The sequence below is a fragment of the Ammospiza caudacuta genome, chromosome 13 (assembly GCF_027887145.1).
Source record: "Ammospiza caudacuta isolate bAmmCau1 chromosome 13, bAmmCau1.pri, whole genome shotgun sequence".
In the NCBI taxonomy this organism is placed as follows: Eukaryota; Metazoa; Chordata; class Aves; order Passeriformes; family Passerellidae; genus Ammospiza; species Ammospiza caudacuta.
The window spans coordinates 3,076,516-3,219,850 of NC_080605.1; the positions used below are offsets into that span (position 1 = coordinate 3,076,516).

Consider the following 143,335-nt stretch of genomic DNA (forward strand, 5'->3'; position numbering starts at 1 on the left):
AGCCGCCCCTTCCCCACACGGGACGAGGCCGCGGCTCCTGCCGGGAACTTCCAGCGAGGGGCGCGGGCGGCGGAGCCCCCCCCGTGCCGGGATCCCGAGCGCTCCGAGCCCCGGCGGGGACCCCCGGCTCGGTGACAGCCCCGCCGCCCCGCGGCACCGCCCGCCGCCAGCCCCGGGCCGGGCGCGGCCGGCCCAGCCGAGGAGGGAGCTGCCGACCCCGCCGCCGAGCAGCGCCGCGGCCGCCCTCTCCCTGACTGACTCGGGGAAAATCATTGTTTGGCTCCGGCATTAGCTACATTCCAGCGGGACGCAGCGCCCAGTCTCCTTCCTCGCATTCCTGCCCCACACAAAGGAGTCCCTGCCTCGCCGCGCCCCGCGCCGCGCTCGCCGCTCCGCAGAGCCCCTCCGGCCCGGCCGCCGCCTTCGCCCCCGCCCGGGGGTGCGGGCGGGCCGCGACCCCAACGCGGGGCGGCCGCCGGGGGCGGCGGGGGCAGGGACCCGCCGAGCGCAAATTCCTCCGCGCAGCGCGCCATTGACTGGACCGAGCAACTTATTTAAGGCTGGAAAGTGACACAGGGGCGCCTCGTCTGCGCCGGCCGCGCTCCGCCGGGCAGCCCGGCCGCACCGAGCCCAGCGCCGCGGCGGGGATGCCGCCCGGGTGACCGCCCCGAGCCCGAGCCCGGCCGCCGCCTCGCCGCTCTCCGGACGAGGAGCCGCGTCCGCCGCTACCCCGCCAGGACCGCGGGAAGGGGCTTTCTTTTGGGGTGCTTTTTGTGTTGCTGGATTTGGGAATTTTCTTCTTTTTGGTTTTTGGCTTTTTTTTTTTTTTTTTTTTAACTCTTCTTTCCCCGCTCCGGGCTGCGCTTTCGCGGAGAGTTCACCGCCCTTCCCCGCCCCGCGTCGCCGGGCTCCGGCAGAGCATGGAGAAGTACGAGGAGGACATGGCACTGAAGGCCACCAAGTTCATGGAGGACCTGTCCCTGTACGATCCCTGCCCGGAGGGTCCGTACGGCCGGGGCGGCCGCCGGGACCTGGTGCTGCACCCCGACCTGGAGGAGACCAAGCGGGTCATCGCCGCCCACATGACGGCGGAGCAGCGGGGCCGGAAGATGAACGGCACCGCCGCGCCGCCGCCGCCCGCCGAAGGCTTCCCCGCCGCCGCCCCCTGCGGCAAAGCCGCCCCGCTCCGCGCCAACGGCCGCGCCGCCGCCGAGCCGCCGCCGGGAGCGGGCCCGCCGTGCTGCGAGGAGGGGCTGTGCACCCGCTCCGAGGTGGCGCTGCCCTGCTACAGCGGCTTCGCCGACAAGGGCAAGCGCTACTCGGCCGAGGGCTACCGCTACGCCGCGGGCAGCGCCTACGAGGGCGGCTACGTGGCCAAGGGCGGCGGGCGGGCGCCCGGCGGCCCGGACGGCAAGTTCGGCGCCGCCAGTCCCCGGGCCAGCCTGGCCGCCGCCTCGCCGGGCCCCGCGGCCGAGCACGGCAAGTTCTCCAGCCCGCGCTCCAGCCTGGGCGGCGCGGTCGCGCTGCCCTACGAGAAGTTCTCCAGCCCCCGCTCCAGCCTGGTGGTGCCCGGGCAGGACAAGTACGGCAGCCCCCGCGCCAGCCTGGTGCAGTACGACGGAGCCGCCCTCAGCCCCCGCTCCAGCTACGCCAGCACGGCCAGCGACACCAGCAAACACTCCAGCCCCCGCGCCAGCCTCACCGGCTACGACGGAGGCGGCAGCAAGCCCAGCAGCAACCGCACCAGCGGCATCAGCATGGGCTACGACCAGCGCCACGCCAGCCCCCGCTCCAGCACCGCCAGCCAGTACTCCTGCACCGCCAGCCCCCGCTCCAGCTACTCGGACTCCAGGTACGGCCCGCCGGGCAGCGCCGAGCCCGAGGGGGCGGGCGGCACCGGGCTCGCCCTGGCCAGCCCCCGCTCCAGCCTGTGCGGCCCCGAGGGCCGCGGCTCGGCCGGCCCCGCCGTGGTCAGCCCCCGCTCCAGCATCTCCAGCCAGAGCTCGCGGAGCTCCCGCGGCTCCATGAGCGCCTACCCCGAGCTGCAGCTGCCGTCGCCCCGCTCGTCCCTGCTGGGGCCCGGCCTGCCCGAGGACGGCGCCGTGCCCGAGCTGGGGGACGTGTACCACCGCATCCATGCCCAGTCCCCGCCGCGGCACGACCCGCAGCACCCGGGCGGCGCCCCCGAGCCGCCGCCCCCCTACGCCTACAGCCCCACCAAAGGCTCCGCTTCGGCTCCCAAATTCAAGCTCCCCTACCAGGTGACGCCGTGCCGGGAGAGCGGCCCCAGCCAGGCGGAGAGGCGGCTGGAGGCGCTGACGCTGGAGCTGGAGAAGGAGCTGGAGATGCACATGAAGAAGGAGTACTTCGGTGAGTGGGGCGGGGGGAGCGGGCGGCTGGAGGGCGGCGGTGCGCGGGGCCTGCCGAGCCGGGAGAAGGCGGGAGTGCCGTGCCCGGGGCTGCTCTGGACCAGGTGCCTGCTGGAGTCTCACATGGCCACAGACACTGTCTGCTGTCCGAAGCGCTTGCACCGTAGTTCACTCCCGGTATGTGAACTCTATCCCGTCTGTTCCTAACGCGCTGTGCCGGGATGTGTGCTGCTTCCCTTTCCACGTGCGGCTGGGAGATGAGTGCCTGAAGTGTGGGAGAGCTGCTTGTGCACCGGGGCTTGCAGTGACTCTCGTTTGTCTCCCTTCCTCACGGGCTGCTGAAGCTTCTCTGCTAGCCTCCAGCATCCCAGAGGATGTGGTGTTTGCGATCCTCAGTCTGTGGTAACTTTTGTAAATTATGAGTATGGCTGGAGGAGCAGTTCTTAGTGCCTGGTTCAATGAAATCTTTGTGTGAATTTAGAGTACCTGTGGGAGCCCAGCATTGTTCCTGCCCCGTGAGGCCTCGCAGGGTCTGCTCAGCACACAGGGGCATCCCTGGGACCGCAGGGAAGTTTGGAGCAGAGGAGCCCTCGGCCCTTGCTGAGGTTAAGTCGGCCTGTGGGTCACCTGAATTTTTGTTGCCTTTTTTTATGAAAGAAAAGTAACTTGAAATGTGCATGTTCTTAAAATGTGGATGAGTGCACTTGTTTTATAGCCAGAGTAGTTAGGATTAGGCTCCTCTGCCTTTACTTTGTACTGGATGGCAAAGGCTAAAAACCCCTGTGAGATGCTGATCTCAGGGTGTGCAGATGCTGCCCTGGCTCTCCTGCACAGGTCGGGCAGCCTCTGGAGCAGCTCGATCGTTCCCTGCCGGAGCGTGGGGATGTCGGAGCTCCTGCAGGGCAGGGAGGGAGAGGCCTGGGAAGGTGGGGATGAGCCAGCCCCATCCGAGGCCTTTGAGGGAATGGTGATATCCGTGCTTTGTGTGCGTTCCCGATGAGGACGGAGCCGTGTGTCACCGGTCCCTGGCTCGGTCGGTGCTTGTGGCGCAGCACCGGGTGCTCTGCAGGGAGGGAAGGAGCTCCAGGGCTGCCTTCATCGTCTGGGAGAGACACCTGGGCCGGCTGGTGCAGGTAGCTAAGTGAGCAGCAGCCTCTCTAGCAGGAAAACCTCTCTGCAAACTGCAGCGCCAGAGTTTCTCCAGGCTTTTGTGCCCAGACAAAGGAGGCTGAATGCAGCGCTTACTGCCTTCCCTCATCCGTCCTGGGCTGATAAGGAAGCTGATGGATCACCGAGGGATGTTTGCAGTGCTGGCACCTGGCTCGGTGCTGGGGGCAGCTGTGGCTCCCTTCGGAGGGTGCAGGAGGTGTGTGGGGCTTGTAACACACGAACTGCGGCAGGAAATGTTACCCTCAACATTCCCAGGGTCAGGAACAAAATGTAAGAGTAAGAACAAGTTACCTGTGCTGAGCCTCTGGGAGGGGTTTCCAGTGGCCTGGGAAAGCTGAGGGTGCCATCAGGGGCTCCAGGAGCAGACTGGGGATAGATTTTTGTGTTTCTCAGAGTTTGGCTGTTGGAGATGCTCTCAGCCTCGGGGGGATGCTCCCAGTGCAGGATGAGCAGTGCCTGGGCCTGGGCAGCCTCTGTGCTGCTCTGGAGGCTCCTGCTGTGGCAGCACCGAGGAGCACTGCTGTGACTTCCACCCTGGAAGCAGATGAAACCCAGAAAACTGGGCTGCTTTGGAAGAGAAAGTTGATTTCTGTGAGCTGTTGAGGTTTTGATAAATCCTGGTGGATTTGAGACCATCTTTTTGGTTCGGATGATCCATGTGGGTGAATGCTGGGTTTTGACTGAGCCAGTGCATGAGAGGCTGACAGGGCTGACCATAGCCCTGGGTGAGAGTGAGAACAGAACAGGGAGAAGTCTGGTTTTAGTTTGACTTTGAGGGTGCCATAATAAAAGGAAGCAAGGAAAATGCCTTGATTTCACTGCAGTTTGTACATGCTGCAGCTGTGAAGTGTCTGCATGGCACTGGTGAGTGGCACTCCTGAGGCAGTGGTGGGTGTTCTTTGGTGCCTGTGGAGAGCAGAAGTGTTGAGCCAATGGTCCAGCAAGGTAGAGGGGACAGAGATGTTTTACTGCTTCTTAATTAGATTAACTCAATTGTCTTATGAGTAAATGCTGATATGAGGACATCAGGTATTTGCTGTGCTCTGTGTCCTGTCATCATGTTGTTGTTGTTGTCTGCCCCCACACCCCCAGTAAAATTACAAATGGAGCCGTGTGCTATTTTGGAACTGAGGTGAAGGGACCGGCCAGCTCTGCTTGGAGCAGGAACAGCCCTACCCTACCCTGCCTCCATGCTGGCTGTGGGTCACTTTGTGTGAGTGTGGTGCTGGCAGGCCCTGGCTGCTTTCCCACCCCTCCATCTCTGCTTTGGGAGGGAGCCATAGTTTGGGACAGATAAACATGAGATGGGGAGAAATGCAGGGTCTGATCTGCAGAGAGGCTCTGGGGGAGCCAAGCCAAGCAGGGTGCAGCCCTCAGGTGTGGTGCACTCCCAGCTGTCTGCCTGTGCTGCTCTGCAGGCTGGCAGTGCTGTGCCGGGAGCTTTGTTTTACTGCTCCAGCTTCTCCACCCTCCCCTTCCCTCTGCCAGGCTGCAGTGCATCTGGAGAGAGAAGGAAGACGCCCCCTCCTACCCTTGGTTTAATCTGAGTAGAGATGCCAGTGCTGCCAAAAGCAGGGCTCTGCATCTGCCTAGTTGCACAGGTGAGCACAGCGCCATTCCAGCTCCCCGGGCTCCCACCAACACCTTGCAGCCACCTGCACTCACTGATCTGACAGAAACCAAGCCTGCAGAGGAGGAGGGAGAAGAGGGAAGGTTGTTTGGGGCTGGATTGGCAAGTTGCTGCAGCTCATCCTTGTCAAAGAGATGGCTGGGGCTGACCCAATGGTGCAGACAGACCCTTCCTTTGGCAGCAGCTGAATTGGGTGAAGCTGTGAGACTTTGTTCCCTTGTAGCTGCTTCCTGTGCATTCCCTGTCCAAACCTCTTCCTCCTCAACCCTCTGAGACCCCCTGTATGGCAGTTTGGGAAATGTGCTTGGTTTAGTGGCAGATGCTGGGAAGTAAGGTAATAAAAAAATACTTTCATTTTCATAACTCTTTTGAGCTGAACATTGGTATGAGGTGAGGTAAAAGTTGTTTCAGGCATGTTTTTAAAATGGAATGTTCATCCTGAGGTGTCAGCAGGACATTCATGGGTGTTGGAAAGTCATAAGCTCAAGCACTGCCTTAAAATCTGGTTTCTTTGCAGAATACTTGTCTGATGTCTAGGTGTTGGAAAAAAGTGTGAAGTTAAAGTTTTATTTTGGCACACCCATCCAAGTCATGCATCCTTGTGGGACTGTATGACAATATGACTGTAAACCTGTGGCTTGTCACCTGCCAGGCAGGGAAAGGTCCATGTTGAGCACTTGGGCTGTTTGGCGGCTATTTCTGCAGCAGATCTCTGTGCTGGAGTGGTGTCAGCAGTGCAGGGGGGCTGCAGGGGTGCAGTCAGACTCTGCTGCAGGGGTGCAGTCACTGCTGGCAGCCCCTGCTGTGCTGCAGCCATCCCCAAGCAGGGCTCTGCTCACCTTGGCCATGGGGATGGAATCCAGCCCCAGAAGCAGGGATGTCTCAGGGGGGACACAAAGCCTGGATTAATTCTGTTAATAATGCACTCCTCAGCTTGGCACAGCCCTGGTGAGTGGCCTTGACTTTTGGGAGCTCTCTCTTCCCAGAAAGCCATCCAGCAGGAGCAGCACATGTTTGCTGGAGCAGCACCAAGAAGCAGTGCTGATAACATGGTGCTGAAAAGCCTCTGGCTTGGCTGGGGAGGGAAGGGAAGACTGGGTGAAGGGAGGAAATAAATCTCTAGGCCCATCCAGGCCCTCTGTGCCCTTTTTGTGCATAGTCATCCATGTAAATCTGGATTTGAGCCCTGCAATATGCTCATGAATTCAGAGTTGTATGTTTGTGCTTGTTCTGTGTGTGTGCAGGTTGATGTGATGGAAGGCTGTTTATGCAAGTGAGATCAAAATTAAGACAGGTAACAGTGGTAAGTCTCTAAAAGCTGTATTGCACAGAGATTAAATTTGAAAATTTGAATGAAATTTAGATGAGCTTGCAGTTGGTGAGCAGAACACTTGAGAGATTTGCTATGGAGTTGTTTCCAGTCTTAGGAATTCCTGAAGGTTTCTCTATGAAATATCTGTTCTTTCCATCCCGTTTCCATCAAGTAAAGGTGTAATGATTGATACATCATATCATTTGGGGGGATAAGCAGTTTACTGTCTGGGAATTACTTTCTATTTCTCTTTTGCTGGGCTTAGAAATTCACCCAGTGTTGGCAAGCAGTTGATGCCCTTCAGCATTTGCAGTTGGGGCTGCCCAGACAAAAAATAACCTTTGATAGGCAAACACTTAAACAGAAATGAACTCCCACGGTGGGGTCCCCACAGTGCTCAAACAGGCTGTGTACCTCAGAGTTCTGCTTTTTTATAATCTCCCCACTACAGCTGGAAAATGCATTGCTGAAGCTGATTTGAGGGTGGTCAGGCTTTTCTGGCCAAAGGGCAGGAAAGGCTCCAAGGAGGTTTGTGCTCAGGGGGAAGGGGCAGAGGAGCTGCCCTGGAGCTGCTGGGGTCCCTGTGGGGTGGCAGCATCCTCGTAAGCCTGTCCCTGAATGGGGCAAGGAAATCATGGTCAGAGTGATAAAATGTGTAGCTGGAACATCATCCAAAGGGAGGAAGGAGTTGGAAGGTGGGGGGACAGAAAGTAGAAGGAATTACATGGAAAATGCATGGGGTAACACAAGTGTACAGAGCTGGGAATAGGAAATTTTGTCTGTGGCATTGAATGTGCTATGAAGAGAGTCCTTGTGACTCTCCTTGAAGTTGGGAATTGATATAATAACAGCAGGGGAGAGTTGTGGAGTGTATGTGTGGTTTTGTTTTATTAGGTATACTAGATAATGTAACATGTACAATTAATGTGAAATGGGAATTTGGATGGCTGTAACTTGGATGGAAGCCTGTGTTATGAATGGGGACAAACATTTTCTTGTCTTCAGTTGCAGGACACTTGGCTGTGGATGGGATATTGTTTCATAGCAAATGGTCTTTCTGTTTCTTTTTGTTTCTCATGCTTTTACTCTGATAAAAGTTGCGTTAAAGTAGTGTTAAAAGCTCTGTGTGTAAGAGGGCAAGGAGAAAACCCTTCTTCCAAAGAACTGGCACGTGTTTGATTGAGGTGAGGTTCCAGAACAGAGGTTTGTGCCTGCAGGACAAGGCTGGTGCAGGTGTGAGCATTGCTGTGCTGTGCTGGTTTGTCCCTGAAGTTGTCTAGTTTTTACATCTAAAATGTGTGAATGGTACAAGTTTGCGTGCTGCCACTGATGGCTTCATGGCAGCAGGTCTAGGCTGAAATCCTTAATATCCACAGTTAATGAATTAGGATGTAAATGGCTCTTGGCTGTGTGGATATTGGGTGCTAGAAAACACTCTCAAAGGAAGAGACTTTGCCTAATCCTAAAGTGATTGTTTTTTAAAAATGCTAAAATTCTTATTAAAAAAATGTCCCGAACTTGGCAAAGTAGGTTTCAGGTGTGTGATAGGATTGTTCAGCAATGGAAAGAAAATAAACTGGCAGTGATAAGCCAGGTAGTTTTACTAGGATCAGAACATTTATGCAGGTATTTAATAAGCTCTACACTTGGCCTTCTACCTATTTCATGTGCCCCAAATATCCCAGGACAGCTTCACAGCATTTTGGCAGAGTCTGGTTGATTGTTGGTGTAATTTTTAAATAGTTACTATGATTGTTAAATAATTTCCTGTTCTGTGGCTGGAGAAACTGAGTGTGTTAGTGTGATGTGGTGGTTGATTTTTGTGCCCATCTTGGACAAAGTGCCTCCTCTGGGACGGGGATGGGGATGTGTGAAACAGAGCAAAGCAGGAGCAGCCAGAGGAAGGGATGCAGGAATGAGCATGGTGTCTGTAAGCTTTGTTAGGAGTTTGGGAGGGCTCCCTTTGGAGGTCTCTGTTCAGGTCCTGGCAGGACCATCCTACCTGGGGCTGTGCTGTGGCATTGCCTGGAGCTGCTCCAGGGCTGTGACAGCTCCTGGGGCTCCAGCAGGATTCCTGCTGGCTTGTTAACTTCAGCTCTGAACAAAATCAGCAAATGTGCCAGTGATCAACCAATAAATGTGCTGTTTGGCTGGACTTCTCTGTGACTTTTCAATGTGCCTGTGTGGGTGCTTTCTCTGGAAGTGAGTTTTCTGCTTTTTTTTTTTTTTTTTTCCACTGGAGCAGATAGCTCCATTCTGTGGTATGTGTTATCTCTCCTTGTTAACCTCACTGGGTTGTTCTGGCTGCCTGTCAGCATAGCCCTGCTTGTTACTGTGCTGAGACTGAGCGCACAAAGCAGCCAAGCCAGTCATGTATCTCTTCCAGCTGGAGTATTTCACATTGTCTGAAACTTCATTCCTTGTTTCTTGGAGCAGTTTTTACTAAATCTCTAAAGTCACATTTATGGTTTCAGCAAACTTTTAAGTAAAGGCCTGTGACTGATGAAGGGACAAACACTCAGTGATGCTCAGCTGAGATGTCCTGTGCACACAACATGGAGGGGCTTGCACAGGGACTCAGCTGGGGATGAGGGTTTATTATATATAGGATGATATATGTGTTATTTATTATATATATATATATATAGGGTTATATGTGTTATTTATTATATATAGGGTTATATATGTTATTATATATACAGGGTGATATGTGTGTTATTATATATATGTGTTATTTATTATATATATATAGGGTTATATGTGTTATTTATTATATATAGGGTTATATATGTTATTATATATACAGGGTGATATGTGTGTTATTATATATATGTGTTATTTATTATATAATATATAAGGTTATATATAAGGTTATAAGTTATAAGGTTATTTTTGTTTTATAGATAGGGATATATATATATATATATATATATATAAATATATATAGAGAGGGTGACACTTATTTCCAAATCTGCAGTGAAGTACATTTGGTGCCCTGTGAAGGGTGGTGTGTGTTTGGGAGTGAAGGGAAGGCAGGGTGCAGTGGTAGAGAGTGTCAATATCAGATGTTGTCATGAAGTAGGGAATGCATCAAATGGACAACCAGGAGGCATTTAATAGGTTACAAAAGGTCATGTCTCATGTGTAATATTGCTCTTTTAAGAATTTGGCTGAACAAAGCTTGTTTCAGTCCAGAATGTATTTATAGTTTTTTGGAAAAGTAGATGGCTGTTGTGGAAGAACTGCTAGGGGACTTTCATTGTTTCCCAGCCATCCAAACATTTATTTAATTGGTGAGCTGTTTCACTGCTGACACCTCAGAACTCCTGGAAAGAGAAAACAAGATGCTTTCTTCCTTTAATTGAAAAAATGAGAAAATTTCAAAGTTAAAATAAAGAGAAGCAAAAAGCCATTCCTAAATGCAGTTTGACAGTTGTGCATGTTTAGATGCTCCAGCTGGCTTGGATCATATTTCCTGTGGTTTGAGGAGAGCCCGTGGCCTCTCCCAGGCATGGGAAATACCCTCTTGTTCTGGTGGTCACAGCACAAACCTCTCCCTGTGCTGCAGCTCATCCCCAGGGTGCGGGGCTGGGCTGGGCTGGGGGTCCTGCTGCATTTCTGAGCCTCCCTCTGTGTTGGCCCTGCCCCAAGGGACACCAGGCAGGGCCACTCCTGGGTCAGGTGCTGCTGAGGGACACTCAGGGATGTCCCAAATCTCAGTGCGCTGATCTGAAGCTCCTTTTGTGTGGGTTGGGAACCTTCGGAATGCAGGGGTTTCTGACCAGGTGGGAGAGGTATGATAGTGACTGTGATAAATCAAACCTGGGCTTGGCTGAACTGAGCCAGCCCAGGGCTCTGCTGCTGTGGCTGCTCTGCTCTCTTGCCCTTGTGGACGTGATATTGCCTTCAGTAGTGTTAGAGCAGGATCTGGGTTTTCTGCGTCTTGCTGGTGTGAAATTGCCGCTAAATCCATTTGTTTGGGTCAAATGTTGAATGACTGGACAATAATCACTGACGGAGTGGTTCTGAGCAAGGGGATAGTGACTATACTTTGTCACTTACCCCTGGTTTCCCTTGCTCACAGAAGTGTGTTGACCTGGCTCGTGCTGTCCTGCTGCCCTGCCTGTTCCTGCCACCACCCTGAAATGCAGCAGGGTCAGGCCCTGTCTGTGCATGCTCTCACCTGTCCCTTGCCTTCTCTCCATTCCAAAGGGAATGTTGATTTTGGGCTTTGCTTCAAGAAAAAGAGAAGAAGCAAAAGATGCTGGAGTGCAATCTCACTAAGGCAAGACAACTGCATAGCAGGCAGTGGAGAGAGCTGTAATTGGTAAAATCTTGGGCTCTCTGTGTTCCTCTGTGTTTGGCAGTGCTGTTAGCCTTGAGCATCCTCAGGTGCAGGTGGGGCAAACTGGCAATTCCTCAGGGAGCAAGGCAGAGGTTTTGATCAATGGCAATAACTGTTGCAGCTCTGTTTTTTTTTTTGTTTTGTTTTTGCCAGGCAGTTATGTGAAAATTTTCTGCAGTTGGTGGGCTGCCCATTTTTAATCAAAGCCATGTTTCCCAAATCTAAACACTCAATAGGAAACAGACCTGCACACCAATCAAGTGTGTTGGAGCCCATATTTGGAGCTGGTTTCAGAAATAAGCATGTGATTTTTTTGAAGTGTATGTCAGTAGCTGGTTGTCTTGCAAAGTCTCTTGGCCTGCTGTACCTGTTCCTGGCTGGAGCAGGGCTGGGCCTTGGCAGTGCAGCCCTGCAAAGGTGCAGTGGTGCAGAGCCAGTGATGCTGGAAACCCCCATGACCTGGGTGCAGACCTGGGGGGCTCAGCTCAGGGTGGGGAAAACCCTCAAGACATCTCAAAATAAAATTCATGCAAGGTATTTGGATTTCCTGCAGTTTTATTTAGAGGATGGAGAACATCTGATAAACCCAGTGCTGCCTCATGAGTGACAGTCCTGTTGAAGTCATGGGTGGCATGATGGACTTGTTTCTGACAGCTGGGACTCATCTGGAGCTGCTTTCATTACACACAGAGATCAGGCAACAAGGAAATTCACACCAGTGCTTCTCCCTGGCCGTGTTTGCCTGCCTGGCCCCTGCACCTCCCAGCCATGGAGGGTCCCAGGTGTCCCTGCTTTGTGCTCTGTAGAAGCTCTGTGCTGTTTGCCTGGGAACCTGGTGCTGCAGCAGGTGAATGCTTGTGCCGCAGTTTGCAGGAGATTGGTGACTGTGAGCAGGGGGAGCCTGTGGTATGGGACAGGGCAGAGATGCTCTGTGTCCTGTGACCTCTGCAGCTTGTACCAAGTCACTCCTGGGCACAGAGCTCCCAGATTGCTCTGCTGTCAGGGTGGGGTGGAGGACGAGTGGATGGGATGGAGGCTGTGTCCAGATGTGCATTGTGCATCCTCTGCTTTTCCTTTGTCATCTGCCCAGAGCAGGGGTCCTTAAAGGAACCCAGAGCTGGGGAGGATGTACAGCACAGCTCCAGGCACAGACAGGGCTGATGCACATGAACCACAGTTGTTCCTGTTCTAGGGATCCCCCTGGTGCTGCCTGTGCTCAGTGAGTTCCTGGGGCTCTGAGAGCTCTTGCCGTTTTGTTCCTTTGATTGCCTTTTTCTTTTTTTTTGCAGCAAAATAATAGGTCCAGCCTATTCTTATTTAATGTCTTTATTAACGAAATGTTGGCAGTCACCAGGTGCTAGACTCAGATGCAGTTTCACAAACAATTAGAAAAAAGCTTGTTTTGCTTTGTTGGAAAGAGAATCTCCCAGTCTTTCCATGTGTTGGTTTTGAGGCAGACCCTCCTGTGTGAGGGTGGTGGCAGTGACAGTGCTGGGGGGGTTGGCTGTTCATGGAGAGTGGGGCAGCAGCACCTGCAGCTGGTCCCTGCCAGTTCAGAGAGAGGGAAGGACTCAAATCCACAGCATTTTGTTTTGTATATGTTAGTATATTCTAAAACCTTAAACTCTTGAGTTTTCTACCATGTGATGTTACACACTTCTATTTAAACTACACACCCATAATCTTAGTTCTGTTATTCCGGTTATTTTCCTGTTATTTCTGTTGTTATTATTATTTTGGAAGCCTTCTCCTTGGCCTCAGGTCAATGCAGTGTTCTCCTGGGGGTCAGTGCCTGGCAGCACAGAAAGTCTGACATTCTCAGTAGCCAGGGTTCCAGCAGCTCTGGGCTGGGGCTTTGAGCCCAGAACAGATGAGGTTTGCCCCTTGCAGGAGTTTCTGGCAGAGTGCAGATGTGGCAATTCCCTCACCAAATCCCACATTTCCTGAGAGCAGTGGGGCTATTCCACGTGGGGTGGAATGACTGGAGTGCCAGACCACACCTTTTTCAAAAAGCAAACCCAAGAAACCTCCCTGACCTATTGAGAACATGTATAAAGAGAAGGGATGGCTTGGGTTAGGCTGGAACAGCCTTGCCTGCTGTGTAAGAGCACAGTGATGGTGGCTCCTTTGGGAAAAGGCTTTCCCAGCCCCTCTTTCCCACCTGGGAGGAATCCAGGCTGATGAGGAACCAGCCCAGAGAGAGGAGATGCACAGAGCCCGCCCCAGAGAAAACACTCTGAAGTTGTGCCAAGTGCAGACTTGCAAATCAGCTTCCTGGTGTGCCAAGTGTGTGAAGCTCTGCCTTTCCCTGCTTCCCACCCTGCTCCCACCTCCGGGGGTTTGTCTGCCTTCCCCATGGGGGTGGCAGGAGGGATGGAGCAGGGAGCAGCTCAAACCCATGTGCTGGCCTGGCCTGGCTGGACACCACATCTCACTCTGTCTCCTTGACTTCTGCAACTCACCAGAGGGAAATAAATGAACCCACAAAACAAAACCCCTGAGCTGAAGGACAAATCCTGGACTCCTTTGTGGCAAATCACTGGGTGTTTTGCTTGGTTGGACTGGCAGAATTGGGAAACTTGGGGTTAGATTATTGTAAGGTCAGAGAAAAAGTGCATTTCAAGTCTGGGGGGAAGGGCTTTGTTTAATTTTTCTGAGAAAGTGCCCCTTGAATAGTGAGCATTGATTTAGTGCTCTGTTCCCAGCTGGGTCAGTGCCTGCCTGGGCAGTTCCCAGCTCTGCCCCAGGTGTCACTTTGTCACTTGGTCCAGGGTGATGTGCACTGGCTGATTCCAATGGTCAGAGTTCCTCTCCTGGTCTTTGGGGTGGGATTGTCCTGCTTTGGCTCCTATTCCCTCTCAACATCCAAGTGCAAGGTCTGTGTGGGCTTCTTTAAGGACTTGGTTGCTCTGGTCCTCAAGGTTGCTGTGAACTTGGCTGTGATATTTGAAAGGAGAGAGGAAGAGATATGTGCAGTGTGTGTGGGAACATCTCTTCAGAGGGTCAGTCCCTCTGGGAGTGCCCACTGGATGCTCACCAGTGTGCATTGGGGAGATTCTAACTTAATGTTCCCATACAACATAGAAAGGCAAGAGAGAAGTTTGATTAAAAAAACCCCAAAAACCAGGGAGGCTGCTGGGAGTTCTGGCAGATGCATGGTAATATTTGCTTAAGTTTCTGAGAAATGCATTATTTCACTTTTATTATGAAGCTTATGTCTGTATATTTGCATTCCCCTAAGTGTTTTCTGGGGTTTTGCCATTTCAAGGCAATGTCTGTTGGTCCAGAACTGCCAGCACCAGGGCTGAGCTGAAAGTGCTATAAACTCACTTTGTTTTTAATTTGGGCCATTTTCATTTTGATCAGGGAACCAAATGATGGGGCACTGTGAGGGAATGTTAGGTCATGACTTCAGTTTAGCTTGTACATGTTGTAAATTAGATTGGGAGTGCAGCCACAATGCAGTAAGATGAATGAGAGTGTGCCCTTCTAAAGAGACAAGAACTGCACACCCAGGTGACAACCATGTGTAAAACATCTCCCTAAAGAGTAGAGTTAATTCCTGTTTTTAAGGAAGATCTGGGAGCTGGATGTGCTGCTGGTGCAGGCTCAGTTCTTCAGGCACACTACTGTTCCCCCCAAAAATGCCAGAAAAATTGCCCAAAAGTGTCCAATTAGTCTGCAAATCAATTGCTGTTTGAATTTTTTGTACCATGCAGCTTGCAGTCTCTCACCAAGCAGTTGACTGAAGTCAACAAAGTAGGTGTTATCTCGGGGTCTGAATTAAGTCAGACTGACTCCAGGCCCAGTGTGACCACTGGGGAGCAAACAGTGGCATGTTTGTGCCCATGCTGCAGCCCAGGGCAGGGCACAAGCTTGGAAGCACCAAAAGGGGGGGAAGAAGGAGATAAGGATGTTCTGTGCAGGCTGGAAAACAGAGATCAGAACAGGTGGCAATCCACAAAAGGAGTAAAATAGTTCAAATGTTCTCTCAGAGAGCTCCAGGATCAGGTCATGAAGAAGTGGTGGCGAGTGTCGTGCAGGGGACAGAGTTTGGGGCCTGGGGACAGCCAGGGTTTCAGGGCTGAGCTGGAGGTGCTCCTGCTGCCAGCTCTGGAGGGCTGGGTGCTGGCTGGGAGCTCAGCCTGGCTGCAGAGGACAGGGAGCAGCAGCTCCTTGGCCACTCTGTGGCTGCCGGGCCAGGGAAGGACAGGAAAGGGATGAGTGTTCCTCCCTGCACAGCCATTCCTGCCAGCCTGAGTCACAGCTCCACTGCAGGATGAAAGCTGTGGCTCCACCAGCTGAAAACCAATGGGGAACAACCATTTTGAGTGATCTCTGCAGGGCTGGTTTGTTTTTTTTTTCTTTGCTTGAAGAAATGTCTCTCTTGCAGTGGTGGGAGACAAGCAGAGAAGATGCTGAAGATGTTTTGTGACTGGTACCAGAGTGAGGCACAACAATGAGGATCAACAATGATTCCTTATCTAAGAGGGACAATTGGCTCCTCTGGAGGAATTATAAAATCCTTCATCTCTCAAAGGCACCAGTGGGAGAAGCAGGGGATGTGCAGGCACCAGCTCTGTACCAGCTCTGTACTTCACTCTTAACCTTACAGAGAAAGCACAGTGGAGAGTTTCATCATTGATTTGGTAAAAGCTGCCCTTATTTTCATGGATATAATTACAGAAGAGGTTATATTCATCTGCAAACAAAGGCTCTAGTTTGCTTTTTTTAAAGCAGAAATAAATTTTAAACCCCCCAACAACTAAACTAATTCTTTTAGCTAGTTTTCAAAAGATAAGTTTTGTGGGTTGTGTTAGTTGCTTTGTTGGTTTTTTTGCAAGGAAGCATTGAGGAACCCATTTGGTGAATACAGTGAAAGGAGAGATTCCAAAAGGGCTTTTGTGCAATTAAGGGAATGTTTGCATTAGGTTGTGCTGCAGTGATTTAACACATGAGAAGGAAAAATCCCAGCTGAGTGATTTACACATGGATCTCGAATGTTTTGATCAAAGGTCAGAGTCAGAAATGCATTTATGCTTATTTTTAAGTCCAAAGAGAATCCAGTGGAGAGTTAAATCTCTAAGTAGGCATTTAATGTGTAAATATTCACAGGTAGCTCTTTACTTAGCCATGTCATTTTGCTGTGAGTTTAGACAGAGCCAGATTTACTTGGAAGCTGAAGTCTCCAGTACCTACAACAGGGGAGAGCATTTCTGTGGACTGAACTGAATTTGAATATTTCATATATAAATTCTGCTTTTTACTGGCCTACAGGAGTTCTCAAGTAGGTTGGGAGAAGTGAAAAGGGGTCAGGAAAACTGGCTGATTTTTCAAGGCCTGCAGTGTCCAGGTTCAGGAATGGTCCATCCTGACATGGAGGAAGTGGCAAGAGGCCTGCATGGGTGAGCAAGGGGCTCTGAAAGGGAAAGGATTTGTGTGATATGTGAGGGATGGAGGCAGGGACAGCTGACCTGGGGAATATCCAGAGATACAACATCTGCAGCTGGCCCTGGTGAAAGACAGGGAAGTCAGGAAGTGCTTCTGCAGGTATGTGAGAGAAAGGAAGACCAGGAAAAACATGGCCAGGGGTGCTGGGCTGGCCTTCTGGGATGAAAATCTTGGGAAATCAGTGATGCTTGATCTCAGCTTTAATAAAGCTTTTGATGCTGTCACCCACAGCATCCCTCTGCACAAACTGGTGAGGTACAGGCTGTGAGAGGGACTGAAAAGTGGCTGAGCTCAGGTGGGACCAGCAGGATGAGGCTGAGCTGGAGCCAGTCACTGGTGGTGTATTGCGGTGTTCACAGGGGACCCAGGATGAGGGAAGAGACAAGAATCTTGACTCCATGTTTCAGAAGGCTGATTTATTATTTTATTATATATATTATAGTAAAAGAAAATGATACATTAAACTTACTAAAAGAATAGAAGAAAGGATTTCATCAGAAGGCTTGAAAGGAGAGATAATAAAATCTTGTGACTGACCAGAGTGTGAGACAGCTGGACAGTGATTGCCATTCATTAAAAAGAACCACATGGACCAATCACAGATGCACCTGTTGCATTCTACAGCAGCAGATAATCATTGTTTACATTTCCTTTCTGAGGCCTCTCAGCTTCACAGGAGAAAAGATCTTAACAAAAGGATTTTTCATAAAATTTGTCCATGACAGTGGTGTCCCTCAGCAGTCTATGTTCTGGAGTCAGCAGTGTTTGACATCTTCATTAATGATGGCACAGAGTGTCCCTCTAGCCAGGCTGTGGATTGTACCCCCATGGAGGGTACACATGGACTGATGGATGTGGTGGTGCTCAGCAGGACCCTGACAGGCTGCAGACATGTGGGAATGGGAACCTCAGGAAATTCAGCCCAGGGAAAAGCCAAGTCCTGCACGTGGGGAGCCACAGCCTCACCCAGTGCTGGGAGCAGCTCTGCAGAGAGGCCCTCTGGGGTCCAGGCTGGGTGTTTGGCAAAGGAAACCTCAGCAACTGGAGCTGGGGTTCAGGCTGAACACCCTGGATCATGGGTCATGGATTGGAACCATCATCTGTAGCCATGATATTTTCTGAAAAATCCTTTCCTTAGGATTTTTCCTCCTGAGAAGCTGGGAGGCCTCAGGAACAAAATGCAAACAATGGTTATCTGCTGCTGTGGAATGCAACAGGTGCATCTGGGATTGGTCTCATGTGGTTGTTTCTAATTAATGGCCAATCACAGTCAGCTGGCTCAGACTCTCTGTCCGAGCGACAAGCTTTTGTTATCATTCCATTCTTTTTCTATTCTTAGCCAGCCTTCTGATGAAATCCTTTCTTCTATTCTTTTAGTATAGTTTTAATATAATGTATATCATAATAAATCAAACCTTCTGAAACATGGAGTCAGATCCTGGTCTCTTCCCTCTTCCTCGGACCACTGTGAACACTGTCATGATCATGGATCAGAACCACCCTGAGTCGTGGATCCTGGGCACCCTGGAGCTGCCTGCATGTCCTGGGTGCCCTGGGCTTGGTGCAGCCTGGGTGTCTGGGCACTTTGCCCTCAGCAGCTGTGTCTGAAGCAGGGGCTGGCAGTGGGGTGTGCCAGCTTTGGCTGTGGGTGTCCTGGGTGGGGGGACACTCCAGCTCCCAGCCAGTGCCTGTGGAAGGTCCCTCTGCGCACTGGGAACCTGTGGGAGCTCAGCTCTCCTCCAGGCTTCCCAAAGGCCTCCAGTGCCCACCTCTCAGGTGGATGCTCTGAAACCTAAAAGGGCACCAAACAACTACCACATACTTCATATTCAGATGTGAATGATCCTTTATTGCTCTTGGCATGATCCTAGTGGGAACCCCTGCTTTAGCCCTGCCTTTGCAGTGGGCTCTCCAAGCGTGGGTCACAAAAAGCAGCTGAGGTGCAAAGGGCTGCCTCTCTCCATTGCTTCTCTGTTTTGCTGAGTGTTTTAATTAAAACCAGATAGAGGAAAATTTCTCACAGTGTTTCCAATTTTTAGTGGTTTCACCTGCTGTTGAAAATTGCACCAAGACAGAATGGTAAAGGGATGATGCAAAGAGGAATGAATGCTCCTTTTAGTGGCTATGAATAGAGCTTCTCATATCAGTTAAGTGTTGACTTATAATTATGAAAAGATTATAGATTTCTGTTATTTTTTAGCCAGTCCTTTAACACATAAATTAACTAATATTTCATCACTTCATGTGACCTTTTAAAGTGAAAGAGGGAGGTTTGGCTGATGAAATTCATAAGATCACATTTATTTGGAGGTGTTTACTGTAACTAACAAAGTGAAAAATTACCCTTTTCTATATGCTCACTCTTTCCCTGGTTATGCAGCTCTTGAGGAGGTGATTTTTGCTGTTTTTCTAGAAAGACTTTTAAAGAATAATTATACCAGGGAAGTTTGCTCTTCAACTGTGCTTTAGTTGTATTTTTGTAGGAGTTGCTAGAAATTGAGCCACAACTCCTTTGCTGTCTCATGACTGTGGGTGGTGGAGCTGATGAGTTTCTAAATAAGAGATGTTTGGGTGTTGGGGTGCCAGGAGTGGGAGGGAAGAGCATCTTGTGTCTTGTTCCTGCCTTGGACTGGAGTCTGGCATTGAGCTTCCAGGAAACAGAGTCCATCTTCCAAAACCCCTCCTGAAGAGAGGATGTCTGTCTGTCTGTCTGTCCTCCATGGGGATGGTGGGTAGGGTGAGCCTGCAGGAGGCACCAGGGAAATTCTGGGGGCTCCTGTGATGTGTGGCTGGGTCCTGCAGTGTTGGGTCCAGCTGCTTTGTGAGGACAAGGCTCATGAGCAAAGAGAAATCCTTTCCCCCTCAAGCAAATTGCTCTTTGGCAGGAGCCACTGAGGCCAGGGGGGTTCCCTGTTTGCATCTCAGTGCCAAGGGCTCTTGCAGGAGTGTTCTCTACCAGCAGCAGCTTAGCACTCCAGCTGGGGGGCTGCAGGTTTCTCTGCAGGCTTTGGGTGCAGTGGGCAGGCTGTGAAAAGAGCAGGTGATGCCAAAACCCTGGGACAGGTGGGGGCTGCCAGGAGCTCTCCAGTGTCTTGGATGTTTGTCCCTCGGTGCCCAGGTTTGCAGGGCAGCCAGGCACTTGTGTCACTGGTCTGTCTGTGAGAACAGAAAAGGTGGGTGGCAAAAGCAAGTGTGCTTTTAGACAGTCTGCCAGCTCTGCTTTTGTCACTGGCTGGGAGAGAGCTCATAACTGAGGGCATAAGCAGGTTCAACATGTGCTTCCTAGCTGGGTGTTGTGACCATACCCATTTCACACCTTTTTCATCAGAGAAAAATAGCACTGTGGGTTTCTTTTTTTTTTTTTTTTTTTTTTTTTTTCCCAAATTTCTGCCCTTTTATACCCACTTTGCTCCTGTTTCATATCAAGATAACAGTCTAGGTCAAAGTAGGGGAGAGGGATGGTCCTGGGTGTAATATCTGTGCATTTCTGAATCATTCTTTGATACTGTTTGGATGTGGATCAAGTGTGTGTTCACATTTGTGTTGAATTAGCCAGACAGACACACACCCTGGACTGTTACCTGATCCAGGACTGACAATACTTGATGCAGCAAAAAGTCAAAGCAGGCCAGACAGAAGATACCTGACCTAGCAGAGATCCCACTAAGGTGAAGTTAACTATCAGTACTTTACACTGTGTGGCATCTTTGTCTATGGCATCAAGGGTTGTAAAGCTGGATTTATTTGGGTGCTGGATTTATTCAGATGCTGGATTTACTGAGGTGCTGGAATGTGGCCTCCTGTGCTGCTGCCTGTGTCAGTGGAAGGTTCAGTGTCAGTCAGAGGGAGAGCTGTCCACTCCTGCAGCTCTGGGTGGTGCTGGCTCCAGTCCCTGAAGGTGAGAATGGAGCTCAGGCCCTCCCATGGTTATGGGAAGCTCAGAGTTGCCCCTTTGCAGGAATCACTGCAGACAGGAGTCTGACAAAAGCCTGGACAGCCCCTTGCCCACTTTGGGTCAGCCTTGGAGAGCAGCTGAGCACATGGGCAGTGTGTTGATTTTCTAACTTCTACTTTTCCCCCCCCAGCTGAATTCACAGGCAGGAAATGAGCCCACATCTACAGCATTTAGTGCTGCTGTTTCCCAAAGGTAGAGGAGGCAAAATTAGAATATCCTGTTTACATGTCGTTCAAGCTGTGTTTGAGTAGCTGTCCCAAGGGTTTTCAGCTTGCTGGATCAGGACAGGCTTCTCTTACAGTCTGAGCATCTTCCTGTGTGAGTGGAGAGTGTGGCTGTCTGCACTGAGCACCTCCCTGGCCAGCCCACAGCTCAGAGGGGACAGCTCCTCACTGTCACCAGGCTGGGGAAGCTGAGGCTCACCAGGTCTTTCAGGACTGAAGATGGGAGAAACCTGTGAAAAATTACTTTCTGAAATGGTTGTTCCTGTACCTTACAGGAAGGTACATTCCTCCTCCTGATGTTCTCAAAGCATCCTTGAGTCACTGGACTTGAAATGTCTGAGAAAAAAAATGGTTCAGAGGGCTGAGGTGGCAGATTCTTAAGTCACTTCCAGCTTTTCTTAAGTGAATAGTTCAGTCTTTCTCACTATTACCTTGGTATAATACCTACCTATAGCATGTTTGTGTTTGAGCAAACCTATTTATGCTTCTGGGAATGCTGAAGGGCCTCCCTGGGGCAGGGGTGACCTGTGAGAGGTGTCAGCACCTGTGTGGGATGGGTGCTGGCCCTGGGGGCTGGGAGCTGCTGGGTTTGTAGCGTGGTGGTGACGTAATTCCTGCCTTTTCCAGGCTGTCATGCTCCTGCTGGAAACAGACAGTTATCTAAGAAAATAGCAGAGTGCACCTGGAAACTTTTAGACCAGACTCCTTGTTTAATCATGAGCCCATTTGGGATAGGAAGGCAGCTGTAATAAATGACCTTTTTCTGCCATGTATTCCAGTGGTGACTCATCTGCAGTGTCAGGGAATGCAAAGAGCAGCCTCCAGGCTGCTCTGGGAGCTGAGCTCTGCAGCTCTGACACCTCTGCAGTTCAGGGTGTTTGGGCTGCATCCTCCCTGCTTGCAGTATCACTGTTTTTACCTGCTTGCACAGGTTTCTGTAAGCTGAAGTATTTGAATTGATTCTGTCTTTTCCATGTCATCTCAGAAGGTTTTTTGTCAGAAGACCACAGAGGTGTCAGTGACACATTTAATATAGAAAAGAGCCAAGACAGAAACTAAAGGTGACTTAGAACATCAAAACTGGAAAAGGGGGCTGGTGCAGTTGGTTTTGTGACTAGTTCTGTACTGTGAACGCTGTCACACAGAAAAAATCTGCAATATGTAGATAAATGTACTATTACAGGAAGGAAAGACAATGGCCATATGAGCTCTAAATATTTAGTTTATTGTTTATTTGCTGTAATAAAACTGTCTCAACATCTGTAAACCTGTCACTGGAAAATAAAACTTAATAAAAGCTTAAATAAAACATAAAAGGTCTACAGTCTGACCTTGCGTTGTGCCAAAGTCTGAGGTAATGGCATGGGCAAGCATCTCAATCACCCCAGAGCTCAGGTGATCCCAGCTAGTTTAACCAGCAACTGGTATAAATTGCAGTATCCATGATAATTAAAAACCAAGTACAAATTTTTTGGAAAATCTCTTCCATCCCCCTCTGTGAAGTGCCACTTCTTCTGTTGCCCGTAGTATTGGGATGTGCAGGGTGAAGGTCTGCCCCTTCCTTGTCAGTGTGAGTGTAGAGCTGGGCTGGATGCCCCTGGTGCTTCTCACCAGCTCCCTAACAGGGATTTGCCCAGGAGCACTGTGGAACTTTGGCTGGTGGTATTTGATGAGTCTGGAATGCTGCAGGAGCCTGGCTCAGTTCTGCTGGCTCTGGGTGGCTGTGCTGGGCTCACTGAGGCTGTGCTGCTTGTCCTCCTCTGCCAGCAGCTGGACCAGCTCCAATTTTTGGCCGTAGCCTCTCCTCCTCTACTTGTACTACACTGCTAGAAATTCAACACTCCTCAGCTGGCTGTGTTATAAATGTGATTACACTCACTGTGCTCTAGGCAGAGTAAGTGTGGTTGGAGCTGGAGGGCCTTGCTGGCTGTAGGAGGGCTCATGTCCACAGCAGGACACTCAGGTGCTCAGCACTGGAGGGGCAGTAGGACAGGACAGTCTGATTTACAGGCTTTCCCTCCAAGTTATTAATTTCCAGTGGTGCCCTCCCCAGCTGTATGTCTCCTTGCTTTGACTATCCCAGTCATCACAAGGTACTTTTAGAAGCAGGATTTTTTTTTTTCTGTCTTTATTTTTGCTTTGGTGCTGAAGTTATTTGCAGGTCCCCTTGTGCTGTGATTATTAGTGTGAGCCTTGAGCACTCAGCTGAGCTCTGAATCCCTGACAAAGCCACCCAAAGTTGCACAGCCCATGGAGCAGCCAGGGCAACTCCTCTGTCTTCTGCTTCAGTGCCTCAGTGGCAAAAGTTTTTTCTATAAATGCCAGATAAGGAGTGTGAATTACCCTGGAACTGCCATGCACTGAATGCAGCCAGAGCAAGGAATGAGTATTTTAAAGCAAGCAGAGTGTAACTGTGAGGGGTGGGTATGGATGGGCCTGCTCGGCCTTGTGCCCAGGGCTGGGCCTGCAGACACTGGCAGTCATTTCATGCCTCAGAGCAGTAATTTCACATTCTCTATGAAGCAGTTTCACATTCTGTATGAAGCACTAAGCATTTGCTGTGCTGGCTTTGGCCTTTCCCTGTGTGATGGGTGACTGGACTTCAGCAGCAAATCCCCTCTGGTTTGCAGCAGTTGCTCCTCAGGGCTGAGAGCGGCTGCCATGGCCTCTCTCCCTGCACTGCCAGCCTGGAGCTGCCTTCACCCACCAGCACAGACATGCCCTGGCCTCAGAGCTGCTGAAACAGGGAGGGTGGCATTTGTGAATTGTTTCTGTGGCCCTCTGTGCTCCCAAACACTTGCCCATCACCTCACCCTGCGTGTGAAACTCTAGCAGGGTTAAGGACAGAGCAGGACAGGCAGCACCCATGGCTGCTGTCAGGGTGAGCTGAGTCCTGCTGGCTGTGCTCATCCCTCACTCATCCCTCAGGCAGGTAGGGCTTGGCTCCTGTGCTCTGAGCAGCACTGTCACTCCTGGAACTGCTCCCAGTGCTTCCTTTGTGGCCATGACCTCTCCCAGCAGCTTTGTCCCACACAAGCCTTGTTAAGCAACAGGCAGAGTGGAGGTGATGAAAGGTTTTCCAGAACTCAGAAATTTGCTTCTGCAAAACTTCCAGTGAATGAGAACTTTGCTGCACTTGTAACCAAACATAAATTATTTCAAATTTTGATTTTTCTGAGTGAAGTTCTACACGTGCATCCCTCCTGTGTATTGATTGAGTAAAGCCTCCTGTAGCAGGCAGGCACTGAAGTGATGGAGATCTTTTTAAGTCAGCAGATGCATATCTCAAGGGCCTAAACAGTTTGTTTATTATTCCTTGAGGACGAAAGTAAGGTTGGTGGCAATCTCAACAAGGTTTAACAGTGAAAACCAGAAGTTTCGCAGTCCACAGGCTGCTTCTTGCCTTGCTTTGCTTAAGCTGTGATTTGTGTTAGGTTGTTCCTCCAGTGTGGTGCCCTCCAGCACAGTCACTGCAGGGAGCACAGGGGGACTCCAGCCTGGAGCTGGAGTCCCAACACAGTGGGGCTGTGTTGCTGGATGGGGTCAGCTCCTCATGGCTCTTGGCGGTGTGCATGGGCTGGGGCTTGGCAGGAGAGCCTAGAACATTTACTTGAGCATTTCTCACTTTTCTTAGCCTGTCATTTTCAACCTTAATTCAAGCTGTGGTGTGCCCTGCTCTTCCTGGGGCAGAGGCAGTGCTGGTAGCTCAGCCAGGCAGGCCCTCCATCACTCCTAGCACAGGGTGTTGCTGCTGAGCGTGTCCAGGTATTTATCTATAACTTGTGTGTACCAGATTTCACGTTAGATACTGAATCCTTGTAAGGACTGTAATCCATCTGTAGCTTTCTGGCAGGCAGCAGATGAAAGCCCTGCAGTGAGAGCTGCCCACGTTTGGAGGCTGGGCTGGTTCCCTGGCTCTTCCCTGGCTCTGCCCCTGGAGGTGCCTCGTGTCTTCTCCCTGTGCCTGCCTGGGGGTGACGTGTGTGTTGGAAGATCCCTCCTCCCGTGGTTCCTGGAAGGAAAGGAGCATTTTTCTCCCCTGAAGTCACCTCTTGGATCCAAGCTGCCCCGGAGCTCAGCAGGTGCTGCAGCAGCAGGGGCAGAACTGCCTGGGCTGGGGCAGCTCTGGGGCTGCCCTGCTCACCTGGCTCATCAGCAGGGCACATCTCACAGGAGAGCAGCACCTGTGTGGGATCACAGGCTGGGAGCATCTCCCCTGGCACCTGCAGGTGTCTGACACAGCCCCTCACAGCCCTCTGCTCTTGCAGCTCTTGCTGCAGTTTGGCTTCTGGTTTGCAGCTGAGGCTTCCCTCCTTGTTTGTTCTCCCTGCTCCATGGCAGTGGGTGTCCATCTCCCTGCCCCTGTGCCATGGATGGGCTGCAGGTGTGCAGAATCTTGTGTGGGGCTTGTGTAGAGATGGTTTTCCTGTCTGAGAGAAGAAAAGGGGATTTTGCAGTGGCCCAGCATGATGCTCATCCATCCTTTTCCCAGAACTGCAGAGGCAGGGAAGGAGTCATCTGTGCCATGTGTTAGTTGTTAATTTTAGCTTTACCATAACTCTTGATGACAGGGCTTGGTTGTTTCCTGCTGTAGGCAGCATGTAGCAGTTATCCTGAGATATGGTGGGGCTGCAGAGCAGTGAGGCTGCAGCTCATCCCTGGGCTCTGGGGCTCAGGCTGTGCATGCTCCCAGCTCCCACAGCTGCTGCCTGCTGCAGCTCAGGGGCCATGTGGTGCCACTTCTCTTGCATTTGTGCTAAACCTTTCAGGTTATAAAAGGATGGCTTCAGGCACATGCTGAATTCCACCTGTGTCTGAGATCAAAGGTGGTTAATGGCATTTATCAGGTTTTTTCCCTAATTCTGTCTGCCTGGTGAAGTCTGTAAAAAGTAGCAGCATGTGCTGGCATGGCCAAAAGAGCATTAGCAGATCTGATGTACAGGTCCCAAACTGAAGTTCTTGGAATTCACAGGCTGCTGCACGGAACTCTTACAAGTACCAGCAGGCTGAAAAATAGGTTGTTGCTGATACCTTTGTAATTATAAAGCATTGCATTTGGTCTCAGGTCCCTGAGCACACCAGAAGGTGCCAGTGTGATCTGTTGTGCTGGGTGAGCTCCCAGGAGCTGTGCCTGTGCTGCCATGCAGGGCTGCAGGCTTGCCTGCCCCGTGTCCAGAGGTTATGTTCTCTCTGATGTGCTCCACCTCAGCCAAGTGCATGGTTGAAGATGTGGGGAGCCCTGGCCGTGTGCTGGAGTGCAGCAGGGAGGCTCTGAGAGCTCCTTCTCTTCCCAGTACCATTTTGTTGGTGGTCCTTTGCTATGCCCCACAGAGTGTTTGTTCAGTCTCTGTTCTCTGGTTCAGTGCTCTGTGAGGGTGTGAACCTCTCTCCACCCCAGCCAGGCTGCTGTGACTCTGCTCCTGCCTCAGCAACCTTCATGGCAACTTTGAGTAAATGCAACACCTTGCAATGCATTTTTCTGGGTAGAGACACCAGACCTGTAGGAGAGCTGATGACCTGGGCAGAAACAAAGCAGCCGCTGTGTTGAAGATCTGGGTACAGCTGACTGCTCAGAATTGAGCTGTCAGGAGGGGCAAGGAATTGTATAAGGGCAGAAGTTGCTCTGAAGTCATGTCAAGGGAAGTGTCAGAAACCAGACATGGTTGCTCTGCAACAGAACATTCTTCATAGGTGGTTTAACAAGCCTTGGAATTGAATCTGGGGAGGGGGAAGAGTGATGTAGCTGTTATGTCAGGGCTTCACAAGCCCACAGTGTGCAGTCTGGGCTGGGACTGGTGGAAAAGCAGAACTGAGCAGCCATGTAATCAGGGCTTCTCCTTGGCAGCCATGAGCTCACACTAAACTCACACTGCAGCTGCATATATATTTTCCAAAATACCCTTTTGGAATTTTACATACACTTTTTTAGTATGCTAATCATCTCTGTGGTCATTCCTTCCTGGAGTTAATGACTGCTCTCTTGGAGAAAACAAGTTAACAAACTGACAGCTGCTCCTAACTAATCACTTGCTTGGGGAGGCCAGTGTGAGTTTAGCATCCACAATAAATCCTTCTTTTGCTTCTGATGGCTCAGTGCAGCAGTGTCAGAGAAATGAGGTAATAACTGCATTTATCAAAGCAGTTTGGACTGTAGTAGATTTGTGCACAAGGGCCCAGAGACAGAATTGCCAGAGTTACAGACTGTGGGTTCCTGCTCTGCTTTGAAAAGCTTTAAGCTTAGATGGGAAAACGTTGTTGAGTTGGTATAACCTGCCAGGCAGCCACATCATCAACAGCTGCCAGGGCTGGCCCCAAAAGATAGGCAAGGAGTGCCCAGGGAGCTGGGGGGCTCTGAAGGGGCTTCCCCTGTCCCCACAGCCAAGAGTGAACCGAGACTTGGAGCAGGGCATGGTGCTGAGGTGGCACCAGCTTGGCCCAGGTGTGACCCTGGGGCTGTGCAGCCCCTCCTGGGCCAGTCCCTGCACAGCCTGGGATGTGCTGGAGCAGAGAGCAGGGCCTGGGCTGGGATGTGCTGGGATAGAGAGCCCATTCCTCACTTCTGGGCTCTCTGCTGCTGCCCAGAGTGAGGAATTCCTGCAGCTGCTGGCTCACAGGACACCTCTGCCAGGCACAGTGTCCACAGTACCCATCTCTGATCAGTTAACCTTTAACTCATGGCAAATAGAGGATGTTATCCATAACATTTGGTTACAAATAAATGAATAGACTTGGCAGCTGTGGGTAAGGCAACAAATGTTCTGAAATTTCCATTTCTTGTGTCAGGGCTGAGCTTACCCAAGGACTGGCATTTTCTTAAGAAGTTTGCAATAAACTGATGGATCTGGATGGCAGCTAGTTTGTCTCACTAGGTTTAGCTTGGGTAGCTGTTAATCTTAAAGTTATAGCTTTTGTTTCTCTAAATTCTGAGATAATTTTTACGGTTTAAGAAAATATTAATGGATTTATTGAATTTTGAAATTCATAATTTCATTTGACAAATAGTCTAAAATGGCAACATTGTGCCAGAATGTTGAGCTAGATAAATGAAAAACTAATCTCCCTTCAAGGCATGAAATGAGGGAGTTAAAGGTATAAACACCAATAAACCCGGTGATTTAATTAATGGTCTTTCCATTTCAGTATTGGAATTTGTAGTACAGGAAAACTGCTTTTTTTAAACTTGCCAGTATCCCAATTAATCTGATCCCACTCCACAGCTCACACTGATGGCTGTGTTGATGCTGCTGAACTGTTGAAGCAGTTCAGTTTTGGAAAGGGTGTCTTGCACTGGGCTGGCACGGCCAGGTTCAGGTGCTGGGGGGGCTCTGTGAGAAGCTGCCAGAAGCTTCCCCTGTGTCCAGCAGAGCCAATTCCAGAGGCTCCAGGACAGACCCGGCCCTGGCCCAGGCTGGGCCCCTCAGGGACAGCAGCAGCACCTCTGGGGACACTTGGGAAGGGGGAGGAAATGCCCTGGAGCTGCAGCTGGTGAGAGCAGGGAGGGTGTGTGAGAGGAGCAGCTCTGCAGAGCCCAGGGCAGGGCAGGAGGGGCAGGAGCTGCTCCAGGGCTGGAGCTGAGACCCCCGAGCCCTGGGCTCAGCAGGGACCTGAGATCATCCCCTGGAGCCCTGGGGAACAGCATGGAGCAGAGATCATCCCCTGCAGAGCAGCATGGAGCAGAGATCATCCCCTGCAGCTCTGGGCACCCCATGGATCACAGATCTCCCTGCAGGCCCCATGCAGGAGCAGGGGGTGCCTGCAGGAGGCTCTGACCCCGGGAACCCCACACTGGAGCAGCTCCTGGCAGCACCTGTGGGGAGAGGAGCCCAAGCTGGAACAGCTCTGCTGGCAGGAGCTGTGAGCCCACAGGAGAGCTGGGCTGGAGCAGCTCCTGAAGGACCAGGCTGGAGCAGCTCCTGCAGGACTGACTGCACCCATGGGAAGGGACCAGGCTCCTGAGGGACTGCAGCCTGTGGAAGCTCTCAGCCTGCAGAAGTTCATGGAAGGATGTCTCCCAGGAGAAGAGAGGGATGCCTGTTCATGATATGCTGATCATCCCTCACAGAACTTGCATTTTTATTTTCATGTACTTACACAGCATGTGCACAGCAGGGGCAAATTCTGGAAGATAAAAGCCTCGTTTTGTAGTTCTGCGGTTCCTAGGTTCTTAGGTGTATTTGCAGTTTTGTGGGTGCCAATAATTAATGCCAAGCTTGTCCGGCACTTGTAGAAATAGAACAACACAGCAGTTTCTTTAGAGTTGTTTGAAGCAAAAAACTCTTTGTTCTTATTTTCTACTGCAGTATTTAAAAAAATATCACCAGCCTTGTCTTGAGGGACTATCCTGCTAGGATTGAATAGAGACCTGTGGACATCTCTGTAGTCTCAGTTGTGTGACAGGAGGACATGGATTCGCCAGAGTTTAAGTTCTTCTTCAAATGGATACAAAACCAAAGTGATCCTTGAATAATTCCCTTCCTTGGTTTGAATTTAGAGGGGTTATGCATAGGTAGGAATAAATGCACAGGCAAAAGACTCTCAAAAACAAAAACCCGAAACCATTGAGGAAATAGCTTTAAATATTCCCCAATCCCCTCCTTTGCAACGCTGACTGAAATCATGACCTTCCCTGTGAGTTGGCCATGTGTAGAGCTGACCTCTGGCTCCTGGTGGTTTGGCCTCCTGTTGACTCCATGGAAGCATCCCTGGCATCCCCCAGGAGCAGGAGCGGGCACTAAAGGTGAATTTCTGAGCCCACTGCAGCACAGCCTGGATTTCTGCCCTGGGACCAGAAGGAAGGCAGAGGCTTTGCTACTGGGGTGTAAGGTGCCAGGGTGTGCTGATGAGGTTACATCCTCTGCTCACAGGGAATGAAACAATTCCTAGATGTGACTGACAGGTCCATTCTCCCAGTGGCTTTCACTGCTGTGCTTGGTGTTGTGTTTGTGGAGAGGGCCAAGGAGAAATCCTCTGGGCTTGGACGGAATTGTTGTTTTATCAGTGGTTGTTGAATGTCGTGTGGAGGAGCACTTTGTTGTGAAGGTCTCACTGAATTATTTCTTGGGCTGGCAGAGTTGTTTGCAGAGAGTGTGTGGATTTCTCTGTCCTTTCTGGCTGCACCTGCCCCCTCTGGGTTTCTGTCTGCAGCCAGCCTCAGTCTCCCTGCATTGAAACACCAGCAGAGGCTTGGCCCCCCCTTAATTTTGGGTTGATTTCCATGCATTTGTTTCCCTGCAGCCGCCTGCTGCTCTCTTGGGTACTTGAATCTATTCAGGGTGAGGAGCTCATTGATTCAGGGTATCAATGGTGGGGGTCTCCTGAGTGTTGTGAATCAACAGCCTGGAACTGTTCTTAGGAGCTGTGGAGGATTTTAACTCTGATTCTCTTTCTGCTTTGTAGGTATTTGTATAAAATGTGGAAAAGGTGTGTATGGAGCGAGCCAGGCTTGCCAAGCAATGGGCAACCTCTATCATACCAACTGCTTCACCTGCTGCTCCTGTGGTAAGTGACATCTGCTGTGCCCTTCTTCTGTGCCTTCCTGTAGAGCCAAAAGTGAGACCTCATCCTGCCTGCTTCCCCAGGCACAATTCCCACACCAGGCTCCAGCTTCTAAAGTTGGTTTTTATTTGCCATCTGTAAGTGCTCAGTGGTGTTTTTCTAAGCAGCAGCCCAGAAAAGTAGTGTTTGGTTGTTTGAAGGGCTGCATTTACAAAATGGCTTCAACCTGGCTGTTAGAAGCACTATGTGCTTTAAATCACTTGTGTTTATGGAACTGTAATGTGCATGTATCATTTTTATAGAAAAAAAAAGGTAATTTTGTTTGGCCAAAACCATATTTTTGTCACTTTCTATTTGCAAATGCAAGTCTAGTCAGGCATGTGTATTTGTCATTTTCTGTGTAGGCACTGTGTTAAAAAATTGTTCACTTGTGCTTGAATGTGACATGAACAAATAGAATCTGTGTGTTGAAATGTCTTATGCTATTACAAGATTTTATTTTTGTGGGGGAAAACTAGATGATAGATCACTGTTTCCTCCTTGCTGTTCTCAGGACCTTTTTAGGTTTCCCTTTTAATCTGAAAGAGATGTTTCTGTGTGTGATTTGGGGAAATCCTGGCTTTGCCAGGGGAAATGGAAAATTCAGGGCAGCATTTTCGGAAGTGTGCCTTAAATCAGGCATTGTGAACTTAAGTTGGAGACTTCCTCAGTGTCTTGTCTGCAACTGCTGAGAGCTCACAAATTCCCACCAAGCTCAAGGGAAGTGTGAGAGCTCAATTTTCAGGAATCAGGTGATTTTTCTTGTTTTATGCACTCATCTAGTGAGGTTCTTTATATATGAAAATATTTGCCTGGATATTGACGATCTTGTTATGATACAGATACACAGCAAAAGATTTATTCTGAGCAGAATGTGCTGAACACAGATTGTTTCTAAAAAGGATTAATTAAGGATTAGAAAAAGGGTAAAATATTATTGGCATAGAACCAAATCAGTTGATAATCAGAAGAACATTTTAAAGTTCACTTCTGACAGGAGCAGTGTTTTCTTTTCTCCTGAGATTTGTACTGATAAATATTGGTTTAAAGCAACCTTCAACCTGAATGTAGATTTTAGTGACCTTTCTAAATGACTCTGGACCATTACCAGCTGCAGAGCTGAAAGCCCCTCAGGGATTGCTGATGACTTTGCTCAGGTCTGACAGTGAGTTAGCTGTTTTCCTGGCTCCCAAAATGAGCAGCATCCTGCTTAGCAGAGGATTACAAAATAGGATATCAGATAATGTCTGTCCACAGCATTAACCTAACCTAATTGCATGGGTGAATTCCAGCTTCCTCTCTGGGGCAGAAATGTTGGTTTTAAGTACTCAGACTGCATGTTTGCTACCATGGGGTTCTGTGTGCAGGTCACTGTTCCTGACAAAAATGTGTAAGGGACAAGAAGTGTATGTTAACAGCAAAATACAAACACAACTCAATTATTTAAGCACATAACAAGCTGTTCTGACTGTTGTGGCCAGTGCTTACCTACCAGGGGGCAGCTTGAGACATGTCCACCTGAGGCATTGCCTGCCCCACCCCTGGCTCCCTGGAATTTGGTGATTCAGGCGCTTCCCGTGAGTCACCCCAGCACAGGAGATGCTCCAGGTTGTCTTTGAGCCTCTCACTGTGCTGCTCTGGGCTGGAGGCCCCACCAGGACAGTTCACCAGTGGAAGGGCTTGGATGGAATGATTGCAGCCTCTGGTACAGCCCCTTTGGCAGGGAGAGTTTGGGCACTGGAGAGGGGCTCAGGCAGCTGAAACACCTGAGCAGAGCTCAGCTCAAGGGGGAGTCCAGAGCAGAGCTTTTCCTCTCAGCTCTGAGCTGGGATCACCATGAGCCAGCTGGGAGCAGGGTGCTGCATTAACTCTTTCATTTCTCACTGTGTTTTGGGCTGTGCAACCCATGGAAAGCCCAGAGTGGTTCTGTACAGTGCCTGTAGAGCCAGACCTGGGAGCAGGGTGTGCAGGTCCTGTCTGTGAGACCTGCACCCTGAGAATGGGGCTGAAAGGGCTTTGCAGGGGCTCAGGGGCAAAACCAAATGGAGACTTGTCACAGGACTGCACTTCATGACCAGGGAGTTCATTTTGTGACATTGCTGGGACCTGTGTCAGAATCCTGAGCTGTAGGTTTGGTGCCCACCTTTGGATGGGTGAGAGTAACCAGAGAGGGCCCAGAAGAACTGAAATAGATGATCAAAGACTGGAGGAAAGCTAATCATGAGAGCTCAGTGTATTTTGGGTATCTGAAATTGTGGGAGGGTCATGTGGCTGGAGCTTGTAAGGGCATGAACCATAAAACAGCATTAGAAAGTTGTCTCATATGTACAAGACAAACACAAGAAAAATCTTTCCTGGAGGCTGAAATTACACAATTCAAATAGGAAATCAAAGACAGTTTTTCTGCAATGAGGATGATTAACTGCTGGAACAAAACAGCAAGAGAAGTGGCAGATTCTCTATTCTTTTTTGTTTTCAAATTAAGACCAAATGTCCCTTTGGAGAATGTTTTAAGTTGAGCCAAGCTTTAGGTAATTGGGTGGTCATTAATGATCTTTTTTAGGTGAGGGGTCACAGCACCCACTGCTGCTCCTTCTGAGCCTTTGACAGCAGAGTAGAGAAGCCCATGGGTTCTCTCTGCCTGAACCTGTGTCCATGCTGTAGTTCTGTGTGTGTTTATGTGGTGGTTGGCCCTGGCTGGACTCCAGGTGCCCACCAAAGCCACCCTGTCCCTGCCCTCCTCAGCTGGATGGGGAGAGGAGAGATAAGGAAAGGCAGTAAGTCAGGATAAGGGCAGGGAGAGCTCCAAAAAATCTATTAACAACCAAATCAAAGTAGGATAATGGCAAATAAAAACTAAATCTTAAACCAGCTTCTCCTCATCCCTCCTTTCTCCCTGGGTTTAACTTTACTCCCAGCTTTCTCCACTCTGCCCTGAGTGGTGCAGGGGGATGGGGAATGGGGGCTGTGCTCAGCTCATCCCAGGCTGTCTCTGCTGCTCCTCCCTCCTCGGGGAAGGGCTCCTCACATCTTCCTGTGCTGCAGTGTGGGGTCCCTCCCACAGGGGACAGTGAGCTCCTTGAGCTTCTGCAGCCTGAGAGCTTCCATGGGCTGCATCCTTCAGGAGCTGCTCCAGCCCAGCTCTCCTGTGGGCTCACAGCTCCTGCCAGCAGAGCTGTTCCAGCTTGGGCTCCTCTCCCCACAGGTGCTGCCAGGAGCTGCTCCAGTGTGGGGTTCCCGGGGTCAGAGCCTCCTGCAGGCACCCCCTGCTACTGCATGGGGCCTGCAGGGAGATCTGTGATCCATGGGGTGCCCAGAGCTGCAGGGGATGATCTCTGCTCCATGCTGCTCTGCAGGGGATGATCTCTGCTCCATGCTGTTCCCCAGGGCTGCAGGGGATGATCTCTGCTCCATGCTGCTCTGCAGGGGATGATCTCTGCTCCATGGTGTTCTGCAGGGGATGATCTCTGCTCCATGCTGTTCCCCAGGGCTCCAGGGGATGATCTCTGCTCCATGCTGTTCCCCAGGGCTCCAGGGGATGATCTCTGCTCCATGCTGTTCCCCAGGGCTCCAGGGGATGATCTCAGGTCCCTGCTGAGCCCAGGGCTGGGGGTCTCAGCTGCCTCTCCCTGGCTGCCCCCGGGTTCGGGGTTCTCAGCTCCAGCCCTGGAGCAGCTCCTGCCCCTCCTGCCCTGCCCTGGGCTCTGCAGAGCTGCTCCTCTCACACACCCTCCCTGCTCTCACCAGCTGCAGCTCCAGGGCATTTCCTCCCCCTTCCCAAGTGTCCCCAGAGGTGCTGCTGCTGTCCCTGAGGGGCCCAGCCTGGGCCAGGGCCGGGTCTGTCCTGGAGCCTCTGGAATTGGCTCTGCTGGACACAGGGGAAGCTTCTGGCAGCTTCTCACAGAGCCCCCCCCAGCACCTCAACCTGGCTGTGCCATCGCAACACAAATTAGAAATGTGAGAATACAAGCACAAGATTGCCTGTCTGTCCTTTATTTTAGTCTTTTTTTCCCTCAAGTAACAAGAATGATCTGAGGTCATCTCCAGCAGTTTTTTGTTTTACTTTCAACTGAATGTTTGTAGAAAATAAAAAGCAATAACCAATGACAAATAATTCTGCACCTGAAGATATCTGATTTAGATAAGGGCTCAATACTTAACCAGCTCCAATTAAAAAATAAATAAAATAATATTTCAAACCCTTGGGAAAAGTTGTGGTTTGGAGACCACTCAGGCTGAAATGTGATAATGAATGATGGAGCCTCCAAGGCCCCATTTCATCATTTGGCAGGGAATGTTTTCAACTCAGCAAAGACAAGTGCAGTTGTGCAGAGAAGTGGAAATTTTGCCTGAGTCAGAGCCTTTTCTTAGGCACTTCTTTGGGTTTATCTTCAGTTCCAGTGCCAGGTGCCATCTGTTGGGGTGTCCTGGTTGAAGAGAGCAGCGTGTGCCGGGCCAGGCCCTCCTGAGCCTTCCCAGGAGCTCCCAGAGCACTTTCCCACTCAAACTGATGCCCTGAGAGGCTGCCCTGGAACAGAGGCTGGACAGAGCTAAAGAATAAAGCAGGGATTTATTAAAGGCCTCAATGGATGCACCTTGGGCAGCACAAGAGCCCAGCCAGGGCTGCATCCGAGATGAACCAAAATGGCCCCAAAATGCACGGCCAGGCACGGGGTCCCTCGCTGTGATCAGTTCTGGTCCATTTGCATCTTGCAGTTCACTGTCCAATTCCAGTCCCACCCTGCTTGTTTTTCTCTCTCCAGCCCATGGTGTTTGTGCTCTTGGGCTGAGATTTGGATCATTTGTCCTTGGTGCCCAGCTGGAGCAGGAATTGTTTTGTCTTTGCTCTGTGCAGAGAGCTCACCATCCCCTCATATGAAGCTCAGACCCTCACACTAAAGCAGCACAGAATGTGAAAAATATAAAAGCTAAAATCTAAGGCATGGCCTCCATTGTTTATCACATCATTGCTGGGGGTCTGTGTTGCTTGTAATTAAGAGGAAACCCAAAACCAGCCTCTCAGCCATGGGCACATCAGTGGGGGCTCCAGCCTCACCAGTGTAGAGGTGTAAGGATGGACTGGGGTTTTTGGGTCTCCTGCAGCGAGGGTGGTTCCCTCTTTGAGAACATGGATGTGGAAAGATGAGAAAGTATTTCAGGTACGCAGTAAATAAACGGGAGACTTCTGTCCTCTCTAGACCTTTTGGTAAAATGTCTCAGATGGTAAATCTCTTAATTGTCTTCTGAGATTCTGGCAATGTTGGAAACAACCCTCAGTAATTTATTGATTCAGACTTGTACAGACTTCCTCACAAAAGGAGATTTCCCCAGTAAGCTGAGATTAGAATTAAAATGGAAAGGAGGAGTAGATGACTTATTGGACATGTTTCATGTGTTGCTTTTCTGCCTCTCATTGTGTTCAATGGGTGCTGGATGCCTGAGCCTTGCTCCTGTAACTGAGCAAGTTCAGCATCTCAGATCCTTGCTCTGTCAGGAGATTTTTGCCAAATCTCTGTGAACTCCTACAGCATTCTGCCTAAAGCCATCCTCCTCAGACAGTTTTTATTCAGAGGTCAAAGAATTCTCTTCAGGTAAGGTAGAAGCCAAAGTGATCTGATTTCCTGAGATCAATTGTTTCAATGTAGATCTTTATTCACAATCTTGGAAGAAAAAACTGAAGCTTGTTAGGATGGTTTTTAAATGCAGATTCTGTCTCAGCCCTGACACCAACAGAATCTCTTCTAGGCCTTGATTCAGCAAAGCACTTAGATGTGTTTAAATATGTTATATTAGTCATATGTAAAATTGCTTTGCTGAATTTTAAATAACAGATATTAATTCAGGCAACAACATCATCTGTCCCTTCTGTTAAGTATGAAATCTTGGCTTTGGCAGGAGTTCAGTTGCAAATTTTGCTTATGGAAGACAAGAGCTGAAAAATATCTGCCTGAACAGCTCATCATCTAATTCCTCTTGATAGTATTTCAGAGCATGACAGGATTTCTTGAAGGATAATTGCTGTAATGCCAGACTGCTTGTGTGATCCAAGTGCAGGTGAACAGTTGCAGGAATTAATGCACTCTGGTTGATACTCATTAAAAAAGAGAATTTCCCAGGCTCCTTCAGTGTGCAGATCATAAAGTCATCCACAGTGTCTTCAGGCTGAAAATTTTAATCCAGAGGCAATGATGGCAGAAACTACAGTAAGAGGAATCTTTACAGTGAGGAGTATCAGTTTGCTGTTTGTAACTCAGAGGGTGTGAGGGAATGAGCTTTGGTCAGGGAATGAGCTTTGCAGAGGTAAGGGTTGGAAGGCTCTACTTTCAAAGCTGAGATGTATTTCACCATAAAACCAGGAACATGTTCTGGTCTCCTGTGGAAGCAAATCCTTGAGCATGCCATTCATCTTTATGAACTTTTGCTGCGGGTTTTGAGGCACAGAAAATCATGGCAAGATCAACCAGAAGCTTAAAGCAAACTGCAGCACCTGAGGGGATGCAGCTCTCACCTGGTGGCTGCTGGCCAGCCCAGAGCACTCACAGGGGTCAGGCAGCACTCCAGCTCTGAGGGACACCTGGTGAAGGTGTCACAGTGCAGGTGATGATGGGCAGTGCTGCTGCCTTGCTCAGCCTTCACAAGCTCATCCAGGTCTCTGGGAGGGGATCCAGAGCTGCTGGTTCCAAAGGCCCAGTGGGACAACCACAGTGGCAGTGTTGTTATTATTGTTATTATTACCCTGAGGTATTGGGAGCACTGCTGAACCAGCCCATGCCCCCAGCTAATGGGAAAGGGGAGTCAGTTCATGGCCACAGTCACAACCTGCCTGTTCACTTCTGTCTGAGGCCACTCAGTGCTCCTGGGTGCAGATGTCTATTAATAGGAGTTTGCTCATGTCCCAGAGAAGTTCCTTGTGACACTGGAATTGGTCTTTTGCGTATTTGCTGCCCCAAGTTGAACCTTTGTTTGCTCTTGGTGGCAGTAAGGCACAGAACATCTTAAGGAAGCTGTGTCCCTTTGGTGGATATTTACAGCAGTTGGTGAGTTTTTAAAATACCCAAATTCCCAGTGGAAGGTTCATTTTCAATCCCTATTTGTTCCGTCCCACAGTGTATTTATAAGTTTGGCATGAGTCGCTGTATCCAAATTGCACACTGCCAGTGCTTGCTTTGGAGCTGCAAATTAAACTGTCTGTAAATGTGACTTTCCCATAAAATAAAACAAAATTCTGTGTCGAATCAGTGAGCTCTACCGTGTGTGTCCGCCAGTGTTAGAGCTGATAACCACAGTGGTACAAATGTGTGTGCTTGTGTCAGTGGCTCACCCTTGGTGCCTCATGGCTGACTTTTCACTGACTTAGTGCAGGTTCAGAATCTGTTCATCTTTCTGCAGCCACTTTGTGCAACTCTGCTGGGCATCAGGGAAAACAGGAGCCCTGGAGGGAGAGGGGCTCGTGGGCTGTGCAGTGCCAGGCTGTGCAGTGCCAGGCTGCTGGGTAGCTCCTGTCCTTGTGTGCTTTTCCTGCCATTTTCAACCACATGTTGTTGGACTGGAGCAGGCTGAGACATTGGGGTGTTTGGTCTGTGATCCTGCCAGAGGCACTGGGTAATCAATATCTGGTGCTCAGGGGCCAGGCTGAGGAGTGGATGTGTGGATGAACATCCAGTGCTGTGTGGATGAACATCCCTCCTGACTCTCTGCTCACACCCTGCTCATCCAGCTCCAGCCCACTGTTGGAGAATGGAACCTGGGGCCACTTGGGCGTTTGGTGGTTTCCAGGCTGTGACTGGAGCTGGCAACAGGGCTGTTGTGTGTGGGGCAGGATTTGGAGATGGGATTCCCAGGAAGAGCTGAGTGCTGTGCAGAGGTGGGAGGTTGGGTTTGGTGTCTGTGCCCTGGTGCAGACGCTGGTGTCACTGAGACAGCTCTGCCTGAGTCACTCTGCATCTCTGGGGTGAGTTCCAGCCTGTGCTCAGCCCCACACTCCCCATCTAACCCCCATCAGGAGAGATGGGCAAAGCCATTCCCAGTGTGTCTGCAGCCCACCCCAGGGCAGAGCTCAGCACAGGGAGGTGCTCACTGAGGGGCAGTGGATGGCAGAGATGGCAGCTGGCTTCACATGCTTTGGGCTCCCCTGTGCAAGACTCTGAGTCTCAGCAAAGGAATATAATCTTAATTTGAATTAAAAGTCAAACTTGTTTACCAGCCCACGTAAGAGCCCAAGTACCTTTGGGTACTGATTGCTAGATAAACATTTTATCTTGTTCTGTGGTTAGGCTGATAATATCCCAGGCTTCAGAACAAAAACAATGGGATGGAAAAGGGTCATCAAAAATGTTTGAGATGGGATAGACACAAGAAACGCTATTTAAAATTTATGTAGTTGAGTTTTACATTTTAGGAGGCATTTTGTATTTCTCTGCATTGCTGTCTGAGCTACCTGGGACCATCTCTGGCCCAGCAGGGCACTGATCTGTGTGCTGGGCTGAAAATAAAGCACTCCATTGCTGGGTCCCTTCTGCAGACCATGATGGAAATATTATGCCATGATATGTTCTTGATTCTGTGACTAATTTAAATTTAGTTCAGCTCTGGGAGAGAACCTGGTTTTTTAGGGGTGGCTCATCTGATTGCTCCATTTCCATGGGGACATCCCAGATATTGAAGATGCATGTGCTTAAAGCTGTTTTTGGTTGGGGGAGTGTGTGTCTTGGTACAGGGTCACTCTTCCCTTCAGCAGCAGTGGGAGAGCTGGAGGCTCAGCCCCAGGGAAGGGTGCTGGGATCAGTGCCTGGCTGACAGGGAACTGGGAAATGCTGCTCTATTTCTGATGATCAGAGGGCATGTGATCAATAACTGGCTGGTGGTTTGTCTCTGTCTCCTTGTTTCCTTGAGGGGCTGTAATTGCATTCTGCTATTGATGATTCCAGCCTGAAATACATGGCTTTTAATGGGTGGGGGTTGCCTGGCAACTCATGATGGAAACTTTCTTTCTGTGTTCATTGACTGACCATAGATGTATTCCTTCCACAACATTTTGTACTCATGATGTGGAACCATTCACTGATGGCACCTGTGATCCTTTCAAGGGTGGAAAACACATAAAGTACAAAAAATATGCTCTATTTTACAAGGTTTCACTCTCTGTTTTTGGTTCTGTAAAAACTCCAGAGAACCTAATCACTTCTTTGCATAGTTTTGTAGGTCTGAAATGTAACCTGTTTTCTAGAGTAACAAGATGTGGTCAAATTTCCCCATTTCCTTATTGACATCTTTTATCCAGGTCTCAGTGGTGTTCTCTGGTGTTCTCACCCACATCTTTGGGGTGTTTAGTCTTCCCTTCTACTCTTTTTTTCCCTTTCTTACTTTCCCCTTGCTTATTTAAAATGTTTTTAACACACTTCAGTTTCTACAAAGGAAGAGATTCCCTTGGGCTGCTGTTGTGTTTGTCTCTCAAAAAGGAAGAAATCCAAATAATCCAGAACAGGCACAGGCAAGTCACTGACTCTGTCAACAGATGTTTCTGTTTCCCATTTCTGTTATCTCTAATTGTTACAAAAAACAGGTGGAAGGAAAAAGTGGAGAAAGGAATGAATTAAAGGAGAAACACAGGATTGGTTTCCTGTAGTTCTGTTGAGCTATTTCTTCTCTATGTTGTCCCTCTATATTTTGCCAAGTGCAAAAAATGCTTTAGTGGTGTCCTTCTTCTTTACTCATTTGAAAATTAAACCTTTAAATTAAACTCTGAAATAATTTCTTATGTAATATAGATCATCATCAGTTATTCAACAAAAAGTTCCATGTCCACACATGCAGTTAAATCAGTTTTGTCCTTCAGCACTTGGGGAATCCATTCTCCTGCCCCCAACCAGCTGATGGATTCTTTCCTGGTGTCTCAGTGCATTTTATCCTCATACAAAACCTGTCCATGTGTATAAACAGCTTCAGGCTCCTGTGTGTTTAGCCCATCCTAAAGCCATGCATCACCTGCATCTCCTCCTGCACCTTTCCTTGGCCCAGAGCTGATCTCACCATTGCTGCTCCTGACTGACCCAAGTGTGGTCTGTGGGACACCATTGCCTGATTGTGCTCCTGCTGTGTTGGGAGGATTGAAGTTCAGATTTTGTCTCTGAGGCACCTTGTGGGAAGTTTTCCATTCCCCATGTGTTGTGTTTTTCTTCTTTGTGCCTGCATTTGCTCTGCTGTGTCTGCTCTGCTACTGAAGAATTCAAACTTTTTTACTATTTTACATCTTTTGTTTTCCATCTCAAACAGGCACAATGCATGACTTTAGTCAAGATCTTAACTGCATGTCAGTATCTTTTTCTCCAGAAAATAGTGAGCTCCTCTGGCACCATTTGAAATCTTACTGTACCCTGGTAATTTCCCATTTGTTATGCATATCTTTGGTTTTTCCTGGAATTCCCAGTGTCTGAGGACTGCTGGGAGCTCATCATCCCCATGTCAAGGAGTCAGGATTATACCACTCTGCAGCCATGGAAACTTCAGTCTGTCCTTCCTCATCAGCAAACCTGCTTTTCCAAACTTCAGAATAGTTTTCTGTTCTTATTCCTGTTACCTGATTTCTTGCAGTTTCTAGCCTTGGCTTTGCTGCTGTCATTCCCTGGTGGCAGTGCCAGGACAGGACCTCTCCCCTCGTGCCAGGCCAGCTCTCAGTCCAGCTCTGCCCAGCCTAAGGAGGGCTGGAGCTCCTGGCAGAGGACACAGCATGATAGCAAATCTGGTATTTGCTGCTTCTGCCTTCACTTCCCGTGCTCTCTGACAGGGGGGCTCTGGCTCTGCTCCTCAGCCATGCCCCTGGCCAGGCTGGGCTCCAATCTCATCCTTAATTCTTGTTAACTGCTCATTTCCAGGGACAGTTGTCTGTATGGCCTGGAAATACATTAAAGTTCTCACCAGAAATCAGCCTGGGTTTTACCTTGCAAATTCATTTTACAGATCAAAGGTTTCCACTGCCACTCTTCACCTTAAGGATGCTTGGACTTCTTGTGGGTCTAGAAAAGCTCTTTCCCATAAGAATCTTGCCATGTACAAAACAAAACAAAGATTTCTTTTTGGTTTTGTTTTGTTAAAATTTGTCTTCACACTTACAAAATATGCAGTTGCAGCAGACTTCAGCACTCTGTGTTTGAGGCTTTCTTCTGGCAGAGGATATTGGCAAACAGCAGAGGAAAAAATCTTAGCTGAGAGGATTGGTAGGCTGGTGGTCACCAAGGGGTGGCTCAGCCCAGAGAGGCAGAGGACAGGGTTTAGCTCCACTTGCTGAGGGTTCCTTATCCCCTTGGACAGATCACATAATCCTGCTCACCTCCCTCCCCTGGGTGATGCTCTGCTGCTTTCAATGTGTTGAGATTCTATGGAGATCCTGAGACCAATGCACTGGAGAAGGGAGAAGCTTTGTAAATGTTTCAGTAATTATTGTTATATCACAAATAGATGCATTTGCTGGAGGAAACACTTGCAGTGTCTGGCAGCCAAACCATACAGCTGCTACTGCATGCTACTGAAACTAATTACTTGCTCAAATAATGCATATTTACAGTTTATGGGGGACCAGTTTGAGCATTATATATCATTAAATAAATGGACTAATGCAAGATTTTAAAAAGCCTGCTTTCCCAGCACTGCTCCCAAGAGCCCTGAGTGCCTGGGCCACGTCAAAAGCGTTCCCATTCCTCTGTCCAAGCCCAATGTTGTGTTTTTAATTTATTTTCAGTATCCAAGGAATGCTGTCTCCAGTATTCAGAGGACTCTAAATCGGATGTGAGACACAAATGCACCAGAGAAACTTATCAGAGAAACAGGCTTGGCATGAAGCCTACATAAACAACCATAAATTCTTCTCATTTAAATGAGAGGACTCGGGAGGATTGGCCCATTATAGCAGCAGTGGGCTGGCCTTGGGCACCAAGGAAAGTGCTTTGCTAACCCCTGGCATTTGACATGACCTGAATGCTTTGCCTGCCTAGAAACTTACTGTTACACACTGACCAGCTTGGTTCCAGTAAATTCACTTCTACAGGTCAAAGTTATTTACCAGCAGGGGATGTTTTCTCCTCTCCTTGGACTTCTCAGAAAATTTTAGTTCATTTTAACCCAGGTAATGAAGAGCTCTTGTTTCCAACCACCCCGTGCTGCCTCGCTCCCTTGAAACACAGAACAGGAAGAAACTCAGTAAATTCAATCTTGGCCAGAAAGCTGTTTTTCTCCCTTGCTTCCAATAAATATCTCATTTCCTGAAAATCCTGTCTTTGACCAAAACTTCTGGGACTTTCTAGATTTATCATCACTCATGGCCAAATCCAGTTTCAGTCAGTGTAGGGTAGTCGGAGTTCATGGAGGGCAGTGGGAGCTCTGAGCTGGGCAGCAGGAGCTTGCTCCCATCACACTCACAGTAACCCTGGGGTTTGCTCCAGGTGAGTCTCTTCCCTGTAGCTGTATAAAAACCATGTAATTTTGCATTGTGATTGTGAACACCATGCCAGAAACAGTAAGGAATTATTTTACTTTTTTTTTTTTTAATTCCTGTTATTTTACCAGTGTGAGCCCTCCACGTGGATGCCCTGCACTGAGCTGACACAAGCAAAAATGGACAACTGCCACACTTGCAAACTTGATCCCCCAGTGCTGAGTTAGGTACAGGAAATGCTTTGTGAAAGGGAACCTGAGGCAGACCCTGCTGTGCCTCACCAGTGGTCAGTGTCCAGTCCATCCAGGGCTTCTCCCTTTACAGGGATCAGGGCTCCCTGTGGCAGCTCCCAGGACTGGTGTCTGATGGAGCAGAGATCATGGGCTGTGCTCGTGGTGCTGGGCTGGGATCAGTGCTGGGCTGTCCCCTGAACAGCCCTTACCCTCTTGTGAGGGCTCTCCTGGCTTCAAATTAATGAGTATTTTATTCTTCAAGCATGGAGAGAACAGGAATGCAGTAACTTCAGGTGTGGTTCTGTGTTCCTTGCCTGTCCCAAATACCCCTGCAGGCTCAGGGCAGGCAAGGAGTGAGGAGGGAATGGTGTTGAGGTTCCTCTGGAAATGGTGTTGAGTGTTTGCTGGACACTTGAGCCTCTCAGTCCCTTTCTCATGAACATTGGGAACTTAAGAACAGGTTGTGTCCTGTGGTCATGGGCCAGAGTAACCTCCTACCATTGATTTGGGGTGCTGGGTGCTCAGGCCTTCAGCATTTCACCCACACAATGGCTATTCCAGGGCAGTGAGTAACCCACCCTTTACACTAAAGTGGCAAAGAGCATTTCAGTCCCTGTCCTGTGTCCTGCAAAGCCGAGTGACAGGTGAAGATGTGGCTTCAGTGTGGTTTTGTGTTTGTGTGACATGGCTGGAGAGGCCTGTGGGGCAGGAGAGGCCTGTGGGGCTCATCCTCTCAAAGCATCTTCTGCCCAGTGGTTTCTCAAGTGCTCTGGTCCCCTCGTGCTGTTTGGCAGAGACATTTGGGCCAGGAGGGTGTCTGGGAGGCTTTTGGCCATCATGGCCTCTGCAAGGGGAATAAAAACCCCAAGATAAACTCCATTGCTTTTGAAGCAACTGGGGCCCTGCAAAGCCATTCCCAAAATCCTCCATGAGTGCTTTCTGCCTTGTGGTGTTGGGGACAGGCCTGCAGGACCAGGTTTCAAATCTGACACAGACCCTGCCTCTCCTCTGCCCTTTCATGCCATGGGGTGCTGGTGGCACAGCAGTGCTGGGTGCTTGGTGACAGGGTCCCTCACTGCTTTGGGCACTGTCCTGCTCTTACTGTGTCCACAGGCTCCTTTGGTGGGTGCACAAACCCTGTGTTCCTTCCCCTTCCTGTTCAGGGCCCCCTGCACTTCCTGACGTGCTGTTACTGCTTCTGCCTGTGGCTCAGCCCCAGCCCTGGCCCTGCCATCCTTGCTGCCCCCTCAGCCCTGCCCCTGCCATCCCTGCTGCTCCCTGTGCCCTTCCCTGCCCTGCCATCCACCCCTGGTGCTCCCTGTGCCCTTCTCTGCCCTGCCATTCATCCCTGCTGCTCCCTGTGCTCCTGACCTGGCCCTGCCATCCCTGTTGCTCCCTGTGCCCATCCCTGGCCCTGTCATCCATCCCTGCTGCTCCCTGTGCTCCTGACATGGCCCTGCCATCCATCTCTGTGCCCTTCCCTGTCCTGCCATCCACCCCTGGTGCTCCCTGTGCCCATCCCTGGCCCTGCCATCCCTGAGGCTCCTGGGCCAGGCTGGGGAAGGGCTTCCAGCAGTTCTCCCTGCTCGGGATGCCCCCATGGGATTGGTGCTTTCTCCTCCTCTCACCAGTCCTAAAGCTGATTTTTTTCTTACCTAAACCCTTCCAGCATTAACTCTTTGTTTACCAGACGCCTGTGAATTCACACTGTGTTTGGAGTAGGAGTAGTAAAAGTGAATGATGAGCCAGGCAAGGAACAGACAGGGATTGGAGGAGAGGCACTTTGAAAGTGTCTGCTGTAAGAAGAAGTAGCCTGAGCAGTGGCTCTGAGTGCAGCCAGCAGGGCTGGCTCTGCTGGTGTGGTGACTGTGCCAGCACACAGCACCAACACCTTCCAGCTCTTCTGGCTGTGCCTGAGCAGAGTGCAAGGTGTCCAATTTAGTGCATATTTAAAAACAATTGTTTAGCAGTCATTTTTGATTATGCACTGTTACATCTCAGCAGTTGTCTGTCAGTGTGCTCTAAAACACAAGTGTGCCATGTCCTGACATTAAATGAGATATAATCACAGGGCCTCAGTCACACAGCTCCCCTGGCTGCCTGAGTACTCTGCACTGCTGCTCTTCCAACTGCACTGCCTGCAAAATTTTTCCTGGAAGTAATGCAAATAATTTATTGAGTGAGTCAGTGGATTACTGACCTTAGGAACCACAGCAGTGTAAATTCAGACCCATGGAAACAATTTGCTGAATCAGTATTAACAGTGCAGTGGTCTCTAGAGCAGCAGTCTCCAAAGTGGGGTGCAGGCTCCCCAGAGAAGTGTTCAAGATCATCCTTTAGGATTCAGGAAGAAAATATTCACATGTGGATGTAAATAATTTATAAATATATAAATGTACATGTATTGGAATGCATGTGCAAACAACTTTTACTGGCAGAGGAGCACTAGGGGAAGTCCCTTGGACTAGGGGAAGAAAGCCTAAAGAACACAACAGCCACCAGAACTTGTTCTGCTGATTCCATGAGTTATTTAACAAAGCACAATCTATGCACTTGGGAAAATAAGGCTGGAAATCATCTACTTAATCTCTTAAGAAAATATGTAGGTGAGAGCCAGAGATCATGTTTTCTAAGCCTTGTTTTTGAAGGGATGTTGTTTTTTATTACCCTGTTTGGATTCAAGTAGCAAATCATGCCTGTTGGTCCAGTGTGCTGTTCAGGCCCTGCTGTGTGGGGCTGGTTCATGGACAGGGGCCCCTGGCTGCTCTCTCTGGAGTCCTGTGGGCTTTGGGTGATGCTGGTGAAGATAATTTGGTTCACATACAGAGATGGCAGCACAGAAGCTGGCAGATTGCACATTGAAACCTCGAGAGGTTTCAAAATTTGCACAAAGGGTAAAGTCCTTTATCAGTGCAGTTCTGCAGCTGATCCTGTGCAGTTGTGAGTGATGAACTTTGGGGCCACAGGAGCATTTGATGTTTGTGGTTTTCTGTATAGCTGCTTCTTCATATTTGCTTCTAGAGCCTTTTCCCCCTAGCCCAAATATTGGGCAAGTGAACAGGATATGCAAAACCCCAAAACCAGGGGAAACTAGGAGTAACCAGCTTTGCTAGGAGCATGGCTGAAGGCAGGGGTTTGCAGTGTCTTAGTCACCAGTGGCTGTAGTGGAGAGCTGATGTCTCATGCTGGGTAGAGAAGAGAGGAAGGAAGTGGATTTAGCAGAAAATTGATTGCATCTACTTGGGCTCGTTCCAGCTGAATCCTGAGTTAAGTACATTCATCCTGAACTAATCGTTGTGGAGAATTGGCTGAAATCTCACATACTTCTTAAAAGGAAAGCTAAGCATTAAAGGAACAATATCCTCATTGTACCTGAGTGCCAAAAGAAGTGAGTGTACTGTCAGGAGCTGTACCTATTCAGCCTTGGGAGCTGCTTGTGGTTTAGTACTAATGTGACCTGTGCAGGAAGCTGTGGTCAGTCCAGCACAAAATATCAAGGGCAACCCAAGGAGGGCTGATCTTTGATTAGATTTCAAATTGGCTGGGCAAACCCCAGTCCATTTCAGTGATTGAGTACAACTGTGATTTTCAGCTTTGTTTTGCTTATGGCAAAGAATACTGGAATATTGTCTAGAACACATACCTAAGGCCCTAGTGAGGTTCTGTTCCAAGTTTCCCAGGATAAATCTGAAGTAACATTATTAACATCAGTGTAATTGTTCACCAGCGTGGGCAACAGGAGAGTTGTTCTCTGTGCAGGTATTTCAAATTTACAGCTAAATAATCAAAACCCAAAGAATGTCCTTCAAAACTAGCAGATGCTTTAACACTTTGTCATTCTGAACTTTTTTTCCCACTGTGTACTATCCTCTCCAAGTTTTCTTTGTGCTTCTGGACCCAAGAACCACTCCCTGGCACATTCTTCCATTGTCCCATGAAGAAAAGGGTAAAGCTTTGCTCGAGATGTCATTTCTAGGCACTGTGGCTCTTAATAATCTCACTTTCTTGCAAAGATTTCTCTCAGGGGAAGGGGAACTGAGCCCAGTGAGCTGGTGTCAGCAGCATGGGGTGCAGCTCTCTGGCCACGGCTCAGCCCAGCCCTGCTGGCTCTGGAGCAGCCTCTGATGCTGCTGGGCTGGGGCTGACTCACACGGTGCTGCCTCTGCAAATCCATTCTTGTTGTGAGACAGCACAGGAGAGACTTTAGGGAAATTGCTCATCTCCCTTGAGGCTCTCCTGCATGTTGCCACAGGACTGGGCTGTGTCCACTCCTTTTGTTGAACATACTTTGTTGTGTGCTGGGAGAGGCGATGCTGCAGCTCACTGCATGTGAAGATGGCATTCAGCAGCCTGCCTGCTCTTCCAGCTCTTGTTCAGATTTCTCTTCATCTGCTCCAGAGCCTGGCTAAGCTGGGACTTTAGTTGAGGCTGAACTTGAATGGAGAATTATGACTTGCAGGGAAGAACCTGGTAGCAATGGTGAGGGGTACTTGTTCTGCTGATTCCATGAGTTATTTAACAAAGCAGAATGTATGCACTTGGGAAAATAAGGCTGGAAATCATCTACTTAATCTCTTAAGAAAATATGTAGGTGAGAGCCAGACTGAGTACCCACAGTCCAGCAACCTCACCCAGCCTTTCCTGGCTGTCAGGTGGAGCCTCCAGTGGGTTCTTGCCCTGCTCTCAATGTCCACATGACACTTAGGACCAAACATCCTTTTTTTCTTCTTCCTTCTCTTCTTCCTTTAGTCCTATTGGAATAGAGTAGCATCTTCTTTTGGATGTATTTCCATAGGAATTGCCTCCTGTTGTGTTTCTCAGCAGCTCACCCCTCACAAAGGCTGCTCAGGACCTTGGGGCAATGCAGAGCTCAGGAGGTTCCTGTTCCCCTCAGGGACATCCCACAGTGTGAACTCTGATTCAGGGACTCTGTTCCATTTGTGTGTCTCCACGCCTGTGCTGTACAAGGAGGACCTGAGCAGAGTCTCAGGATGCTGCTAGGTAAAAACACCACTTGTGCTGAGATGTGCATCCCATTCATACTGAGGTGCAGCTGAAGTTTCGGATTTTGACTTACAGAGCTCTTTAGTCTGGTGGTGATGACTGCAGAGGCAGCTATGTTCTCTAGGATGCAACAGAAGCTTGAGATCAGCAGAGGTTCAAAACAAAAAAAGGGAACAGTTCCTACAATGCGCAGTGAAATTGTGGGGCTCTGCCACAGGGACTGCTTAGGGGCCAGAAACATAAATGATCTCATAGAGAAATTAGACAAATTTGAGAAGAATTGGCCCAGTGAGGCTATTAAACATAATAGTTATGATGCAACCTGTGGTGCAGGAAGGCCTGAAGTGCTGCTGCTGGAGGCTCAGAGGTGATTCCTGGGAACACTGGAGCTGTGTGAGCCCTGTCTGCTCCTTCCCAGGGAACTCCACTCCTGGCCAGAGCTGGAGCCAGGATGACGCCAGGACAGAGGGATCCTTGTGGCTGACATGTGGTGGTTCCTGCTGGAGGCTGATGGCTCTGTCCTGCCTGGAGGGCTCAGGATGGAGTGGGCTGCACCTTGGGGAGGGATTCACTGTGCCCTGGAGTGGGCTGGCTCTTGGACCCTGGGACAGTGTGATAACACAAGTGCTCCTTTAAGTCCTGGCTTACAGGCAGCAGCTGGAAATGTGGAATTCTTTGCTGATAAGGAGCAAGAGGCTGTGATGGAATGGTGAAAGCTTCCCACAGTGGAAACTACCTTGGGGTAAGAGCTACACCCCCTGCCCTCACAACTTGTTGAGTGCTGGGGAGGCCTCTCATGGTTTGGTGGGGTTTTTTTTGTGTTTGTAAACCCAGCCCTGGGAGGAAAAACATAAAATCGAAGTACACTTGGAGCTTTATTTTACATTTTCTTGTGTTGCCCCTTGCTGGCTTGTTAAGTAATATATTTTAAGACATATGTTAATATACAGATGCAAAGTAGCTGTTAGATCAATGCAGGCAGTTGTATTTCTGATTTTAAATATATACTTGGCTTATGTTTTTGCAAACCCTTTTTCAGCATAAGTTCTTCTGTTAGAGCTCTGTGGAAATAATTTATGTGTTAACCCTGAAATTGATGGGTGGTATGGGATAAAATAAATATGTAAGTGGGAGAGAAAGGAAACATCTGCCAATTTAAACTTTAGCAAATTATATGGAAGCTTGAAAGTATCTGCTAAGTTTATAACACAGTCTGCACAGGAACGCTTTGCCAGAGTGCCAGAGGTCAGAGAGCTTCTTGTCCCTGCAGCTTTAAGCAACCTTTCAGTTAAATAACCTGACCCAGGAGTAGGAGGAGACAGAAAGGAAGAGAGAATTCCACACTAGAGTAAACATGGCACGGAGATTGTGGATAGCCTGCCAAGAAAGGTGGGGTTTTCCTGCAAGGTAACAAAAGATATTGGCTATCTATGCACATAATCCTGCTGGAGGCTGACAGCTGCAGGCATGCAGCGAGGCTGGGGCAGAAATGTGCCCTCCATAGCTCAGAGTGTGCCCTGCACAGCTCAGAGTGTGCCCTGCACATCTCAGTGTGCCCTGCACAGCTCAGAGTGTGCCCTGCACATCTCAGTGTGCCCTGCACATCTCAGTGTGTGCCCTGCACATCTCAGTGTGCCCTGCACAGCTCAGAGTGTGCCCTGCACAGCCCAGAGTGTGCCCTCCATAACTCAGTGTGTGCCCTCTGTGTCCAGCAGCCACTGGGGGCTGTGCTGGGCCCATCCCAGCAGATGTGCAGTGCAGGGATGCAGGGTTGGATGCAGGTTGGATGCAGGGAGGGATGCAGGGCTGGATGCAGGGCTGGATGCAGGGAGGGATGCAGGGCTGGATGCTGGGTTGGATGCTGGGATGCAGAGTTGGTTGCAGGGCTGGATGCAGGGATGCAGGGCTGGATGCAGGGAGGGATGCAGGGCTGGATGCAGGGCTGGATGCTGGGATGCAGGACTGGATGCAGGGCTGGATGCTGGGATGCAGGGTTGTTTGCAGGACTGGATGCAGGGTTGGATGCAGGGAGGGATGCAGGGTTGGATGCTGGGATGCAGAGTTGGTTGCAGGGCTGGATGCTGGGATGCAGAGTTGGTTGCAGGGCTGGATGCTGGGATGCAGAGTTGGTTGCAGGGCTGGATGCTGGGATGCAGGGCTGGATGCAGGGCTGGATGCTGGGATGCAGGGCTGGATGCAGGGCTGGATGCTGGGATGCAGGGCTGGATGCTGGGATGCAGGGCTGGGTGCTGGGATGCAGGGTTGTTTGCAGGGCTGGATGCAGCAGAGGAGCCCCTACCTGGCACAGAGCTTTCCCTTCCAGGCTTCCACGGGCCAAAATCCCAGGGAAGAGAATGATGTTTTTAACTTGGGCATCGTGGCAGGCTGAGGTAAGCTGCAGAGCAGGGTGTGGAGTTTGCCTCGGGCTGCAGCCAGGTCAGTGATGGGTGCTGGGTTTTATGGGTGGGCACAGCCGTGAGCCCAGCAGGCACAGCCAGAGGGGCAGGGGCACAGCACAGCCTGGAGAACAGCCCAGAGGGAGATGGATGATCATTGTGTGGCACCAGAGTGTGCTTTTGTGAGAGCCCCAGTAAGGGCTGGGCACCGGTAACTGGGAGGAGAAACAGTGAACTGCCATCTGCCTCCCAGGGCAGGGCCACGAGAGGGACAGGGAGAATGAATGCTGACTGTGTAGCCACGGGTAATTCACGCTGAAAAGCTCAGTTTTGGTGTACAAATATGAATTAGTGTAGAGGCTTAAACTAGATAATGGTTTCCAATTATTAATTTGAAAATAATTTATTTTAAATTAAAATTTTAAAGTTTTAAACAATTTTTATGCTTTTTCTGCATCAATATTTCTTGAAATTGAATCTCCTAATCTCTTTAAAGTGTTCATATCTTGCCATGTCTGCCTACCTGATGATAATATTTTATTAAAATTTGTTCACAGTCTCTGAATACTCTTTCCTGAAAGAACCTATGTAAAGGGAGAAAACAATACACATCCTGTACTCCACCTTCATAGGCCTCCAACATACGATGCCACCTTTTGTTTGCAAGAGTTTAAATTTCAAATAAAATCCCAGCATTCTTTTGAAAAAAAGGAAAGGGCCTCTCCCCTGCTTAGATTGTCAAATCCCAGACTAGCCTGGAATTGAATAGGCCAAGTCAGTGACCTCAGGCAGAAAGAATGTTGGTTATTTACGTAGGGCTTCTGCTATTTTAGCAGCAAACCTTTTCTTCTGAAAGGACAATGTATACTGTTTTGTGTTTATGGCCGAGTAAAAAGCTTGTACATTTGAGATTTGCATGGTAATAGCCTTGTAACTCAATATACAGCATCCTCAAAAATAGCAGTGCAAGGCTCTGTTTTGTCTTAGCCAGTGCAGGTCTTTAGAGGCTTTTACAAAAGTTCTCTGAAAAACCGACCTTAAAATTCAGCTGCTTACATGTTTGCTTTGGTGGCGCTTTTTTTTTTTTTTTTTCTTTCCCTGGAGTTTTGCTTTTTTAAAAAAAAAAAACTAAAATTACACGTGGTTTCTTTAGGAGCTATCAGGTCAGTGCTCAAAATATTTTGATGCATCTCAAGCTAAGCTGTGCCTGCAGCTTGAAACCAGGAAAACGTGTGAGAGTGTGTGTGTGTGCAGTCCAGACACTGAGCATTTTTCCTGAAATAATGGGAGATCTTTACAGGCATTCTGGCCTGGTGGATGAGCCTGCAATTCCAAATGGTTTTTAAAGTGTGCCTTTCTCAATAGATCGTAACCATGAGGAGCTATTGTGTGAGTAAAGCACACATTTAGGATCCAATCCTGCATTCCTTAAAGTCAATGGGAGTCTGAGCGTGAAAGGAATGCAGGATTGGGTCCTGGAACAGGGGAGCAAAACTGTGTGCCAGATTGCTTTGAAAAGAAGAATACAGCACATCCACAGTAGCCACTTTTAGTGTTTCAGATTTCAAACGGCTGGAGTCTGTGAAAAGTGGCTTCTGCCAACATGCAGTATCTTCTATTCAAAGGAATTTGGCATCGATTTTTTTTTTTTCTTCCCCTATCTTAAACCCCCTGAAAACCCTAGAAATTCACCCCTTCTTTCACAAAGCCTGAGCATTATGAGGAGGGGAGGGGGCCGTGGGGGATGGAAATTTCTCCAAGGCCAGGGGCTGGGCTGGGGCTCAGTCCCCTCTGGCACCCTGGCTGGGGCTGGGGTGGCAGCTCCATCACGGGACCCGGCACCAGAGCTTGTGCTTGAGGCTTTGTGTGAGCCCACTGTAGGAGCCCGAGGAGAAAAATTTAATTAACAGTAATTGAGGGGCTACAGCAGCCTCGGTTTGCCCTGCTCACAGTGGGTGGAGTGGCAGAAGCCCTGTGGAAGGAAAGCTCTGTGCAAGCCACAGGGAGGGATGGGAACTGCAGGCCCAAACTCACATGTGAGTAAAGGAGGAATGGCAACAAATAAAGAAAAAGTATTAGAAGCTCTTGTTTTCTTATGGCACATCTTCAATTCCTAGGCAGGCAGACCTCCTCTACTGCTGAAAAGGAAACAGCTCTCCTGGGGGAAATTCTGCCCCTGTTTTAGCCAGAGGTGCCTGGGCAGAGGAGGTAGCAGGGGTGGCTTGTTATTACTTAATGTTTTCAATTATTTATTGTTTTTGTAAAACTTGGTATTTCTCTTGAAGTTTCAGCTCCTGGACTCATCTGCTGACTTAAAATTTAGCTTCCACTATTCAGAAATAGTATCTGTCCAGCCTAGAGGTTTGTGGAGAATTGGTTTGGGTTCTGGAGGTTCCACTTGCCCTCCAGCTCTTGAGTTCTGTGTATCCCAGTTCCTCATCATCAGGGGTGTCACAAGGTGAGAGGGACAGGCACTGCTGCAGGTGTGCCAGGGGTGCCCAGGTGTGCCAGGGGTGCCCAGGTGGGCAGGGGTTCCCATGGGGATGCTGCTGTGGGCAGGACCTTGGGGGGACCCTGGCCTGGGAAAGTGCCTTTGGTGCACCACAGAGCAGCTCAGAATCCAAGAGCCCCAGACCAAGAGCCAGGGTGTTTTGCAAACCAATAGCCAGGTTTGGCCTGGTAAGAGTTCACATTTCACTGAGCAGGGATGGAAAGCCTGGCAAGGGGGGCAGGGGACAGGCAGAAACATTTGCTCAGCTCAGCTCGAGCCACCTTGGGTCTCATCCCACTTGCTCAGGCTTTGGGCAGTAGAATTTTCCTTCACTATTCAGGTAGCTGGGAAATATTTGAGCAAATGTTGTGCATTAATCCCCTTTGTGTGTGTATTTACATGTCACTGTGGTCTGAAGCTTTGGGAGACTGTCACTTGAGGTGCTGGGATGAGACAAGTCCTGGTGCTGGTGTCACATCAGTCACTGCAGAGATGGCATCTGAAGCAGTTAACGAGCAATTAGGTCCATGTTTGATATTGCTAACTAAAACAGGCACAGTTCTTTGGTCAGCCAGGCATGAAGAGCTCGGGCTGCCACGCTCAGGAAGCTGAGCAAGTCATGGGCCAGAGCTCCCAGAGCACAGAGATCTCACTGCATGTCCCCATCAGCCTTAGCACTGACAGCTCATCAAGCAGGAAGGAGGAACAATCTCAAAGAGAGAATCATTGTGAGATGAATTGGGTTTTTTTTTCCTCCAGAAGGAGCTGTTAAAGAGGGATGCTGTGAATCTGTCTGGCTGTTGTGAGACAGGTCAGGAGTTCCTGGGTGTCCTTTGGCCAGCAGGATCAGGGCATGGCTGTGCTGGGGCCTCTGGCAGGGCCCTGGAGCTGTGCAGGGCAGGGACAGCCACGCTGCCTGCTCCTGCAGCTCCCTGCACAGCCATGGCCACAGCCAACAGGAGTGGCAGCCTCTGAAGTGATACTCCACTGTGTTAACTTGGGCTGTTCAGCCTGTTAATTAGCTCTGCTCTAACGAATTTCCTATCTTTAGCACTGATACCTACCACTGAACTCTTGGATTGCACTCCATATGGGAAGGTTTAATTACATTTTGTGGCTAAAACAGTGTCCTTGTTCCACACAGCTGGGACATTAGAACTAACAGGACTCTATTAGTCACTCCATTCTTTGTCCCCTCTCACACTGAGCCTTTCCCACATGAGGTTAAAGAGGCCCATGGCTGCTGGGGGTGCTGGTGGTCAGGGGTGCTGTGCTGTGGGTTTTCCAGCACGCTGTAATCTCTGGGATGCAGCAGGCATTATCTGGGAGGCAGGGCTGGGGCTGCAGCGTTCCCATGATGTCAGAGGGGAGCTGTTTGTGTTTGAGCAGCATCAGGCACGGAGACAATGCAGCTTCTCACATGAACTTGCTTACTCTACAGTGCTACTAAATCATGGTTACCAAAGGCTTGTGTGTTTTCAATCATCAAAGTGCTTAAAATATTATAATAATGCTTGGCACTTTTCAACTTCAAAGCTTGCTGCAAACAGTAATTAGGTCTAATAACCCTGCTGTGACAGTGAGACATTCCTATCTCCTGTCTTACAGGGCCGGGGGGGGTCAGCCCCTGATCCGGTTGCATCCATCCTGTGTGAGACAGGAGATCTCCCAGTGCAGGCTGTGATTGATAAACTGACCTCCCCACAGGCACATGCTCAGGGCCAGCAGCTCAGGGAGGGCTCAGAGAGGGCTCAGAGCTTTCCAGACTAGAGGGGAGGGGGCAGGACACTTCCAGTGTCCCCAGGACTGTAAAACCTGGGCTCGTTCACATTTTGTTCCATAGAGTCCTGGGGCAGCATTTGAAACAGCATTGGAGAAAAGTTTTTGCTCTGTCTTGGCTTCCTGGCTGGTGTGCTTTCACCACCCAGCAAAGCGTGGTGGAGACTGGGGACAATACTTGTGGACAGCCTGTGTCAACTGGGGGGCATTTTTCCTTTTGCAAGCTGTTTTTGAGTTGTTCCTTTGATAAAGGAGCAGCTCTCTATTCCTTTTTTTTTTAGTTTATGACATATAGGAGATAAAAATTGTGCAGGAAGTAATTGATACATTTAAATAACAGAGACTTATAAACTGGTTAAATGTCCAAACCACTGTTAAACACTTAGAGAGAGTTCTGCTTTAATTTTTATTTAAGAGTTCCACAAACCTGCATTCTTTTGGCTGTTTGTCATGTTGGTTGCAATCACCAGTTGTGATCAGTCCTCGGGATAGAGTAATTTCTAGCTTTCATTTAATTATCTGCTAGATTATCTGTGAATGTTTACTGGAGTGTCTGTGAGGTCTCTGCCTCCCACCCGAGGTGTGGAATCCCTTAGCCTGGTGCAAGGTGGGGCTGCCAGGAAATGGAATTGCTGCTGCTTTGTCACTGGCAGTGCAAAACCTTTGTGTTCTCTGGGAAAACAAGGCTGAGAGCACTCAGGGGAGAAGGGGCTTCCCCCCAGGAGCTGCTGCTGTGTCAGGAGCCTGCCCACAGCCCCTGTGCATTCCCTGCTCGGCTGCTGCTGCAAACTGGTCTGACAGGGCAGCCAGGGTGGGAATGCAGCAGGAGGAGCCAAGGGCAGGGTTTGTGAAACCCCACCCCGTGAACTCTGCCTGGGCTGCTCATTGTCATCCTAATGAGCCAGCAGCAAGTTGCATCAAGTTCTGTCAGAAGCTCTTGACATTCTTTGTTTCAATATTATGAAAGCAAATAGTAACAGGCTTGGCTAGACACAGGCATTCAAAGGGAAGCCAAGCAGCATGGCCTGTGTGCCAGTGGTAGGGTGATGTCACCTGCCCTGGCTGGCCAGGTGCTTGGCTCAGCTGGCCCAAGGAACATCAGGGGGGTTTAACTCAGAATTCCTGCCTCATTGACAGGAACAGATTACACAGAGCAGGCTGGTGCTGTGCCCTAAGTTCTCCGGGACCTTGAGAGGTGAAGCCCCCTTGTCCAGCACCTGGAGCTCAGGGCGGGCATCCCAACATCCCAATGTCCCAACATTCCAACATCCCGATGTTCCAATGTCCCAGCATCCCAACCTCTCAACATCCCAGCATCCCAACGTCTCAACATCCCAACATCCCAACATTCCAACATCCCAACATTCCAACATCCCAACATCCCAGCATCCCAACCTCCCAACATTCCAACATCCCAACATCCCAATGTCTCAACATGCCAACATCCCGACATGCCAACATCTCAACATCCCACCATTCCAACATCCCACCATTCCAACCTCCCAACATCCTAACATCCCAACATCCTAATGTCTCAACCTCCCAACATCCCAACATGCCAACATCCCACCATCCCAATGTCTCAACCTCCCAACATTCCAACATCCCAATATCCTGACATGCCAACATTCCAATATCCCAACCTCCCAACATCCCAACGTCCCACCAGTCCAACCTCCCGACATCCCAACATCGAGGTGTGGCACCCACCCTGCTGCCTGGGGCTGGGGGCACTATCCCTGCCTCTCCTGGGGATTCCTGTCCCCCTGACTGCAGTTACCAGCACTTCCCCCCGGCTGCAATTTGCTCATGATGCCCAGGCACTCTGAGGGTGGTGTCTGAGCATGTTCAGTGCTGTCATTCAGTCAACCCTTCTGGAGGACAGGGGAATTTACACTTCTGCCTTTATTTCTGAAGTGCAGAATGTAGGAGCCAATATAGGCATCCATGGTTGTTTGAGTGATAACTTGCTGTTTCTTGTTTATGAGATAATTATTGTACAGTCCTTGCATTAAATTCTTGTAAGGTAAAAGGCCTGTCAATCTTATTAATCATTGCTGGTAATAGTCATTATCATGTGAGCAAGCTGCTTGCTTGCTTTATGAGTTTAGGCAAGTCAGTTCCCTAATAGGTGTCTTGTTGTTTTTCAGCTGAAAAATGGGGGAAATGGTATTTTCCCTCAGCTTTGAAAGGTGTTGTGCTGGGAGTGCAGTGTGTGCAGTGGTGGCAGGGGTAGGGCAGGGATCCCAGCAGTGCAGGGCTGATGGGGACACTCACAGTGGGGCCAGGAGCAGCAGGTGACACCTGATGTGTCTGAGACCCTCCAGAGCACTGGCTTTGCCTTCTTGGTTTGGATCAGAGCCTTCCCACTCCATCCCAGTCCAGGAAAGTGCTGACCCCACTGGCCCCATGCTGTGCCAAGGAAAGGACAGGAGCAGAATTTGTGCCATTCCTACCAGCTTCAGCAGTGGCAGGCTGGGCTAGAGTGGGATGTTGGGGTCCTCCTGCCCTTTCTGCAGTGCTCAGGAGATGCTGGTGCCCCCCTGCACTGGCACCTTGCTCTCCTGCAGAGATCCTCCAGCAGCCAGTGCTGGGATTTGTCCCAGATCAGCCCTGCAGCTTTCTCAGCACGATGGGTGTGTGTGCTGGGGTGAGGGCAGTGCTCCGTCCCCTGCAGCAAACACCCAGCTCCAGGTGAGCATGGGGGAAAAGCTGCACCACCATTTCCAAGGCATCCTCTTCTGGGTGGACTCTTCATCTCCACCAGCTAAAGACAAGTCGTGTGCCAAGCCTGGATCTGACAGACACAACAAGTCCATTACAAAGCCATTCTGGCCTCTTTCCCTTTTCCCTTTCATTCCATGTACTTTACCTTTCCCTAGAGAGGTTTAAAACAGCTTTGACAAGCAGGAGGGAAGATCTAGATGTGGTTGCTCCTGCATCAGTTGAGAGAGGTCCCAAGGTCCCCTGATTGCTGTCCCAGCCCTGTGCCTTGCTCAGGCATGGCCCAGTTTTACCTCAGGCTCTCAGAGGGGATGAGCACATTGCCCAGGTCACCGGGGCCCTGGTCCCCACCAGAGCCACCAGGCAGCTGGAAAGACAAACAAGAGCAGACTCCACCTAGCAGCAGTATGGAGACAGCAGCCCATGAGATCCAGAGCCCAAGAATGTGCACACAAAAGAAGCATTTCCCTCAGCCACGACAGTGAAACCACCAGACAGCCGCATGCAGCATGTGATTTCCCAAAAGCACCAGCCCAGATCCCAGCTCCTTTGTGCCACACGCTGTTTCCCAGGATCACATCACAGTGGCAACGCGTAAAAGCCTCTTCCAAACACTGAAAATTCATCATATTTTCCTCAAAGTTGTTTATGGAAACCGTGGGGAGAACTCCTGCCCCTGTGAGCTGGCTCAGCGTGCTGGCCCTGGGAGTCAGACCCTCCAGGAGATGGGTGCTGTTCAAACCCTCCAGGAGATGGAGATGGTGATGTTCAAACCCTCCAGGACATGGGTGCTGTTCAAACCCTCCATGGAGATGGGTGGTGTTCAAACCTTCCATGGAGATGGGTGGTGTTCAAACCCTCCATGGAGATGGTGGTGCTCAAACCCTTCAGGAGATGGGTACTGTTCAAACCCTCCAGGAGATGGAAATGGGTGGTGTTCCTGGGGAGCTGCAGGAGCAGGACACATCCAGGCTCATTCCATGGAGAGAAGCCCTGGTAGTGACCTGGATCAAGAATTCCTCTCGCTCTCTGCCCTGCCCAGTGTGACTGCTGGCACAGCTGCTGTCCCTGGGGCTGCCAGGGTTCTCAGAGCTCCCACAGCCCAGAGCTTTGGCCACTGGGAGCCTGGAGAGCGGGAATGAGGTGAGCTGGGATGAGTGTGCCTTCCCTTCTCCCTCTCTGGCTTTACACTGGTGGAGCAGCACTGCTTTCAGCAGAGCAGCTGTGATCTGCTGAATCTACAAACTGATTGTGCTTGGTGATTCTTGAATTGAATTCTTGAATTCCTGCTTTGAATCCTTTCTGTTGGGACTCTCTGGAGTCTGCTGTGCATTTCACTGTAAAGGGAGCCACCAGTTAATGACTGTCACAGGCTTTGAGTTCCACATGGGCTAATGAAATGGCAAATGTCAAAACTTGAATACAAAAACCCCTTGTTTTCTGTGTGATTTTACTGCCCTTCCCTCCATCATGTGTGCCTTGTGCTGCTTTAGTGTTGCAGACACCTGCTGTGGCATTGATTATTGATATTTTTGAGGGTGGCAGGAACACCCATATGCAGAATCCTTTATTTAGTCCTTTGGAGATGAACACTGCTGCTGTGCGTTGCAGTGGATGTGAGCCTGCTAGGATTTTACCTGCCAAGAAAATTGTCTCAATTTGCAAAGAGACAAAAATCAAGCCTGGATTGCAAGTTTTTCAGGGATTGTTATCAGCTGGGTTCCATAACCTGCACTCCAAGGTAACATTTAGTGGGTACCTAAGGCAAGGTTTGGAGCCTGATTTGGTCAGGCCAGATAGAGCCAAGAGCCTGACCCTCAGCCCTGGCTCTGCATGGGCCCTCCAGGGAAGAGAGGGGCAGGAACAGACCCCACAGACAGGGACAGGGACAGGGGCTGTGCTTTTCACTTTGCACCCTGAACACCTGGGTTGGGGATGAAAACCAAAATTCTGATGGTCCTGTGCTTTAACAGGGAGAAGACTACGAGGAAAAGCATTCTACAATGTCAATGGCAAGGTGTACTGTGAAGAAGACTTCCTAGTAAGTAAGATTTCAGGCATTTTTTTCATTCTTTCTAAGGCAAATTGTTATTTTATGTTTGCTTTGAGAGACAGGTGATGATGTGGGGCCTCCTGGCAGTGGTGGAATGGGGAAGCATCTGCCACTGCCTCCTTGGTTTGAGGTGGTGGCTGTAAAACCAAGAACAGAACTGTCCATAAGAAAGTGTAAATTGTGAGAATAAACACTGGAGCTGCTCAGGCCTGGGACTTGCGTTGCAGCCACAGAGGCTCTCCCAGCTGGAAGTCCAACACCTGGGGAATGGCAGTGCTCAGAGCAGGGAGAGCTCTGTGCTGGGTCAGGGCTGTGCAGGCATTGCTCTGTCGGGGCACAGTTTGATCCCTGCTCTGCTCAGGGCTCTGGGGCTGCCTTGGGAGCTGCTGCCCATGGAGGGGCAGCTCAGGCTCTCTCCCTGCTCACAGAGCTTCTGTAAATGCTTTACTTTAATAGACACTCAGGCAGGAAAGGAAAGATGAAGCCTGTTGCTGAGCTGTGTTGTTCCAAAAATAAAATATTCATGCAATTAAGGGTGAGAATTGTGCAGTGCACCACAAATTATATGATAAGTGCAGACCATTTAGAATGAAGATGAAGAGGATGGCATGGCTGGGAATTGCAATTAGAGAGCAATGATATATTTTAGCTTAGAGGAAGATGAATTGGACAATCAGTATGTTGAATTTATGCCACCTTATTTATTGAAATGCCATTAATTTGGAAGCTTGGGTCTTCCAGAACAACTTTCCATTTCTAATGAATATATAATCATGCTGTTTGCAAAGGAATTATTCAAAGTGTATCCCACAATAAAATTGTTACTGGCAGTTCAAAGTGCACAAATGCATTTCTCATCAATGCAATGTATAAAAATCATGGAAATTCCTAAAATATAAATTATATTTGCTTTCATGTGTTACACCTTTACTGTGAGGTGGAGCCTGTTGGAAAAGAAATTTTTCTGTTGTGCAGAAAATAAGTATCTTGTTATAATTGAAACTTGTTCTTGTTTTGCTTGCATTCTGGAGAGGAAATTCTTTTTTCTTCCTTGCTTTTCTCAGTTCTTTCATTACTGTGTTTCTGCAGAAGCACAGGGAAGGGGAGAGGAGATGGAGTGTGACAGGGAGGGGCTCAAACCTTTGAGATTTTTCATTTGAACTGTGTTGGAATGTACTTTCCCGTGATCAAAACCTTTCATCCAGACTTAATGACATGATTGTTGTTATTAGCTTGTAATTTCAGCCTAAACACAAGAATTTGAAATCTAAAAATCTTAATCTTTTGGAGAACATTCAGTTTTCATGGGGTGGGGGGAAAACTCTTTAGTTCAGGCATGTTCTGTAGTGGGTTTCTGAAGGAAGATATTTGCAGAGATTTTCCCAGGAAAACTGAGATTAAAGACCTGATAGGAATAAAGTTTCTGCAAGTTAGGGAACTGTTGGGACACTGAAGGCACAGATTTAAAAGCCCAGGTGTGTTTTGGCAGATCCCAGTAGCAGAGGGATGGGGGAGAAGCAGATGAAGGGACACTGTGTAAGTCAGCAAAGAAACCAGACTGATGTGATCCCTGCCTGTGGTAATCCTGCTGCTGCTCAGGAAGTAGCTGCATCTTCTCTCAGCTCCCCTGAGCAAATGTCATTGCAAGAATCCCAGGAATTGTGTGGTATCACTAATGAAATCAAACAACCTTGGCTGTTTTAGAGTTCTGTGAACAGGGAAAGCACAAAGCATTCCCAAAATTGAAAGGAATCAGGCTGCAAAATTAAAGAGGAAATTATTTCAACTACTTCATCTTCCCAGGTCTTCCTCTTGAACACTGGGAAACCCAGTCCTGTCTAAGAAGAGGCATTTTCAGTCCAAAGCAGAAAATGAAATGCTTTTTCTGTATAAGTAAGAATTTCAGTCTCCACCATGACTCTGTTCTTTAGCACAGCTCCCTTTGGTGCAGCAGGATTCCCTGCTGCCCCCAGGGCAGTGGAATGTTTGAGAAGTTAGGGCAGGGGGATAAGAAAAAGATTATTTCAGTTTGGGGATGTAAACAGATCCAATCTAACTGCATTAGAATTGTATTGCTGCTAAGAAAATGCAGCCTGGCATGGTGTCCTGCCTCTTTCTTGGCTTTTGTTTGGCTGGGAATCGATCAGGAGAGTCAGAGGCTCCTGTGGGCCTGGGAGTGGGGTCACAGCTCTGTCACCTGCAGCCCCACAGCCTGGGACAGGGTATTTCAAACATGGCAAGGGTGGGAGAGCAGAGCAGCCTCAGCAGCTGTGGGCAGGAGGGGCAGGAGGGGCAGTGCTGTCCCTTGGGGCACTGTGACAGCCAGGGGAGCACAGGGGGTGCAGTGCTGTCCCTTGGGGCACTGTGACAGCCAGGGGAGCACAGGGGGTGCAGTGCTGTCCTTTAGGGCACTGTGACAGCCAGGGGAGCACAGGGGGTGCAGTGCTGTCCTTTAGGGCACTGTGACAGCCAGGGGAGCACAGGGGCTGCAGTGCTGTCCCTTGGGGCACTGTGACAGCCAGGGGAGCACAGGGGGTGCAGTGCTGTCCTTTAGGGCACTGTGACAGCCAGGGGAGCACAGGGGCTGCAGTGCTGTCCCTTGGGGCACTGTGACAGCCAGGGGAGCACAGGCTGTGTGTGCCTTGTGATCCTTCCAGGGATCCCCAGACTGAGAGCTCGATGTTCCCTTGTTCCTCACGGTGCCACCAAGGCAGCAAGGGCTGGATGAGCCCCTCTTGTGCCTCCCAGCAAGCTGTCCTGTCAGTGGGGCACAGAGCTGGTGGCACCTGGAGCCTCCCTGGTGCCTGGAGCAGAGGCTGTCCCCTTGCCAGGGCGGGCTGTCACTCCTGCACAGCTCTGTCACCACTGCTGCCTCTGCTGATCCCATTCATGGGCTGCAGCTGCTTCTTCCCTGTCACCCCTGCAGGCACCCTGGGAGTGTCCCCAGTGATTTTGGGGCTGCATGTCAGCAGCACCTGCACAGTGATGGGCAGAAAAGCTGAAATGGCTCTTGAAGGGAACAAATGCAGAAAATTTTAGTGAAGGATGGATATTATTTATGGATTTCTTCCTATTGTAGCTGCTAAAAATATTGAACATCCTATAGATGTCAGTATTTTATTTCTCCTGCAGTACCACATTGCTGTGTCAGACCAGCTCCATCTGCAGCAGTCTCCAGAGCTGCAGTCAGGGGCTCAGATGGGATACCTGGTTCTTTAACTACCTCTCACTGCTCACAAATCAGCTCTCCCACTCAATCAGAGGTGGCATGTGGAATTCACTTCAGTGTCACCTGTGGTCCCTGAATCCAAGACCTTGAAAAAACCCATTCTCTGATCCTTTCAGATGTTTGGCTCTTGGAAGAGCCCTCCTTGGCTGAAGTGTCCCCCTCGAGGTCCAGCCAGTGCTGGGTCCAGCTGCTCCAGGGGTCTTCTCTCTTCTCTCTTCTCTCTCTTCTCTCTCTTCTCTCTTCTCTCTCTTCTCTCTTCTCTCTTCTCTCTTCTCTCTTCTCTCTCTTCTCTCTTCTCTCTTCTCTCTTCTCTCTTCTCTCCCTTCTCCCTTCTCTCTTCTCTCTTCTCTCCCTTCTCCCTTCTCTCTTCCCTCTCCTCTCCTCTCCTCTCCTCTCCTCCATGGCCCTGTGCAGGTGGCATTTGAGCAGAGCACATTTGCACATTTGTCACCTTAAGCACAGTGAGCCCCTGAGAGCTTTGGCTGCCCAGTGCTTCCAAACCATCAGTGAGGAGCTGCTGGCATCAGCCTTTCCAAATGTGCCCCTCTCTTGAAAAAGGGTTTTTAGTTTGTGGGCACAGCCAGGGGTGAGCTGGTGCTGGTTTTACAGATGGGTAATGAGCTGATTGGCTCTGGCAATTAAGGGATAACTATGGTGTGAATATTAAGAGAAGTTTTAGTGATGTACAGTTATGCTATTGTAGTTTAGATGTCCTCTGCTCTCCCCATGGTTCCCTTTCCCCCTGCATTGTTGCCATCACACAGCCTGGGCTGTCCAGGACAGGTACAAAGAAGCTGCACACGTGTCCCTGGCATGGGGCAGGGGGGAATGGAAAAGCTTGGGGGTGCTCAGGGGTTGGGCATGGCAACAGCTTCCCTCCAATCCAGTTACAAGAAAGCAGTTTGCACTGATAAATGGCAAAGAGGATCTGACTGACAGACCTTGGAGGGGCCAGGGCTGGCTGATGCAGCCCCCAGGGGTATAAAAGACTGAGCATCCATCTTAAAGATGGACCTGCCACGTGGTATCCATGAGGGCAGTTCCCAGTGCTGCAGCATTTTCCTTATGTACTCCTTTGTTGTATTTTTGTCAAGGTTTAATAAACCTTTTCAAATTTTCAAAGTGAGCAGTTGTCTCACACTGGTGCTCCTGGGGAGGCTGCCCCAGCACAGCCCACATTGCCCCTGCCAGGGCCACCAGGCACATCCTCCCAGCAAAGAGTTTTCCCATGTTTGCCTTCATTGAGGGCACACTCTCCACACCAGCTGGTTTATTCTGCTCTGTCTATGCAGAGAAGAAGTGTCAGAAGTTTCTTCCCCACTTGTGCTGTTGTAGGTGGGCAGGGGATGCCACGGTGGGGCTGGGAATGGCTGGTTGAGAATGGATGGATGGGAATGGATGGATGGGAGTGGATGGATGGATGGATGGATGGATGGATGGATGGATGGATGGATGGATGGATGGATGGATGGGAGTGGATGGATGGGAATGGATGGATGGATGGATGGATGGATGGATGGATGGATGGATGGATGGGAATGGATGGATGGATGGATGGATGGATGGATGGATGGATGGATGGATGGGAGTGGATGGATGGATGGATGGATGGATGGATGGATGGATGGGAGTGGATGGATGGGAATGGATGGATGGATGGATGGATGGATGGATGGATGGATGGATGGGAATGGATGGATGGATGGATGGATGGATGGATGGATGGATGGATGGATGGATGGATGGGAATGGATGGCTGGGAATGGATGGATGGGAGTGGATGGATGGGAATGGATGGATGGATGGATGGATGGATGGATGGATGGCTGGATGGGTGGATGGATGGATGGATGGATGGATGGATGGATGGATGGATGGATGGGTGGATGGATGGATGGGAATGGATGGATGGATGGATGGATGGATGGATGGATGGATGGATGGATGGGAATGGATGGGTGGATGGATGGATGGATGGATGGATGGATGGATGGATGGATGGGTGGATGGGTGGATGGATGGATGGATGGATGGATGGATGGATGGGAATGGATGGATGGATGGATGGATGGATGGATGGATGGATGGATGGGAATGGATGGCTGGGAATGGATGGATGGGAGTGGATGGATGGGAATGGATGGATGGATGGATGGATGGCTGGATGGGTGGATGGATGGATGGATGGATGGATGGATGGATGGATGGATGGGTGGATGGATGGATGGGAATGGATGGATCGATGGATGGATGGATGGATGGATGGATGGATGGGAATGGATGGGTGGATGGATGGATGGATGGATGGATGGATGGATGGATGGATGGGTGGATGGGTGGATGGATGGATGGATGGATGGATGGATGGATGGATGGATGGGTGGATGGGTGGATGGATGGATGGATGGATGGATGGATGGATGGATGGATGGATGGGAATGGATGGATGGATGGGTGGATGGATGGGTGGATGGATAGGAATCCCCTGCACCTGGAGGATGTGGAATACCTCTGCCCCCCAGGGTCATTTTTGTCAGCCTCCTGCTGCCAGCCCTGATTAGCTGCACATTCTGTCAGTGCTTAAACCCTTATTGGCTAATTGAATTAAGTGAATTAATCAGATTTAAAAAAATAAGTACACAGATAATTCTACAGATAATTCTACTTCTGCCCAAGAGATTGGCTGATCTGTGCCATTTCCAGGAGGACACTGCATGTGTGAGGACCAAAAAGAACAAAAACAACCCCCACACTTCACATTGCTTTGCTTTAGCCCTAAGGAATGTCCAGTTACTCCTTTAAATGCCACCTTAAAGTAGCAAGTCCAGCAAGACCCAAGTGTTGCCCCAGCCCTGTTAGGAGCTGTTATTTCATGAAAGGAAATAAAACAAATGACAGTTTAATCCTTTCCTGAAAGCTCTTTGGACACAGATGGCTAACTAGCCATAACAGAGACACTGTTCCTGGTGAAGTGAACAAAAAATAAATGCCTTACTGTATAATAAATAATCCCAGTCAGATGTTCGTGTTTCATTTTGTTGATAAATTGCTGCATAATCAGGGGTGAAGGAAAAATAATTTTAATTTCTCTTTCCTTTTCTATGCTTAAATATCACGTAAAGAATTCATTATTTTTTTAAAATACTGTTTTGCTTGGCAAAAAACACTTTAAAAATGTCACCAAAGCAGCCTGAATCTTAGATCTACTATCTATCTGTTTGCTTTTTTTCCTCTTTTTGATAGGCTTTCCCTTCTCTTGAGGTAATGAACATTACTGAGTAGGGGTCCAGTAGAGGTTAAGAAATGAGAGAATTTCCCTCAAGGGAGGAGATGAGAGGGAAAATGAACCTCGTGACAGATGTTAGTTACATTGCTTAATGCACTACTGGAAGAGGCTCAGATGCTCTGGAAATAACCTATTTCAGACACCACAGGCTGCAGTGCTCTGCTCTAAGGTCATCCCAAACTTCCCCTTGTAAGATTTTCTCTTTCACTGTCTTAAAACTTTGCCAAATTTAATCATTTAGGCTGAACTTCTTCATGCTAGGTTTTTGCCTCTGGCTGCCTTTGCTGTCATTAGTTTTTGAAAGTTTCATCTAGAGCTGTTCATCCATTTCAGTGAGCAAGACTGGAGGAACTCTGCCCGTAAATCCTCACCGAGAAAGGCTCTAAAAGCTTCATTTTGCACATGGCCAGCCATAAAGAGACTCAGTGCACTCCAGACCTGCAGGAGCCTTTGGGTGTGCTCTCCCTGCCCTCCCCAGCTCCAGAGGGCTGTGGCAGGAGGAGGGCATCAGTCCAGAGCCCCAGCAGAGCCTCTTGCAGCCCTGAAGTCTCTCTCCAGCCTTTCTTCTCCTCTCCATCCACTCTGGTGGTGCTCTGGATCCCTTTCTCCCCTGCCCAGCCACTGGTACCCCAACCAGGACACTTCTCTTTGCTGGTCTCTGCAGTGCAGGAGTTGGCTACAGAGGGCACAGAGGGCCTGGTCTCACATCCACAACTGTAAATGTCACAGTGAGATCAGAAATGCAGAGGTTGTCAGGGTGTGCAGGAGCAGGAGGCAGCTGGGAAATGGAAATAAATGCTCAGCCTTTCCTGGGAAGGAACAGGATCTCACCCAGGAGAACTGGGAAATGGAAATGCTCAGCCTTTCCTGGGAAGGGACAGGATCTCACTCAGGAGCACCTGAGGTGGGAAATGGAAATGCTCAGCCTTTCCTGGGGAAGGGACAGGATCTCACTCAGGAGCATTTGGGAAATGGAAATGCTCAGCCTTTCCTGGGAAGGGACAGGATCTCACTGAGGGATGAGCAGCTCATCAGAGCAGGGTTTGCACCTTCATCTCCTGAAGCACCAAACACAGCAAGACCCTTACCCCAGCCAGGGCCCCTGGGCATGGCTGCAATGGAAATATTAATACTAATGAGGCTTTTCTTCTCAGTTTGTGCACATGCTGTTTTCCAGGGCTGGCAGTGTGGGAAATGGCCTGTCCCACTTGCTGGGGCTCTCAGAAGATAGTTTTTATTTAGTGTAATGGAAGCTGGTGTCAGCTGGAGTCAGAGGTTTGATTTTCCATCTCAGTGGCTATAAATGTTTGGAAGTCCCCCTTGGGAGGGAGCCCTGGGACTGGTGCATTAGTCAGAGCCCATTTCTGCTAAGTGGGACTCTTAGAAAAAAACAGACTCAGTTGAAAAGGTGAATGAGTGAAGCTGCAGCTTGTGTCCATTTCCTATCTGATGGGAATCACAGAGCACATGGAGCTGTAGATAACTGGGAGGATGTTGTGTGGAGAACAGAAAGACAGAGAACAGACAGATAGGGGAGTTTATTGATAAGTTTAAAGAATGATGGAATCAAAGCTTAGAAAGGGATTTGCTGCAATATTCCTGAGGTACAGAAGCGTAAGGAAGTCTTTGAGTGTCTTCAAGGTGCTGGTTGCTGTAGGTTGGGACAGAAGGTTCCAGAGTCAGTGTTGGTGTCACTGAAAACAAAGGCAGACATTTATAGCCTGTTCCTGATGGGGGCATGAGGGAGTGCAGTCCTGTTGCTGCCTGTGTGTGTCTTGCTCCAGCCCCTCCCTGCCAAAAACATTTGAATAATTTTCTTCCTTCATTTTCCCTAAGTTTGTAATATGCCAGTGGTTCTGGGTGTATTTTATAAATGAGTTTGACAGTAATGATGATTAATTGGGGTGTTCTGAATTGAAGCATTGGGTCAAACCTACAGATTTGACCCTTAAAATTCAAGTTTCATAGTGTAGGGATATCGGTCAAATATTGGTCTGCCTCTGCACTGTGGACTTGGATGTGAATCAGCATGAAGAGTGTGTAGAGCTGACAGTTTGGGTTTGCCTCTTACTGCAACACAACTCCAGAGTGCTGTATCCTGGATCAAGAAGTTTCAAGTCCATTGAAGCTGGTGGCTGAAGTCCCATTGTCTGCAGGGGACACCTGGGTTTTCTCCTGGGGATTCTCCCCAAAGTTTTAAAGCTGGGGCCCATAAACAATGAGAGAAGCTGAGGGTGCAGGCTGAGAGCACCACATGCAGGAGTCACCACAGGGCTCACTGGGATGCACTGGGAGTCCTGAGACATCTCAGGTTTATTAAAGAGCAATTCCCAGGTGGTACCCAGGCCCAGGTGATAACACAGAGAAACATAATGCAGTGAAAGTTCAGAGTGTCAGCAAGGTCTGTGCTCAGCCTTTCCTGAACTGGGCTGCAGGCTGTTGAAGGAGTTGGAGGAATCACTCTCTGGGACATGGTAAAGGAGACAAGGACAGGCAGACAGGCTTTTTTCTGAGATGTATCACTACTCACTACCTTTTGTAACTCTCCCTTTAGTGTTACATTTGCTGGTGGAATGTTGGAAGAGCCTGTTACCAACTCCAGCTGGTTTCATGCCAGATAATCACTCCACTATTTCTCCTTGAGATGGTGATCCAAATAGTCAGACTATCCATTTTTCTTAATATTCCATTGAAAAGTAAATTACAATAACTGAAGCACACTTAAAAGAACTAGAGCCCTTTCTAATGATGTCTTAACTCCTGCCAAACACTTGTAAGCAGACAGCATTAATTTTTTTCTATGGGAGGGTTAGAAAAAGACCTATGTGAGAAAGTTTCCACTTTGGTAATAAACGTTGCTATTAGCTGCTGTTATGTTCTGAATTGAAATCTCTCAACAACTGTTTTTGAATAAAATCCAGATGATTTTTGTTCCAGGAAGATAGGTTCTTGTGTAAACAGCTTTTTCAGTGTGTGCAGTAGATGTAGCAGGGACAGTAAACAACCTGCAGCAGAGTTACAGCCCTGTGCAGTGTGAAGTGCTTTACAGTGTGAATCAGGTCAGTAAATGTTGGGCTCTGTAATATGATCAGAGTTAAAGCTGTTGATTCAGCCTTTTTTCTTGATCACTATCACTGTGATGCTCCCACAGGAGTTTGTTTAAGGAAGATCTAGTTAAGAAAATCATTAGTGGCTCCTAATCAATCACACAGCAAGAAGCCTTGGTGAGTGCCCAGTCAGGGTCTCTGTAGGATGTTCATGGCTGGGCTCTTCTCAGGGGCTGTACAATGGCAGAGTTCAGGATCAGCTGAATTCTGGCACAGCTCTGTGCATGGCCAGACCTCTGCTGCCTCTGTGCAGAGCATGGAGTCCCTCCTTGCCCTGTCCTTGTCCTTCAAACACAACAAAGTGGAAAGACAGGAGCAAGAAGGCAAAGTGCTGTGTAGTGTTTCCTCACAGACTGCAAGGCAGGGTCAAGCACAGGGTATATGAGGGGGTTTCAGCAGGATGGGAGTGAAGTTCTGGACTATTTTCCTGTAGTTACCCTGTCACCTGCCATGAGGCTCCTTTATCTTTGAGCCTGAGAAGGCCCCATTTTGTCCAGTTCATTTTAATCACTGCGTTGGAATATGTGTGTAAAAACAACAACAAAACCCCATCTGCATGAAACCAAATTTGATATTTACTCCCTCTCTTAATGTGATCCCATGAATTTCTTACATTGTTGTGTCTCATGTAGTGAGGGTCCCATGCAGAGAGCAAACAATGCAGCAGTGAGAGGACAGATGCTCTGCTAATGGGAAAGCAAGGAGCAGAGAGTCTGTGAGGGATTACAGGCAGCCTGGGGTGGGAATACATTATTAGCATAGCACCCAATTCAGAAATCAGTTTTCAGAATTAAATGCCTGAAGCATTTTGGCAAAACCTCCTTATCATCCCACTCAAAAGCTCTGAAAGTGTGAAAGAGAGGGATCTCAGGCCTGGGCTGGACAGTGGGTGATGTGCAGTGCTGCAGCAGTGAATTGGAGATTTTACAGCTTCATACCATTGCCAGGGCAGCAGCTGCCACACCCACTGCAATGTAACCGCTGGCTCTGCTTGCACAAACCTTCAGCAGGTTTTGGACATCCTCATCAAAGAGGCAAAAGGGCCTGAATGAGATTCCAGGCTCTGTTTCCAGGAGGAAGGTTTTGTTTTGCTGAGTGCAGAACAGCAGGGAAGAGCAGCAGCCCCTCCCTGGGCACAGTCAGATGGAGGGAGGAGCAGTGCCATGGCTTTTCAAAGGCCTGACATTGCCTAAGGTAGAGAGTTTGGTCCTGAAGCCTTTTTCAGGAGCACTGTTTTCTGAATGTTTTTCTTTTGGAAATCACGATGGGAACATCAAACTTTAAAAGACCCTGGTAGACAACCAAGGTTTGCTGCAGGACTGAGAACGGGCAGGGGAAATTGTTTCTCATAGTACTTGGTGGGATTATCCTCCATGCATAATTGTTCACTGTAGGCTCAAAATTCATTGTTAATTTCTTTTAGATATATTGCATATTAGACAGAAGAATTATAAATCCCAAGATTATCACAGGAGGATACTAACAGGCCTAAATATTCAGGACAGAAGGGGTCTTGTTTTCCTCTTACATTGAAACAAAGATTCTTGGACAGGATCATTAGAGGTTTTTTGGAGTTGTTTCTTTTTTTGTTTGTTTTTTGGTTTTTTTTTTTTTTTGTTTTTTTTTTTTGTCTGTTTGATAATCAAAGTATATTGGACAACAAACAAAAGAAAAGTTCAGCCAGCCAAGTCTTCTACTTTATTTTTACTCTGCTATTCTAACATAATTAACATAGTTCTCAATGTTTATTTAGCTTTCCAGAGTCTTATTTTATATAAGTATCGCTGAGGAGCTAAATTACAAAGTCTTCATTTGTGCATATAAAATGAGATTTTATTATCCTGGTAGAGAAGACAAGGACAAGGTAAATAAGGAAGAAAACAGCTGAGACCAGAATTAAGAAAACAGGAGAAATAATATGCCAGCTCTTCAACTTGCACTTTGTTTCCTTTGCATCCTGGTGTACCCAGCATTGTACTGCTGAGTCACAGAAGGGACAGTAAAGGGTAACACTTCATTTTCAGCTTTGAATTTCAGAGCTGGTCATTTATTAACAACTTCTCTCAGTGTTTTTATATGTGCTCAAGGAGCATCTGTAATGAATATTAGGGAGAGCTCAAAATTACAGTTCCCATTTGTTGTGGATAGAGTGTCCATAGACCTCTGACTGCTCCCATCCAGACTGACATTGGTGTATTTACATCACTTTACTGCTCTGCCAACAAAATACCTTTTTTAAGAACCTGGCACAGAGGGAACCCATTTCTAGAGGAAGGCTAGAAGTGAGCCCCACGTGCTTAGATCCTGAATGAAACTGAGCCTGTGAATGGCACAGGAACAAGAACCACAGCTGAGATTTGGCTGCTCCATGAGGGTCTTGCTGTCACCTCACTGCTTCACCTCAGCCTGCTTTTCATGTCTCCAGATTGGATGGGGGCTGTGCTCAAAAGCTCTTTTTACTGCTCTGACTCTGTCAGTAATGAGAAAGGCTCTGAGTCTGTGTAGCAAACCCTCTCCTCTCTCAGTTCCCTACTCACAAGCTCTGGGACCAGTGCTGCTCCCTCCAGCCCTGCTGGGAGCCCACCCCAGGAGGCTCCTGGTGTGCTGAGATAATGAAGAGGCTCCTCTGCCTTGGCTGCAGTCTGGAGCAAGTCACAGCTCCTCTCCCATTGCACACACAGGACTGTGAGGGTTGGTAATAATCAAGTGCTTCAAAGACAGACGTTGACAATTTTAATTAGTAATTAAAGACTTTTAAATTCTGCTTCTAAAATTCAAAGCTTAGTACAGTAGCTTTATTTGAACACTCCAAGTTAGGATCAAAGTGCAAAGAAGCAGTTCACAGTCAGCTCCAGAAATGTTGAGAAAGTCATTTATTGCTTTTAGCAGCAGTGCCCCCAGTGTGCCATCCTGTAGAAACAGTGCTGCTGGGCTCTCAGGCTGTTACTCTTTTCCAGCCCAAATAGGTTTAAAATACAAGCAGACCTGGATCCAAACCCCTGATGTCACTGACCCAGACCTTCAGTCTGTCTGGGACTGACCCTGTGACCAGGAGAGAGGAGTGTAGTGCTAAAGGACAGCTCCCTGAGCATGGGAAATGTTTTGTCACTGCACTTGCTGCCATTTTGCAAAGTCTTCTTAATGGGCTAATCCAGTTCTGGATGTGTTTGACTAATAACAATTCTCTTGTTAAAAACAAATCATGGTTTTAATTTAATAGGGTTACTTCTATAAAGAGAGATTTTGTGTCAGCAAAGCCTTTCTTTCTGACAAACAGTATAATTTATGACAATCTAGTTAGCAATAAATGCCATTAATCTGACCACCATGCCATTCTCTTCCTGGGGAATAATGTCCCCTCTTCATCAATAGCTGGGTGAGTGCTCCTTTGCATTCCTTATCAAATGACAGCCAGATGGGACTGGTAAATTCATTCCAGCAGGATTTTAGATTAGCTGGATTTGTGCTGCTGTTAATCCTCTGCTGTCTGTGTCACTAGGAGCTGCCCACCTGTTTCAGTGAGCCTGGGCTTCCCAGCCCTAGGAGCAGTCCAGCCAGGGGGCAGCCAGGAGACATCCCAAGCACTGAGACCTTTTTCCTGCATCAGTAAGGAAAACAAAAAAGCAAATAAAAGTAGTGTCAGCTAGGACTGCCACCTCTGTATTTGTTCTTCAGCACCCTGATCTATTCCAGGGAAGTTTCAAAGTTTCTTAAGCCTGCACAAGCTGTTTTTCTTAGGGCACAGTGAGTTTTGGGTGTGACAGCTGCTGTATCGTTTACTGACTTCTGGGCCCATCGAAGTGTCTGGGAGACCTTTTCCTACAGAATCACTTTGTTGCATAGCAACAATAATTTTGTCTCCAACCTATTGATCCAACATAACATGTAATCCCCTCACTCCAATAAAAAAAGAAAACATATGGCAGCTCCAGGCAGGGAAGCACAGGCTTTTGATGTGAGGGGACAGTTAATCCCTACTAAACCAGGGGGGAATGGAGCAAGATACACTCTGCTGGGCTCAGAGGATGCATTAGGTGCCTGAGCCAATTAACCTGTGTTCTGGGAGAGGAGCCTGCTTTACATTCATCCTCCCCTTCCTCATCTTTTGTGTTGTGCAGCTGAAGCACATTTGAGGTGAGCTGTGCTAGAGGAGCATCACTGCACTGCCCCGGGTGGGTGGGCACAGGCAGGATGGTGCTCACACAGCCCTCAGCTGAGATGGGCTGCACAGGGTGAGGGTTCAGCCCCTGCAAACACCAGTTTCACAAGGCTGGAGTCCCTCAGGAAGATGTCTCTTGTTTGTAGGCTGTTGTTTGGAGGTCACTCTGATGACCTGGATGGTTTTTCTGTGCCTCTAAACAGAGGGCTAAAAGCAGACCTTGGCATCTGAAATGGGATCTGCTTTGGGGACAGGAGCACAAAGTTAAGGCTGGGACTGCTCAGGCAGGGAGCACAGAGCTTTGGTGCCAGGCAGGCACAGCCTCTCCCCACAGCCATGCCCTGGCACTGCAGTGTGGGCTGGCACCATTGTCCTGAGGTACCTCCTGCTGCCCACACTGTGCAGTGAGCCCAAACCCCAGTGGGTGCTCTGCTGGATCCTTCCCTGCCTGCAAGGCTTGGGATCCACAGGGCAGCCAAATCCTTCCTGGGCCTGGGGTCATTTTTCTAGCTTGCAAATAACACTGAGTAAAATGAGGGTCCAAGTCTGAGGTGGCTGATTTGAGCCAACTGAGCAGGGTTTGGGAGGTGAGCTCTCTGTTATTTAAAACAACCACCAGAAGAGACAATTCAAGCTAATTTCTGCACAGGAAACACAAACTTTCCATAAAGACTTTAAAAAATCAAACTTAAAATAATACTGTTACATGGGGAATCTCAGTGGAAATATTGCAGTGGATCAGAAGGCCAGACTGGTCTCTGAACATGCTGCAAGAGCTGAGTGAAGGCTTCTGAGTCACTGTCTCCCAAACCTGTGTCACACATAGCACAGCCTTCACCTAAAATGTATTTCTGTGGCTAGAGGAGTGGCTACTAATGATCCTTTCTTTTGTGTCATTTTAACAGTATTCAGGTTTTCAGCAAACAGCAGACAAGTGCTTTGTTTGTGGACACCTCATAATGGAAATGGTAAGAGACCTAAACTCCTAATGACAGGTAACTTGGGACACTGTGGGACATCTGCTTTTCCCTACCCAGGCTGGTACTGTGTCTTCACTGCTGTCAACATAGGTTTTGAAACTGAGGCAGTAAATAAAAATACTTACATGCTCCATTACTACTATTAGGGGCAGAAAGTTGGGCTTCTTTGCTACCTAAGAACATGGAAGGCTATTACTCTGCTATTACCGTGCCTGAGTGGGCGCTGGCTGGTGAGAGAGAGACGGTGAATCTTGTTTCTTGAATCAGAAGGCTGAATTTATTAATATATGATATAATACATTATAGTTATACTAAAAAGAATAAGGAGAGAGGTTTGCAGAGCAGCTAGGCTAGCTAGACATAGATAGAAAAGAATCTACAACAAAGTTGTGTTCAAGGACTCAGTTCCCTAGCTTGCACTGGTGATTGGTTCTTAATTATAAACATAGAAAATGAGCCAATCAAGGTGTTCCTGTTGCATTCCACAGCAGCTGATAGTAATTGTTTACCTTCTCTTCGGGGGCCTCTGGCCTCCCGAAGACGCAGAAATCTGAAAGAAAGGATTTCTGTGGAGAAATGTCTGCGACACTCTGCCATTTGTGAGTCAAAATAAAATAGAATTTTAATACTAAAGGGGGAAGTACAGCAGAGCTTTGTATGAGAATATGGTGAAGGAACATGGTGGGTGTGCTCTGTAAGACAGTAGATAACCAGAGCTCTGTCATGTGGGTGGAATCTGGGATAGAGCAGAGAGGGACACATTATCAATAGTGCTGAGATTTGTCACCTGTTTTGTGATTTACTTTGTTTACCCTCTGTTGCTTGCTCCACGTCATTTAAAATGCATTATTGCCACTGGGATTTTTAGGGAGCCAGTAGTCAGAGCTACTTTTGTAATAAAAATAAAATCAAAGAGCTTTGGGTTGGCCAGATCCTACTGGCATCCTTTCAGGGGCTGAAAGTAAGAAGAGTTATGTGTGCTCTTCCTAAGCAGAAATTCCCAAACCCAGTGAAGTGGTTTGCACAACAAAGAAGGGCAGATCCTGCAGTGTATCTGTTTTCCTCTTGCTTTAAAGTGTGCATGAAGCTCTGTGTGCCTAAGAGGAGTAGCTGGTGTGCTGCACACACAGAGGTTCAGTCAGAGCTGGAACAGGGACTTCACTAATGAGGATTCTGGCTCACATTCTGGCACCACTGGTTGGACAAGGATATTGTTCGTTTTAGCCAGGAGCAAATCTCTGGAGCTGTGTCATGCTGGGAGGGGGAGGGGAATCCTGACGTGCTTGCTTTGAGCTGGCCCTTAATTGCAGAATCCAGGCGAGAGTCCATAATACCTCACTGGTGGAACCCAGTAGCTGCAAGCTTGGCAGGTGCTTGTCTGCCTCTCTCCCATCAGCAAGTGTGCTCTGACAAAAGGCAACAGCTCTGGGAGCTCCAGGAATTCAGCTCTCCTGTTTGGGAATTCCAGCCTGCTCCTGCCTTGGAGCACAGCCTGGCCCTGCTGAGTGCTGGCCTGGGGCAGAGCTGGGGCAGAGCTGGGGCTCTGCAGGGCTGGTGAGGAGCTGCCCTGTGCTCAGGGCTGTGGCTGCACAGCTCTGCCAGGCTGGCACTGCACTGTGCTCCTGCAGCAGCACCAACCCAGCACAGGGACCAGCTGCCTCTGGCTCAGAGTGCCATTCTCAGTCAAACAGAGTCTGATGCCACTGAATCACAGGGCTTCATCAGAGAGGGAAATAAAGGTTAAATTAAATTGGCCCTTTTTTCTGCACTTCTTTCCTCTTGGTTTGAGCTTTATTCATAGAATCACCTATAGGGCCATGGGAGTTTGGTCTGTGTAGATTTTTCACCTCAAACTTCCCAGCAGCTCCAAGCTGAGCACTGTGCTAGCAGCTGAAATTTTGAAATTACCTTCCAAAGATACTTCTTACACCCAAAATGGTGTGGAATTGGTCTTATAATCTGTTGAGAGCTGCCTGAAAGTGATAGCTGTGTCTCACTCTTCCCAGGGGCTCGTTCATGGGCTTGCAGTGTCCTCCTCAATGTCCCAGTGCCACAGTGAGTGTCACTGGGGTTGTCTGTAGTAGTTCAGCCAAGGTTGAATCAAACCTTTCCCTGAAACCTTTAAAATGCAGTAGGGAAGGTCAGCATGGGGAAAGCCTGGGCAGTGCATGGATCAGTATCCAAACACATGGATAGTGGTGGAATTTTATCAGAAACTGATGGGCCCCTATGACTGAGTGATAAACAGTCAGTAACTCTGGGAGATTAAGATCCTTAGTTAATAAAGAGGCACCTCTTTGTTTGCTTGTTTTGCTATTTAACTTTTTGAGTAATGACCAGTTTGGATTCTGTCAGTCACAGCCTGTCAAGTTTTGTAAGGTAACTCTGTATCCCAGTACCTTGTAGTTGGGATTTCCCCAGAGAAGGTCTGTGAAGCCATTTTTAATTTCCATTGGCAGTACTGGCCCTGCAGAGCTAAAGCTGATGGGCTTAGCCTGATTTGCAGCCCTTGCACTTCCTTGGGAGCATATTGAAACCCACTAAAATAAGCAAGCTGATTGTTTTAAGAGGCCCCTTGCTGACAGATCTGCAGAGTGGTAATTTCATCCTGAAATGCTTTTCTCACTGTCGTTATTAAAAATGAGAGAGACACAGCAGTTTATGGGGAGACAATATCTCATGTAATCATGCATCCACTTATTTTGTTGTTTGCCTCACAAGATCTTACAGGCCCTTGGCAAGTCCTACCATCCTGGCTGCTTCCGCTGTGTGGTGTGTAATGAGTGCTTGGATGGAGTCCCCTTCACTGTAGACGTGGAAAACAATATTTACTGTGTCAAAGACTACCACACGTGAGTACACAGATCCACTGCATGCTCAGCAAACCTACAGTAGTTAAATCACTGGTGTAGTTATAAGCCTTGTGATAAATAAAAAGGTCACTCCTGTTTGCTCAGATGTCCCTCACTGCTTCTTTCATGTGTTGCAATTGTAAAGTATTGTGAGGTTTGTTAAGCAGTGCCTTATGGCACACAGTGGCCAAGTGAGGCTGAAAATCAAATTGTGTCAGAGGATGGGCTTCTTGGGGCTGCTCCTCTGCTTCCTTCAGGACTGCCAACACTAATTCCACCAGGCACTTCTGCAAGTGTTGGTAGGCTCTGCTGGCTGTTTCAGGAGCAGAGGCTCTGGCAGAGCTTGACTCAGTGTAAGTTTTGTTAACTGACACAGAGCACATGTAATAAACAGTTACTGCTAGAACAAACTGAGCCTTACCTGACAAAAGGCAGAGGTTTAAGAGATTGCTTTTGGACTCTTTCCAGATTCCACTCAAAGGCAATGGGATCCTGCACTTAGCTGCAGTTAGCCAATAACTCAGTTATGCAGCAGGAGTAAATCACCCTGAATTCAGCCCTGTTGGTGCCAATCTGACTGTTAAAAGGACACAGTCAATGTTGGCCCACTGACTGTCATAAAATGCAGCTGAGGACCATAAGCCCATTTTGTATTTAGCTGGGAGATTCTGGCCACAATCAGCCCCTCTCCTGTTTAGGACACGTGGTTGTGTCTTTCTCATGTCAGAGTCCCTAAGTCAGGAGCTGCTTTGTAGTCAAGCATCAAGGCTCTGGAAGAATTGGAATAGTTTTATAAATAAAGGAAGGAAAGAAAAATGGCATATACAGAAAGAGGGGTGGATTCACTGTGCCTCAAGGTTGGGAGGACCTAAACAATAAAGTTGGGATAGATCAGCCTTTCCCAAATCTCCTTTTCATTGAATATCAAACAATTAGAGGGGTTTTAAATCCTGTGGATCTCCATTTTACTAAAAATAAGGCATGATTACAATGGCTCTCTTGCTTCTGCTTTTTTAAGATGCTTTATATGTGATTGGAACTCTTTCTTCTTGCACCCTAGGGTTTTTGCACCAAAATGTGCTTCCTGTAACCAGCCAATCCTCCCAGCACAGGTAGGTTTTAACATGCACTGACTCCTGGGGATAACAGCTGTGGGTATGTGGGCACTTTCTAAAGACACACTAAAGGCTTCTCCTTCCTCTCCAGAATCTGTACCATGTTAGATACTAAATTAAACTCAGTTCAGCAGTAAAGTCACTCCCAAACATTCCCAGAGGTTGTAATAGTCACACTACTCCCACAGCACAGTACTTCTTATCTTTAGGGTGCTTTCCAGGTCTTCATCAATCTGTTAGAAACCTCATTTAATTGAAAACACTGACTGGGCTCCAAGAACAACTCAAGGAGTAAAGCCCTTGAAAAGGCATCTGATGGTTACTGGCCCTGTTAGGAGACCACACAGTCTGCAGTCCTGAGGTGGCAGTGGAATGGAAGTTCTTAAATGGGTTGAAAAGGCAACAACAAAAACAGAACCAGGTGAAAGCTGCCTGCAAGCTCAGCCTATGCTGACAGTGTTATGGACACAATAGCCCAGAGTGGGGCTCCCTGGTGTTCTGCTGGGTGCAGGACCCTCTGAGCTGAGGTCAGTGACCAGCTCATTTGTAAGCAAGGGCCTCAGCATCTCCCTTTCCTCTGTCATGTTTACAGCACCAGAGCTTCCCTCCTGTGAGCTGCTGTGCCCCAGTGAAGCCTGATGCTACAGCCTCTCACACGCCCACCTCCATCACTCTGCACATTACTCTCATTTGTCATTGGTGTTTCTGTTAATTGGCCAAGCAACCAAACACCAAAAAACCCCATTAAGGCTGAACCAGAACTGCTGTACTGATGGGTTGTGAGGAGAAAATCTCTGTGTAAATGTCACTGAATTTGGGTCTTAAAAAAGAATTCTTTTTTCTTCTCAAGAAAGAAAGGAAAAGAATTAAAAGGCAGTGGTAGTGCTGACTCACCTGATGACTATGGGACACACTCCATATTCCTTCCCTGGGAAATTTCCTGGGTTAGTTAAAGTCTGGCAGTGCAGGTGCTGACTTGCCCACAGCTTCTCTCAGACATAGTCCACATCATATCTGGTGCTCTAACCACACCTGGAACTGGAAACAGCACAAGGCAACCAATTAATGAGCTCTGTCCTCAGAATGGAGGTTACAGGAGGGTATGGGCTGCTCTGCAGGCCTGGGGCTCAGCCAGGATTGCACAACTCTGCTGAGGTTTAGCCTGTGCAGGTAATTACCTGCCAGACTGGTATGTCAGTCCCTGTGGGGACACACAGTGACATGTGCATGTGAAAAAGGGCTGTGCAGCAGATGGATGGAGAGGAACACATCCTGGAAATCAGAGCAGGATGCATACAAGGAAAAGTTACCCAATGAGCAGGTTTTTGATTGGTAATTTGTTCAGATCCTGGGCGCCCTTGGAAGAATACTTGATTTCAAGACTGATTTGTTCCTTGAGCATGAGGCTTTGGCTGCACTTCCCAAATGACCTGTGCAGCTCAGATGTGCCAGACACCCAGAGTGCTGCTGCACAGCTGAGGAGTGCCCAGGGCCAAGACCTTCAGTGGTCACAGAGCTCTGCTGCATGGGGCACAGGGGATTCCCCCAGGGACACAGCTCCCCAGACGAGCTGGGCACTGTGTGGGGACTGAAAAACACTTCTGAGACACCACTGTCATGTTCTCCTGAGACACCACTGGCACTGTGTCCTGAGACACCACTGTCACCTTCTCTGTGGTCCCCAGGGCTCTGAGGAGACCATCCGGGTGGTGTCCATGGACAAGGACTATCACGTGGAGTGCTACCACTGTGAGGTGAGCGCGGGGCCCGGCCGGCGGCGCGGCCTGCTCTGGGGGAGACCTGCTGTGCTCTGCCCTGGGACCTGCTCTGCCCTGGGGACCTCCTCTGCTCTGGGGGGACCTGCTCTGCTCTGCCCTGGGGACCTGTTCTCTCCTGAGGGGACCTGCTCTGCCCTGGGGGACCTGCTCTGCTCTGGGGGGACCTGCTCTGCTCTGCCCTGGGGAGGGACCTGCTCTGCCCTTGGGGACCTGCTCTGCCCTGAGGGGGACCTGCTCTGCCCTGAGGGACCTGCTCTGCCCTGGGGGACCTGCTCTGCCCTGAGGGACCTGCTCTGTCCTGAGGGACCTGCTCTGCCCTGAGGGACCTGCTCTGCCCTGAGGGGGACCTGCTCTGCCCTTGGGGACCTGCTCTGCCCTGAGGGGGACCTGCTCTGTCCTGAGGGACCTGCTCTGCCCTGGGGACCTGCTCTGCCCCTGGGCTGCCCTCCCTGGCTCTTGCCCCCCTGGGCAGGCAGGGCTCTGCCCCACAGCTCCTGAGGAAGACAGACAGGTGGATGCTGCCTGGGCTGGAAGTGGTGCTGCCATCACCAGTACCAAATTAGTTTTGGAGGGTTTTTTCCCCAATATATGAGCTTCAAAGCTGGGCTTGGTTGGTTGGGTTGAATTTTCTCAGTACTTCTGGATGGGGAGTGAGCAAAGAGTAGGTGCCAGTTGTCTTTTTCCTCATCTGTACAGTCTGTAGGGCTCTGATCTGAGGAGATTTGAATTTACATTGGCTGTGCAGGGAAGGATTCTCACTGGAAGGCCTTTCTAGGGGATCTGCTTTCTCCATGCTGAATGAACATTGATTCTTTACTGGAAAATGCACCAGGACACCATTGACTTTCTGTCACTTTTTTGGGAGTAGTTTCTTATTGTGCAGAACATTTAAACATTCATTGCCACAGATCAAGTTGTGGAATTAGTGCTCTTGCTTCAGAGAGAAGACCTGAGTTCATCCTTATCCCACAGCAAGGAAGGGAAACAAACTCACTAAGCTGGGATCAGCCAAAACCTTCCTTTTTGCTGTAGGTTTGGCACTCTGACACAGCACACAAATATCCACACAGATCTTCCCTGTTAGCACCAGGGACAGAAATACAGCTGCCTTCAGGCACTGTTGCATGAAGGTTTTACAAAGAATCTTCTGACTGAGAAAGAAAATAATAAAATTCAGGGCATCTTGAACTGTTATGTACCTAAATGTAGGGAAGGTCCCATCCACTCAGCTATGTCCTTCCAACAGACACCTGATACTCCATCCATTTCTATTAATTTTTCAAGAGCAATTGGCACAGGAAATCACAGTGATTTGGAGAGCTGAACTTCCCTCCTCCTTCCCCCAGCTATTGCTTTGTGCAGGCTTCACCTAAGATGACAGCTCCCTCCCCTGCTCTCAGGCTATTGACTTCATGCTGCAGTGTCCCACTGGGGGTTTATTTTCCCTTCTGTTTCATTATTCATTTCCCCATTCTCCTCCCCATTTGAGGCAAATCAAGCTGCCTCCACATCTGCCCATAAAGGCAGAGTGCATTAATGTACAGCAATCAGGAGTTAGCAGTGGGTTAGTGCCTGATGCTCTCAAATGAGGCTCTCTGCACACTGCTGTCCCCAGATGCTGCTGGAAAAGTGAGTGCAGGATTTTGAGGTACACAAGGTAGGGATGTGAAGATTTTAGCAAGGCTCTGTGACTCAGGCAGCCACTCCTCAGCTGCTGCTGGTGTCACCCTCAGCTGGTGCCACACAGTCAGTGGTCAGGTTGGAAATTTGCAGCTTTTCTGTGTCATCTCTTTCACATGCAACCACTTGGCTTCTGTGGAGGGGTTCAAGCCCTTTTGCAGATCACTGGAGCCCCATTCTGGAACTGGGACCTGCTGACAAGGCAGGCTTTCTCCTTGCAGGAAGGGAATTCAGTTTTGGAGAGGGAAGAAGATACAAACACTTGGCATATCTGAAATTGGTAAATTCTAATTTTAAATCTTGTATAAATTGCTATAAAATCATTATATAATATGTAGCAACACAGAGAAAATTACCTTGGCAGATACTTAGATCAAGAACTCTCTAAATTAACACTCCAGTTTTAAAGCTTACTTTAAAATCCATTTTCAGTCTATTTCAGTGTTGTAAAATTTGAGGATTTAAACTTGAGCTGTGAAAGCTGAAAAATTACACACTGTGTTCAGTTAAAAGCTTTGCATTTGTTTTCAGTACTAAAACCACCTATACACCCAGTTTGTTCTGTTTGGCTTTTTATTTCTTTCTATTAAGTGCATTTCTATTAATACTCAGAATCTCTGGTTTCTCAGAGCTGATCACAGTAATAATTTCTAAGTATTTAACATACTTGTAACATTAAACCTGAGTACCAAACTTCAGTGATTTCCAAATGCCCTCAGAATTACAGTGATGGAAATCAGGGTGGTCTCTGTTGCAGTGTACGTAAGGGTCAGCAGGATCACTGTTAGCTGCTTCTGTGTTTGTCTCTGTCTGTAGTTATGTGTCAGTCCCAGAGGTACCTGCATTTCCACTAAAGATGGACCACTGGCCTTGAAGTCTTTAAGTTCTTTTCATTCCAAATTAGAGAAAGTGTAGACCTGCTCCAGCAGTAAGCTGTGTCACCTCTCCCACTTTTGCCCTCCCCTCTCATTCTCTGCCTATGCTCCCCCCATCTGCCTTGCTGCAGAATCAGCTCCCCTCTGTTCAAGCCTCTTCCAGGTTGTGTTTGGCAGGGTCAGCCCCTGGGCTGCTTTTAGGCTTTTGGTTTGCATCACCATTTATTGGATGGAGAAGAGAGCAGGATGGGACAGTGATGAACAAAAGGCTGGGCACAGCCTGTGCTGTTGGATCCCAGGGATGTCAGTGGTCAGGGTGCAGATCCCAGGAGCTGTGGGGGCTGCTGGCCTTGGGGGCAGAGGGAGCTCTGGGCCCCTGCAGGACAGGGCAGCAGGGCTGGGAGGGGCCTGCCTGAGTCACTCACTGATCTGGGATGTCTCTCTTCCTTCCAGGACTGTGGTTTGCAGCTCAATGATGAGGAAGGCCATCGCTGTTACCCCCTAGAGGGCCACTTGCTCTGCCACAGCTGTCACATCAGGCGCCTTAATATCAAACTGCCATCACATCCACCTCCGAGCTACCCCATGCATGTCACAGAACTCTGAGAGACATTTCCAGCATCAAAGAGCCGTTGGAAAGAAGACAAAAATCTAAAGATTACTTTCACGTTCCTTTAAAGATGAGGTTCCAGTAATAACCATCTAAACCAGCTATTTATTTTTTGAATCAGAGGTGAGGGGTCCTTTTCTGATCTTGTACATATGCATTCTTTTATCTAAACATTTTCACTGAGACACCGTCTACTTGAACAAATAATTCACCACTAAACTGTAACTGTAAATGGCAGCATTTCTAAAAACAATGGTACAAAGGGCTGTTCTGCACTCCCTGCTCTCTTCCTTCAGTGGAGATTACACCCAAGTAAGGAGTGTAGAATTACTTTCCAAAAGTTAGCACCTTATCATATTGCAGCAAGCATGATAAGATAAATGCTAGCATTTTAGCTAGTTCTGTTGAATTCTGGTCTTAGAGAATACTTAGATTCCAGAAGTAGGGAATAGGCAGCAAGCAGGTGTTTTAGCCAGGGCAGTTTTCAGCAAGGTTAAAGCAAGGTGTTCTGTGAAGTGTCAGGCCAGCTCTCCATCCTACAGGGTCCCACAGTCATCCAAAGATTAATTATTTGGCTTGTTCAAGAAATGTGGCAAGCCTCTGATGAAAAACCCACAGTACAGAGGATTGTATCCAAAAATTGGCACATGCAGGGTCAGCAGTTGCAGCCCTCTGTAATTGCTGGCTGTGTAGCCGTGGCTTCAAAATGCATTCCTATCAACTGGACCATTTGGCACTTACTAAAGAATTCATATTTCAAACCTGTTTTTTGTTCAGTAGGGTTCTATGCAAAGGTACACTTGTCTTTATACTGCTTGTTTTATCCACGACTTCATTTGTTACCAACTGCTTCATGATTGTATGTTGAGACATTATTAAAGAGAGGCACAGTGGTTTGGTATTACCTTTCAGCTTTGTGTTCTTTTCAAGATTACTTTCAAACTCATTATGGTGATTGTCTTCATTGGAAAGCAAAGTGCAGTATGGCAGGAGTAGTAATTTAGAGAGTCAGACCACGAAACATCAGTGTTTACAACAAGTGTTAGCTGTACATAGACTGTACACACTTTCATGTTTTGCATAAGCTTTTGCAGTACCCTCAGACCTCTGGGGAGAAATATATGTCTTCCATATAGGAAGTTAGATGAATCTTTTTTAATGGTTTGTTTTTACCATGTGCTGATGTTTTACATGCAAATCACACATCTGTATGTCAAAAAAATCCCTTGCATTCTCACAAGAATTGACCCAGCCTTCCTGAAGCTGCAAATTACCATTGCTGTCTTTAACTGTATTCAAAGTTACAATAAAATGAAATTCTTCAGCCCCAGAGGAAGTAGAAATACCAGAGTGGATTCTTGGCATGTGTAAATTGGGCCATTTCCATGCCAGTTCCAGCACTGGAGAACCCGCCGGAGCCGTTCGGAAACGATGCCGTGTTCAATCCAGCATGCAGGCTGATGGAATGACTTATTTGGCAACACCACTGCAGTTCAGTTTCTTATGCTCCATTGACTTTTTGAAAGCCATTTGTGGTGCTCTTGAAAAGCACAAAGAGCATCCAATGGCCACTAATTCCTAAGTGGAATAATTAACTCCCTTAACAGAACTTTTTGATAGTGTGGAATTTCCTTATGAGGAAAGCTGGGGGGAAGGGGAACAGGAAAAATTCCTGAGAACTATTTTTTCTGTTAGTAAGGAACAAAAAGGATGATTTCTGAACTTCTGCCAGACTTCCTTGGCCTAGATTAACCTGTCCTACTGAAGGCTCCTGAGCAAAGTAATTTTGTAGTTAATATGTATCGGTGTATAATTAACATGTTTAATGTGAATGCCAGGGTTTGAAGTAACTACAGTGCAGTCAGTGCCCCATTTCTGCACTGTGGCCCAGGAGGCCTGGCCTGCAGATGAGAGGCCAGGGGTGCACCTGCACTTCTGCATTTGCAGACACTCCCTGTGTGTCCATAGTCAGCAGCACAGCCTCAGGAAGAAGTGGAATTACACATGGCAGCAAATGCTGGAGAAAGGGGGAAAAAATGTCTTAAAGTGGATTGTATGACTAGATAATTCCTTCAGGTTGCTACAAACATGGAAGGCGCCAGAGCTTCAGGATAAACTTCTAGCATCAGCTGCAATGGAATGCATTTTCCATTGCAGGAGGGTGCTGTGGACCACATTTAGCTTTGAGGAATTTTCACTTGCATGTCTTTACATGCAGTCTTTACCCAGATTAAGAAATTATTAAAATACATAGACTAGGTTTGGGTATGTTCCTGGGAACCAATAACAGCTACTTGCTGAACTGGAAAAATGCTTTTTCTCTACCAGTAGAGAAGCAGAACCTTCACACTGACAGTGGACAGGGCTGGAGGTGACTTACCCTGGCATTCAGCCCAGTCCCCTGCCAGCACCTTCCTGAACACTTTGCCTCCATCAGGGCATCAGCTGAAGTTTCCAACATCCTTTTTAAGGGCCAGCACGCTTTCAAACATGTACATACCAGACCATTTCTTCATGTTTTTTTCAAAATTATTATCCTGTAGAACAGAATAATATTTAATTTCATTTGACATGCTGATTTTTCAGTCTCTTGTAGTTCTGTGCAGTTCTGATCTGTTAAGTGTCACCATGGTAAAAATTCTGAAAGGCAATATGTCAATATAGAATAAGCAATTTGTTTAAAAGCAGAAAGCAGCAGCTGTTGTTCTAGTATTTTCTATAGACAGATGCATTCCATTACTGTATTACAAAGTGCAGCTTTGCTTTTCCAGCATTTACTATAAAAACTGGGGCTTGAGTGAGATTTGCCAGGTTTGGTTGGGTTTTTTTTTTCAAATCAAAGAGAAAAATAAAATCAAACCTAAAATAATGATGTGCTGTACTCTTTAGTGCTAGTGACAGTTTCTGCAAATTTTACCTCCTGCCTGGGGAATAATGTAAATAAGAACTCTCCTTTTAATGATTTTTTTACGGATTATTCTTACATTAAATCAGTTCAACACAGATGAAAACTTCCTAAGTTCATTTTACAGTGCAATTGTTCTTGAGAAGCTGTTACTGTACTTTCAGAATATTTCCATAAAGTTCATAACAACCTGCTCTCATTTGCATCAAGGCTGCCCCTCCCACTGGGAGGTGCAGGGTCCCTCCCGCCCAGGGTGAGTTCCAAAGAAAGGACCAAAATCATCCTTTGAAAACAAAAGAATGCACTCAGAGAATTGAGCTTACAGAGAGGGTTTGTTGGGGTTTCTTTCCTTTTCCTTTTCCTTGTGTGCACGTGTGTGTGTATATTTTGTAAGGTGGAGCTTCAAAAGGAAAACATGGTTAGAGGAACTCTTTAAGACCAGAAATTCCAGAGTAGTAAAGTAAACCAAAGCTCTAAAGGAAACAAAAGCTGCTTTCTTGTGTTTCAAGAAAAGTTTAAAAGTTTGTGATTCATCCTGTAACTAATGCCGTAACTAGAGTATATAATTTGACTTAAATTAAGTTTTCATTTGAGAAATATTTTCATTTTCTTTAAAAGAATATAGTTTTCTTCCAAGAACTTGGACCAACGTTGATTTTTATTTTGTAGGAAATATATGAATTCCCAGTTTGTATATCATGTAACTAGTTTACATGCTGAAAATATACATTAGTTAACTATTTTTGTATATATGTATCCTTGTAAAACCTTTCAATGTGCTTCTGTCTTTTAGTCTTTAGAATTACTTGTGGTTTTGTGTTTCAGTGTTTGATTCCCTTGATTGTTGAAGAAAAAATTGGGAAATGTAGATTTATTTATCTAAAGAAGAAGCTACTTGCTATCATCTTAAGTTATTTAATATTAAAGTCAGAAGTTTCATTTAACCTTAGATGCTATAATCTGCTTTTTTCAATAAAGACATTTTGTAGTTATCTCTGCTTTTGTAGTCTGTTGCATGTAGTTATTTTATTTTTATTTAATCTAGGTAGGCATTAAAACAATTTTTAGGAGCCCTTGTATGCCTACAGAAATGCCTAACTGATATTAATTGATTGCAGCTGCATTCATGAAAGATTTTGGTGCTCTAGTGCAAGTGTTACTAATTAAGGTCTAAAATGTGCCCACAGCTAACGTTCTGCAGCTGCACTTAGAAAAGAATTTAGTCACTCTGGCACTTTTTAATTAAGCTTTAACCAGTCTGGCTAGTTCACATGTCGGACAGTCAGTATTGAGGAACACTTCCTTTTCAAAACTCTCATTATTTTTTTGGAGTGTTCCACAAGAGAAATATTTGCCTGGGCTATGAACTTAGCTTGAAGCACTTGGACCTTGGTTTGGGGAATTTTCTCTGTATTCTTGCTAAGTCACAGTAATCCAGAAACTGTGGCCAGAGCTCTGATAGGATCAAAGAGATGCAAGTTTGTCTGTTCTGCCTTTCTGGAGCTTTTTGCCACGTTCCTGTCTCCAGTTTCATGGCACAGATGGGAGCCTGGTCACATTTACCTTCCCCAGCCCTGCAGGAGCAGCTGTGTCATTGGGCAGGAGGGACACTGGTGCCTTGTGTCCAGCTGGCCAGGGGAGAGGACAGCAGAGTTCCTTCCTTGTGTCCTCATGGTCAGTGTCCTTCCTTTCCATCAGGCTGGGCAGTCTGCTCCGGTGAATGTTCCTCCCTGCACCGAGGGCACACATCAAACACTCCCAAGCTGCTCCCATCGCAGGGGCCTCTGCAGCTCTGCCACCCTGGCTTGGCAAAGCCCAAATGACTTCACAGCTGGAAAAAAAAACTTCCTGGAGGTTTTCCCACAATGGCTATTGTGGCATATTTTTCTTCTGCACAGTCAGAATGGAAAGAGTTACAAATGCCACAATTGTTTTAGGGACAGTCTGCACTTTGGTGCTTTGAAACAGATGTACCATACTTCTGCAGGGCCTTCACATAGATGCTATTTTCTCACTCATTATTTTCAAAAATTCATTCAAAATGAGCGATCCATGCCCTCCTTGAAGAAAAAACAAAAAGCACAAAGACTGGCCAACTCAAAGCATTTTAGCAGGGCGTTACTACATGGGTGACACAAATGTACTTAATAAAAATCTAGGACATCTTAATGCAGCAGGAATTTACACCAACTCAGAATCAACTGACTGAAAAGAACAGAGCACTTAAAAACCTTAACTGCTCCATGTGGGCCTCCATGCAGAAAGCACAGACTGGAGAAATGAACATTGGTTCATGGCAGGGTGGGTGTGGGTGCTCCTGGGGAGCAGCACCAAAGGCTGCAGTGCTGGGCACTCTGCTGTGTCCCTGCTCTGTGCTGGGTCCCTGGCATGGCAGTCAGCCCACACTTTGTGTTTCTGGCACTCTTGAACTCCATGGCTGCTAAACCTGGTGTGCAGCTGATTCAGGAGGGCTTGGCCAGCCACCCCCAGGGCTGCAGCCCTCACCTTGCAGCTCCTGCACAGAGCCAGGATGCTGCCAGGTCATCCCAGGACTGAGCCAGAGCCATTTGTTAGTTATGGGAGCTGTTAGGAACTAGGCTGGTGAGGCTGTCTTCAGTCCCCACAGTTCATAGAATAAATGAGGATGGACAAGATGTCATTTGATGCAACACCTCACCACCAGCACACACACACACAAAGCCAAATATGTGTGTGTACACAAATCTAGAATTGTTTAAGTTGGCAAAGACCTCTAAGATCATTGAGTCCAACCACTAACACAGCACAGCCAAGGCCACCACTAACCCCTGTCCCCAAATGCCACATCCACACATCTTTTCTATCCACCCAGGGGTAGTTATGCCAATGCTTGACAACCTGTTCTGTGAAAACATTTCCCCTGTTATCGTACCTAAACCTCATCTGGCACAACTTGAAGCCATTTCCTCTTGTCCTGTCCCTGTCCCTGGGAGCACAGCCCGACCCCCCGGCTGTGCCCTCCTGTCAGGAGCTGTGCAGAGCCACAAGGGCCCCTTGAGCCTCCTTTGCTCCAGGCTCAGCCCCTGCCCAGCTCCCTCAGCCCCTGCTGGGGCTCCAGACCCTTGCCCAGCTCTGTTCCCTTCCCCTCCAGGTCTTTGCTGTAGTTGGGGCCCCAGAGCTGAGCACAACACTCAGAGTGTGGCCTCAGCAGTGCCAAGTACAGGGTGACAATCCCTGCCCTGGTGCTGATGCCCACCTGGGCACTCCTGGGCTCATGTTCAGCCACTGTCACCATCACCCCCAAAGCCTTTCCCTCTGCAGATTTCCAGCCCCTCTGCCCCAGGCTGTTGCTGTGCAGGGGTTGTTGTGACCCAAGGACAGGACCCAGCATTTTATCTTGTTGCCCCTCACACCAATGGCCTCAGCCCATGCAACAGCCTGCCCTGATTCCTCAGCAGAGCCTTCTACTCCAGCAGGTCAACACTCCCAGCCAACCTGATGTCATCACTGAATTTAGCTGAATTTGCCAAAACTGTGATCCCAGTTGGTGCAATCAGCCTCATGCTTGGGGCAGCTTGCAGATAAGAAAATTTGAAGGAGGAACTACTAAGCAATGTCTGGAAATAGTGACCAAGAGCTCCAGACATGGAGAAGGAGACATCAGTCTTCACTGGGTGTCTAAGCTGGACATGAAAATATCATTCTCTAAATAGAGGGCATTGGTTTCTGGAATAAATTGCAGGTCACTCCTCAGCCACCATTACTGGGCTCATCGGCAGCTGATTTATATATTTTAACAGCTATGGGGTTCACTGTAACTTCTGATAAAACTCCAGAAGACAAAAACAAAATTTTCTACCTGTTCAAAATTCATTTGAGATGCTATCATAGAGCTTGATAAAATTCCCACCATCTCTTTACACTTTGAGACAACAAACCTAAGTTCCCATGTTGTTTAATAACAATCTGCAGTACCTGCACTGCCCTGTGCTGTCATTTTCTGTCCCATCTGAGGACAATACACAACATTAGACAGCATAAATCACTGTGCTCACACAAAGGAGAAGGACAAACTGAAAACTGTACCAAAAGAGAGAAACCAGGAGGAGATCTGGTTTTCCAGAAGTGATAAAGTATCTATCCAGCAACACATTTGAGAACAAATTCTTAAAGGATTGCATCACAGCTGAAAAAAGAAATCCTCAAACCCCTTCATTTGTGTGTGCTTGTCTGGGAAGCCATTGCCTTGGAGAACAAGGTCTGCTTTGGTTAGTCACAGTAATTCAGGCAGTTGAGTGGACTATCCAAAAAACCCCATGTTCATTAAATCTTTGGCACATTTAAACTATTGCAGGAATGTTAAAGCCAACTGATCAGTGAATTACAAGCAAATGAAAGCCAGAGACACCCTCAGTGGCTGCCCTGGGAAGGGAACAGTGACACCACAGCTGCCACACGGTGACAGCAGGGCTGGCATGCTGGCCCTGGCACTGTGCTGGGTCCTGCTGCCTGACAGTGCCCAGGGGCATTGGGACACCACAGGAAATCCCTGCACCAAACTGTGTCTTACACCATCTCAGGTTTGCAGCTGGAAACTGTGAATTACATGCAACAAGCATATCAGAGGCAAGTGAAGCAGTGATAATTCTGCTCTGTAGGATCAGGTACTGGGGGGCTCTGGTCTCACCTTGGTGCCTTGACCTTAAGTTCTCAAAGCTCACACACCATGGATGGATACACAACAGAGTAGGGCAGAAAATTAAAATGGTTTGTGTGGCAGTGCCAAGGAGAGAATAACAAGAGTTACCTGCAGTACCTGCCAGCCACATGTTTAACTGCACTTACCTGGATCAGTGGACATGGCTCCCAAATTTTTCATTTTCACAGATCTTCTTTGGTGAGGCAAGAAAAGGGGCTGGTGTCCTGCAGCAGGCATTGCTGCCTGACTCCCAAAAGGACGGTGGTGACACTCACACACACATGGCTCTGCCTGGGCTCACCTGGGAGCTCATCCTTTTCCTCACCTCTTCCTATGTCAGAAAAGGAATAGGGAAAAAAGCATCCCAGCTTTCTGCACCATTTACTGTCTGTTCCTTATCAGGGCATTTCCCAGCAAAGGAGAGGAGGAAGCTGGCTGGGCACAAGGCTGAGGCTCCCAGCACAGTGTCACTGTCACACAGGAACCCTTTTGTAAAAAGGGCAAGTCTTGGTCCAACAAAAATTATGGTCACTTTAGACACATTCTACTGCTTCTAGTGACATCTTATTTTGTGGAATAATTCCTTTGCTACCTACATTCCTCACCCATAAATGCTACAGCTCCAGTTTATTTGGCTTGCTGTTCTTTTATCACCCCAATATATTGCAGTTAAAGGTAAAAGTGACAGACATGCAACTGTATTTAGATCTGCCTTTACTTTATTATTTCATTCTCTATTTAAAATAAATTATTTGTGACCTTTTTTTTAATTACTTACTCTCCTTGCAATCAGCTGCTAGCTGCTCACCTACCCACAGCACATTTTCAAATCTTTAGATAAAAGTTTATTTTTGAAAGCCAGAAAACCCTATTTTTAAAATTAGTAAATATACTGCCAGTTAATATATAACTGGCTGTCATTTTCCAGAAGCTGCATCAGCATGGGGAAAATATTAACAAAAATACCTGTATGGAAGAGTCCATGAATGCCCCTGAAAAGGAGCAGAAGTCCTTAAAGAATGTGCAATTCAAACAATCAGAAAAGAAGGAAGGTGGAGCAAGACAAAGTTTTCTTTTAATGTTTCTTGGATAAGGCCTTGAGCAACTGGGACTCAATGATCTTTAAGGTCTATCCCAACCCCAAAAATTCTGTGATTCCCATTTTATTCTGCAGCATACAGAAGAAAACCTGCTAAACCAAAGGCTCTGGCAGCCACCAGACAATGCTTTGATAAAGCATGATGGATTTCAGGGTATAATTTAGCTGATTTTGTTTTTTCCTGCATTAATCACAATATCTTCAGAGGTGAAATATTTTCCTTTGCTGATGAGCCAAAAGACAGTGTGAAGTTAGGCAGCTACTGCACTGCAGTCAGTAGTGTCCATATCACCTTTCCCAAAAGTTTTATGGCTTTGTTGGCACTCGGCTCCAAGGATCTCCTGCAGCAGGAGCTTCCTTGCAGGCTTAGCAGGCACAGTCAGGGAGACAAAGGAGGAGGCACCACAGGCTGCTGTTTTCCTTGAGCTGGATCTTCAGCTGCAGCCTTGTGTGTGAAGGTGCAGCCCCAGGGAGAGCAGCACTGCAGGGAGGTTGCTACAGTGCCCAGCAGTGCCCAGCAGTGCTCTGCAGTGTTCAGCAGTGCCCAGCAGTGCCCAGCGGTGCCCAGCAGTGCCCAGCAGTGCTCTGCAGTGTTCAGTAGTGCCCAGCAGTGCTCTGCAGTGTTCAGCAGTGCCCAGCAGTGCCCAGCGGTGCCCAGCAGTGCCCAGCAGTGCTCTGCAGTGTTCAGCAGTGCCCAGCAGTGCCCAGCGGTGCCCAGCAGTGCTCTGCAGTGTTCAGCAGTGCTCAGCAGTGCCCAGCAGTGCCCAGCAGTGCCCAGCAGGGCTCTGCAGTGTACAGCAGGGCTCAGCAGGGCTCAGCAGTGCCCAGCAGGGCCCAGCGGTGCCCAGCAGTGCCCAGCAGTGCTCTGTGTGAGACAGGAGGGACAGGTAAGCCTGGCTGGGTGTGCTGTGCCAGCTGCCCCTGGCTGTGAGGAACAGCAGAGCTCTCTTGAGGTGGTGCATGAGCAGTCTCTGTGTGCTTTGTACAAAATCTCTGCAGATTTCATCACTGCATGTTGTCCCTTGTATGTGCTTGTGAGGAGAGCAGAGGTTTTGTTTGTCCTTACAGCTCCTCCCACCTCAAAAAATCCCCAATCCCAAATACTGAACTCACTGCAAATACTGTACTCAATATATGCAACTAAAGAACCCACATGTGGGGGTGTAAGTGAGCTGAAGGGCTCCTGTGTGCAAAGTTCTCCCTCAGAGAGTTAAGCTGATCACATCAGATCCACTGACAAAGGGTCACAGAGCATTTCACATGTTTCCCAATGTTACTCCTCAGGGGCAGATGATAACACCACTCACATTTCCTCTCACTGACAGTACTTACTCCTCACTCCCTCTCCAGCTGAAGGGTACCAGCTATCCTGTTTTCCAGGAGGAAATTCTCCCTGTGTGAGCTGCAGATCACACCCAAGCACAGGCAGCAGAGCAAGGCCCACTGTGGCCATGGCCAGAGATGGGGACCAGACTGTGGGGCTGCTGTGGGGGTTCAGGGTGCTGCCCCACAGCCACCCCAACAAAGCACAGCAAGATGAGCCCTCCTGGGGTTTGCTGTGTTTGGCTCTCAGGTGGAAGAAAAAAGCTGCAGCATGTAGAGCTAAAGTAAAGGTGGACAAAAGGTGGGAGAGCCAGAGGTGACCCAGCCAGGGGCTGGACTGAGGAGGTCATTGCTGGACTCAGCTGGTCATTGCTCAGCCTCCTGCATGGTGCCAAGTGCACCAGCTTTGAAGGACATGGGAATGTCACCAGAGGCTTTTCCAGCAGAAATACCAGAGTTATTTCAGAGCAGATCCCCTTGAGGAGCATCCTCTGTCCTCCCCAGATCTTCCTGGTGTGCCCAGCAGAGCCAGCCACCAAAATGAGCACTGGAGAGGCAAGAACAGCACCTCCAGTTCCTCTGCCAAAGAGGCTGGGAGCTGAGGGCCAGCACAGGAACTCAGGGAGCCCCCCAGGCTGTGTGAGGGTCCCTCAGAGATCTGTGGGTTCCTGCCTGAGGAGATCAGTCATGGTTTTCTGGGACATTCTGAGCTGTGTGAGGAACCCTCAGAGATCTGTGGTGCTCCTGCCTGAGGAGATCAGCCATGGTTGCCTGGGACACCCTGAGTGTCCCCACACTGTGTGAGGGACCAGCAGAGCTCTGTGGGTTCCTGCCTGAGATCAGCCATGGTTATCTGGGACACCATGGAGTGTCCCCACGCTCCGTGAGCTCTGTGGTGTGGTGCTCCTGCCTGAGGAGATCGGGGCATCATCCATGGTTATCTGGGACACCCTGAGTGTCCCCATGCTGTGAACCACAGTGACCTCTGCTGAGCCCCTCCACAGCAAGGCCAGGTTTAACTGTGTGGCTATCTCAATTTTTCCCCCATTTTTTTGATAGCAGAACTTTCTGGAAGTCACTAAAAATAAGTTTGTTTGGGTTTTTAAGGCTGATTCAAACATATTTGTGTTGTCTTTCAAGATGGCACCTCCCCCTTGCGCCTACTTGACAACAGATTTGTCAGTCATGAAGAATGCTCTGCATGCACAGAAATATCTCGGGTTTCTTTTCCCATAATCAAAAGAAAACAAATCCCAGAGTAGCCCTGGCAGCCACTTCCGGCCAGCGCTGCTGCCCCCCCTGAGACACATCAGGCTCAGCTGCTGCCTTCGGAGGGCAAACAAGGGAGTTTGCTTCCAATGGAAAATTAGACACTGAAACAAACTGACTTTCCACCTCCCCACTAAACCCCCCCCCCAAAAAAAAAAACCCACAAAAAAAAACAACACAAAAAAAGACCCCAAAAAATCACAAAAAAAAAACCAAACCCAAAAAATGCCCCAACCGACCAACGACAACACAAAAAAAAAAAAAAAAAAAAAAAAAAAAAAAAAAAAAAAGAAAAAAATGAAAAATTAAAAATAAAAAAAATAAAAAGGAAACCAACCAATAAAAATCCCCTGGAACAAAACCCCAAGCTCTGGCCCAGCTACTTCTCCACTAAGGCTATTCCAAGGCATCAGTTGGATGTGTGTGAGTGCTTGGGCTGGACAAGGCAGCACAGAGGTTCTGTCCTTCTGTCCTGCCCCGCTCTGCTCCAGGGCTGGCTGGTGCTCCTGGCAGAGCTGGCAGCTCAGTGAGCAGTGCTGGCCCAGCTCAGCTTCCCCTGCCACTGCCTGCTCCCAAAAGGCCCTTCCTGATTGCAGAGGATTGGCATTTAGAAGGAACTGCAGCGTTTTTTACCTCATTATCCTCCTTTAAATCCCTCCCTAATACCTTCATCTGCTGCTATGGTTAAATGAATTTCACCAGTGAGAGATGGTAATATGTTATGGTTACAACCTGTATCTATCTATCCTGCTTAAATTTGAACAGTAAATTTAAGAGAAAAAGACCCCTGGTTTTAATTACAAGAAAGACAGTCTTGCAACTCCTCAAGTTTAAAAGAAAACACCAGTAAATCTTTAAGTACTGCCAAAATCTTGGCCTAATGTAATAGCAGTTCTGCTATAAGAAGAATTTTTATATCTAGTACTGAAAGCTGCCCGTATTAAAAATGGAAAATGGAAAATGAAAAAAAAATCTACCAGAGCCATCCTTAGCAGTACCACTCCTGCAGTGGGTTTATTGCTAGTATAAATCAAAGAGATTCCATAGGCAGTTTGCAATAATTTACTCAATTAGCCTTTTGCTTTCCCTGTCCATTTTATGTAACATTGGTGAGAAAATTGCTGGCTGCTATCTGGAATTGTTGAGGAAAGCTTCTGGAATGCTTTGCATTCCTGTGCTGGGGACCTTAGCAGAGCCCAGGGCGGCACTGCTGGGTCTGCAGGGTCAGATGAGTCACTGCAGCGTCTCCTTTTCACGTCTGATCAACTGTGCAAAATCCTGGGGACAAATACTCCTGCACATTACTCTTATGTCCTGGGGATCTTCATTCAAACCCATTCAGAGAAAACAAGCATGAAACAAGGCTGCAAAGTGACATCATTTAAGAATTTCAGCAGAGTTACAAAAAACATCTGGGGGCCTAAACCAGCCTTTTGCTACCCACATACAGTATCCAGCACAATGGAGACCTCATGTATTATTGTGCCCCTGGACTTAGTGGCTTATAAATAATTTCAGCAGACCTGCTAATTCATTAGATGTCTCACCTTCTGCATTTACAGCAGCTTGGAGTATCCCAAGATCTTTAATCCTCGTCTAGGCCTCTTTTCTTAAATATATGTATCATCACACTGGATGTGCCACCACGGAAATGCAAAATAAATGTTCTGTATCATCACATTTGTTGGTGTGGAGTTGCACAAATTTCACCCCAGAGAGCTCTGGAAAAGAAGAAAATTACAGTAGCTTCAATCACAATAAAATATTCAGAAGGTGAAGCTCAAACACATAAAGGATTCCAGTTGTGAAAGGTTTTTCAGTGCTGTTCACTGTGAAGAAATAACCAGAGGCACCACTGAGCATTGTGAAACCCCCTGCTGCATCAGCCTTTATGTATGTAGGATTCCACAAACCACTACACTGGGATTTTATATTTATGTTTAAGCCAAACCTAGTTCTTGTTCTTTGCTAATGAGAGGGGAAGGGCATGGGCAGAGAAATGTACTGACACCAGAGCACGGCAAAGACAGTGCCAAAGGAAAACACCTGCCTGTCTTTAATTTGGAGACAAATTGCTTCTCGGGGCTGGGTTTCATGAAAAACAGCAGCTGAGCACAGCTCCTGTTGGCCTTGGCAAAGCCACAGCCTGGGGACACAGCCAGGTCTTGGGACAACTTAATCCTCTCAAAGCTCCTGGTCCACGAGCAAAGCTTGGTGCAAGTCCCCACCCCTCAGGACACCTGAGGATCACCAGGAGCCAGGGACAGACCCCTGCCCTGTGTCCCCTGGCAGAGTGGACCCCTCTCCTGACCATGCTCATGTCCTGTGGGGGGCACTGAGTGGCCTCCAAGCAGCAGGAGCATTTGCAGGGGTCTGGAGCAGAATTACACAGGCAGGCTCTCCCTTCTGTGTTCATGGCCTCTAAGAGCAGCATTGCCACAGCAGTCACAGCCCTGTCACCAGCATCACTCCTGGGGTGGGCTGCATGCCTACCCCACACAGACAAGAGTGTCTGCAGCCAGGGACAAGCTTACACAATTAAAATCCCTTCACTCCCTGATTTCTTAACTTTCAAAAAGATGATACTGAGGTGGAGATGTGAAAACACAGAAGCCTTTCCATTTGAGAATGGCCCACTTCCCAACTTTTAAAGGACTTGTGTATAGGACGCTGCAGAATGCCATACAGCCACCTAGTGCTGGAAAAAAATCACTTCCCCACATCTGGGACTGTCCTCTGCAGTCCCACAAGTGCAGAGGAGACCAAGGGTCCAACAAGGAGGAGCAAAAGCCAAGTCTCTGCAAAAGTCATGATGCACTTCCAGCTATGGACAGCAGCAAGTCTGAGAACAGAACTGATGAGCTGCACACAGGAAACAGCTTTTATCCCAGTAAAGACAGGGAAAGGCATCCCACAGATGACACAACTGTGGCTTCTGTTATCTGTGGCACATCTCCTCAGTACTCTGGCTTAGGCTGAGCAGATCTGCTTCTTTTCAAGGGTTCCCAAGCTGCCCACTCCACTGCTGGCCCACCCAACTCTGTCTTACCAAACATGTTGCTCTCTTCCTAACAGGGAACTACCAGGATTTTCTTCAGACAAAACCATCTAATTTCACAGCAATTCCTTGCCATGATAGGACTGATACTCCCAGTCCTGATATCTAATCATGGCTATAAAATGAAAGCACAGCATGCTCCTTCCAAGTCACCTGCTCCCACATTCACCTGCTCGGGTGGGGTGGCACAGGCAGTCATGCAGCTGTGCAGTGAACAGATCAGGGAGCTAATCTGAGTTAAAGCTCTTCCAGCAAAGAGAAAAATAAATACAGGGGAAAGGGTTTGCATTCAGCCATATCCATTACCTGGGTCCTGTTCACAGCATGGGGAAACAGATATTTGTGCCAGCAGGAGACTGGGGCGGCACTGGCCCCTGGTATATTCAGCAAGCTGCAGCCCCAGTCCCCATGTCTGCCCCACCATGGCCAGGAGCAGCCAGCAGAAATCTGCAATGTGCCCTGCAATGCCTCCAGGGCATAACCCTGACCAAAATCAGTCAGTTAAACCTTTCTTTGTAGCCTATGTTTTTCCATAGCTTCTAGACTAGTTGACTGGAAGATGGTGGATCTAACCCCACTCTGGATGCATGCCATTTGAATGCCAGCTTGGAATATCCAACTTTACTGGGGGGTTTTCCCCTCAGAATTTGAAAATATTCTGCCACACAGCCAGCTAACTGGGTCTTAGAGGGATATGGTTTCTTGTTCTCTTGCTTATAAGGGAAACTTGAAAAAATTTAAAATTATACTGGCCTCGTACTAAAGGTCAGCGTTGTGGGGAAAGATGACTTGCCCGGAATTCAGTCAGGAAGTTTAACACAAATAATCCAGCCTGAAGTTCTGTGAGAACAAGTCCCAGCCAACCAAAAAAAAAAAAAAAAAGAAAAAAAAAAAGAAAAAAAAAGAAAAAAAGAAGAGTGCTGATAGAACTAATTTAAGTATTAAATCTCTGTTTCCAAGCATTTTTTTTTCCACTGATAAGCCCAGAGGCTTTTAAAGCTGCCATGTGAAAAATTATTTAGCTAGGTGTGAAAGAGATATATATTGATACCTTCCCAGATAAACACAGGCTTTTATCAGGAGATTTGCACAGGAATGAGCAGGAACAAACAGGAGAAGGAACAAAGTGTTTTGTTGTGCATTACTGTGGAGATAGATTGCCTGTGCAGAGTGTCACAAATACTTGTGGTAAAGCTTTAGGCTGCCTCAAACTATTTTAGCAAAATGTTCATGCCATGAAAAAACATATAAATAAAACCCAACAGTTTTTTGCAAATAACTATTCTTTGTTAGTAAAGAAATGCCTTGCATTTGTACAGATGCCTTCTGTATCTGTCAAGCAACATTAGTCTCTATAAGGCTACATCATAAATTACATTTGGAACTGTTCAGGACTTACCTTAAAGTCTTTCTGGGCTTTCTCTATTCTAATCCCACTAGAAACAGGTGTTTAAAAACAGGTATTAGAATTAGTAAAAAAATAGTAGATGCTCTACCTTTAAGTCACTACCAGCCTTGAAATGGTGCCTTCAAAAAGAATTAGAAAGCATTTATGTTTTAGAGAATACATTTGTGTTTGTATCTATGTAAATACCTATATCCCTGTGGTTTTCTAATGAAGCCCATAGGGATGCAGTGGCTTAGGAGATCCCTCCCAAAACTGAGGAAAAGATAAGAACATGAGCAGTTGATTCCTCACAGATCTGTACCTCTCTGGTAGGTCTGACTGAAGCCAAAGGGGCTATAAAGCATCTGCACCCAAAAATCTGCACCCAGACTCCACCAGTCTGGTTTTGTTTTTCTGGCACCAAAAGCTGCTACCAAGAAATGAGCCTTTTGATCCCCTCTGCTCACATCAAACTGGTTGTACTGGGACTGGAGGAACATTAAAATGAGCTGCAGCTTCCTGTGACAGCCACATCACCCAGCAAGCATCAGGAGTGAAACTGTCCCGCAGACAGAAAGGACAGGAACAAGCCAAGGAGTCTGTCTTGTTCTGAAAATAACTTCCATTCATTTCCAGAGCTGCTGAACTGCAACATTAATCAATTCCCTTTAAAGTACACTAGGAAGCTTTAAATTCACTTTCTATACCTGAATCTAACAGGACAACAGACAATCTATCAAATCCTAATAATAAAATAGCTTTCATGTTTTAGACAAACACTTGGATAATTTTGCAGTTAAGAGTTACTGTGACCCCCATCTGAGAAACAAATATGCCCTCGATGAACGTGACTGAGCACAATTCTCCCTCCAGGCTCTGCGGAGGCGTCCGTGGTGTCACCTGCAGCCCGGTCCCGCACGATCGTGACTCGCTGCTGCCCTCTTGATCCAGCAGCAGCTCCGGGCGGGATAAATGAAATACAGCGGTGCCAGGAATCCTTCTCCCAGCCGGGACTCAATCTCCACGGCTGCACTCTCGGGGTCCTTCGGGTCGCTGAGACCCCGAGATTGTTCAAAGTCTCTTTTCTTAGCTCGAGCGCTTGAAGAATGACTCGGAGCTCTTCAGTTCTCGGTCTCAGAGTTGTTCATTGTTCCTTATCTATAAAAAATTTTCTCCTACCCTGCCCAGGTCCATCCAGCAGGACAGTTCCAGGCACTCTGCCTGCCCCCAGGGCACTGTTATGGCTTTATACTAAAAACTACGTGTGCAATGTTTACAATTACTTTCCAATCCCTATCACCTGTGTTAGACAGTGAGCTTCTACTCTAAACCAATCTGTAAGTGCCACCATCACAGCAGAAGATGGAGGCCAAGAAGAAGAAGGAGAAAGGCTGGACATGCCCAGATCCCTCCATCTTGCCTCCTGAACCCCCATTCCAGAAACCCCAAAATCGACTTTTCCACCCTGTGATAACTTCAGTATCATTCTACCGAAACTGTTGTGGCTTGCAGATCTTCATGTAAGGTTGATGATTTGCTCCACGGGTCATAATCAAACCCACAGGTGTTCTGGGCTCTGTGCCAGGGTCTCTGAGCCCCTGGCAGGGTCCTGGCCACCCTGGACAGCCAGAGGCATGCTCTGGGTTCCCACACTTGACAATATTTATTCTTTCTTCTCAGCGAGAATAACTCAAGGAAAATTACATTTCACTCAGAAGAAAACCCCCATGCCTGTAGTCCGGGTTGGGGAAAACAGGACAGAAAGCAGAAGGGAGCCACTGAGCACTCCCTCACAAGAAACACAAGGTTTTGCCACCCAAGGTGCTGTAACCACACCATAACACGTGGCTGTTCCCTTTCAGCTCGAATGAAGCATCAGCAAATGGATAACATATCTGCAGCCTCTCCCTTTCCCCCATTTCTGGGAGGCAGGTGCAGCCTCAGGAAAAGCTCACAAAATGGATTCAGATGTGACAGATTTGTAAATTCCCAGGCAGCTATGTGGAAAAGCTCGCTGCTGCCAAAAATGTGCACTTTGGAACATCACTGAATGTCTTCTGTGTTTACAGCAGCGGTTTCTCTTCGTTCAGTTCCTCAAGAGAAAGGATCAGAAGGACATCAAAGAAATATCAGATCACAGGGAGTTTAAATGGAAGTGTCGGCAGCAGCTCTTGCCCCAGCTGGGCAGCAGGGAGAGCAGGGAGAGCCACCTGTGAGTGCTCCCCCAGAGCAGCCAGGCTGCTTCCCAGTGCATGTGCAACACTTCTTCCAATGGAAACCCATTCAAAAATCCCCCCAAATCTCAATTTCCTAGATAAGGTTGTATAATAAAGCATAACCACAATGAATCCAGCTTGGCCTTGAATGGGAGAGAAGTTTTTTAGAAAATGGCTTTTGGGAGGTTAGTTTTCCTGTACCATATAAAAATATGAATTTAAGCCATGGTCACTTTATTTTTTGTTGACTTGCTTGAGAACTTTTTTTAGTTTGTCTTGTTTCTCAAACCAGCAAAAACTAAAAAATTCCCTGAAGTGTCATTTTTAATGCTGAACATTACAGGCAAATGTTCCTTTCGGCCAAACCCACAAAAGTTCCTTCAACTCTGCTCTTCACTTGTAATTAAGAGTCAGACAGTCTATTACTTATTCTGTTTCGTGATTAAGTCTACAATGTACTGAAAAATAAGAAGCAGCAATGCTAACCCAAAGAGTAAAATTCCTTTCAAATCTTCATTTATATATGTCATCCCAGCAAAGCCCTTTGGCATGACTGTAACACAGCAGTAACCCCCCTTTTATGCCCTGCTTTTCCAACAAACTTGTTAAACTTCAGGCAAATTTACTAATGAGAAAGCCTGTATGCTTCCCTGCTCTTTGCTTGTTTATAATAGCTGTGAAATAGAGAATTAAGTTATCAAAGATGTCTTAAATGACACCTTACTGCTGAAAGACAGGGACAACTCAAGACAGCAGAATCTTTTGGGTTTCCCCCAGAATGCTCTTTCTCCAGCCAAGGATACCAAGTAGAGTCCTAAAGTATCAGTTTAGCTTTAAGCCCATGGCTCATGCTGTAGGCAAGAACCATCTCCATCTCCAAGCACCAGGTCCTGCCAGTCCCCCCCTGAGACCCCTCACCCCTGTGAGCTCCACTGCTCAGGAGGGCTGGAGTTTGCCATTTATAACTCACCACATCTGACACAGGTGTGTTGAAGATTGCAATGCAAGCTGTTTTCCATTACCATCTGTATGGCAGATTACCTTTGTCAAGTGGGCAGTTTGCCTTATCTCTATCTCTGAGTGACCACAATCACTCCTCCCTGGAGAGAAGACATCTGCTGATAACAGCTATTGAATGTCACTGCATGGCTGATAAGAACTATTACATCCCATTGTGAGATGTGAGCCCAGAGGGAGGAGCCAAGCATTGCTACCCAGATATAATCCAGAGGTTCTGAGACACCAGCATGGCTTCCCCACGGGATTCCCTAGAGGAACAGCAGCTGCCTCTTCTTCCACTGGATCTTCAGAAGAAGAATACATCCTTCTCTACAGATCCCCCTTGCTCCAACAGAACCACCCCTGACACTGCAGGAGGGCTGCAGCCACATTTCCAATGGGACTGCCACCAACACCCTGACCCACAGGGTGTCAGGTTGGGTTCTGACTCTGTCACTGTTGTTCTACTGTACTGCATTGTTTATTTTATCCTTTTTTTTTTTTTTTCCTTTTCCCTATAAAGAACTGTTATTTCCTGATCCCTTATTTTTGCCTGAGCCCCTTAATTTATAGCAATCCGGAGAGGTGGGGAGGGTTTCCATTCTCCATTTCAGGGGAGGCTCCTGCCTTCCTTAGCAGACTCCTGTCTTTCCAAACCAAGACTGGGTGGAACAAGCAGAGACCTGAATCAATGCCTTATTAAGGATTCCCTTTGTATTTGTCAAGCTCTCCTTCTCCACCAGGGAAGGTGAGGCTCCCACAGCTCTCTGCAGCACTGTCCCTGCTGTGCTCCTGCCTCCAGTTAAAGCCCAGTGTGACAGCAGTGACACACAACAGCTGCCCCAGAACCTTCTCTTGCTTCCATGGGCCTGGCAGAGTCTCCCAGCAGCAGCTCCCTGCTCAATGTCACATCACTTTTCAAGCCTCTCAAGACTTTTAGAATCTCCAGAGCAGCAGTGACAGCGTACAAGGGGGAAATAGTAAAGCTCCTACTCCTGGATTACTTGTGCAGTTTTTAGAGTACTTTTTGCCATCTTGGAGGACTAAAATAGATCAGAAGGCCTTTTTTTCCATCCTTCCCTCTTCGCCACCAATTACTAATGAAGTCTTTCCATGGTTGTGAATGTTTCATAGGGCTCATGAGGGGTAGTAAACAAACAAACAAACAACAAATAACTTTAACAAAAATCTAAGGAACATTCCCCTCTTCCACATTCATTTTTTGCCATAGCCACAAGCACTGAAATGATACAAGAATGGAAAAAGAATTCATATATTTACACGGGGGCTTATATAGCTAAAGCTTAAATACCTGAAAGTATAGCCCACGACTATACAGACTGCAGGCCCAAGAAGTCAGTTGCATGTAAAAAGATTTTAGTTGCTAAATCAGACTCCAAGTGAGGTTTTAAGAGTTTCAAGAATTTGTGCTCAGGTACCTGCCTCTTTTGTTTTCCAGTCACTTTCCTAGCATTTTGCCATGCCAGTCCAGCCAGAGCAGCCTTGCACTGGCACAGATGCCCTCTGCAGGACAGAGGGACCAAGATAACCTGGCACATCTGCTGGGAAGGAAGCTTGGTGCAGCTCTCCCAGCACACTGCCTGCTGCCAGGAGGAGCTCAGCCCTGTGGCAGTGGCACACCAGGGTGCCCAGCCCTGAGAGCCAGAGGAGCTGGCAGCACTGCTGCCTTTGTCTGAGGTCCCTGCTGGTCACCATGGCTCATTTACAGGGCCCAGCCCAGCCCAGTCCTTCTCTTCCCTTCCTTTCAGATCCTTGCATGCTGTCCCTCCTGTGGGCAGCCAGGGAGCACCACAGCTGGCCTCACCAGCAATGCTGAGCCTTCTTTCCATGCCAAAGAGCTTCTCTGGCCAAACACAAACCTTCACTGACATCTCAATGTTTTCTTGCTTTGCTTGTAGCACAGCAATGTGATAATATTGCCAAAATTTGTACTGTGCCTTTTTGGAAATGGGACATTTCTGGCAAGCCAAGAGAATCCTCTGGGGAAAAGTCTCACACATCTCTGCTTGTCTCCAGGGGTGCAGGCGCAGACCATATGTGCACATCACAGGTTCCTGTGCAGGAATCACTGCTGTGCCCCATCACAAGACAAATCAATTCCCCATGACTGAGTGGAAAATCCTGGAGACAAAATGGAAAGGTACAATCAGTAATTTCCAAACACACACATACCCCTCCCTTACTGTTTTTTATTTGTTTCTGCATGCTCGAACTTCTGAAGCCTCACTCTAAAAGTTGAAACTAATTCAGATGCTTTTATGAAGCTTAAAAACCCTTTTGTTATAGAGAGGACCTTCACAAAGGTCACAAGGATATCCCGTTCATGGATCAAGGCATCCCTTGGCAAGTGTCTGACAGTGGGTAAATAATTTCTGAGCAGAAGCCTGGCTGCTAATTTCAACTATATCAATAGATTCCTGCAGGATCTAGTCCTCCTGATTTCCCAGTGTGAAAAGAGAGACCTGATGGAATCCAGGCAGCAATGAAGCAATGGTGTGGGACATACCCAGGTAACACTGAGCATGCACCTCTCACAAACAAAGCAAAACCCAGGTAAGGGCTGTTAGCAACAGAGAGCTGCATTATTTACAGTTACACTGGCATTCCTCCCAAAGGGCTGAACAGCAGCTTGCAACCCTGATCTCTTACCTACACTGGGAAAGAGAATGGGTGGGCAGTGTCTGTACACAGGACCAAGAAAACACTGCAGCTCCACAAACACACATAGCAAGGGGATATTCTAAAGTAATTAAATAGATATAGAATTCTTATTAAATAGATATAGAATTCTTAAGAACTGCTATAAAGTTTTATATGAAGAACACCAAGAACTCTTTACCTTAGTTAAAACCTCTCATAATGTTGCAGGACATTTTGCCCAGGCCTGCACACATACTGAGAAGAATTCTCTGCAGTGTCTTTATGGCTACAAGCAAACACCAAACCTCAGTGCTGAAGAGTCAAGGAAATGACAACAAAGATGAGAACTGCATTTTGAAACTTGAGCCTCCCTCCAATTCTGTACAGAACAAATTTCTAAAGCTGAGATTTCCAAAAGGAATAGGGCTCAAAGTGCAGAGAAATATTTGTTTCCTAGTCTGCTATCCTAGGTTTGGAAGGGAGGCAGTGTGGGTTCCTGAACAGGGAGCAGCTCCTCATGCAGTGCCTGAGGAGGGGGGACAGGGACAGAAATGATTTGTTAATGTCTGTATCCCGATTGACTCTGTGGTGATGGACAGCAGGTAAGATTTAGAAGCAGATATCTGTAAAAAGGGAGAAAATACAACTCTGGATGGGCAGATTGCAATATTTACTACTTATGTAAATCCAATTCTGTCTCACATAGAGCCTACTCAAGTAATATAGGTGAAGGAAGGTTTCTGAATGAACTGAACTACCACACAAGGTCTTTGGGGCTTTTCCTGCCAGAATTCCAGCCAGGGACTGGGCTTTCCATGGCAATGCCCCCACCAGTGCCTGTGAGACAGCTGAGAGGATATTTTGCACTGGACATTTGTTCCCTCCTTAAGGACAATGATGAGGTTAAAAGGGAGCCATTCAAGGACTGCACTTCAGTCAGCAAACTTGGTGTGAAGATGAACCAAGATCAAGATTTCCTTCCCTCTAGCAAAGATCCTCACAAACCACGTGTGAGAATCACACAGCTGATACTTGAGAAGGAAAGATTTCTGGTATAAATCAATAAAGTTACAACATTATCAGCAAATGTCAGAAGTGAGATTTTCATGAGGTTTCTGTATCTGACCAAGCCTTGATCTGAGCTTCCACAGGGCTGCTGGCCTCAGACCCCAGCACATCCTGCTGCTCCCTTCCTGCATGGAGGATTCAGAGTGGTGTCTTGCTGAAGTCAAATGACACTACAATCACCTGTAATCTGGCTCTTCAACACCAGAAAAAAATTATGTGTCATTTATCCCACTTAAAACCTTAATCAAGGCTTGAAACTGGCTGGGTGACATGTGCATTTACTCCAATTCCAAGGGAGGTACAACTTAAGAGCATGACAAGTCATTCATGTCAGTGAACCAAATAAAAAAGCTTTATGTTATTATTAACTTTTATGTTATGATTAAGTTATGATTAGTTACTGGTACACTCTCAGGTCTTAGTTATGATTAGTTACTGGTACACTCTTTTTATCATCCCACTCCATTTTTTTGCTCATTTAAGGATGGCTGACAACATCTAGGAAGACACAGCTGACAAATATTACAATATTTTCTGCAGTTCAAAATTCAGTGCTCTTATTTCACATCTATTTTCCTTACTGGTTTTCTTGCCTCAATTCTAGCTCCTTTCAGATTCACTCTTATGGAAACCAGTCTGGTCAGTAATTTTAATCTCACTCATTTCCCAAAAATTACAGCAGAGCAACACAAGGTTTCTTTACACAAGGTTTCTTTTTTAACCTTTTCAGTGGTGGAGGCTGTGGGACAGAAGGCTTGCAGCAGGGAAATCACTGGTACAGAGGGATGGCCAAGGTGCCTCCAGCCAGAAGGTCTCTATGACAGCTGAGCACTGCTAACTCCCACAGAAATCACTCAAAGGACAAATCACTCCACACTTCATGAGTAGTTTGACTCAATCCTAACTGGAACAAACCAAGGACAAGGGGAGTTTCTGTGGCAACCAGAAAGATCGGTATCTTGCACTTGTTTTTCCTTAGAACCACACTGCATAAGGAACAAAACATGGATGTTTTGGCACAATTCCTCTCAACAAAGAGAAATGGCCATCAGAACCACAGAGAACATGCTGGGGACTTCACTGGGATGTGGGATCTCCCAATTCAAGATTTCTCTTGCCTTATTGCAGAGACCTGGACTAAAAATCTGCTTTATCTCAGACACAGCAGGCACTTGTTTTCCCATGTCCCAAGTGCAAGCAATCTTTCCTCTCCCAATATTTCCTCCTCCATCTCCTGGTCCCAGAGATGCTCCAGTAAAGTGATGCATTTTGATTACATTTTTTTTTCAGCCCCAAATAGTCTGACAACCTCTAATCTTAGCATTTTTCTTCTCTCCTTATTCCTTGTGGTCGCATCACTTTGAATTGTGCTGTGTGAAAAGTTTTTGTCTTGGATACAAAAGCACAGACAGAATATTTATAATACTTAGGAGACCAGTGAATTTCTTGCTTGCTGGTCACAGAGAATCACTAGATAAAATCCACATGTACAAGCAAAACTAGGGCAAAAATCTTAGTTTTAAAGTTAGGAAGAGCCTTTTACCATGTATATTAAAATTAACTAAGAGTGACTTTTGGATCAGTGAATTCCTTGCAAAGGTACTGCTTGCACAAGGGACAGTGCCTGACACAGACCCACCATGTATTTAGTAAAATTTATGGTTTTATCAGGAGAAAAAAATCACACTGTGTTTTAAAAGCTGATAAACACACACACATACATGCTTTCAAAAATATCCTTCTTAAGATTATATTATTATCATGCATCGCAACTAAATTTCAAATGTCACATTTATGTGGCCATTTCTCAGATATTGAGAATGATACCACCAACAGACAAATATTAATAGAGAAATAATATTACATTTGGCAAGCAGATAAGCACATCAAACAGTTCCATTTACTGCAGGAGTGTTTGAATACAGGTTTCCCACATGGCAAAATCTGAAAACACCTTGCATTCCAAGTGCAGCTGTTCTGCTATTAAGTAGGAAATAGAGTTTTAAACTAAAATCCTGTTAGACATGTAGGGAAAGTTTTGGCAAGACAGATTGTTTTCCATCATTAGATGAAATTTTGAAATCTGTTTCTTAGTGGAACATTTCACTGCAAATATTTTGGACACTTTCATGTGACTTGAAAGTCAACTGAGATTCATGCTTGGATCTCTGATGGTTACAAGATAAATAGCAGATTTCTGAAGATAAAAATAGCTCTCCTTCCCAAGGCAAAACCTGGTTTTCAGAGGGAAAATGCTAAAATGTTTCACAGGAGTAGATGCATCTATTTCTTTTCTTTAAAGAAGTCCTTTATGTAGTTACAGTTATGCAATGGCTTAATTTCATGTCCAAGCTATAACTTAAATTGAAATTCATCTCCCAGAACATTAAAAAAGGCCAGTATCCATGTTTGGGTGCCTGGTGGAAGTACAATATCCCCTGAGGACTTGGTTATGACCTTATTATCCCTGAATACCTGAGCAGGGCAGCACATTCCTTGCCTTGGACACAAAGTGATGGATCTGAAAAAGCAGAGGCCATCACAGGTGTCTGCTGCACTGCCATGGGCTGTCACACACCAGCACTGCACTGTGCAGGGAAGAGCCAGGGACTGCTTTGAAAAATGGGAGATCAACAGCAGGAGCAGATAATTGTCATTAAGGGCTCTACCATTCCCTTATCAAAAACCAACCAAACAAACGGGCAAAGCCAAAACTTGAACACGTCGTGTTTGTACAGCCTCAGGGTGGGAGGCAAAGGAGCTGCTCTTCCTGGGCTGGGAACCTTCCTGGGCAAGGGGGACAGACACAGCTGATTCCTTGCTGATGTTCAAGGCACACACAGGATTCTTCACTCAGCAGTGAACTTTTACCATGAAAATCCACCTGAGCAACTCCTAGACCTGGAGCTTTCTATGAAGCAAGAGTCTTTGAAAACATCAAATATATCCCTCAGTCAGTGCAATGAGAATACAGTAATATTTCCCAGAAATTTACTGAATTTATCAAAGACTTTCCTAGGATGACAAATAAACATCTTTTTGCAGGTTCAAAATGGGTATTTCCCATGGAACAACTCTCTTTTCTACCAGTTGTGCACCATTCTAAAATCAGGTGGAAAAGGTAATAAAACCTAGGCTGATCCACAGATAACAAAATGGGATTTTTTTCCCCAGTAGTGACTTAATTCTTCTCATCTCATCTTGGAGTATTTTTAATAGCCTTTCCATTACAGGTTTTAAGGGGTTTGTTTCAGATCTCAGGACATGCAAGACTAGCACTGCACTCTCTGAGCAAAAGCTGCACTCAGATGACTAGGAGATCTGACAGAGACATTTCCTTGGTGGTTTTTTGGGGCATGGGCAGCTCAGTCTCTCCCCTTAGAAGACAATAGCCACATCCAGAGCAATGCCGGATGGCTGGAAAACATGCAAACTTCTTAAGGCTTTCCAAGCAAGCCATCAAACAGATAACACAACACACAGAGAATGAGTCACACACTTTGCTGGGTTCAGCTGTGCTGGGCATTCCCAAGCTGCACAGGCAGCCCCAGCTGTGGCTGAGGCGTGTTGAGGTTACACCTAAAGAGTTCATGGGAAATGGGGATGTTTGGGGTGCTCCAGCCAGCAGCTGTGCCCAGGAGAGCAGAGCAGGACTTGGCTGAGATGGGGGAGGTGACAAAGGACAGAACTGGAGGTGGTGCCCAGTGTGGCAGGGGGTCACATCACTGGGGGGAAATGCCACTTGTCCCATCCTGTGCTGTCTCAAACAAAAGAACTGGGGCCAGTTTTCAAACCAGACCAAGTACCTGGGTGCCTCTTCAACACAAAAACTTCATCTGGAAAGAGAAACAGGGAAAGACCCCACAGTTCTGTCTGTCAGACCAAGGAGTGCAGCACAGCCCAAACCATCCATCTGTGGAAGAACACCACAGGTTTATTCCAATTTGTACAGACATTATGAGGGCCACACAGTGCCAAATGAGTGCTGCAGAGGAGCCTGCTCTGGGCTACATGAGTCAGGCTGCTGAGAACAGCACTGCAAACACTCCCACTCCTGGCCATGGAACCCATCTGCTCACATGGGAAGAGATGTTCCTGTGGCACCACATTCTTCTGGCATGCTGCTCAAGGAACTAACACCACAAGGAGTGGGACATTTCTCTGCGGTTTACAAAACAAGGAGGAAAAAAACCCAATCCCAAAGAAATGTATGACTAATACGATATATTCAAAAAAGAAAATCACATAAAAATCTCTATCCATGACAAGGTTTATACATATCAAAATAGTAAACAAGAGCTGTAGCATTCAAAGTAGATCACAGACTCTGGAAAGTCAGCTTAACTTGCCAGTATCCTGATAGAAATCAAACATTTCCAGCTATACAGAAGCATTACTGACAATCTGCAGCTAACATTCTCTTTTTCTAAGAGATTAGCTCAAACTAAAAACTGTATGATCTCCAATATTCATCTTTATAAATGAGGACTATGAAGGGCTTTGAATTCTGAGATTACTTGGGATCAAAGTCACTTGAAGGAGCTGGGAGGGAAACATCAGAGCAGCTCCTGCCTCCTCTTCCTCCTCCATGTGTACTCTCCCTGACACCAGAGCTTTCATCCCTGCAAAGCAGATTTTGTAGGAAGTGCTCACACACCAGGGATCCCAACACCAGGTGTGGCCGTGGGGGACCCGCTGGGAATTCAGTTCAAGCTGAAATTTATGGCACTGTTTGTGTTTATGCTAAATTACAATTCAGAGGGTAGAACTGCAGTCACAAATCTGGGAGCTCCTTGGGAAGACAATGGTGGCACCATTCCCATTTGGTGCTAGACGTGACTTCAGTATTCAGAATTGAAAATGTGTCCAATGAAACAAACAAAACACTCACTCAAACCCCACTGCAAACATACAGATGTGAGTCACTGCATCCTAGTGCACTAAAAAAAAATCCCAGACATCAACCACAACCATCTAAATACCCAAAACCCATCACAACAACCCACAAAAAGAGAAAGCATGCTGATTAAAGTATGTGCTATTAATTACCCACTGTGAAACATGATATAAAAAGATTCATCTCAGCCTACTAGGTAACATTACTCATTCTTGCATGACTGTTACAAAAAGCTATTTGTAGATATGAAAGATTTACCTGGAAATCAACGTGATAGTTCCCATAATTCATAGCTATCTTATTGGATTTGGGATGGAGATAGCTCAGAGGGCAAGAAGAAAAAGACAAAAGAGATCATGTTACTTTGCAGCTCCAGCTGGATGGTAACAGAGTTTTTCAAACAGAAAAAGAGAGAAAAGGAGCCTGACATGCACCTTGCAGTATTTATGAACAGCTGGGCCCAAACAAACTTCTTTATGCAAACAGGCACTTGAATATGTAAATCAGCACTTACACAAACAGATCTCCATGTGTACAGACATTTTCCCATGAAAGCCAAATCTGCTCCCATTCAAACCTATGGCAGAATTTCTTTTGACTTCAGAGGAAGCAAGAATAGAAACCCAACCTCTACAAAAACATTCTCAAGTTTGTTTGGGGTTTGTGTTTGAGTTTGTTTTGCTGTTTTCTTTCAAACAGACCTACACAGGGAATGGTCCCTCAGCTCTAAGATCATTCAGCAGTTGGAATAGATTTATGGGAATTTATTTCTACAAACTTGTCTCAATGTAAGGTCAGAACAGTTTCCACAAGTGCTTGTTTCCTGTAGCCTGCACTCATACTTACATTGCTGATGCACCCAAAGGCCTCAGAAGGTTTGTCTACAGATTCAGAAAGCTGAGAGTCCCTTGCATTTGGGATTCATTCACATTTTCATTCCAGAGAATGCACTGTTACATTTTAACCATAAAAACCATCAGGTATTCTACATCTATAAAGCCTTTGACAGAATTCTGGTGTGTCAAACACACCAAAGCCCAAGAAGAGAAAACCTGTCCCTTTATCACAGCTACCTTTGCTGAAGCTCTGCATGCCAATACCAATTTGTTTATTAATTTAATTTCTTACAATCCTTCATTACTTTTCCAATTTATGATCACAATTTTTTTGGTGCCTAAAAAATACCCAGAAAAGTGATCCATGAAACACAGAAATGCAGCATGTTTCCCATGGCTACCCAAGCCATTAAGTGTTAGATCAGATCTGTAGGCAGTGAAACCATAGCACCATTATCAGTGCCTTGTGGGAGCAATAATTCTGGGTGGTCTGTAACACTACAGCTCCCAGCCCCTGAGATAGTATGACCATGTTGTCAAGTAGAGCCTCTCTAGGAGTGTAACTAGGCTGAGGCTTTTTGACCTCATAGATAAATAGGTTTTGTTGAAAGCTGCTCTATTATTTTTCAGATTAGCTTGGACTCGCATTTGGTTCATTCTCTGCCATGGGAGTGGGAGAAAGCGAGGCCTTGAGATACCCAGTACATGTTTATCCAGCTGCAGTAGCTTGATTCTCAAAGTATAACTGTCAACATCTCCACTCCCTCATGCAAATCCAAATTTGTAAACAATCCTAATAATTCCTCCTCCCTGTTGTTCGTTGTAGTTGTGCATTCCTGGCTGAGCAGCCACAGCACACGGAGCACCGAGAGCAGCGCGAGTCAATCCAGGCTGTGGTGGAAAAAAAATGTACCCAGACCATGGGCTCCCAGAACACACTGTTCAATGCTAATTTTAAAGCTTGAAAAACAGTGCCAGTCTGACATCACTGTGGTATTTTTTCGTATTTTCTAAATAATCAAGAAAAACTGTGTTGTTTTTTGGGTTTTTTTTAACATTCGATTCAGCTTCCATTCCCTTGTGTAAATAGCCATAGAACATTTATCAATTTTTTTTAAACTATGTAAACAGAATTGCACTTTGCAGGAATTTTTCTACCACCATCATTCATAAAATCAAATTTCTTTATCTAATTTATCCAGAGTTTGTTATTCCCGGCTATTCTATGCTGGAGCAGAGGGTCAGTAAGTTTCCCTTCAGATCTCTGTATGGTGAGCAGGCTGAATGTTACCATTTTTCCTTTCATTAAAACCCCCAAAACTTGGAGTGCATGGTGCACTGTCACTGAAGACATTTCATTCCAACCACTGTAAAAAGCTCTTTCTAGCATTTATTTAGTTTCAGCAAAGACCTGATACTGCAAGGATTTCTGCACAGGCTTAATGGGGAATAGCTTCAAAGCCTAATGATCTGCCAAGCCTAGTCTTGCACATAAACATTTGTAGCACAAGGGATTAATAGCCTCAAAATGAGAGAGAGAGCTCTCCTTAAATGTAACTTTTTTAAGATCTTGTTAAGATGTTAAGACAAATAGTTCTTTGAGCAGCAAAGTAAAATACTATTTCTCATAGATTTTATGTTCCAAACCGAACATAAGTCCTCAGAGGATTCTCTAATGAATACAGTTTTTCCCTCAGAAAAAGTTAAAGCTCTTTTTTCCTTCTCCACAGCTATTTTCACATCACTTTTAAGAACAACCAAATTTGGTTAGAAGTTGGCCCAAAATTCAGAAGTTATAAGGGAACTGATAAAGTAATGTCAAAAATCCTGTGTCTGGCATGATTTCCTTAGGAAAAACCTTATTAATGCCATGGAAGTCTAAAAAAAAAAGCCCCAACAAAATATCTGTGTCAGACCTATTCAAACCCACAGTTGTAAAGGAGTTGTCTAGTCTGTGTAAATGGAATTAGCAGGTAAAACCTGAAATTTGGATCCCTCTCCTCATGTTCTCCACTATTGTTTTCCTTCTTCTGACATGTGATGATGAGGCAATTTCATTAGTTTAACTCTTTCCTCTCTGCCATTATCATATCATAGAGGTTTCCACATTTTTTCTAGACAAAACACACAATTGGTTTGTCCATCTGCCAGCAGTCTCTGTTGCTTCCTCTAGAGCTCCCAAGGCCCTGAGCCCTCAGGTGGCTCCCTGTAGCTCATTTCTCCACAGACACAGGGACATCTCAAGGCCACAGGCTGTTCTGTAAGCTGCTGTCACCCAGATTTGCCATCTGACTGAAACAATTTACTGTCAAGCACCATATTGACAGTAAATACCATATTCACAGTGCTGCCAGAACTGGCATAAAGGGCTGCTGGGGGTCACATTTTCCTCTTTTCCTGGTAAACAGCAAAGGACCTACTGTGCACCAGGCACTGGAACTTGGTCCAGGTTCTCTAGATGTGTGAAGCTGAGAAATTGGAACCAAGTCTTGTGGGAAGGAGAGGCAGGATATTGCCTTCTCCACCTGGACTCAGTGGGCTGTCCTGCAGCATTCAGTGACACTAAGGGAGGAAATTGATATGAAAAGAATCACCTCAAGTTCACAGGTAAAATCTCTCAGGTCTGCCTGACTCACAAGGACAGCACACAGGGCTGGTGCTGCCCCTGGGGCCTGACCCCCTTTGCACTTGCAGAATGTGGAGCCCCATGCAGCAGTTGCTGACAGACTCCATGGAGGAGGAAGGTTACAGCTTCTCCAGCTCCAGTTCATCCTGAAAACTGGAGCTGATATGTTTACTCAGATATGCAATGGGCCACCCATCCTTCCAAACAGTATTTTTATCTCTCATTCTTGTCCTTGAATTCCTTTATTGTTGATATAAATATGAAAAGGAATTTAAATTATTTCTACCGCGTGAAGTTTTCAAATGACTATTTACTGTTGCAACTTCAGACTCTGCTATCAGGCCCAATTTCCTGGCAGTATTTGTCACTATTAATCTGAAAAACCTTGCTCTTGGCACACCATTTCAGTAATTGTTGTGAGATTCCTCCAGTGATGCTCCCAAAGTGAAGATGGCTGTACTGTGTAAATGCAGGGTTACACACACAGCTTTAAAAGAGGCAGTTACAAAGGGCAGGGACGTGACACACAGATCAAGCACGACACCATTTTCAGGCACACTTTGGCAAGCATCAGCTGGTGTCTTTATAGTTTGTCCCTCACATCTCCTGAGCAGCAATATCTTCAAAGAAGATTCCAGGCAGGCAGCGAGCCGTGACTCCGCTTCCTGACGCCCTGTCAGCCTCCAAAACCAAGCTGGGCTCTTCTGAGTCACCTCCTGAAAAAGAAAGCTCTCTGCCACAGTAGCAGAGCTCTGAAAAAATCATTTCTAGAACATTCCCAGCAGCAGATGTCAATGGGGTGGTGCTTCCTTGCACAGGGAGGGCAGGCAGTGTGTCAGTGAGGCTCAGGCAGTGCTCTGAACTGGACCATGCCAGTGAAACATCTCCTGAAACATCTCCTGCTTCGTTCCCCTCCTGATCCCCCTTCCTGCCCTGGGAGGGATGGACACTGCCCAAACACTCAGCCCCTGCCTCACCTGACTCAGAGCATGTGACTGGCCCCCAGCAGCGTTCATGAAATGAGAGAGAACAGCAGCAGCCTCAGAAATCTTCACGGGCATGAGTGTGTGTCCTGCTCTGCATCCCATTAGAGACTGATTTTTTTAAATTAATAAAAAATCTCAATGACACCTGGACACCAGCCAGTCCTCATTTCCTATCCCCAAAAGGCTGATTCCTTATTCAAGCAAATATTCATATATGAAAAACAAAATAAGGGTGTAGATCTTTTGAGAAACTCATCCTAAGTTCCAAAAATTATTCTTGGAAGGGACCTTTAAAGGTCATCAAGTCCAAATCTCCCTCAATGAGCAGGAGCATCTTCAACAAGTTGAGGCATCTCAGAGCCCTGTCCAGCTTGACCTTGAATGGTTCCAGGGATGGGCCATCCACCCTTCCCTAGGTAACCTGTTCTGCTGCTGCAGCACCTTCCCCATGAAACATTTCTGCCTTGTATCCAGGCTGAAGTGACCTTATTTTAGTATAAAACAGTTACTCCCTGTCCACTCACTACAGATCCTCCTAAATGTCTGTTCCCATCCTTCTTCTAAGTCCCCTTCAAGTATTTCCAGTTTATAAGGTCTCCCCAGAGTCCTCTCTAAGCCTACATATGAGGCAGGATTTTCTTTTAAAAACATTTTTATTGTACTTCTTAATGTAGCTACATAAAATTCGAGTTTCTCTTTTGTAAATAAAATCTTGATGGTTGTCTTCAGTAGGAAATAAAAAAAAATATTTTCCAGGTTCCTACAAATGTTTTGGATGAAAATTTGGGGGTTTTGTGTTACAGGAAAAACCTAATGCAATTGTGTCAGTGGTACAGAACCACATGTATTACATTACAGGAGTTTAAATAATTATTTCTTTTAGGTTTCAAGGTAGGCATACAGCTACTCTGAAAAAAAAAAAAAAACTCCTGCACTTTTAGAAGTTCAAGAATTTTTATGCAAAATAAAATGTAAGCATTGTCTTGTGCAGATATACTTGGGAGTATATTTATTTATTTATAGTAATACTAATTTGTATTTTAAATAGCTGTGAAGTCTATTGAGTTGTGACAGAAACTCGTGTGATATTTTAATGCATTCCTTCTAAGAAATAATGGGGTGTTCAATAACAGGAAGAGATCTTTTAGATTGATTGAGGTATTCCAAACAATAATTTGTGTTTCTAAATTTATATTCTTCTGAAGATGATTTGTCCTCTGCAAAGTTTCACTAATGCTCATTTGCAGGCGGGGGAATTCTATTAAGAAATTCTTACAGAATTCAATAATTCTGAAAAGGTTTTTCTGTTTAGGAAATGGTAAATCAACTAAATTTATTTCAAAGTGCAGTTGTAGTGCCAGAGGGGTACAAAGGTCCCTTAACATCAGTGGAGAGATGAATTCCCTGTCAATCTTGGTCAGCTTCTGCGGGGTTTAACCACTTCAGGCCGTGGGCTGGCATTGCCCTGTGCAGCAGGAGCCACAGGACAGCCCGAGCACGGAACGTGCCTGGGGGCAGCAGTGCAGCCAAACCTGCACCATTTGCTGCAGCAGAGGAACAACCTGTGAGGGCACTGTCAGCTCAGCTGCTCCTGACTCCTCGGGCAGCCCGCCACCCTACCCCAAACAAGCAGAATGGGGTGAGCTCATGTTCCTCCAGGGCAAGGCTTGACCTGCTCCGATGCGCAGCTGAGAGGGCACCGAGACGCTCCTGCCTCCTGCCAGGGAGACACCGAGCGGCAGCTGTACTGCCAGGGAGCCCTGCTGGAACCTCTCATGGAACCAGCCCTGCTGGAGCCTCTCATGGAACCAGCCCTGCTGGAGCCTCTCATGGAACCAGCCCTGCTGGAGCCTCTCATGGAACCAGCCCTGCTGGAGCCTCTCATGGAACCAGCCCTGCTGGAGCCTCTCATGAACCAGCACTGCTGGAACCTGTCATGGAACCAGCACTGCTGGAACCTCTCATGGAACCAGCCCTGCTGGAACCTCTCATGGAACCAGCCCTGCTGGAACCTCTCATGGAACCAGCCCTGCTGGAACCTCTCATGGAACCAGCCCTGCTGGAACCTCTCATGAACCAGCACTGCTGGAACCTCTCATGGAACCAGCCCTGCTGGAGCCTCTCATGGAACCAGCCCTGCTGGAGCCTCTCATGAACCAGCACTGCTGGAACCTGTCATGGAACCAGCCCTACTGGAACCTCTCATGGAACCAGCCCTGCTGGAGCCTCTCATGGAACCAGCCCTGCTGGAACCTGCTCTGAGAACTGCACTGCTGGAACCTCTCATGGAACCAGCACTGCTGGAACATCTCATGGAACCAGCCCTGCTGGAACCTGCTCATGGAACCAGCACTGCTGGAACCTGCTCATGGAACCAGCCCTGCTGGAACCTGCTCATGAACCAGCCCTGCTGGAACCTCTCATGGAACCAGCACTGCTGGAACATCTCATGGAACCAGCACTGCTGGAACATCTCATGGAACCAGCACTGCTGGAACCTGCTCTGAGAACTGCACTGCTGGAACCTCTCATGGAACCAGCACTGCTTGAACCTGCTCTGAGAACTGCACTGCTGGAACCTGCTCAGGGAACCAGCCCTGCTGGAACATCTCATGGAACCAGCACTGCTGGAACCTGCTCTGAGAACTGCACTGCTGGAACCTGCTCAGGGAACCAGCCCTGCTGAAGGCTGCTCCAGGAACCAGAACATCACAGGGCAGCAGGCAAACCCTTTTCACTGTAAAGTTCCTACAGGAACTCATATTCTCAGAGCTAAGCGGCAAAAAAGAGGAGATTTTGTTCACTTTTGTTTCCTAATGTGAAGATCCAAACTGACCTTAAGTCTGAGCTATTTAGAAATCAGTTCTCAGGGTTTCAAATAATAACTCATACAGAAGAATTATTATTCTCTATTCCATAAAGAGGAATGGGAAACCTTTTGGGCACCTTTTTCTCTCCATCACTGCCTGCACAGAATTGAACAAGGGTACAGTAGCACTGTAGATTTTTATTTTAAGCCAGGTTCTTGCCAGAAAACTGTACTGCAATGCTCCTGTTATACTAAAAGTACATAAATGCCAAGAAACAAAGAAAAGCTGCATGACTGTGTTTGTCCCTCAAAAAAAGGAATGCTTCTTTTGCCCTCCAAATTTTTTCCCTTATTCCTTCCTTTTGTTTTCATTATAATTTTTGCCTCCCTGCGATGTCTGAGATTTCTTTTTAATCTTTCAATTACTCCCCAATATCCATTGTCCCAAACCTCTACATTTGTCCTGCTTTGCATGCAGCCCATGTCCTGCAAGCATGTGAGGAGGCCAAATACCAGGCATCTTGGCACAAGCTGATACTTTACACCTATTCACAAAGAGAAAACATTCCTCTTTTCTTAAGGAAGAAGAAAAAATAAAAAGAAGAGGGAGCAGAGCTCCACCAAGTACTCATAGCAAAGAGATGAAGTAATGTTTACACCCACCATTTCTAAAACATGCCTGGTCCTTTAATAACAACCTGTCAAAGCTGAAAATTAAGAGCAACCACCAATACAGTAGAACCATTATTTTTCATTGTTCTGCATACTGTAGCTATTTCCTTAGCTCCTGTAGCTGTCCCTTTGTGCTGGCTGCTTCCCATCCACAGAAGAAGAGGGTTTCCTCAGGAAAGGCCCAGCCACTGCAGGGTGAGGCTGCACCCAGGCTGGCCCCTGGCCACAGCCAGTGCTGGGGCACAGCAGCACCTGAGAGCTTCTCAAATCCTCCACTGGTTTAGTCCCAGAGCCAAACCCTCAGAGCTGCAGGGAGAGAGCAGAGTGTCATCAGAGAGCACTGGAGCAGTCTTGGAGAAAGGGTCTCCAGCAGGGGAGGGCAGGTGGGAGAGTGGCTCTGGGCCAGCAGGGAAGGGGGAATGCCCAGCACAGAGCAGGAGCACCTTTGCCTCAAGAGAGGCCCAAGTGGGAAATGAGGTGGGGGCTGGGACCCTGCCCCAGGACTGTGGAGGAGGAGAACTCTGCCCCTGTCCCCTGGGCAGCCCTCCAGGCAGGGCAGCACACAGCAGCTCTGCCAGGCTCCAGCCTGGCACACACAGGGAATTTGTTCTTCCTCTCCCCTACTCTGCCAACAAAGCTACCACAAGCAGCGAGCCAGAGAAAGAGCTTTGTCCCAGAGTGTGAGGGTTTTACCATCAAAGTACCCTTTGATTGCAGAATTCCTTCCTGTGAAAGAATTAATTACCTGCTATCCGGTCATGAGCTTTATTTTAGGGGGCAGGAAGAACAATGTTATTCCTCAAAATTTAACAAATTATTTTTGAACTTATACAACATTCTCATTACCATCTTAATATTTTCCTATACTTAAAGTTTGATACTTTGCACATATGAACCTGGTTAAGGGCTCCCATGGGCACAGGCAACATCAGCTGAGGATGACTTGCTCTGGGCATCATAGACAGCAACCTAAGAGGTGTAAAATCTCTCACAGTAGAAGTATTTATTGTGTCCCTTTTCAGCTCTGAATTTTCAACCCACTAAATTGATAAAAATTATAATATCTGATATAGTTTCCTTCTCTTAGATTGTAAGACAGATCAGGCCTCTTGTCTGTAGAATTTACAGTGTAACCAATAATTACGTGCCTTGTTTTTATTTTTAATATCACCAAAACAGACACTACTTACCCTTCTGACAAAAAGCACCATTTGTGAACACAGATCAGTACAATTAATTCCTTTCATGACCAAATCAATACCACATCAGAATAATTCCACTCACATGTTTCCACAGGTCCATCCTCCCAAGCAAACACATTCATTCTCACAGGCACTCAGACCAACTGGACAGCAATTTTTTATTGACAAACTGGGGGGAAAAAATCCTCAACACATACCTGGGAGCAGCAAGGCCTCTGGCCAGGGAGGCAGAGCAAGGCAGGCAGGACCTCCCAGAGGAGCAGCACAGTCCCACAGGCTCGGAGCAGGCAGAGCAGGTCAGTGGCACTCCCTGGGCTCAGGCACAGCCCTGCACTCAGCAGACAGGTCTGCAGTGATGGGGCAGAGGGGGGAAGCCAGGTCAGGGTCAGCCAGGCACAGACACACACACAGTCTAACTCAGGCAAGGAGCTGAGCTCAAGTGGGACTCCTAAAGGGAGAGAGGCCCCAAGAAACCTTCTCACAGGTTTTTTTCACACCAGCCTGAGCCGCAGTTACACAGCTGCCCCATGTCAGAGCTGGCCTTGATCCCAGCTGAGGGATGGGGAAGAGGCTGCTGCCCCTGCCACACTCAGCACCTGAAATGGAGCCCAGAGTCCCACAGCCCTCCCATCCTTCTCTGCTGTTTCATCATCACCTCAGTTGTGCTCCTCAAATGAACTCTGCTTCTCTCATTTTAACCAGGCTAGCTTTTACATTTGTATTGCACACCAACTGGATGATTTTTTGAAGCAATGTGACTGGTGCAACAAATATGAACACGAAAGAATTTGGCCCACTGACGTCCATGGGCATCGTGGGCAAACATAAAGAGAATTAGCTACTAACATTTTTAAAAAATAAAGACAGCATTAATACTTAAATAGGAAAGATACAGTCTTAGTATCAGCCTCACTTAAAAAAACCAAGCAAACAAACAACAAAAAAATCCAACCCCAAACCCCTACATTTTTTACAGTAGTCCATGTATGTGAAGTTCAGTTGAATTCTCCTGTACAATTGCCATTTGCCTGTGCTCCACAAATACACGGCAGTGTCTGAGAAAGCTGGTGGTTACATGCTTGACTTTTACAAATAGCATCACCATACTCCCAAACATCTTCTAGAAGAAAAGCAATGTGGAGAACAAGCCAGGGTTTATTCCTGGGTCAGGCCAGCTCAGCAGAGGGAGGTGTTTCCTGCAGGCTGGCACTGGCTGAGCACAGCTGTGAGAGAGCAAGGCAGCTCCCAGGTGATGCAAAGCAGCCAGAACCAGGGCACAGGCACCAGCCTCCTCTCTCCATTTGCCCTTGGCAGCAAATTGAAATTTGAAACACGCTGCTTGGAAGATATTTCTGCCTACTCCTATTTTCTAGTATTGAACGAGGTTTTTTGTTCAAAGAACATAGACTTAGTTCAAACCTGACATTTCTGTAAAGCTCTACATTGTTGTGGTCTTGAAAAGAAATACTTTTAAAAGTTAAAAGAAGAGATTTCTTGCCAGCTGGGATTTATTATTACATGTTTTTAAAAATATTGCCTGAAAGAGTTCTGATAATCTTGTGGCTATGAGAACTGCACAGTTACTATAAATTATACAAATGACTGTATAAGGAGTACACTGCTCCACAACAGTGACCAGTTTTCATAGTCAGACTGATATCTCTAGATCTATTTCAAATTATTCCCTCTTTAAAGGTTTTGTACTGCTGTTCTTTCCTTAACACCTCTGACTGAAACTCAGCTGAGCACAATAAAGGACTGAATTAAAAATGTGGAGTGGATGTCATGTGTCACAGTCAACAACTTATTATCTGGCAGTCAAAAAGCCTCTCCTGGCTCAGCCTTTCCTGGGGATAAAGACTCCTGGGGAGTCTTCAAAGCTCCCCCATCAGCACATCTTGCAGTCAGAGCTTTCCTGCAGGCAGTGAGGGGATGAGAGTGGCACAAGAGATTGTGCAGCCCCTTGTGCCCTGAGCCCACTTCTCTCACTGGCATTTCCTTCCCCTGCCCGGACGAGGCTCTCTGGGCCAGGCCTTGCTGTGTTCTGAGCTGCTTATGCTGGTCACAGACATTGCCTCTCTTGCAATGCACATTTTATGCTGTTTAACTAGAGGCTCTCTTTCAGTAACAGTGTGGGGGGTTTGATTGTGCAGGAGAGCTACAGAGCCCACCAAGATTTTAAGGACAAAATGTATTGAATTACTAAAGACAATTTCCACAGAGCTCCAGCAGCAGTGATACAAGTTTTCTCTCCCACTAAGCTTTGATAATTGCAGGCAGCCAGATAAGGATCACAGAGAGCCCGGGAGGGGTCAGGTTCAGCACAGCTCAGAGCTGCTGCTGCTCAAGCACACACACTCCTGAAACCTCGAAGCAGGCACTCATGCAATGCTCTTTCCAAAACAGCCTCAGTCCTGCAGTTTGCATGTATGGTGAACAAAACAGCTAAGAATACACACAGTCTACCCTGAATAAAAAATACTGTTTGTCTGCTTTTGAACCAACCTACCTTGGATCAGTTTACAAGCAAAACAACCTCTACTAGCAAGTGTTTTTGTTCATACAGTTGTGTCTGCAGCCTGACCTTTCCTTGCATAGGGTCTGACTTGAAGAGAACAATAAAAGCCTTCTACAGGCACCATTGGGGGGGGAGAACTCCAGTTCAGTGGAATAGTATAGGAGTTTGCATTCCTTAATCATATGATTCCATATACAAAGCAGACTGTATTTGAAAATGCTACAGAATTGCACAGAGCAAAAACAGAAAGCTAAACTGGTCCCATCTGAAATCCTTTATGTTGGTGTATGGTCACCTCCCAGCTGACAAACATCCACCATCAATGTTAGCCATGTCAGGAGCTGGCTGACTAAAGAAAACCAGAAAATAAGCATCACACTAACCCAGAGGTGAAGACTTACAAGAACAAAAATGTAGTATTTAGTCTTTGCCATTTTACTACTGAGAAAGATTTCTAGTATGAACATAATTTCTATATGTCAGCAGAATGCACAGATTGCTGCAAGTTGTTATACTTTAAAGAGTATTTGTCAGCAGGGGAAGGAGCAGGGGTGCTTTAGGTTTTCATTTTTTAGAAACAGACTAATTTCATTTTAGTACATCTCTGAAAGATAATGAATATGTGATTGTTAATGAAAAGCTTTGGTTCAAGGACAACAGCAAAGATGATCTTATGAGAACAAAGGTACAGGGAGTCCATAAACCACACTCTGCTGCAGCAAGGCTGGGTGGCATTTGTCATTTTTCTCAGATCTATTTTCCTCTATGTTTGGTAAAAGGAACCCTTTGTAAATGCATTAATAACATAGCCAAATGTATATCTGCATTGTAACAGTGAAAATCCTGTTTGTTACAATGGTATGCCTTTTTCCTCCCAAAAGTGTAAATCAAAATGATTTTTGGAAGAACTTGGCCTTGTGTTTCCAGGTACTGTATATACAAATACAGTTTAAAAACTCCATAGGTCCCTGCCAGATATTAAGTATATATTGTCAACAGATGGCTTTGATAAAACCAGCCCCAGCCTCTACACACACACACTTACTCACTCAGTACTAGCCTGGCTCCTAGTACATTTTTATCTTTAAAGCCTGCAGGCCCTTTGGTGTGCATTTTGTACTCAGGGGAGCACATGGCTGCATGAGGCTTTCAAACCCCAGTGGCAGTGACCCCACACTCCAGCTGGCTCCACAGCCACCCCTGGCTCTGCCCTTGCACACAGAACACCTGAGCATCACCAGGGTCACTGGGACAGCTCCCCTGCGCCCTTCCAGCCCCACAGGCTGAGATTTCCAACCAGTCTCTGTGAATTCACCTTTCCATTAGAGCCCAGCCAGCCTGGAATCCCTGTTTGCTGTAAATCTCTTTAACAAGGACCACCCCTCTCCCCAGGACAGCAGGGGCAGAGCCCCAGGGTCCCCAGGAGAGCAGGTCTGTAAGATGAGTTCTCCAGAGTGACTCTCAGCAAGCAAGGAAAAGCCACAGGCCAGCCTCCATACAGCAATCAATGGAAATGCTCCCTGGTTAGAGAATTCAAAGCTGGCCTTGGATCGCTTACAAACATCATCACGAGAGGCGTGCACGTTGGAGTTGCTGTTTCCTCAAGCATTTTTGAAGATGCAGTCTGTTTACTCTTCCAGTGGAAAGATACGCTTCTTTAGAGCTCCCTCTGTTGAAAAACAGAAGGAAAAAACCTAAATGTTAATTCTCACAGCAATTTCTGCAAGGATTGACCATTTTTATGTGGGAGAGGAAAAAAGAAAACAGGTTATAAGATATAAAATGAGTTAAATTAACTTATCTCTGGTGTTAGTAACCATAAGAGAATATATAGGTTTTGTGTCATAAAGAGAGAGAGGGAGAAAGAGATTTGAAGGTCTCAGAATTGGTTTGTTTGGGTTTTATTTTCACAGTTTTCAAAAAAATTTTTTTCTCAGTGGCAGACTGGCCATATTGGGATAAACTCAGCTTTAGTGTTCTGGTCATTATGTGTGGGTTGCACTAGGGGTGCATATGGCCCTATGTTTGACAAGGGTGGTTAATTCAGGCTAACAATTGGAGGGAGATGTTAGCAAAGTCCTGAGCACACTCCAGGTGCACACAATGAGGTGCTGAAATGACTCAGTAAGCTGAAAAAAGGACATGAAGAAGCCTGCACTGTGACAGTAACTGATGTGACATTTTAAAAGGACCACAAGGTACCTGAGTTTGTGCTAAAGGCAAGAGAACAGAGGCACCACCTTGGCTGTGAAAGTAGTTAGAGCATAAAAACCAACTGGATTGCAGATTTACTACATAACTGACCCAATATCCCAATATGATATTTTTAACTGTGAAATTTTTAAAAAATAGTAATTTTATGTGGATTTATGCCACAAATGGAGATTAATTATTTTTCTCAGTCAAACCTACCTTCTGTGTTGGTACTTTTAAGCTTCACAGGCACATAAGGAAACCAAATTCAACTGTGCTCAGCTCTTGTTGCTCCCTCTGCTCACCAGGCAGGCTTCCCTACCAAGCCAAGAGCTGAACCTACCCCATCCCAAATATGCCCTGTACCCATTTTCTCTCCAGAAAATATGGAAGACCTAAGAGTGTTAGCACCTTTCCCATGAGTGGAACCAGAGACAGGCACACTTTAATTTACAGCTCTAAACTGAAAGTAACAGCTCCTACTGCATGTCCCAACCAGGCACACACACCATGTATCCAGACAAACCTTCAGGTTAGCTCTCCCAGCTGAATTTAATATTTAATATCATTTATGTGGAGATGTTACAACAGTTGTCACTCAGAGTTATGACACTAAAGGGGGATACTATCACTCACTACTATCTCATGACCACAATAAAAGGTAAATGGAGGCAGGCAGAAAAGCTGTGTGGCACCAAAGGGTGGCACTGCCATCTCCATGCTGTTCCAGCTGTTCCCACAACGCACAGGGACACTGCACCTCCCACTGGAGCCCTGAGCACGGTCCCAAGGGGCTGTGTGGAGTGGGTGCTCTCAAGCACACTTTATCCTATGGCAGCTTCACTGCTCACAGATCATTTTTTCTTCCACTTTCCACCACAAACTTAGGGTTCAAATTCTCCTCAGTGGTTCACCAACAGTTGTTCACTCAAACACCACATTGTCCATTCTCTGATGAGAGACCAGCAGCCCAGAACCCACCAAGGGAAACACCAAGGGAACACCAAGAACTGCAGAAATGGGCTGCTGGGACCTGTCCGAAAGAAAAAGTGAAGGCCAAACTAGAAGTATTCTCTGTTTTTACAAAATGGATGACTGTGGAGATTACAGAGGCTCTCCCAGCTCCCTGAGCAACCTGTGGTGGCTGGTGAGTGTCCCCAGAAGCAGTGTTTGGCCACTGCCACCCAACAGGCCAGGAAGAGCAAACAGGAACCCCCATTGCCCCCACAGGGCCAAATTTGACTGGAAAAGCAGCATTAACATGCTGGTACCCCCAGGTTAACACAAGCATGATTTTAACAGGGAAATGATTACCACATCAGAGCACACAGTGCAATTAGCATTAAGGTCAGCTTGATTTTAAACATATATATATATATATATATATAGCAAGAGTCACATCTCCAAAACCCACTCCACTTGATTGAGTGATAGGGATATTGCAGGGGTGTAAACAAGGCTCCAAATCTTTACTCTGACAGCAGCTCATCAGGTCCCAGCACTGCTGTGAAATTCTGATGCTGCTGCACCACTGTGGCTGATTTGTTTCAGGGCACCTCCATAGCTTAGGTGAAAGACACGGGAAAGAGGTGAATGCAAACATTGTGGAGAGGGTTGAGATTTTTTTTCTCTTTGCCTTGAAAGAGACACAAATAGCTGAAGGCTCGAGGTCACTGGAGCCCCCCAGCAAGTCTTTGTAATAATAGACAGCAATCTCCAGGTCTGCAGGTGATAAGCTATCATTTTTCAGAAATATTTTCTGTGCCTCCTGCTGAGCTTTTCTGGCATTCAAGGGACAGATCAATATTTGGTATTTTCACTGTGCTTGAGGTGCTATTGTTCTTTGTATCTGAAAACAGAGTAACTGTTCAGATGTTTATAAAGGTAGCCAGGGCAGCATCAGATGGAATGCAAACCAGAAAAAAACTAAAATATATTAAAACAAGTGAAAAAAAAAATCTTCAAACTCAAGGTAAGTACAAAGGGTTCTGCCAAAACAAAGAAATACTTTATTTCCTCAGCAACATATAGAGGAACTGTGAAGTGTGCAGTTATGAGCTACTGATTCCCTCAGTGAAATTATAGCTAAAAATTGGGAGTGAACACAAACCAAAGACTATAATAAGGGCTTGCTTTATGTCTTCAAGGCAGTATTATTAGAATGGCATTTTTGTAGATTAAAGAACAGGTGTATTAGGCTTACATATTCCCCATGTTATAGCTAATGGCCTTTAGGGATTTCACTCACTTTGGAATGAATGAAGCCTGTTCCAGGTTACATTTCTGTTTCCATGTGACATGTTTAGTAGAGAGAAGGACCAACAACGTTTATCTGCTTATCATACAAGTTATTATCATACTTCACACTACATTTTATTCAATTGCTCTTAGCAAATGCAACCCATGTTTCCCTCAATTTAAAGTGAAAAGCTGTATTGTTGGAAAAAACCTCACCACCAAAAATCCAAGACAAGCAAGGGTGTCTGCCCATCCCAAGCCAGTCATTGGACTGCTCTGTACTGTCTGGGCTTTGCAGACAAAAATGACACCAAAAAGTTTCTGTTTCTTTACCAATGTGCAGCCACTACAGCAACAATGCTGCCACCACCTTGTTGGGCAGCAGCCACCACTCAGACTCACAGTTTCACATGGCTGCAAACTGGCCTTGGCTCTGATCTGCAGTTGCTTCAGATGTGTTAGAAATGTGGCAGTGTGACAGTGGTTACAGGGGTTTTAGGATGAGGGAAGAGATGAAGATCTGACTCCATGTTTCAGAAGGCTTGATTTATTAAATTATGATATAGATTACATTAAAGCTACACTAAAAGAATAGAAGAAAAGGTTTCATCTCAGAAGGCTTAGCTAAGCTAAGAATAGAAAAAGAAAGAATAATAACAAAGGCAGCTGCCTCAGACTCTGAGACAGCTCTGCTGTGATTGGCCATTAATTAGAAACAACCACATGAGACCAATCACAGACCCACCTGTTGCATTCCACAGCAGCAGATAACCATTGTTTACATTTTGTTCCTGAAGCCTCTCAGCTTCTCAAGAAGAAAAAATTTTAAGAAAGGATTTTTAATGGAAATATGTCTGCGACATGGCAGGAGTACATACAACCATATATAAAATGGTTACAGCCACACATCTGAGGAGTGTAGCATGTATGTAAATTATAGCTCAGCCTTCAGCCTCAGCACCCATTCCAGTTCAGTCTCCTGTCTCCTAGGCACCCTGTTCATCACAGCACAGCAGGAATGAGGTTACAACATCAGCTCTGAAGAGTGCAGACTACAATAAATGGCTAACAGAGAAATTAATATATCCATTTTTAGGTATGGCAATATTCCATCACTTTTTGTGTCTGCTTTCAGCTCTCTGGCATATGGAAACACAAGGGCAAAACAGAGTATAAAGGAATTAACTGGTTTATCATAGGCTGCAGGAGAGCAATAAAGCCAGGGTCTCTAGGGCTTCCAGCCTTGACCATGCACCTGATGCTGCTCTTCTCTAAAGTCAGTGAACTGTCCAGAGTTAGATCCCTCAGCTCTGCAGCATAGATCTGCATTTTGTGGCACAGACCTCTCTGGAGGAGGGCAGTGTTTACTCTCTTGGAGTCTCTTGAGCATTAAAGGTGATCAACAAGCAGGTGCACATTGCTGTGCACTCATCAGCCCTCAGCTGTTCCCTGGACATGGAGGAGGTTCAGGTTCATGCCTGCCGTGCTGTGCACTGACAGAACAGGCTGGGGAACCCTGCACAGGCCTGTTCTGGACCCTGAGGAGAGCCCCAGCCAAAGGGCCACGGAGATCCCTTGCCAGTGCTGGGGAATGAGCAGTGGAAGAGCTGATCCAGGCTGTCCCAGCAGCAGGCAGAGGTGCCTGTGTCTGCCAGGGCCAAGGCAGGCACAGCACATGCCCTGGACTGGTTCTGTGGGCCTTAGCCCAGCTGAGAGGCCACAGAGATGAGTCAGCCTCACACAGAACAGGTCCTCCCTCTCATCCTACTCTTTGAGGGAGGGTAGAGCCTGACCCAAGAAGAAACAGTTTGGTGACACAGCTGGGAGCAAGCAGGAAGATCTCACCAGTGAGAAGCAAACAGCAATGGTGCAGCAGCAGCAGCCACTGCAACCAGCCTGGCTGGAGTTCAGCCCTTTTAACCATTTCAGCAATGGCTCCACAAACACAAGGGTCAATGCAGACTCATCACTCATTAGCTGTATTTTTAATGGCATCACACAGGCTTGGTTCTTGACGGTAGCCATTTTAGTACCTTTACCTATAAAATGGAAAAAAAATCAAACAGTTTGGACATTAACTCCACAGATGACACATCCATTTGAGAATGGCAAATGGTAACAAGAGCAGGGCTCCAAGACAAACCAGTTGCTTGACAGAGTGGCTGTGTGCACTGTGAGCAGGCAGATGTTAGTCGGTGCCTTTGGCTGAAAGCTGCAGGCCACAATTCCCTCCTGGCTGGGGTGCTTTGCAGGGAGGCAGCATCCCATCAAACACTATGGCCAAAATAACCCAATCCTCAGGTCACAAACTGGGAACCCTGGCTAAAGCAGAGATGATATTCCTGCTGCATATTCTGTTGGTATAAACCTTGAAAAAATACCATATTTCTGATAACCTTAATTCAAGCAGGAACTATAAAAAAAGGATAGAAGATTCAGGGTAATGAGGTAATGTCAAGTCCCAATACAAGAGAGCAGGTGTGAGGCTGGCTGGTCTGCCTAGTTTAGTCTTGTCTGATTTAAATGTGGTCTTTTAATGTTAAGGAGATTGTGGGTTTTGTGCCATATCTGTGCTGTACTCCTGTTGTCCAAAATAAGCTAGGAAATTGCAAATATTTCTCCCTTTTACATACAACTTTTTGAGATTTGTGGTGGAAGAGGGAAAATTGATGCCTTTTCTCTGAAGCACCAAACATTTTATAGAGTCAGGATATTCATGCTCTTTATGGTATTATACACCTTTGATGCATAGGGTTAGGCAAAACTTTTAAATTTGACCATATTGTTAAGGGACGGGATAATAATTGTTTTGTCTTCTTGTGTACTGTAGTGCATAGTTTGCTTTCCAGTTAATCTGGGAATGTCACTTAACAAGTTTCATGTTAATGTAAGAACCTAAGACCAGAATGAAGGTTTCACTCCAGATCTCTTTTACTGGCAGTTCACTGCTTTTGATCTTTTATGTAAGATTAACAGTTTGAAGTTTGTTATAGGGCGTGTTTTGCAACCTGCAGTTGGTAGATGAGTGTGAAGCGGGTGTTCTAAATTAAAAAAAAATTCTAGAATGAAAAAGATTCTAGAATTAAAGAAAACCCAAACACATGGTGGCAGTGGTCAAGGCTTGATGAAAATGCTTTCTGCTGATCTTATGGTCCTGCTTACATGAGCAGAACAGTATTGTGACATTCACTGTGATCACAAATCCTTCAGGTTTTGAACAAGCTGTCTGATTTTGACCCTATTGCTTCTGTGTCCAGTCAGGTCAGGACAAAACAGCTTTTTAAATCCCCAACAGGGAGTGGGATCAGCTAACAGTGGTCAGACTCCTGACAATGGTATATGTTGGGTAATAAAGATACAGGCAAAGAACTTGCTTCTCATAAAGGGAGTTCCCTTTGCAGTGCTGTGAGGAACACAAAGAAATCCTGTTTTGACTAGTTAATTGAGCAAACATTCCATCCTGCCCTAAAATATGCTTGCTATGCTTTTTCAGATATTTTTTTTCAGAAGCGTATCGCTCCTTAGCGTGGTCATGTCTCCACCAGTCTGAGGAGCAACTGCCTGTTCAGCCCTGGGGCTCACCTGCTGCTGCCCCGCTGCTGTCAGGATGGATTGCTTTAAACAGTGTGTTGGATTCTTTAAACAGAGTGTTGGCTGCAGCAAATCACTTCATGCAGTGGGAAAAGAGCACTTGAGTATTTACCACTAGATTGGTTGTGCTGCCTGCTCCCCAAGCTGCTCCTCCCTTGGCTGTCCCTCGGTGCCACCCATGGCACTGCCAGCCCTGCCTTTGCTCACCCACCTCTCCCAGAGGCGCTGGCTGAGCCCTTTCCCACTGGGTGATGCTCTGCCTTTCTCCAGACCGAACCCAAGCCTCCTCCCACCACTGGTAAAACTCCTCAGAAGTTCCTCTTCCCTCATCTCTGTGGTGCTCCAGCTTCTCCCCCTCTCCTTGCTGTGCTTTTCCATTACACACAAGACCATTCACCATCCCCCTGGTCTGGCCCCTGAGCCTGCTGTCCCCCTTCTGTGCCACCCTGTGCCTTCATTCCTGCCCCCTCCCCACAGCCCTGCATGCCCAGAAATGTGCCAGGCCTGGACCACGTTGCCTGGCTCTCTGTTTCCTGTACTGTACTCTTGACATGTTTTCAGCCTGAGCAAAGCTTATTCAACCAACAGAAAGAGCTGCTTTGACTTTAATGGACTTCAAATGAAGAATTTAGAGTGAGTCTGCACAGCAGCACAGAAATAGCAGCCATGTTGTGCAGAGATACCCAAGGCAGCTTTAAACTAATTAGGTTGGATCCTTAACCATCTAACCATACAGGGAGCTCAGTAATTTACCCTAATGAACTGTAAGCTTGTCAAAGGAGAAAGATGTGTTTGCTTTAGTCCAGTTCCAATTGAACATCACATGCCCATTGCCTTTTAAGAAACATCTACTACTATTTAAAAACAAACCAGCACATGCCAAAATGATCTCTCCTTTCATATTCATGCAGCTATACAGAGCAACTGTCTAAACCATTCAGTGTCTCATGGCCAATCCTCTCCTCTCTCATCTGTCTTCTGCAGACTGAACAAACATTACATGTACCTACAAAGACAACATTTTACAAAAGGACAGGAAATGTGGAGTACCAGAGAATATGTGATTTATCTATCAATTAATTAGGGGTGGGGAAAAGTAACAAATCCTTTGTTCCACAGTACACACAGAGAGTGCTCTGCCTTTCAATGTAAAAAGTGTAAGTGTTAGTATTATTATATCTTTTCAAAACAGGTAAATTAGACACAGGACTCCCCAGTAAAGGGCACCATTTTTCCCTTGGAATTCAGAGATTATAACACCTGTAGTTTTAAACAAGAGGCTTAAACAAGTTTCCTGTCATGCCTCCAAAATCCCAAAGTGGAGCTTTCAAGGAGCTACTCGGGATGAGGCACCACCCTTTGGAACTGCCAATAACAGGTGTACAAGAAGAGAAATGCCCTGCTCATTTGTAGGATATGCACTACTTGTTTCAATATTTCCAGTCTCCCCAAGCAAATACCTGCACTATAACTTTGGGGCTTTACTGTGTTTTGAATATTCTTCTTCTGGTACCAGCAACAAATAAAAGATCCAAAATCTTAAAAACACACAAAACACACATTTAGGTAAGAATTGTCCTGCTGATCTTTTTTTTTTTTTTTTTTTTTTTTTTTTTTTTTAAGTATAAAACTCGAATCTTTTTTTCTAAATTAAAATATTAAGGTTTCAATTAACATTTTCTGGAGAGAACTGTTCAAATATTTCAGCAAGCTTATCCTAGAGTTAAATCCTATATTTTGTCAGAGTTGTATACAAAGAGGGTACATAGTCTTTACAAAATTGAAATTGTTGTACCTATTTTTCAAATCCCATCCACAAGGCATTTATACATCTTTAAATAAAAAAGTATAAGCAGAAAAAACAATTTGTTTTCTATAATCTTGGATCAATCTTGAGATCTTTAATAAAGTTAATGATTGTCTGTCCCCATAATTAACATACTAGCTGATGTGCCTCATTCCACCTAATGTTAATATTTTACTTTTGAGGGAGAAGCTTAATAGTGCCAAAATAAAATTCTGACTTGCTGTTTTTTCTCCAGCCACACAAACATAAGGTATTAGAGATAAGTTTAAAACAGCAAATGACAATTACATCAAATACAGGTAGTAAAAGCTTGAGTAAGTACAGATAAGTTTAAAAAAATAAAAAGTAAGTAACAGGATTTTTTTAAAGGGAAAAAATCTCCCACAGAGAGTTCAGCTATATTTTGCTTAGAGTCAAAATGCAATTGGGCAGAGCAAGGTATGTTGTAGACCTAACAGGCTCTAACAGACATATTTCCTACTCCTTTCTGGCAAGTACAGATCTTCACCAGGGCACTGATTTGCCCAATCAAGTCATTATGCACACACAGAAATGCATTTAAACTAGTGGGCTCTGTACCCACCAAAAGTGCCATCTCTGGGGGTGAGACTGCAGGATCAAGGACATGAAAACCAAGTTTTAGTGTTGTTCATGTTGGTTTCTTTCTACAATGACAGGCTTAGCAAAATTAGATTAAGTTACACGGCACAGCCTGACAAGAAATCTAATTAGGAAAACAAAGTGCACTGCAGAAATACAAAATTTGCTTCAGAAAGGATATGAGTAATCTCTATTGTCAGCACTAAAACAGTGACATCTATTGTTCTTGCAAGCTTTCATTTATACCAGTGACATTACTGGTCTGGTTTGAGTCTAGAGTTAATGCTGGGGTTTACCACAGAGAACTGCCTGAGCAAAGGCTGCACCAGAGGACCCAGAGTACAGCACTGAACCTCAACACTTGTCAGCTGAAAGCTGCATTTTCTTCTGCATTTTTAAAGATTTATACAGAGTTCGAAATTAGAATTTTTTCAGGGTGATATTCTCAAACACATTTATCAGAATTTTCTGAAATTCTGTTAAAAACATCCCAGGAGTTTTACTTTCTACTCCAGCTTTGCAGCCCCTCCAGGAACAGACATTAGATCCATGGCAGAGCCCATCTCTATCTATCTCCTTCTACACTGACGTGTTTCACAGACTCACCAGTGAGAAGTAAGGTGAAACTGCTCTGTGCTATTTCAAGACTGAAGCAGGAGTTTCCCAGTGGGCATCCCTAGGCTTTGCAAGAAGGAGTAATTATGCTGTTAATCTTGAAAAACCCAATGTTGGATCCACAAAGTATTTTGCTACTGGTAACTGTGTCTTCAGGAAAAAGAATAGGAATGTAGCTGATTTTTACAGTCAGAAGACCCAAGGAAATTTTTCTTAAATTATTTTCTCCAAATTCTAGATCCAATAATCACACCCTTCCTACCCCAAATCCCCTTTTCAGTTTGGGTTAATTTCTAACCTGACATTGTGGAAGACCAGGACACCAGGATCTGCTATTAAACAAAGGCTTCAGCACACGGATTGCTGTACTGAGTTAATTTTAAACATCTCTCAGTGGCTTTTCCCCCCTACAAATCACTTCAAGTAAATTTACCTTCACACTGACAGCAGTGACAACACTTTGTCATCCAGCTATTCCTTCAGTTCTGTGCATTATTTAGACCAAAGATTTTTAAATAGAGATAACAGGTGCTGAACATAGTTTTTGTGGAGTTAATGGTCAACAACTTTAGACACCACCCCAAAACTTGCCTAGAGAAATTACAGCTGGGCACCACTGCATAAGGGGCATCTATTCAGCACCTTGGGACACTGCCACCCGCTGCACGTTTACCAAGCCCCGCTTTCCTTGAAAAGGCAGCAGATTCTCTCTCGGATCCGAGGTCACATTAAATTGCTGTTGGAAATTCCCTGCAGCAGCGGGGGGAGCCCATTCCGCACCCAGCATTACCCCCTGGTGGACACGGGCTGCTCCCTCCAGCCCTCCCACCTGCAGAACCTCGCGTCGCCCTCGGCTGATGGATTCATAAAGAGGAAACTGCCGTGTCTGTGCTTGGATAATGCTCACTTGTTCTGAGCACCCTGCCACTGCAGCCACACACCCAAGGAACCACAAAAAGACACGTTAAAAATTCAAGCATGGGATAAATCAAATCTTCCAAAGTTATTCAGCCTCAGCTTGACACTCCCTGTCATTTTTCAACCTTTTCTTAACGCTTTCTACTTTATTAAAACACTTAGCATTTCTGAAGTCTGAAAAATACCAAGCTGCCCTTCAAGACTCTTTGCTTTATAAATATATTAAGGACACTATTAATGTGCTTTGGTTCAAAAGGAATGAGTGCCTTGTTAAACTTAAAACCACACAAAACCTAAAGTGAAAAGTCCAAAGTAAAGCATCTGGGACTGGACTGCAAAGCTATTTGGGTACCAGACTCCTGCTGATTTAGGAACCAACATACTTTGTAGACTAAAGCTGATTTATTATTCCCTCGGGGAATTCTGCATTTCATCACTGAATTTTCTGTTACCATAACACTTTGCCAACATCCTTATTCCCTGCTTTGCACCTCTCCTTGAATTGTTAATTTTCATTCTGCAAAGTCCATTAAAAAATTGGTAGTCTTTTTCTACCAATGGTAGTCTTTTTCTACCATTTCCTTTCATACTGTTAGACTGCTTTGTGTACCTTGAATTTCTGCTGAATTTCCAATCTTATCAGTCTCTTGCAATGCCTGTAGGTTTATGGTGTTGCACATATTAAAACATTGCACAAATTTAACCAAATCCAAATTTACAACTCCAGATTATTCTGATTTGGAGACAGACTATTTTTCTTGCACTTCTATAATCTGGAAGCCTGTGTTCAGATGGACTCATTAGAATCCCTCACAACTTCAGTGGATTTAGACATTTCTGTCTAAATAGCAGGATCTCAGTACCACTACTGGGATCTCAAAGATCCCAAGCTTTCTGTTACACAAGCACTCCTCCTTTTTGCAATCAGTCTTCTTTCTATGACTGTATTTTATTGCAAAGGAAGAGCTTCGTGCAGTGCCTAAAATTAGGCAAAATTCCAGTGTTTTAACTGGACAGATAAATCTCAAAAGGAATGACCTGCCACTTCTAAATCCACAAGCTTAAAGAAGCACATCAGGGCATATTTCCCACCAAAGCCAAGTCCAGCAAGGGACTCACCAGGGACGAAGGTGAGAGGTCAGGTCTGGGTGCAGAGGTAGGTGGACATGGCTGTTACAAGGGGCACACAGAAGCACTTGGGCTATTTGAGGAGCCTTCAGGATTTTTTCTGTCTGAATGCTGCACATTTCTGACTTAAAGGCAATTTTAATTAGGTTCTACCAAACACGAAAACTAAGAGCTGGGCAACCCAGTAAACTCCACGGAACCCAAAAAAATCAGACAACATTCAAAAGCAAGCCATGTGATTTCCCTCCCATGTCATTGTCTACTGTTGGCTTAATGGCACTGCACCCCCAGGGTCACTGTGTGTCCTGAAACTGCATATTCACAGTGAAGTGATCCTGACTGCACCCAGAGCAGCAGCACTTCCCACAACCTCACGTGTGCCTTTCCAGCACTCCCCAGTGCATCCCTCAGTGAGGAGGGTGTGAAATAGCAAGCTATGGTGCAGCATGTGAAGTTCTGGCTTTGAGCCCCAGGAGAGAACAGCTCAGCTCAGCCACAGCACAGGGAGGGCAAAGGAACCCTTTTTGCAACTGGTGCACATCAGCCAAACCCAGTGCTCTTTCTTACATCCCTTTGAGACTCACAAACTCTCTTCAGTTTACAAACAGATAAGATTATATATATTATAAAATACCAATTACCCATTGGTAATTTACCCCAAAAAGTTTGGGTAACTTTATTTTACAGAATACTTTGTTTTAGTAGAATGGTTGCTCATTTACATAACCAACTGCAAGGCAAAAATAACACAATACAATAAAAATACATTTCTCTAATCAAGTAGGATTATTATCTGTATCATAACCCCTAAACAAGGGGCTGAGCACAGCTCTTTCTGTTAAGGCCATAGCAAACCCTGGTAATTTGATCTAACATGACTGGATGGAAACAACCATTTATTGCTTGCCCTATGCCCAACAGGGTACCTGACCACTGCTGCCCTTCTGCACTGGGGCAGCAGAGCCCTCAGAGCTGCAGGAGCAGCTGCACATGTGTGGGACAGAACACCAGTGCTTGCAGCCTTTGTGGAACAAAATGTTGTTTCAGTGGCCCCCATACTGCAGCCTTGCCTGGAAACAGCCTTTCAGAGGAGGTTTCATGAGCACAAAGACACAGAAACCTCTTGAGCACTTGTTTGTTTTCTTCACCTGTGGAGACACATGGGGAGATGAAGCTTTGTGGAGCTACAGAATCACCCATGGATCACATAGTAAAGAAATATGCTTGTCCTCAAAGTAGCTCTCAGCTACATCAGGCAGAAAGGTGACTTACTCTGAGAAGTAAAGGGCATTTTGTGAGGCACCCTGCTTCTGATTTACAGGTACCAGGCTGCCAAAGCCAACCCTGCATCCACCACAGCCTGGACACTGAAGTTCATGAGGAGGCCAGTGAGCCCATTCCCATTAGGGCTGCAACTTCAATCTCTCAGAGAAATAAACTCTGCCCAATTGCCAGCTCTGTACTAATAAAACTGCACCATAAACTGAAGGGCCTATATGAATTTATTGTACTGGTTCATCTAGAGCAGTACAACCTGTGAGCTTGCAAGGCTTTGGTGTGTATGTAAAGAAAACACATTTCCTCTTGCAGCAGTGGGGGAAGACTTAATTCCCTCAAAGTCAGCAGAGTGACAGTGGGGGTGACTGAGGCCCAGTGCCTCTGATAATGAATATTCCTGTAGCTGGATCCCCTTGCAGACCAATTAATTACCTCCAGACCCTGCTGGTGCATTCCAAATTTTATTTTTATTTCAAAATCAAAGTTAAATAACTAGAAAAATCATGTGGCTGAGCCAAACTGTGACTTTATGGGTTTTAATTTTTGAGATTAAAGTGAAGTACAAAGACACACCCAGTCAGCAAAGTCTGGAGACAATAAGATGTAAAGCAATCCTCCTTCTGACCTCACATTAACACAGAAATCACCCTACAGCATGCAAGTGTCAGCCAACAACGGCACCTACTTATTTCCTGTCAGCTTGTCCCTTTGATCTAACCTGATCCTTCTTCACTTTATTAAAAACGTTCTAATCTTTTGTCTTTGATCTCCCTGTAGGATTCTTCAAAGAGCTTCAAATTAGCAAACATGCAAACAACAAAAAAATGTACTCTGTATCTCCAAGAAACAATGATGTGGGGAGCATTTCCTTCCTCAACACACAAGTTTAATGAGGGGCAGCATTTTAAAGCCAAAAGATGCCATAGTTATCTGTTGTTTATTGGCATTAGGGTGGATGACAGAGCCCAAGCTTTTTTACTGGGGGTGCTTTGCTCTGAAGGTGTAACAAGGCAGCCCAGCAGGGGTAGCAAAAAAGCCATGTGCATACTTCATTCAGCATGCCAGATGAAAGGATTATGTCACATTCAAGAGCAACAAAGAGCTCTGTTTAAGTTTGTACCAGGCTGGAACTGTGGGGCAGCCGTTAAAGACCACCAAGGTTTTAAATAAAACCGGACACTTTTAAGTTTTCTCCAGCTTTCCTTGTGGTAAATCCACCCAATATGAAGGGAATGTCAGTATCTCCCACAAGGAAGATCTCTGAGGCTTTAAAAGGGAAAAGGCATTCAATGTATTTTTATATATGTAAAAACCCATATGTCTATTTTAAATATCAATGTATGATTTTTTTCTTATTAAAAGAATTAAGGACACCACCATATTATTTTTGTTCCACCTTAAACTTATTTAACAGCAAAATGTTTTCAGCAAGGAAGAGCACTACTACAGGATCAAACAGTTATGGCATCATTCATCTTCTACGACTTTCATTTAGCTCCAAAGCTACAAATCTGAAACAAAATTGGTGCTTTTTATTATTGAATAATTCTCACCTCTGAAAGGAGTTATGAGGCCAGCGCAGAAAGACCCTAGAGGCTACACTCTAAGTTCCTTGCATGTGCATCTGTCTCTTACTGCAGATTCCTGTTTTTAACTCTTGTTCTGTAGGGAGGTAGATCTGTAACCAGGTTGAAATAGCCCAAAATATCTCTGCCACATAATCCAGGTCACCCCAAACTCCTCCTGAGTGCAGTTAACAATCCCAGGCACAGACCACTGTCTACTGAAGGCAATGAGGCCTTTTCACAGGTCTCATACCATGAAATCCTAGATATGAATTCTAGGACAGTCTCTCCAGCAAAGTCTCAATCCAATGGAAATATAACTAAGCAGGATCTGACCCAAGCTGTACATATGGACCTTGGCCAGCAGTCCTTAGCCCATGCTCACAGCTCTAAGGTTAGAGAGGGCAAAGTCCCTGTACTCATTTTAATTTCTCTTCTTTGTCATCCTAAAATCCACTGTGGTTACACGTGGCAGGTGTATGAGCTGAGAACTGAACATGACTTAGGCAATAGAACATTATCACTTCTGTGGTTGATTTTTCCCCTCTTCATCAAAAGTCAATTATTGCAAAACCAGCACACTCACCCAGCTCAAAATTAAGTAATTCATGTTTAAAAGTCCATTGAAGATCAACCCTGATAATTATTTATTGAGAACTCCAAGAGGCTCCAGATGATCAGAGAACATTAAGATTGGAAAAGACCTTTAAGATCATCAAGCCCAAGCACTGACCTAACACTGCCAGGTGCAGCACTACCCCATGTCCATGTACATCTATGTGGTTTTGAACACTTGCAGGGACAGTGATTTCATAACTGCTCTGGGCATCCTGTTCCAATACTTGATAATCTTTCAGTGAAGAAAATTTTCCTGGTGCAGCTGGAGGCCATTTCCTTGCGTCCTATTGCAAGGGAATAAAGTGCTGGCCCCCTTGTTCTGTCCCGATGCCCTGTACTGGCTCTTGGAATACTGATTTTCTTAAACAGCTCAGGAAACATGGGTGCTAAAGCTTTATACAGAGCTCAAAATTAGAATTTTTTCAGGGTGATATTCTCAAACACATTTATTAGAATTTTCTGAAATTCCATTAAAAACATCCCAGAATTTTTACTTCCTGCTCCAGCTATGTTTGCAGCCCCTCCAGGGACAGACCTTCCATGGCAGAGCCCATCTCTATCTATGGTCTTTCTACACAGCTCTTTTGTTGTTGTGTTGATGTCTGTAATAGGTTTTGGAAAATAAAGAAAGAGAAAAAAAACAAACAAAGACGAACAAAAACACAAACAAAAACACCCCAAACCTTATTAGATCAAGACCACAACAAAACTGAATAGATTTGTCAGGAGAGTTAAAAAAAAAGGTTTTGCATGTCTTGAAAAGCCTGGAGAAGCAATTCTAAAATGAGCACAGCAAAGCCCTTTAGTTAATCCAGCAGTTTCCAAATAAACATAATCAACTGTAAATTAAAAACTTCATGAAAAGTCAGAGTCAAGGTCTGAACTTGTCAAACTCATTGGTTACCCACTTAGAATGACAAAACTGGTGTTTTTAATAAGTCCAAAGCCACACAAATATTCAACAAAAACCTGCAACTTCAGATTTATTTAACATTTTTTCACAGTTCACTAGCACTCAGAACAACAAACAAGATGCTCTGCTTTTATCCTGTGGGAGGGATCCTTCGAGCAGATCTTGTCTCTTGTGGCTGCAGCTAATGACAAAAGGCAGAGCTCAGCCTTTCTAGGAATTACCAGCTAGCTGGGAGTGCTCCAGAGCAGGGTCACAGGCCAGCTCCGGACATGCAGCTCCTCTCAGCTGCACCCTGCACGCAGCCAGCTTCCAGACCCAGCAAGGATTGGCCATTCCCAGCTCCTTCCATGCCCCTAGGCAGGGACAGCCCTGCTCTGCACAGCCAGCCACAGTGAGTGCCCTCTCCACAGCATTTACTGGTCTGGGCTCCAAATGTTTCCTTAGAGGAAAGGCCACATAAATCTCAAAGAACAGTGTCAGAAATCCTGAAAGTGTGCCTACTTGTGAAAGCACCATCAAGTAAAATCCAGGGTCTGACAACCCGAATACAAATTCTTTTGTGAGTTTAGGTTTTGAAATTTCAAGTATATCCAGCAGGTTTGGAAAATATTGTTTTAACAGAACAGCAGGACTTTGTAATTTTCTTCTCTCAGAACAAAACATCTAAGAAAGAACACAAAAAAAGCGAGGACATAAAATATTATCTGGACATTACCAGCCCTCTGGAAATGTTTTGCATTAGGACTACTTTTTATCTGATCTATTTTGACAATCCCTCTGCCACAAAACTAACAAAAATTTGAAGTTTTGTTTCAGAGAGGGTAGAGCAATTCAGTTACTAGCATTAAAGTTTGACTGAGATAGAAGCCAAGAGCAATTCTCTGCTGAATTTTCATTAATAATCCAAGTTGCTTAACTTTTCTCTTTGGAAGCCAAACAAAACAAAACAAACAAAGCAGGAATTGCCAAAGCAGGATAATTTTAAGAGCATCTAAACATAAACACTATGCCTGAAATAGGTAAAGAACAAATGAGGCAAAGCTATCTTCTTTTCTTCCATACAGGCTCACGACCTGAGCACTGCAGATCTGTAAATCTCTTTATCCCTCCATAACAGCAACAGGTTCAACTGAAGTTCTGGTATAGTTTGGGAACTATATTTATAAGATAAATACAATTTTATTGATCTTATCTTCCTTCAAGGTTTCAGCCTAAGCTCATGATATCTGCAGGAACACGTGGCACAGGACAGTTTGGAAATTAGAACTGTCCCATCAGATCACTGATCTGACTTGGCCAAAATGGATCACTCATTGATTATTCCTGCCAAATCCTCTTTAAACAGAAGGGCTTGAAGAGGCCTTCACAGGCATAGCTCTTTTGAGACAGTCTTTTTATATCAACTGCTATACAAACATATTCCTCTGTTAAACTCAAACCCACACAATCTATATTAAGTACATGTCCAGTGGGAATACAATATGAATTTAGCATAATTTTCTTTAAATATTAGATTTTTCCCATGAATACAGTAATTACTTTCTCAAGAACTCCAAAAATACATTCATAGATTAATTTTGACATTGAGATGCTGTTACTATTAGACAGCCAAATTAGCATTGCAAGCATAAAATATATCATCAACTTAACTTACATTGACTGAAGCATCTGCACACAGTGTTTCCTCAGAGGCTTTCACAAGGAGCAGGTCTTGTGGGCAATGGAGGGGGTTGAGGATTAGGGATTGTGTGCCATTTAGGGGTATGACAACCTTCTGCTTACTTCAGGCACATCATTACCTTTCATTCTTTCTCGTAAATGACAACACAGCTTTATCAGACCTCAGCCATGCTCATTACAATTATCCCAGATGTACTTGAATGTGCTGGAATGTCTCATTACTAGAGCACAATTTATGCAGAAATCACTTTTATTCTTTCAGGAATGTGGTGGCCTGATATTAAACGGAAGGATTGAAAGCAGTTCAGTGGAGCTCAGGAAAGTGAGTCACGAAGTGGCTGCATGTCAGGGCACAGGTCAGGAAACAGTGCAGAGTCCCTGCAAGGGAAAGGCAAAGAACCAGAGGCCACAAGAAGTTCCTGTCACTGACAGCAGGTTCCTGAACCCTATGAGGGTTTTACACCGTCTACTCTTCAAAACGCACCCATAGACCCTCCCTTGCACGTTACTTGTGGCCTCCTCAAGCAGTGCAGGGAAAAGCAGCCCTTTTTAAAGCCTCTTTACGGCTCTCATGCTGTTTGCCCGCAGCCCCGCGGCGCTCTGGCCCCGAGCAACCCCTGGCGCAGAGTGAGCCCGGGGGCGGCGGTGCGGGCAGCGGCGGGCTCGGTCCCGCACGGCACTCCCCTGCTTTCCCCTCATGGCAGCGGCGGGCTCGGTCCCGCACGGTGCCCGCCCGCCGTTCCCTCACGGCGCCGGAACCCGGGGGTGCCGGTCCCGCATGGTGCCCTCACGCCTTTCCCTCATGGCGGCCAGGGGTGGCGGTGCGGGCAGCGGCGGGCTCCATCCCGCACGGTGCCCGCCCGCCGTTCCCTCATGGCGGCAGAGCCCGGGGGTGGCGGTGCGGACAGCGGCGGGCTCGGTCCCGCAGTGCCCACCCGCCTTTCCCTCATGGCGGCGGTGCGGGCGGGCTGAGCGCTGAGGGCCGTGCCGGCAGGGGGCGCCCTGCGCGCGGCCATGATCTCTCAGGGAGCGGGGCGGGTCTGGGCCGGGCGCGCAGGGACCGAGCGGGCGGGGAGAGGAGAGAGCGGAGCCGAGCACCTGAGCACGGCGGGAGGAGAGGGTTAAAGCCCCGCTGAGAACAGGCTGCTTCCCTCTAGGGTTCTCTTTTCATATGGAAACAAGCAGCGGGTGAAGCACCGCGGAGGTGCCAGAGCAGGCAGGCTCAGCCCGCAGCACCCAGCCCTGCCCGTGAAGCCACACGGCAAAGATGGGCACTGAGGGGTTCCAGCTCACACAGTGCAGGCACCATTGGGGGCATGAGAACCAAAGTGTCCTTTTAATGCTTGTGTCTTACCTTTATTAAAGGTGTTACAGAACAATAGCCAGAGCATGCCAGTTTGCTAGCAAGGAGGTTAACAGTAGAAGAGAACAAAAGAGGATAAACAACATATTGACATCAGGTTTCTCTATTTCTTTCATTGCTGTTGTCAGACAGTGATGCTGATTAAACGGTGAGAAATTGCCCCTGGAGGATACCAAAAATATTTCTTCTCCAAGTGATCCCAAGCTTTTGCTTCACAAACTCTGGAAAACTGTTTGGAAAAGTGAAGATACCACTGTCTCTTCAGGAACCTTCTTCGTTTTTGGATAGCTGTCCACATAGCTTACAGACAAAACAGGACCTCTTTTACCAAACATCAGTAAACTTGCATTTTCACAGTAGCACTGGGGGAAAAAAAAAAAGTCTGTATCTTGCTCAAAAGGGATGAAATGTAACTGAACAACCTACGGCTGTAGGTCTGATTCTTTAAACACATTCTAGTTTCCAGCTTACAGTAGAACCAGTCCAAGAAGAAGTCTGCTTACTTGGCTTCAGAGGACCTTACACAGTGAGTGAGGCAAATGTTACTAGGGCTGCACTTCAAAAATAGAGTGAAGAAGTTTTACTCATCCACCATACCATTTATTTTCTAGTATCAGTAGGTGACCATCTTTAAGGAAGTTGAGGGATAAGAATTGAGGAATATACCAGCTGCACTTTACAGATTAACAGCCACAGAAATAGAAAGCAACTCTACAATCTCAGGGTTTCACAAAACTAGTTTCATTTGTAACACTTGACGCAACAAGATTAACTGCAACAAGTGAAGAGAGCTACATCTGTAAAGTGCTATTTTTGTTAAAAGTGGCTAAAAAAAAGCACATCTACAACAG

General features: G+C 46.9%; 2 protein-coding genes across 2 annotated transcripts in view; one reads left to right on the forward strand and one right to left on the reverse strand.

Moving 5' to 3' along the window:
• Window positions 1–920: 920 nt before the first annotated feature.
• On the forward strand, window positions 921–86,616 carry WTIP (WT1 interacting protein). The gene is made up of 8 exons (XM_058813529.1): window positions 921–2,370; window positions 29,853–29,954; window positions 59,018–59,085; window positions 73,784–73,846; window positions 76,580–76,710; window positions 77,771–77,822; window positions 79,511–79,579; window positions 82,612–86,616. Exons 1-8 carry the CDS (start codon window positions 921–923, stop codon window positions 82,762–82,764), a joined length of 2,088 nt encoding a protein of 695 aa, XP_058669512.1. The 3' UTR covers window positions 82,765–86,616.
• A 55,746-nt stretch (window positions 86,617–142,362) lies between these two features.
• GPI (glucose-6-phosphate isomerase) overlaps window positions 142,363–143,335 on the reverse strand; it is a 22,555-nt gene continuing 21,582 nt past the window's right edge. Inside the window, exon 18 of the mRNA XM_058813263.1 lies at window positions 142,363–143,335. This exon is cut by the window's right edge and continues 173 nt beyond it. The gene's annotated coding sequence lies outside the window, so the exon portion shown is untranslated.

Bases quoted from the DNA above. Each gene is read 5' to 3' on its own strand.
- WTIP (XM_058813529.1), top strand. From the start codon at position 921: ATGGAGAAGTACGAGGAGGACATGGCACTGAAGGCCACCAAGTTCATG. The intron at 2,371-29,852 runs GTGAGTGGGGCG...TCTGCTTTGTAG, and splicing joins CATGAAGAAGGAGTACTTCG to GTATTTGTATAAAATGTGGA. The intron at 76,711-77,770 runs GTGAGTACACAG...CTTGCACCCTAG, and splicing joins TGTGTCAAAGACTACCACAC to GGTTTTTGCACCAAAATGTG.